The sequence below is a fragment of the Hemiscyllium ocellatum genome, chromosome 26 (assembly GCF_020745735.1).
Source record: "Hemiscyllium ocellatum isolate sHemOce1 chromosome 26, sHemOce1.pat.X.cur, whole genome shotgun sequence".
In the NCBI taxonomy this organism is placed as follows: domain Eukaryota; kingdom Metazoa; phylum Chordata; class Chondrichthyes; order Orectolobiformes; family Hemiscylliidae; genus Hemiscyllium; species Hemiscyllium ocellatum.
In genome coordinates this window covers 7904157-8048335 of record NC_083426.1, presented here as the reverse complement: position 1 = coordinate 8048335, position 144179 = coordinate 7904157, and positions in this window count along the sequence as shown.

The window sequence follows — 144179 nt, the reverse complement described above, 5'->3', positions numbered from 1 at the left end:
ATTCCTGGCACTGAGCAAATTTTGCAATATAAATAATTTGACACTGAATGTGTAGTCTGACATTCAATGCCATGTGCTCCGTGCCACAAGAATTTTAAACAAAACTCTTGTCTGATGATTTTCTTTTTTTCCTGTGCTATCTATACCAAGTTCTGATGTCAGTTGTGGTCCATTCTTGCCTGAATCAGAAGGGTTATGGATTCATGCCCCACTCCAGATTTGGAATAAATTTTGGACTGTCTTGACAATGCAACATTGAGGCAGTGTTGGTAGGTACTGTTATTTAAATGAGACAATAAACCTTCAGGTGGATGTACTCAGATCCTGTGGAACATTAATTGAGGAAGGGCAAGGAGGTATTTCTTCATGTAAAACTACATATGCTGGAAATGTAAAATGAGTGCTGGAGAAACTCAGCAGGTCTGCAGCATCCGTGGAGTAACAGAATTAAAGTTTCAAGTCCATTATGACTCTTCAGTGTATCCCTCAACCAACATTTAAAACTGGATTACTAAAGCAAAATATGGATGCTGAAACTGAATAAAAACAGAAATTCTGATGAAAGATTATCAACTTGAAATATTCCTTCTGGACACTACTTGTCCTGCTGAGTGTTTCCAGTATTTTGTGTTTTATCACCTAAAACAGATTTGTCAGTATCTCAATGCTGTTTGTGAAATCCTGCCACATGTACTACATTACAATAGCAATCAAAGATAGTAGATAGTAAAGCACCTCAAATTTCTGGAATTTGTGGAAAATGTTATATGCAAGTTTGCTCTTTCTTGCTGTCAAACATTGTGCCTTTGCTGAAAGAGATAACTTAGTCAATCAAACCATCTTCAGCCCTGTGTCAAAAGAAAGAGGAAAAATGAACTTACATTCGGATGAGAACTTTCACAGCCCCGAAAACATTGTATCTTCAAGTCACAAGTTGTGTATGGAAATAAATTCTGTCTTAATATTTGGGTGAGTGCATTGCCAACAGTACTTGTATAACTGAACTATCGTCCAAGACAAAGTAGTTGCTGAATTTGCATCCCAGCCACTATCTTAAATAATCAATCTCTCTTCCAACAATGCAATGTGGCTCTTGTGTGTCCCATCCCCAAGTATTGCAACTGATCAGCAAGGATCTTTTTCTAGCACCATATTTGCCCTGAAGGATGCAATAACAGTTTATTTTGTTTCTCTGCATAATTGAAGGCCCTTACCCTTGAAACTATTCTAGTAAATCTCTTCTGTGACCTGTGCCAGTCCTTAACATTATTCGATAAGATTGATTGTCAAAACTAGACATAACGCTCCAGCTGAGGCTTAAGTTGTGGTCATGTGGTCCAGCAAGTCTTTTGAGTACCACTAGGAGTCGCTATCTGCAGGCATTAAAAAGCACCGTTGTGTCCACAGAAGGTACAACTTAACTGAAGTTGGAGAATGTTTCTTCTCTCGAAGTTAATAGCTGAGTAATAAAATTGTTTAGAGATTCTTACTTTGAAGTCATGCATTCCTGTCATTCTGTTTGTGAATTAATTAGAAAAGAAAACCTCCTGTTTTTCGTTAACGGGCAGAATTGTGTGACCTTAAACATTAAAACTATTTCAAGACTAACCCTTAATCATTTGTCAGGAACAGTTCCTAAACGGAAAGTCACATTGCATGTGTGACATTGGCAACCCTGATCAGAAAATTCTCAAAGGAATGTAGAATGGAGCCCAGCCCTCAAACCTGGTTTTTGAGCAATAAAACAGCAACAGGAGGAAGCTACCCAACCCCTCAGTCCATCCCATGCTCTTTCATATCCTGACCTGACAGAAATATGTCAATCTTGGACTCTAATTGCCTCCAACATCCACAGTTTTTAGGTAGAGTTCATTCCAGATTTCCAATACCCTTTGTGTGAGGCATTGTCTTAAACAGCAAAGCCTGAATTTTTAAAATTGCATTCTTAATACCAAAGGAATCTATCAACACTCGAATCGGATCACTGCTCAAAAGCCAACGCTAAGTAATTACAAGTTCAATTTCTGCAGCTGTCCCCATAACAGCAAATTTGGGTCACACAGGTTCATTCAGTAAGTTGTCGTACACTGGCCTCTGCTGCCACCATGACTCTGAAATCCAGCATCTTTGGAGATATTGTCATGAATTCCAGCTTTTGGCATTGTGAGTTGATGCATTCTCACAGGAAAGGTAGAGGATTTGGTGACCTGTCCACACAAAGACTACAACAGGCACAGGGGCTGCAAGTCACAATGCCTCTGGGCCTGTGACACAACAGAGAGGTGGAGCAGAATTTGTGGAGTGGGCAAGTCTTGCTTGTGTTTTCTGCCAAGTGAGGCAAGGCTTCTTCCATGATCCTGGACAATCATGGAAGGATGGGTTGAAAACTGTTGAATGCGCTAACATCTCTGCTCGTATCAGAATGCTTCAGTATACAGGCGAACTGAGGCCCTTGTCTGAGTCCTTGTCAGCAGAATTATTTTGGCACCTCACTTTTGGGAACTGGTGCAGGAGCTATCCATTCTATCAACGTAAGAATGGAATAAATAAGAGAAGATCTCACAGCTCATTGGCCTCCTCCAAGCATTCAGTTGGATCATGGCTAATCTTTAGCCTGAACTCTGCTTTGAATGTATTCAACAACTGAGCATTCACAACCAGATGTGACAGGGGGCTGTAGATTCACAACTCTTGGAATGAAGAAAGTCCTTTTCATCTGCCCAGAGACACTGTCACCCCTTAATCCATGTCATGGGAGCTTACTGGGTCAAAATGGCTGCTGCATTTCCTGCATTACAATGATGATTATATTTTAAAAGTACTGCATGGAATGTAAAAGTTCTTTGGCATGTTCTGAGTTGTGAAAGGAGCTATATAAATGCAAGTTCTCTTCCATGTGGCAGAATAAAATAATTTAGAACAAAATGTTGAGAATTCGTGACAGAATCAATGGTTAAGCGCTGACCAGTTCCTTTGTGTTGGATGTGAGTTTAAAGTGGGCTATAGACAGTTAATGAAGTTGGTGCTATTTTGGAAAACTGGTGGTTTGCAAAGGTGTTTGAAATGATGATTTACTGAAGCAGCTCAACATGATAAACCAGCAAAGGGATTGTATACAAACATGTATAAATTACTTAAAGCTGATACAGAGGTACACAGTGTAATAAAACCAATCTAATGGAATTACAACAAAGGCTCACTTATATATCACCTCTAACATCCTAAGATTACCTAACACCATCAATACCAAACCACATAAGTTAAAAATCACAACACCAGTTTATAGTCCAACAGGTTTATGTGGAAGCACTGGCTCTTGGACTGCTGCTCCTTCAGCAGGTGGTTGTGGCATATAAGATTTTCAGACACAGAATTTATAGCACATGTTTGCAGTGTGATGTAACTGAAAATATATATTGAATCAAAACCACATAAGGGGATATTGCTGCAGGTACAACAGCTTGGTTAAAGAGGTAAGTTAAAAAAAGGAGTGACTTAAAATAGCACAGAGAAGTAAGGGAAGAGAGGGGTGGTGGTGAGGCATATTCTATGCTTGAAGGTCTAGGCAGCTGAAGACATGACTACCAACAGTAGAGCAATGAAAATTGGGGAAGCGCAAGAGGCCAAAATTGGAGCAAAGTACAGAACTCTTAGAGTATTGTGGGGTTTGAAGTAGCTATGAGAGAGCAAGGGCTGAAGCTATCTTTGGATTTGAACACAAAAATCAAAACACTAAAGATGCACAAATCACTAACCTAGTATGCAGGTAAACTGGGATCAGAAAAGGACAATGACATGTTGACCCTCAACAAAATGGGATTCGAATTTAAAACAATTGCAGAGTTGTTCTTTGGTTGTGCAGAGTCTTGGTCTGGCATCATCTGTGGCATTGCCTCCAGTTTTAGTAAGATATGTTGGTTCATCTTGGAAGGTGTACAACAGATTCACCAGAATTGTCCTAGGACAGCCAGGGTTAAATGATGCACACATTTTTCATAAACTTTGTTTGTACTCATTGAGTTTAGAAGATTGAATAAGCGTGATCTTTTCAAGGTGTTTAAATTGAGAATGGAATTTAATAAATTGGATACAGGAAGATTGTTTCCTCTGGAGGGAATATCCAGACCAAGACAGTGCAATCTTAAAACCGAAGCTAGGTCAGCCAGGCATGAAAACAGGAAGCACTCTTTCAAATAGGGACATCACCAATTGAAGGATTACTCCTGCCCCAGCCCACCCCCCACCAAACCCCACACCATCCTGACTTGGAGATAAATTGCTGTTCCTTCAGAGTTGCTGGATCAAAATCTTGGAACTCTATTCCTACCAGTAATGTAGGTGTCCCTACACCCTAAGGGCTGCAACAGTTCAGGAAGGAGCTTATGACCACATTCTCCAGTGCAGTTAGGGATGGATAATAAATACTGATTTAACTAACAATGTTCACGTCCCATGAATGAACAAAAAAAAATGGAGAATAATGGAAAATTGAAACTTCCCCAAAGTGCATGGACCCTGGGAATCAATTCAAATTTTCAAGTCTGCAATCAATGGAATTCTGTTAAGGGTGTTAACATATGGAATAAAAACAAGCAAATTAAGTTGAAGTCGAGATAAATTTAAAGGGCTGAACAGGCTTAAGGGACAACTGACCTCTTAGAGTTCCTATGTAATAGGCTCAAGATCTCTTGTTCCTCATGTTCTTATTACTTTTAGGAAAGAAGACTGTGGAGGCGCAGTCATCGAGTGATTTCAAGACAGCATTAAATAGATTCCTAATCAGTAAAGGGGATCCAGGAATACAGGGAGATGGCAGGGGAATGGGGTTGAGAAACATATTGGCCATGATCAAATGGTAGAGCATATTTAATGGGCTGAATGGCCATATATCTTGTGGTCTCAAAACTCTGGTTACTGACAGAAGTACTGAAGTCATTCAACTACTTTGACCTTCTTCTTCCACAAGCATTTCCTGAGGTTTTGGCCTGGAATCAGTATGTACCTTGCAAGACTTGCTTATCCACAGAATTAAGGCTGATTCTCCTACTATCAATGTTGAAGAAATACTGTAGTATTTGAATTGTCATCCTTTGGGTGAGCTATCAAATAAGTATCTGATGACAAAAAAACAAAGAACTGTGGACGCTGGAGATCAGAAGCAAAAATGGAAAATGCTGGAGAAATTCATCAAGTCTGGCAGCATCTATAGAGAGAGAAACGGTTAGTGTTTCTGGTCCAGTGACCCTTCTTCAAAGGTATTTGGATTGCCATTTTCCTCCTCCCTCAGCTGATGAATCAGTGCATCTTCATGTTGAACAGCACGTGGAGGAAGCACTGAAGGTGGAAAGGCATAAAATGTTCTCTGTGTGGGGGAATTCCAAAGTCCTTGACCAAGAGTAGTTCAGCAGCAGCCCCACTGATTGAGCTGGTCGGGTCCTAAAGGGCATAACTGCTAGACTGGGTCTGAGGCAAGTGAAACCAACCATTTGGAAAAACATAATTGATCTCATCCTAATCAATCAATTAGTGGCAGGTACATCTATACACAATATATTGGTAATAGGGACCGCCACACATTCTATGGGGAGAGGAAGTCCTGTCTTCACATTGAGAACTGTTGTGGGGCACTATCATCGTGCTCAATAGGACAGAATTCAAACAGATCTAGCAACTCAAGACTGGGCATCCATGAGGCGCTGTGGGCCATCAACAGTAGCAGAATTGTACTCCAGCACAATCTGTAACCTCATGGCCCAGCACATTTCCCCATTCAACCATTACCATCAAGCGAGGGGATCAACCCTGGTTCAATGGAGAGTGCATGAGGGCATGCCAAGAGCTGCACCAGGCATTCCAAAAAATGAGATCTGGATCTGGTGAAACAGGACTACCTGCATACCAAACAACATAAGCAGCAAGTGTGAGAGCTAAGCAATCCCACAAGCAATGGATCAGATGTAAGCTCTGCAATTCTGCCACATCCAGTCATAAGTGGACAATTAAACAACTCACTGGAGAAAGAGGCTTCAAAAATATCCCCATTCTCAATGATGCAAGAGCCCAACACATCAGTGCAAGAGATAAGGCTGAAGCTTTTGAAGCTATCTACAACCAGAGTGCTGAGTGGATGATCCATCTCGGCTTCCTCCAGTGGTCCTCAGCATCATAGATACCAGTCTTCAGCCAATTCGATTCATTCCACATGATATTAAGAAATAGTACCACACAAATACCAGGCAATGACCATTTCTAATAAGAGACAATAATCTAAATACTGCTATTCAATGCCACTATCAACGTCTTGGAGATTCTCATTGACCAAGAACTGAACTGGACTCATCGTATAAATACAGTTAGAAGAGCAGGTCAGTGATGAGGAATACTGTACCGTGTAGCTCCCTAACACCCCAAACCCTGTCTGCCATTTACAAGGCACAGGTCAGGAGTGATTAGATTAGATTCCCTACATTGTGGAAACAGGCCATTTAGAGCCGTAGAGTCATTGAGATGTACAGCACAGAAACAGACCATTCTGTCCAATTCGTGCATGCCGACCAGATATCCTAACCCAATCTAGTCCCACCTGCCAGCAGCCAGCCCATATCCCTCCAAACCCTTCCTATTCATATACCCATCCAAATGCCTCTTAACAGTTGCAATTGTACCAGCCTCCACCACTTCCTCTGGCAGCTCATTCCAGCGCATTCTGTGTGAAAAAGTTGTCCCTTAGGTCTCTTTTATATCTTTACCCTAAACCTATGCCCTCTAGTTCTGTACTCCCCCACCCCAGGGAAAAGACTTTGTCTATTTATCCTATCCATGCCTCTCATGATTTTTATAAACCTCTATAAGGTCCCCTTAGCCTCCGAGACTCCAAGGAAAACAGCCCTAGTCTATTCAACCTCTCCCCATAGCTCAAATCCTCCAACCCTGGCAACATCCTTTTAAATCTTATTCTGAACCCTTTTAAGTTTCACAACATATTTCCGATAGGAAGGAGACCAGAATTGCATGCATTATTTCAACAATGGCCTAACCAATGTCCTGTACAGCTGCAACATGACCTCACAACTCTTGTACTCAATACTCTGACCAATAAAGGAAAGCATACCAAATGCCTTCTTCACTATCCTATATACCCGCGACTACACTTTCAAGGAGCTATGAACCTGCACTCCAAGGTCTCTTTGTTCAGCAACACTCCTTAGGACCTTACCATTAAGTGTATAAGTCCTGCTAAGATTTGCTTTCCCAAAATGCAGCACCTCACATTTATCTGAATTAAACTCCATCTGCCACTTCTCAGCCCATTGGCCAATCTGAGGTAACCTTCTTCACTGTCCACTACACCTTCAATTTTGGTGTCATCAGAAAACTTACTAGCTATACCTCTTATGCTCACATCCAAATCATTTATACAAATGACTAAAAGTAGTAATAACTTATCCAGACCCATTTCCCTACACTTACCCTGACTAATGCGCCTAATACTGTGCGCAATTCAGCATGGCCAATTCACCTGACCTGCACATCTCTGGACAATGGAAGGAAACCGGAGAACGTGGAGGAAAACCACGCAGACAGTCACGCGAGGCAGGAATCGATTCAGGGTCACTGGTGCTGTGAGGCAGCAGTGTTAACCACTGAGCCATCATGATGGAATACTCCCCTCTTGCCTGGATGTGTGCAGCCCCAACAACACTCAAGAAGCTTGACACCATCCAGGATAAAGCAGCCCACTTGAGTGGCACCCCATCCACAAACATCCAATCCTTCCACCATTGATGCTTGGTAGCAGCAGTATCCACTACCTACAAGATGCACTGGAGAAATTGACCGATGATCCTCAGAGAGCACCTTCCAAACCTGTGACCACTTCCATCTAGAAGGACAAGGGTAACAGATATATGACCACCACCCCGTAGGTTTCTCTCTAAGCCGCTTGTCATTCTGCATCAGAAATGTATCTCTGTTCCTTCACCATTGCTGGGTCAAAATCCTGGAAATCCCTCCCTCCCTCCCAACCTTCAGGACATTGTGCTACAGCACATGGACTGTAGCGGTTCAAGAAAACAAATCACCACCTCCTTCGGAAGGGCATCAAGAAGCAGGCAATACATTCTGGCTAGCTGGCAAAAGCCACTTCCCCTGAGTGAATAACAAAAATTCTGAGAAATTGCCCCTTGATGTTAAATATTTAAGTTCTGTAACTGATTCTCCTCAGTTTCTGTCATATAAACCATGGAGTCATCTTTCATGAATATTTATAAAACTGAAAGCTTTCACTTTCTCAGCTTCTAATAACCTGCAGGTTCCTAACCAAGCTCTCCTAGTTTGGAAACTGTACAAACTCAGCTAGTTCAGTGAGGAAACTGCTTCTTCCCTGACATGTTCTAAACAAAACTGCTTTCCTTCGGTGATAAACACTAATTGGCTCTGACTCCAATTGGGTTTCCTCCGAAGTACTGCAAAACCTTACAATTTCTGGGGGGGGTTATGTTCTAACATCAATTCTTGGTTATAGTGAATTGAAAATAACCTAATAGTTTTCAAAATGTGTCCATCTGTTTTAAACCACCACAGCATAAACATCTTATTCCATGAACCCTTTAGGGATTTGCAGTCTCACTGCTCACTGATACAGCTGAAATAAATCACTGTTCTGGAAGAACAGCCTGAACTAGATATTTTTTAAAAGAATATTCCGCATATGTAGCCAATGCCCATATGCCACTATTTTGAAATCCAAGATCTAAGAATGGCAATGTATGTGTCACACACCTTTCATTGCCCACAATAGCTGCCTGAGTACTCCATCACCTGCAAATATCTCTCCAAACCAAAAGTATTTTGACTTGAAATTGTACCTCTGTTACTTCCCTATCACAGTCAAAATCCTGAAAGTCATGTCCTAACAGCATTGTGGCTGTATCAATATCAAATATACTGCAGCATTGCAAGAAAGTGGCTCATCAACACTGAGAAGGCAAAAATGGATGGTCAACCAATTCTGCCCTGGGCCAGTGACAACTACATCCTGTAAATTAGTAAGACAAAAATATAAATTAATGAATTGGTTATGACGTGCCTTTGGATGTTCTGAGGTTATGAACAGCTTGGGGGTGTGGGGGGGAGGTGGGTGTTGCGATTATATCACTGGCTAATATCTGAGCACCTGGTTTGTGAAAATTGATTTCAATAAATTCTCTGCCATTAGAAGTTGCACAATAGCAACCGTATAAACACAATCAATTTTCATAAAAACCCATCTGGTTCACTAGCAACCATGAGGGAATTAGTCCTACCTACATGTGACTCCAGACCCACAGCATTCTGGTTGATCCTCCTGGGCCCTCTGGGTAATCTGGGATGGGTAATGAATGCTAGCCTGGCCAGGGGCACCCATATCCTATAAACAAATGTTTAAAACTGCAAATTGATCCTTGGACTTAGACTGCTAAACGGTTCCTCCATGTACAAAAGCAGTAAGCATCAATATCACCAACCTAATACCTATGATTGTTGAGGTTTGAATCTGCCGCTTCCGGTTGTCAGTTCCAGCTGTCTCTTGCAGTGGTCGGTATATTGGGTCCAGATCGATGTGCTTATTGATTGAATCTGTGGATGAGTGCCATGCCTCTAGGAATTCCCTGGCTGTTCTCTCTTTGGCTTATCCTATAATAGTAGTGTTGTCCCAGTCAAATTCATGTTGCTTGTCATACTCAAACTACTGGACATGTGCCTCACAACACACTTCACATTCAACAACCAAATATATGGACAAATCAATGGCGCACCCATGGGCTCACCCATCTCTGGACTCACAGCAGAAGCGGTAATATAAAGATTAGAGCAAACAATCTCACCGCAAATTCAACCCAAACTCTGGGTCAGATATGTAGATGACACCTTTGTAATCATTAAAAACACAGAAATAGAGAACACACACCGGATCATCAACGCCATACTCACAGGAATCCGATTCACTAGAGAGGAAGAAAAGGACAACCAACTCCCATTCCTCGATGTGATGGTACAGAGAACACCGAACGGAGAATTCACCACAAAGGTATACAGGAAAGCCACTCACACAGACCAAGTCCTAAACTACAAAAGCAACCACCCCAACACACGCAAAAGAAGCTGCATCAGGACACTATTCAAAAGAGCCACAACACACTGCAGTACACCAGAACTGCAAAAAGAGGAAGAAGAGCACCTATACAATGTATTCGCCAAAACTGGATACCCGCGCAATTTGATCAACAGATGCCTAAGAGAAAGACAACGGAACAAGGACATGCCACAACCCAAAGGACTGGCCACACTAACATACATCAAGTGCATTTCTGAACTGACAGCCAGACTACTGCGATCACTAGGACTCATAACAGCACACAAACCAACAGCCACTCTCAGACAACAACTCATCAGAATGAAGGACCCAATACCCAGCATGAGCAAAACCAATGTAGTGTACAAAATCCCATGCAAGGACTGCACAAAACACTACATAGGACAAACAGGAAGACAGCTAACGGTCCGCATCCATGAATACCAACTAGCCACGAAATGACACGACCAGCTATCCGTAGTAGCCACACATGCAGATGACAAGCAACATGAGTTCGACTGGGACAACACTACTATTATAGGACAAGCCAAACAGAGAACAGCCAGGGAATTCCTAGAGGCATGGCACTCATCCACAGATTCAATCAATAAGCACATCGACCTGGACCCAATATACCGGCCACTGCAGCGGACAGCTGGAACTGACAACCAGAAGCGGCAGATTCAAACCACTACAAATGCCGGAGGACAGATCACAGAAGCACTTCACAGGAGGCTCCCAAGCACTGAGGATGTCACCTAGACAGGGGACGAAACGTCTGCAACACAAATTCCCAGCTCGGCGAACAGAACCACAACAAGAAGTGAGAAATGTAAGCAATGGGTTCCAGTCTTGTGATGCCCTTCAGAGTTCAATAACTATGTGTGGACAAATGCCACTTGGGCAATGTAAGCAAGAGCTGTCGTGGACAGCTGTATCCCCATACCAGTGACTCTGGGAGAGAAAAGGAGCAATTTGGAAATTAATAGCTGAATGGCAAGAGTGTTGGGTTTCTATTGGGTATCGAGAGATATAGAAATAACGGGTCGCTGAAGAACAGCTCAATGGAATGGTGAGGTTGACACAAGAGACTGAATGGCCTCCACTTCCCCATGTTCTGAACAGGGAATTTGGATGAAATGCTCCTTTTTGGAAAACAGACCACAACTAAAAGATTTTACCAGTTGGGCATAAATGCTTCCAGCAGTTGTAAAATTGGTGGACAGGAATTTTAAACATTCGAACTAACAGTGAACTACAAAGGCCAATGTGGAACTCTCTACCTGCTTTGAGGCAGTGATGCACTTTCGGAGAAAATATTTCTGAAGGACAAAAACATGGACATTTTTCAAAATTTGGCCTCGTCACTGAATTTTTCTCCTACAATTTATGATCAGCAGGAAACCAGAACACTCAGCAGGACAGACTGTCCCAGATAATGTGAGAGCTGAACAGCAATAATTCAGTGCAGTGATCTGTGATCTAAATATGGCCATGCTTAAAATATACATGCTCAGGGCTGCCTGCAGGAATGAGAGTGTGCACAATGGATTTTGACAAGTTTTATCTGCCCGATCTCTCACAAATGAGATGGTGTGGAAGGATTATGTTTTTAAAAATACATTCTTGTTCAGGCAAAATGAGCAACTTGCATTTGGTTAGTGTCTTTTACACAGTATAAACACTTCAAAGGCACTTCGTAGGCCTATTATCAAGCAGAACCTCACCCTGAGTGATATAAAGGGAAACCTGTTGTTGAAGGTTTTCTTCCTGCTCCCATCAGGACAATTCACAAGAAATGCCAAAGTCAAGTACATTTACATTATACAAGAGGAGAGTACTGATTGTTTGGTCAAGGTGTTGCCGTGGAGAATTTATGAGATGATGATAAATGGGCAGTTATAACTGTTAGCATTGACATCAGGCAGGTCTTACTCCAACATAACCTTGAGGAATAAACCAGGGGACAAACTGAATAATAATTCAGAGGCACCTTGTCACATGAAGGGGTAGCAGATTTCCTTCCATAAACAACATTTGTGAACCAAATAGACATCTCCACAGCAATCATAGGAACATAGAAAATAGGTGCAGGAGAAAGCCATTCCGCCCTTCAAGCCTGCACCACCATCCAATATGATCATGGCTGATCATACAATCTCAGTATCCCATTTCCGCCCTCTCCCCAAATCCCTTAATCCCTTTAGCCGCAAGGGTGATGTCCAGCTCCTTCTTGAATATATCTAATGAACTCGCCCCAACAGCTTCCTGTGGGAGAGAAATCACTAATGGATTAATGTTCACCATTGCAAAGACTAGTTTTAAATTCATAAAATTGCATTTAGATTCAACCAGCTCCCCTTTGGTTTTAACCAAGGGACGTGATATTGTATTGGTATTATTTCTAGACTATTAATCTGGAGACAAAAATAGAAACTGCTGAAAAAGCTCAGTAGGTCTGACAGCATCCATTGAGAGAAAACAGAGTTAACGTTACAGGTCGAGTGACCCTTCCTCAGAACCGATTGTCAGGACTCGACCTGAAAAGTTAACTCTGCACAGATGCTGCCTGACCTGCTGAGCTTTTTCAGTAGTTTCTATTTTAGTTTCTGATTTATAGCATCTGCAGTTCTTTTATTTTTATTAATTTGGAGACTCTGGTAATGTTCTGGTGGTCTAGGTTCGAATTCGGCCATGGCAGATAGTGAAATTTGAATTCAATAAGTATCTGGAATTGAGAGTCTAATGATGAAACCAGATGGAGGAAGGCAGAGATCTTGGAGGGCTGTAGCGACAAGGAAAAGTGAGACAATGGAGAGATGTGAACACCAGAATGTGAATTTAAAAACTGTGCCACTGCTGGACTGAGAGCCAGTGAAGGTAATTAAGCCTATCCTGATGATTGAGTGGGAAGAATAAAGGGAGATTTTGAACCAAGACCTTGATGCTAGTTCAGGTATTGAAGAACATTCCATTCCTGGATACCATTCTAAACAAGCAGTTAGTACAATACAACAAGTGCTGGCTTTACCAGCTATGCTTATGTCCCTCGAAAGAAAAGAATAATCAAAAAACATTCTGCCTTCTCAAACAGTGAAGTTTGTCTGCTGCCATTTGTTAATGATTTGTAACAAAAATTCATTACAAAGCATTAACGCAACATGGAGGGGTCAATATGACGCAATCACAAATGAATACAGGATTATAATTTGAAACTTTTCCAATGGGATGCTTATGTATGAAGCATATAACTGATGGGAAGCTTCTGTTGGAATCAATTCCAGTAATAGATTGGACAACACAATGAATCAGAGCTGACCACCCAGGGTCACAGCAGTCAGTGTGGGGGTAGGAGGAGGAAACAGAAATGTCTCCATGTTGTCATTCAGTATATTTGGATAAAGTTCAATTAAAATATTTAACAACTGATCTCTTTAAGCGTATATGGACTTCACTAGAAATCTATCTCTTTCCATTGCATATCAATCTGCCTTGTCTTCAAAATGGAATTAGTTGTATTTATATAGTTTCACAACCTTAGGATGTGCCAAAAGGCCTTGCATTCAGGTATTTTTGAAGTACAGTTACTGTTTTAATGTGGGAAATGCAGCAGCCATTCTTTGCACAGCAATATCCCAGAGGCAGTAAAACTTTATTGAGGAGCTTGTAGGGTTTGGTGATGTTGGTTGAAAAGTAATTACTGAGTGAGTGCTGTTCCAGCAGAGATGCTGTCTTTTAAAGGCACAATTAGGGGCAGCACGTTGGCTCAGTGGTTAGCACTGCTGCCTCACAGCACCCCAGGTCCCAGGTTCGATTCCAGCCTCAGGCGACTGTCTGTATGGAGTTTGCACATTCTCCCCGTGTCTGCATGGGTTTCCTCCGGGTGCTCCAGTTTCCTCCCACAGTCCAAAGATGTGCAGGTTAGGTGAATTGGCCATAGTGTTAGGTGCATTAGTCAGAGGGAAATGGGTCTGTGTGGGTTACTCTTCGGAGGGTTGGTGTGGACTTGTTGGGCTGAAGGGCCTGTTTCCACACTGTAGGCAATCTAATCTAATCTAATCTAATTCCTCCCTTTAGGTAGATATGTAAGAAACCACAGAACTATTCAACAAGAGTGAAGGACTTTTCCTGGTGAGCTGGTCTACAATACCCCTCAACTAGCAACCAAAATGGATGAGTTTGACCTGGCCTATGCCATGATATCACTATCAGACAGGGCAAGGTGGAGTGACCCAAGTATTAGACATTACAAAACTCAGTTGGCACGGTATTACCCTCTGGTATTAACCAACAGAGTTTCCTGACATCTTTTCGGAGTTTGCTGTGAGCACATTGGCTCTGGGATTGATGGTTGCTCCAATATTTGCCCAGCTGCAAACTAAGATTGATGGATTCCTCCTCAAAGAGTGCATGGTTGGGGTGTTCCATGCATGCTTGAGATTCTGAACCAGTCTGTGGCTTTCCTGAATTGTAGTCCTGTTGGAATAATTATCTGAGGAGTCACAAATGGTGCTGAACATTGTGCAATCATCAGTGAACTTCTGACCATATGATGGAGGGAAGGCCACTGATGAAGCAACTGTAGATGGTTGGGCCTAGGACACTATTCTGATGAACACCCACAGAGATGTTGAAAGCTGAGATGGCTGACCTCCAATAACCACAACCACATTTCTTTGCTCCAGTCACAATTCCAACCAATGGAGAGTTTTCTCACTGATTCCCACTGACTCCAATAAAACAAAATAATGCAAATGCTGGAATACTGAGAAAACAGAAAATGCTGGAAAAATGTAACAGGTCAGATAGCATCTGAGGAGAGAGAAATAAAATGAAAGTTTCAAGCCCAAAGACTCTTCTTCAGAACTGAAAGGGGCTCAAAAATGATGTTTTATTTTGCTATTGATAAAGGTGGAGGAGGAATGACTGCAACAGATTGTGAGGCTACCCAGAGCAAAAGACAAAGAAAGTGCTCATGATGATAAAGAAAAGATTGACATATCAAATGAGTGTGAACAGTATGTTGGAACAGGAGAAAATAGGTCAACTCTGTTGAGAGCACTTTACAACCTGCAGGACTTAACATTGAGTTCAACAACTTCAGAGCATGAACACTAACCTTCATTTTAATTACCAGCTCTTGCTGAATCCTTCAAGTTGGATTATAGCCATAACACCAGCATTAGTAGTGAAGCAGTTTGTTTTAAGATTCTTGGCCCTGCAGTTAGCTGATAAGCTTTTGACCTGTTTCTTTCTCAATGAGGACTTCACAGGTTTGTTTGGTTTCCAGCACTCAGAGAAAAAAGTGAGGTCTGCAGATGCTGGAGATCAGAACTGAAAATGTGTTGCTGGAAAAGCGCAGCAGGTCAGGCAGCATCCAAGGAACAGGAGAATCGACGTTTCAGGCATGAGCCCTTCTTCAGGAATGGTTCCTGAAGAAGGGCTCATACTCGAAACGTCGATTCTCCTGCACCTTGGATGCTGCGTTTTTCCAGCAACACATTTTCAGTTCCAGCGCTCAGAACAAACAAAAGTCCTTTTTGTTAACCTGCAATGCAGGGGAGTATATTGGATATGCTCTTCACAGCACAATAGTCCATTCTAGCACATCAGCCATTACCACATATAGATCAGGGGTTGCAGTTGGTTTTTAGGGTTTTTTCATTTACTCCTAGAAGGGTATAACACAAACATATTTGCAGTTTGGGACACAGTACACAGGATTTGGGGGATCTGCTGGGGTGTGGGGGTAGTGTTTTCTGTACCCCATTATATCTTCTGTTTAAGTCTCTCCATTTGAAATTGTGTTGACATTCTGTGAGTCCACACAGACTTTTCCAGACAGCCACTGGAATTTACATTCATGGTCATCCTTTGGTTCTCTACATCCTTTTTTTCAAAAGCATATGTTGTAGTTAAAAATTCAGTATGTATGTATGTAAGGAATTCATTGTTATGATCCGTTGTCATGACAATTGTAATGAACATAGAAGCAGATTGTTAAAAGCTTTCTGCAGATTTTTAAAAAGGAAAAGATTTGCAAAGAATTATGTGGATCCATCACAGATAGAGGCAGCAGGTTTATGATCGCAAGTAGGGAAATGGCAGAGAAGAATTTCTCTCATGAAAGAAGACACAAGAAATCTTCCTGAAATAATTGATGGTGCGGAACTGGAGAAAATTAGTGTTAGCAAGAAAGTTGGATAGGAAAATCAAATGGGATTGAAAATTGACAAATCTCCAAGACTTGATGATTTTCACCTTAAAGTGTTAAACGAGGTGCCTATGGAGAAAATGGAAGCATTGGAGATCATCTTTCAAAATTTAATGATTTCTACCTGGCATCTGTAGAGTGGAAACTTGCAAATGTAACCCCATCATTTTTAGAAAGATTTAGAAATCAGAGAACTGCACATCTGTTTGCCTGATATAGTGGGGAAAATACCAAAATCCAGTATAAAGTATGAGGTCACTGGATATTTAAAAAATAATTGTGTGATTGGACAGAGCTAGCGTGGATTTATTGAGGATAAATCGTGTTTAACAAATCTTGTAGAGTTCTTTGAAGTTTTAGGTGCAAGGTCAATCGAGTGAACCTGTGGATGTAGTGTATTTGGGTTTCAGAAGGAATTTGCTAATGTCCCATACAGGAGGTGTATCCACAAAACCAATGGGATCATGGGTAATATACTAGAGTAGTTTGGGGATTGGTTATCAGAAAACAGAGCGTAACAATATGTAGATTATTCTGAGGTTGGCTGGCTTTGACAAGTAGGACACCACAGGGATCAATACTTGGGCACCCATCTCTTGTGGCACAGTGGTAGTGTCTTACCCCTATAATAGGAGGCCCAGATTAAGGTCCCATCTGCTCCAGAGGTAAGCAGTAACACCTCCTAACAGGCTGGTTAGGAATGATTGGGATGGAAGTGGAGGGAAGGCATGAGGGTTATGTAGCCCAGTGATAATGTCCCTACCTCCAAGCCAGAAGGCTTAGGTTTGAGTCCCACCTATTTCAGAAGTGTGTCATAGCATCTCTGAACAGGTTGATCAGAAAACATTCTGGATGTGGAGGCCAGTTGGAATCATTCCAAGTTTACAGATGCTACAAAAATTTGTGGAAATGTGAGTTTGAGGAGGATGCAAAGTGCCTTCAAAAGGATTTGGACAGCTGGAGTGATCAAGAACATGGCACTTGGAATATAATGTGAAAAAGAGGGACAAAGATGCAGAATCTTTCTTAAGTGGTGAGCAAATGGATAATGTTGATATCCAAAGGGGCTGAGGTGTCCTTGTTCATAAGTTGCTAAAAGCTAACAGGCAGGTGAGCAAATAAGGTTGGCATGTTTCCCGGGCTGTCATGTTAGGAGTCGGACCGTGGATTGGGGCTCCAATGGGTCAAGCTTGGGTTGGAGTGTGGGATGCGGCCTGTATCCTGAACCAAGACAAAACACCTGCCTCTTTGACTTTTGTCCCTTCTCTTGATCAGGATAAATTGAAGAGGCGAGGTCTATATTCTTTGGAGTTTATAAGAGTGAAAGGTGATCCCACAGAAACTTACAAAACTACTTAAAGGGATGGATAGAGTAGATGGAGGGAGATAGTATGCCTGATAGTGGGGTCCAGCCCTGGACACAGAATAAAAGGCAAGGACGGAGATGAGGAAGAACTTCTTCAGTGGATGATGAAGTTTTGTCATTCTCTAACCCAGAGAACTCTGGAAACTCTGTCTTTGAGTATTCAAGACAGGGACTGATAGATTTCTCGTTAATAATGACATCAAATAATATGAAGATACTGCGAGGTAAATGATCAGACATAGTCTAGAATGGCAGAGCAGATTCGAGGGGCCGAATGGCCTACTCTTGCTCCTGTGTTCCCATATTTACAGGCTCCTACACAATATGAAGAACAGAACTATGTGTAGTGTGGTCAAACTAAAGTTCTCATACAATTTTCACAAAATATTCCACATTTTGTTATATTCCTCTGGATATGAATCCCAACCCTTTGGCATTTTTATAACTTATTGACAAGTGTGACTATTTTTAATGAATTGTGTATTAATTGTTCCGAAATTCCCATGTTCCATCACTTCAGCTGGATTCTCATTTTCTGAAGAATATACTTCCTCATTCCTCCAACCAAAATCTTTACTGCAGGACATTATTAAGCCAGTGGTCTAAATCAACTATTTCAGTGCAAATGATGCCATGAATGTTTGCCCTGATGATATTTCACAGCAAGGGTCAGATAATTCCCTGCGGTTTCCTGCCAGTCTGGTATAGGTGACACAGTCTGTATGAGAAAGACACACTCTTCAGACATTCACTGGGCTGCACTCAGACTTGAGTGGGAGGGACATTCCCAGAAACTGTTTATCAGTTTCGGTCCAAACAGTCTCTATTCTTGTCACTTCCTCTTGTTCAAATTGCATTCTCTCTCCGTGAGGTTAACAAAGGGTGTCAGAAAAGTCTTCCTTAAAGGGTAAAATAAGTTTGTGTGTCTGAGAGAGAGAGATAGAGAGGGAGAATGATAGAGGAAGGGAATACTTTTAAATTTAACTCATGGGCGTCACTGGTAGGTGGTGGTTAGGAAGGTGGTGGTGAGCTGCTATAATGATATAATTAAATATCAAGCAGATTCAAGCTTCTAGCACAATCTTCCTCCAGTAGATCACAAAGTCACAAGCTTTTTCTTCTCCGTTTGAAGAAAAACATTTAATTGATTTGCTGCTACAGATAATTAAAGTATGTGAGGAATCTACTCTCTGCCCAGCTTTGCTGAGGGTTTCTGCCCCCTGCTGGGGAACTGTTCCTCAGGCACCTTCCCCACTTTGTCCCTGTCCCTTCACGTTTAATGGAGGACAGTCACATTGATGGGTTTTGTCAAGATAGGGGGACATCATATCAGCCACACGACCAAATAAGGCTTGCTCTATGCAATTATCCAGCATGTGCTGGTAATGCGATTGTCTCATTTCTGCTCGTGTTATAAATCAATGGCATGAATCATCAGTTCATCAGCAGATTAGCAAAGCATTAGATTGTGGCATTGTGTGGAATTGGTTCATGAACTTCTTTCCTTTGGGATTGAGATTTGAGCACATGACGTGCTGTCAGCGCCCATGTTTCCTGAACAGAACTCCTTTTGTAAATGCCTGGCTTTGACAGAAACTACTTCTGTTTTCAACTGCGCATGCAACCCTTCTTTCCTGATCTCTGCATCCCTTGAAATCCTGCGGAATTGTATTTGCATAATTGCACGATTATAGACAAGACATGTGTCTATAAAAGATATGAGGTGCGAATGTAGGGAGGTCTACACTCCACTCCTTTCACAGCTCATTACTCCCATTACTCACTCCACAGACACCAACACTTAATCCAGGCTAACACCTTCACTGCAGTACTGAAGGAATGCTGTATTGTGAGAGATGCTGCCTTTCAAATGAAGAACTAAACCAAAATCCACTCTACCTTTTCAAAGGATGCCAAAGATTTTACAAGCTGCCTATTTTAAAGATCTGGGGACTTTTCCTCGACACCTAGCAAATAGTTATGCCTCACTCAACATCTAAAGGCATATGACCTGTCATTAAAACCTTGGTTTTTCTGGGAATTTTGTTGTCTACAAACTTGGTCACTTCATTTTCAACAATGCAACTATGCAACAGCACTTAAGAAGTTTCATTTTGACTGTACAGAGTTTTTGGAGTCCCTATATAAATACAAGTCTTTGTTTCCTATTGCAATGGGAGAGGCAAATGGCTAAACCAGTTGAGAAAAATACTTTTTCCCCTAAGCTGAATTCTGACCAATGATTTTATTTATACTGCTGAATATTTAACTGAACTGTGATGGGGGTATCAGATTTCTTTGTCTACTTTCAAGGTTCCTGTTGACAGTAGAGGTCTGGTCTATAAAAGAACATTTGTGGTAGATGTGGTTGACATGTTTCTCTGCTGGATCACTAGTTGTGTGTACTTCCCGTGTGGTCCTGTTTTGGTAGAGACTGGGGTAAATGCAGGTTTGTGCATTGACCTTGGACTGGCTAACCTTGCATTAGGACATCATGTTGCATGTAACTGAAATATCCTCCAAATAGTCAAGGAATCAGTGATTTCTTTAAGTATTCAACTCAGTGGACAAATGCTACTACAGTATATAGCATCCAGAAAGGTTGCCAAAGCATTGGAGGGAAATCAGTCAGAGGTCCATTGTCATCCTTTTGGGAATTATATATGCTAAGGTATGGGGAGTGGCTAACATTTGGAGTGTGAGTGTCAAGCAAAGGAGGTCCTGTGATATAATGTGCTATGTCCCTACCTCTGAGTCTGGATGTCTGGGTTCAAAATCCATTCCAGGAGTTAGAGTTATGGAAGATGTGTTTGCAATGTTGACAGTCAGGCTGAGCATCAACTTGTAATCCCTTCCAATACATGCCAAAGGCCGATGGTGAGAACAGGGAAGACTCCTGTTCGTCTATGAGATGGAAAGGATGTTAGATCCTCTATAATTACAGTCCGTAGCTCCACAGTAGCTTGGACTCCCAAAGTGAACTGGAACACACCACTGCCAGCAAGTGTCCTACTCACCAGCTGGTGGAGCAGGTGTTGAGTCCCTCTGTTTGAGAAAGAGTTGGATAGGTTCCTGGCTGGGTCAGAGATGGCATCAGATTGTGAGAGGGTTGGATAGGTTCCTGATTGGGACAGAGATGGCATCAGATCTTTCTGGATGACACTCAGGCCATGTGTCACTCAGAACAGTTTCAATCACCAGAGGGTCTTCAGAAAGGAGTTACTGATGGATTTGCTCTCCTTATTGGCCTTGGGCTTTCGTATTTTTTTCTCCTTTCTCGGGGGATTTCAAAGCCAGGATTGGGGGAAGGCGGAAATAGGGAATGGGTCTTATTGTGATATTCTCTCTATGGTGTAGGACAGACCAGTTAGTTTTCTCTTGCACTTCACTTTGGTGTCTATCTAATCACAAAGAGTCTGCAGAGGGATACAGACAGGTTAGCAAGTGGGCAAACTTTGGCAGATGGAACATAAAGTGGGAAAGCATGAAGTTAACCACTTTATCAGGAAGAATAATGAAGCTGGGTATTATTTAAATGGAGAAAGTCTGCAGAAAGCTACAGAAAAGTGGCATTTGGGAGTCCTCGTGCATGAATTGCAAAAGGATAGTATCTAAGATCGGTTGTTAATAGGGAAGGTGAATGTTAGCCTTTGTTTCAAAGGAAATGGAGGATAAAAATATGGAACTTTTGCTAAAGCTATGCAAGGCACTAGTCAGAATACAGCTAGAACACTGTCAACAGTTTTGGGCCCTTTTTCCAAGGAAAGATGGTTTGGAGGCAGTCCAGAGACAGTTCACTCGGGCTGAAACCAGGTGCTGGGATACTGCCTTGAGGAGAAGGTACGTGGACTGGGCTTGTATTCTTGGAATTTGGAAGAATGAGAGACCGTGTTATGTGAAACATAGAAGATTCTTCGACAAGTTGACAAAGTAGGTGTAGAGAGGTTGTATCTCCTTGTGTGAGGGTCTAGGACCAGAAGGCATAACCTCAGAATTAGGGGTTGTACCTGTAAGACAGAAATAAGGACAAATTTCTTCTCTCAGAGTGTAAGGAATATGTGGAATTCATTACCACAAAGGGCTGTCGACACTGGGTGATTACAATCTATCTCTCTCAGCCTTGAATATACTTAATCAGTTAGGGAATCAAGGGTTAGGGGAAAAGGGCAAGAAGTGGAGTTGGGGATTATCATATCAACCATGATCTCAATGAATGACAGCATAGACTTGATGGGCTGAATGGTCTACTTCTGCTGTTACATGTAATACATTATGTTGGTCTTATATAAGCAAGGAAATATGAAAGGGAGTAGGCCATATGGCCCCCTCAAGTTTGCTGCACCACTCAGTAAGATCCTGGCTGAACTCTTTCCTTAATTCATGTATAAAAGATCATTAGGTACATTTATCCTGACTTTTTCCATGCAATGGAACAACTTTGCACATCGCTTGTACATCATCTAACAAAGCAAATTGCAAAAGAAACAAATCCTTGGTCAATTCAGGAAAAATATCTAGAGAAATTCACAAGAACCTTGCATTAATATGGAACCTTCCACAACCTTGGGCTGTTCTAAAATTGTTTACTACTCATCAAGTAGAGGAAAAATGGGGCCTTGGTTAATTCCATCATCAAAAAAATGACAACTCCAACAGTGCAGCATTCCCTCAGTATCACACAAGGATTTTTGTGCTTAAATCCTGGACTGGGACATGAGTTTTGAGATTCAGACACAAAAGTTCTACCCAATGAACCACAACTGACCCAACCACCAAAAAACTTATTTAGATTTATTTAACATATTGTCACTTGTACCTTGGTACAATGAAGAGTGGATAATGTCCCATGGGAGTCCTCGTGCATGAATTGCAAAAGGATAGTATCTAAGATCTGTTGTTAATAGGGAAGGGGAATGTTGGCCTTTGTTTCAAAGGAAATGGAGGATAAAAATATGGAACTTTTGCTAAAGCTATGCAAGGCACTAGTCATAATACAGCTAGAACACTGTCATCTTGGATTACAGAATTAATTACTGAATAAATTACATAAATGGTAAAATACTGAATAAATTAATATTAAATTTATATTACTAAAACTGAAACAGCTTCAAACGTTCACCTTTCCCTCCTCACAACCTTCACTCTCTCTGCTCCTTCAGCCATTGCCATCTAACATTGTCCGCACGTTCCTGGCAATGTACTTCTTTTCTATTGCCACTGGTGATGTCACTTCTGTGTCCGCTGTCTCTGAGCTGGAGATGGTCACACTGCATGGGTCCCACACTTCCTCCGGCACTGAACTGACAGGTTCCTGATTCCAAGTTGACCGATGGAATCCTGACTCCAACTTGACTGAGGGGATCCTCACTCCAAGTTGACCAATTGTATCCTGACTCCAAGTTGACCAATTGTATCCTGACTCCAAGTTGACTGAAGAGGTCCTCGCTTCAAGTTGGCTGATGGGATCCTGACTCCAAATTGACCAATGGAGTTCTGGCTCATCTTCCTATGCCACCAGCTGATATGGAGCGGGGATGGAACAGAGATAGAGAATGGAGATACACAAAGCCATGTCCTCTTTCAGGAGACATCAGAGCTTTCTACTCTTAGCAACTGGGAACACTCTAGTCCTTCTGTTTGTGTAATGCATTTGGGTGACACCTTTCCCAGCTAATTCTGTGGCAGAGTTCACCTGCTTCTATTCAATGGATGAATACCTCAGCTGAATCACCAGCAAGAGGAATTTCAGACAGATGTGTTTATCTCTGTGCTGCTCACATTCCACTATATTTTCCCAAGACCCTGACGTCTTTATTCTAATGGTACAAAGCAATCTGTGAGGGGAATTCAGTGTGTTCCAGGATTGCAATTGCAAGCCTACACAATAGACCAGGTGCAGAAGTAAACTCTCTCTAATCTCCTTCAACAGCACACTCTGTCTTCAGAGCATCCCTTCACTACACCAGGCTCCCATTTCCATTCAGCACACCCTGCAATTTGGGCTGAATTATGGCCATAGACAAACCTACCAGGAAATATCTTTGTAATGCCCAGACTCTATGTGGGTCCTTACCACCTGGGTGCACAGGAAGATTCCATTTCAACAGTCTGACCTCATCTGAACAGAGAGTAGCAGAGTGGAAAGAACAGTATTCCTTACTGATAACATCAGTCTGCTCCCTCCTGATGGATAATTACAAACATTTCTGTTGTAAAGTGGATAATGTCAAAATAGCTCATTTCCTGTTGCAGCTAATGATAGCTTTTCATTAGCAAATGCTCTGTCATTATAATATCATTGCCTTGGGCCTCTAGGAAAATACTACGATGTCTTTGCAAAGAATGTGAATATTAGCTGCCGAGCTTCAATGCAGAAAAAATCCAATATTACCCAACAGTATTAATATTTGGTGGAATATGGATGATAATGAGAGATTCTTTCTCCTGGTCAGTGAAGCTGTAATGGGAGGACCTCTAGTCAAGTTGATCAGGTAAAGAGGTACATGATAGCTGCAAAAACATGTACAGAGGCTAATTAGGAATAGCCAACACCCTTCTGCACTGTCAAAGAAATATAGATCCTTTGACCATTCAACGGGCCATTCAGCCTATAGTGTCTGTACCAGCCTAGAAAGTTGTAGAAGTGCTGGTGTTGGACTGGGGTGGGCAAAGGCAGAAGACACATGACACCAGGTTATAGTGCAACAGGTTTATTTGAAATCACAAGCTTTTAGTGCGTCACTCCTTTATCAGGTGAAATGTCTCACCGGACAGAGGGCAGCGCTCTGAAGGCTTGTGATTTCAAATAAACCTGTTGGACTATAACCTGGTGTCATGTGTCTCCTGACCTTGCATTTTTCATCATATGGGCCAAACGGAGGTATATGGGACTAGTTTAGTTTGGGAAACTTGGCCAGTGTGGATCTGTTCCTGTGCTTTATGACTCTATAACTCTTTAATTCACTGGTAGTTGAGATTGCCATGTGTAAATTGGCTGCTGTAATCCCAATATTCTATTAATCACTACTTCCCAAGAGATTGTAATTTTGCTGTAAAGTCACAAAGGAGGCTACAGAAATTCTGACTGATTCTTGTCATGGAGCAGATCGACTATTATCAGGGGCGATTTACACAGCAAAGCAACAGTGAATTAGTGAACCTGCTTGAGTGACAGTGAGAGACCACAGCAGTGACACTTCCAACAAATCCCAGTGAGGGTAACATGTGCATTTGTTACTTCATGATTACTCCACCTCCACTTTTGTCCAATCAAGATAGGCCTTTACTTCCACAGACTCTCGATGCCTTCAGACAGTTTATTCCATTAAGAATGCCACATCAATGCAAGTTGTTGTTATTCTTCTGCCTTGCTGCTCACGAGATGGTTGAGTCATTTAGACATTAGTTACCCAAAGTGTCAGATTCTGTTTTGATTCTTTGCTCAGTGAGTTGCTGGTGTGCCCCAGGGACAGCCTTTGTTTTGTGTGGTAGAATCACCGAGGCAATAAATAATCACACCTGTGATGAGAATTTCATAAAACCTCAGCTGTATAGAAAAAACGTAAGGTGGAGTGGGGAAAAAAATGACTTGCATTTATGTAGACATCAGGGTGTCTGAAAGTATTCGATAATGTGTACAGCACTTTCCCTAAGAAATGGGAGTAGGGTGCATAGCCCATCAAGTCTGCTGCACTATCCAAGATGACCTTGGCCAGTTTGGGACTTCATTTCCACTTTCCCTGTGCAGTTCCTGTTGACGTGTAGCACTGAGGTTCTCACATGGTTTTTACTTTTCAAATGGATTTGTAAACACCAACCTTCTCATCTGAATTGTAACTAATAATTATGAGACACTATAATGTGAAAGTGCTGCACATTAAGAGTGTTTTAAAAATGCTTGGTAGAAGACAGGCAGTGACTTGCAGATACTTGCTTGCAGTTTGCTTTCAGAGACAGTGAATCTACCTGCTGCTCGCTGCATTCCACTGGATTGAGCCAGCTCTGGCTAGTCCAACATTAAATGCCCATAATTCATTGCACAGAGGGCAGTTAGGAGTCAACCACATTGCAGTTGGCGCCGAGACCAGACAGGGTAAGGACATCAGATGTACTTCCAGAGTGGACACTCGTGAACCCGAAGGGTCTTTACCACTGTGTTTCTCGGTCACTGTTAAGCCCTTGACGTAACTCAACAAACCTCCAGCTGCTGAGGTGCTCACCCCTAAGGCCACCTCCGAGAGGGTAGCAGTTGAAAACACTCTCTAAATCCCAGTTTGAGAGACACTCTTGGAGGAGTTGCACACAGCAAGGACCCACAATCAGCAGCTCAACCCTGGCCAGATGTTCCATGTTATTTCAATGCCGCTTGAGGGGTTAAGGTTGGCCAGAACACCTGGGAGAACTCCCTGTTCCCTTCTTTGATGGCCCCAAGCAACCTTTTGAGGAGGTGATGGGGTCTTCGACTGGCATGTGGTGTGTAAGGTGTCCCCTCTCAGAGCGCAGCACTCCCTCAGTGTTAGTGCTGAGCACAGCTAATAAAGGAACAAGGATCTTGGTGCAGGGGACCAAGATTGACTATTTCCAAACAGGAAATTGATAATTTCAAGAAACCAAAATATTACAGAATTGTTACATTGTGGAAGGGGACTGTTCTAATAAGGACTTGTACATCAACAAATGACCGTCCAGGAAAATGCGAGTTTCCAAAGGCTAGAGCTCCATTTGTGAAAACCTGTGGCCAGTGTTAATTAGCCCACTCGACAGAGTGACCTTACTGCACTTAGGATCACTTTCATCACAAGTATTAAATTTATTCTTTTTTAAATATATTCATTCATGGGATGTGGATTAAATGGCCCTCCCTGATAACCCAGAGACAGTTAAGAGTTAACCACATTGCTATGGGTCTGGAGTCACATGTAGGCCAGACCAGTTAAAGATGGCAGTTTCCTTCCCTGAAGGACATTAGTGAACCAGATGGATTTTTCCAACAATTGACAATGGTTTCATGGTCATCATTAGACTCTTAACTCCAGATTCTTATTGAATCTAAATTCTACCAAACGAAGTGATGGAGGCTGGTACAATTGCAATATTTAAAAGACATCGGGATGGGTAAATAAATAGGAAAGGTTGAGAGGGATATGGGCCAAGTGCTGGCAAATGGGACTAGATTAGGTTGGGATATCTGGTCGGCACGGACGAGTTGGACCGAAGGGTCTGTTTCCGTGCTGTACACCTCCATGACTCTATGACTCTGTGACTCATGACAGGATTCAAACCCAGATCCCCAGAACCTGTCCATCTGGTATAATAGTCTAGCAATAATACCATCCATTCTTCATTTGTGCCATAAGTGTGATAGATGGACTGTCCAGTGCCCAAAACCTTGACTTGATGTAAGATTTGAATGTAGCTGCTTTCCTGTCCTGAAACATTGCTTAGTGTTACACCCACCAGCAGAAATAGCAAAGGAAACTCCACATGTCAGCGGTGTCCTGAGAAATCTGTATTTATAATTATTCCAACCCTATAATTCTGATGTGCCTATATTGAGAATCTGGACCCTTAATCAGACGGCAGTAACGGGGTCAATATGTAGGAGTCAGGTTTGAGGGAAATGGTGACATTTTGAGTCACTGGTGGTCTTTTCTAATCTGAATGTGTGTCTCATCCACACACCAAGATGGTCCGTCATTGTGAAGATACAATTAGCCAATCCTGGCTGCTTTTGAGTGTCTTTGAAAAGACTTGATCAACCTTTTTGTTTGTGTATTTTGATGGTTATAGTCTCACCTTCAACCTTGCCTCCCCTTTCCCCTCGCTTCACTGTGTTCTTCTCATGTGTATTCATTACAAGAGCTTGCCCCCAGGCAGTCAGTGTGCACTTCCGACAAGACTTGATGAGTGTGGGAATGTGGGCAATTGCCTTTCTCACTCACCTTTACAACAGGTCGGAGTTAGTCAGCTCAAAATGCACCTACATTGCTGGAGTGCAGCCGTCTGGAGGAATGTATTGCTCCCATCACTGTCAGCATTCCTCAGTACCCCGCTCACCTAAACCACGACCATCCACATCCTGGCCCTGATACATTTGCTCTCTTCTAGTAAAATCAAAATCTATGCAGATTCTCGAGATCTGACATTAAAAGCTATACTTGGAAAAACTCAATAAGTCTGACAGTGTCTGGGGAGAGAGAAACAGAGTTAGCATTTTGATTTATACGTGACACTTCCAAACTCAAATTTACTCTCCCCTCACCCCGTTTATGAGGTGCTTTCTTTTGGATTTTTAAAAACTCGTGAGATGTGGGTGTCTTTGCCTGGGTATTGCTTATCCCTTGAGAAGGTGGGGGTGAGCTGCCTTCTTGAACCGCTGCAGTCTATGTGCTATAGTTCGACCCACAATGCACTTAGGGAGAGAATTTCAGGATTTTGACCCAGCGACTATGAACGAACGATGATATATTTCCAAATCAGGATGATGAGTGGCTTGTTGGGGAACTTGCAAGTGGTGGTGATACCATGTGTCTGGTTGCGAATTGGAAGGTGCTATCTAAAGCTCTTTGGCAAGTTTCTGCAGCTCACCTTATGGATAGTAGTTGAGGGAGTGGATGCTTGTGGACATGGTGCCATTCAAGTGGGCTGCTTTGTCCTGGATGGTATCCTACTTCTTGAACGTTGTTGGATGAGAGAAGTTCCCATTTCCCTTGGGGGGATATGAAAACACCCCCAGCCACTATTTTGGAGACAATCAGAGGCATTCTTCTTGAAGTTCTGACTAAAGTTTATTCCTCCAACAAAATCTAAAACAAATGATCTGCTCAAAATCAAGTTAAAAATCACACAACACCAGGTTATAGTCCAACAGGTTTTATTGGAAGCACACTAGCTAGCGTGCTTCCAATTAAACTTGTTGGATTATAACCTGGTGTGGTGTGATTTTTAACTGTGTACACCCCAGTCCAACACCGGCATCTCCAAATCATGCTCAAAATCAAGATATTGCTTGTGGAGCTTTCTTGCTGCAGGATTCCTAGCTTCTGACCTGCTCTTATAACCACAGTGTTTATATAGCTACACAAGTTTCTTGTCAATGGGAACTCCTGGGATGTTGACAGCAGTGGATTCAGTTATGGTAGCACCATTGAATGTCAAGAATTGTTAATTAGATTGTCTCTTATGGGAGATGGTCATTGCCTACCGTTTGTGTGAGACAAATGTGGTACAAACATCCCCTCTTCTGACTTAATGATGGAGTGCAGGTCATTGATACAGCTGATGGTTGGGTCTTCGACACTACCCTGAGGAACTCCTGCAGAGATATCCTGGAGTTGAGATGACTGACCCCTAACAAGCACAACCATTTTCCTATGTGCCATGTTTGACTCCAACTAGCGGAGAGTTTTTTCCTATGATTCTAATTAACTCTAGGTTTGCTTAGTTGAATGTGACTTTGCTATCAGGTCTCATCTCCCTTCTGAAGTTCTGCTATTTTGTCCATATTTGAACATAAGGCTATAATGAGATCAGACGTTGAGGGGCCCTGGTGTAATCCAAGCTTGGCATCACTGAGCAGGTTATTACTGAGCAGGTGCTGCTTGATAGCACTGTTGGTGACATCTTCCATCATTTTCCTGATAATAGAGAGGAGACTGATGGGGTGGTGATTCGTTGGTTTAGAATTGTCCTGCTTTTAATACCTTGGCAATTTTCCACATTGCTGAGTAGATGCCAGTGTTGTTACTGTACTGGAACAACCTGGTAAGTGTCATGAAAGGTTCTGGAACACACGTCTTCAGTAATATCGCCAGAATGTTGTTAGGGCCCATAGCGTTTGAATTATCAACTGCATCCAGCTGTATCTTGATATCACATGGAGTGAATTGAATTGGATTGGCTAAACAATCACCTAATGAAGGAGCAGCGCTCCAAAAGCTATTGTGCTTCCAATTAAACCTGTTGGACGATAACCTAGTGTTGTGTGATTTTTAACTTTGTATACCCCAGTCCAACACCGAACACTGGAAGAGTTTGAGATAAATGACAGCCTGGAAGACTCAATATTGAGTTCTCCAATTTCAAATAACCTCCGTTCCCATCCCCCTGACTCCCTTCCCAGCCCCTCCCCCTCCCCCTCCCCCTCCCTTCCACTCCTCCCAGCCACCTAACGGATTCACTCCTCCTATTGACCAACTAGGCCGTACCCTCTATTTCTCTTCGCCTATCCCCACTTCACTACCCTGACCCCCCCACCCCCTTTATCTGCAGTTCCCCTTAACCCAACCCCTAGCTCTGAAGAAGGTTTACACCCGAAACGTTGACTTCTCCACGTCCTGATGCTGCCTGGCTTGCTGTGGTCTTCCAGCCTCCTGATTGTCTACCACTCAGCAGTTCTGGCTGATGATTGTTGCAAATGCTTCAGCCTTAAATGTTACATTGAAATGCTGCGCAGGTTGATAGGACGAGGTCAAGTATGTTTCTCCCTCTTGGTTCCCTCATCTTCTGTCACTGACCCAGTTTAGCTGTCGCGTCCTTTATTACCCAACCAGCTCGATGAGTACTGGTGCTGCTGATCCACTGATGATGTTGGACATTGAAATCCCATAACCAGAGTACATTCTGTGCCCTTGACAACCTCAGTGCTTCCTCTAAGTGTTATTCAACATGGAGGCGCTCTGCTTCATCAGCTGAGGGAGGTATTGGGGAAAAGTGGGGAGTGATACATGGTAGTACGCAGGAGGCTTCTTCACCCATATTTAATGTGGTACCATAAGAATTCATGCGGTGCAACTTCAATGTTGAGGACACCCAGGACAACTCTTTCCTGACTGTATACAACTATGCTGCCGCCTCTGCTAGTTTATACTGTTTGTGGTATAGCATAGAGCCATAAATGGTGATAGTAGCAACTGGAACATTGAGTAGTCTGTGAGATAGCTCTCCCAATTTTGGTACGTGTCCCCAGGTGTTAGTAAAGAGGATTTTGCAGGATTGGCAGAGATTGAGATTGTCATTTCCAGTGACAAGTTCAATACCAGGTGTTCTGACTAGCTTCATTTCATTATTAATATAGAGTGTGTCTTTCTGGGCTATTTCATTGGGCAGTTGAAAATGCGTTGCTGGTTAAAGCACAGCAGGTCAGGCAGCATCCAAGGAATAGGAAATTCGACGTCTCGGGCATAAGCCCTTCATCAGGAACAGGTCGGTGGGGGCGGAAGTGACGTCACGGTCGGCAGCGGCCGTTGGTGCCGTGGGCGCTGTAGCGGCCACATGTGTAATGGCGTCCGACAGGCCGATAGAAGATTCTGGAACAGCCGAGGAGCCACGAGTGTGGGGGTAAGTACATGAAAGTTTTTGGTACTTACTGTCTTTAATTTCTGATATGGCTAGGAAGAACTGTTTGTTTAGTGTGTGGATTCTTCTGTAGATGAAGAACAGCAGGGGTCCTTTGCAGATCTGTGAGAGTGTTGTCCTGAGCTGGGGTAGGGCAGATTGCAGGGAGTGTAGGTAGCGACGCATGTCTGCAAGGGTGGAGCGGAGGATCCGGAGGGAGGTCTGTTGCTGGAGGCTTCGGATTTGTTGTAGGTACAGGTTGTCCTGGTTGGGTCCAAATTTTGTTGGTTGGAATGTAGTTCGGAGTCCGTGTGGGATCAGTCGGTTCCGTAGGCAGGTGCTGAGGAAAGAGATGTGGCTGTGGTAACGAGTCTGTTTGAGAACGTGGCTGAAGAGCTTCTGTGCAGAGGAGATGACCTGGGGGGTGCAGTGAGAGAGAGACTTGTAGAGGGAGGAAGAGAGCTTCTTCAAGGAAGGCATCCTTGCAAGAGGATTCGCAGAAGGTTAAAATCTTCGGGTAAAAAATGAGGTCTGCAGATGCTGGAGATCACAGTTGAAAATGCGTTGCTGGTTAAAGCACAGCAGGTCAGGCAGCATCCAAGGAATAGGAAATTCGACGTTTCGGGCTTAAGCCCTTCATCAGGAATATTTCATTGGGCAGTTAAGTGTGAAATCTGCTTTGGACCTGGATTCACACAGCCAGTCTGGGTAAGGATTGCAATTTCCTTTCGTAAAGGACATTAGTGACCTGAATAGATTTTTATGACAATCGATAATTATTTCATTGTCACCATTAGGTTTTTCATTCCATTAGCTGCTATGGGGGGATCTGAATCCAGATCGCCAGAATTTTATCCAGGTCACTGGATTACTATTCCAGTGGTAATCACCTCCACCAAGGGCACCATGGTGTCATGTGCCAATATTCATCCTTGAACCAACACCACCAAAACTGATTAACCGATCAAAACCGAAAGAACTGTGGATGCTGGAAATCAGAAGCAAAAGCAGAAATTGCGGGAAAAGCTCAACAGGTCTGGCAGCATCTGCAGAGAGAAATCAGAGTTAACATTTCACTGACTACTCTTCACAGATGCTGCCAGACCTGCTGAGCTTTTCCAGCAATTTCTGTGTTGTTTCTCATTTACTGATCGATGATTTGGTTAAATGAAGGCAGGATATGAAGGAACCAGTTACTCAGCAGATCAATGACCTTTCCTCAGAACCGAGAGAAATTACAGATTTTAACTGATTATAGAGATGAGAATGGGGAGGAGGATAAGAATAAAAGAAGCATCCTATGACAGGGTGGAAAATGTTCAAAATTATGAATTGTTTTGAACAAGGTAAATAAGTAGAAACTGTTTCCATTGGAAGGAAAGTTGGTAGAGAACTGAGATTTAGATTAGATTGGATTCCCTACAGTATGGAAATAGGCCATTCGGCCCAACAAGTCCACACCAACCCTCCGAAGAGTAACCCACCCAGACCCATTCTTCTATCTTATATTTACCCCTGACTAACACTATGGGCAATTTAGCATGGCCAATTCACTTGACCTGCACATCTTTGGATTGTGGGAGGAAACTGGAGCACCCAGAGGAAACCCACACAGACACGGGGAGAATGTGCAAACTCCACACAGACAGTTGCCCGAGGTTGGAATCAAACCCGGGTTCCCTGGCGCTGTGAGGCAGCAGTGCTAACCACTGAGCCACTGTGCCAAGAGATTAGGAACAGAACCTGGGAATATAAGAATTGTTTTGGTTTACACAGTGGGTTAGAATTTGGAATGAACAGCCTAACAAGGTAGATTTGATTGCAACTTTCAAAAGGAAACTGGTTAAATACGTGAAAAGGGAGGATTTATCGGGGTCTGTGAGAAATGAAGGGGGATTGGAATTAATTGGACCAGCGCAAACATGTTGGTCTAACTGGCCTCCTCTCAGTGTCATATAATTCTGCTGATTAACTGACAAAGGGGACGATGATATGAAGCATAAGGGAGATGGTAATGTAAAAAGTGGAGAAGCCAAAGATGGGCCTAGAGGAGATGTGAATGGCAGAGACAGAATCATCACTGTCCAGGTATCTGGGAGCTGTGTGTATGGTCTGAGGTTGTTAAACTCTGTTCAGCCCAGTATGCTAAAAAGTGTCTAATCAAAGGATGTAGTGCCATTCCTTAAGGTCACATTAAGCTACCCATAATTGGAATTTTCTTCTTTATTTTTCTTCACTCCAAAGAAAAGTATTTAATCGAGTAAAGTTGAGGTGTTTTGACAATCTGATAAGACCTTCTATTAATAAAAGCATTTCATCAATCAAACAGATTCCTCCTGCACCACATTGACAGTCTGGGATTTTGGACCCATATAACTGTCAATCAGATAAAATACGGGTTGCACAAGCTTAGCATTATCTGCAGAATCTTTCCAAAACAGGCTTCAGAGAATGACATAAGGACTCGACAGAGAATGGTAAACACCGCACATGAGTTGCTGCACGGAATTCAAGTACCTGCTTGCACTCTTATTCCACAAGGAGAAAGTGAGTCAGAACATTAGTGGCCAGATATCATGGGAAGCCTTCGAGATTCACAAATGGAAGGGTAAAACAGCACCAGCTGCTCGATTCCAATCTGACACACTCGGATAAACATGGCTACACCTCATTCTGGATACAACGCTTGGGATGAGCATTCCTTTTGCTCCCAAAGCCGTGAAATTGCACTTGAAATGAGGTCAGGTACCAACAGGAATAGTCAAAACATCTCACAGTTATGCCTATGACTGACATACCACTGAATGGATTGAACATATTACTCAAAGGAGGCATGCAAAATCAGTAATGAAAACAAAGGAGGAAAGAAGGCAACTCTACAGCCTTTCATCATCTCAGCATAGGTCAGACAGCTTTACAGCCAAGGCCGTATATTGGTGTCATAATACAGGAAACATGGCAACATATTGGCACGCAGCAAGTTCCCACCGATACTAGAGAGTTATGGCCAGATTATCTGCTTTTCTTTGAGGGATGCATATTGGAAAAGTGCAGCAGGTCAGGCAGCATCCAAAGAACAGGAGATTCGACATTTCGGGCATAAGCCCTTCTTCAGGAATCTGAAGAAGGGCTTATGCCCAAAACGTCGGATTCCTGAAGAAGGGCTTATGCCCGAAATGTCGAATCTCCTGTTCCTTGGATGCTGCCTGACCTGCTGCGCTTTTCCAGCAACACATTTTCAGCTCTGATCTCCAGCATCTGCAGACCTCACTTTCTCCTCGGGATACATATTGACCCAACCCTTCCAAGCCAGCCCTGGGAAAGTGGAAGCTGGTTGTTTAGTTGCAGGAGGCAAGAAACTGCTAGGTCTGTAGCCATATCTGATAGTTTTTCCATGCTAATTTGATCAGATTATTTGATTAGATTTCCTACAGTGTGGAAATAGGCCCTTTGGCCCAACCAGTCCACACCAACAACCCGCCGAAGACTAACCCACCCAGACTCATTTTCCTCTGACTAATACACCTAACACTATGCGCAATTTAGCATGGCCAATTCACCTGGACTGCACATCTTTGGACTGTGGGAGGAAACTGGAGCATGCGGAGGAAACCCACGCAGACACGGGGCGAATGTGCAAACTCCACACAGTCAGTCGCCTGAGGCCAGAATCGAATCTGGATGGCGCTGTGAGGCAGCAGTGCTAACCATTGAGCCACTGTGCAGCCCCCAGTGGGTTTCTTTGCTCTAGGAGCACATATTCCTGCAGAGTCAGTGCTAAGAGGCGGTTTTGTGGCAGAAAACGGGACTCTTGGATGGTGTGTTGCCTCCCAAGTGCTCGGGTCTGGGATGTCACTGTTCGGCTGTAGAGATTCTAAAAGGGGAGGATGAATAGCCAGTTGTCTTGGTGCATATAGGCACCAATGATATAAGTAAGAAACGAGATGAGATTGTGAACGAAGAATTCAGGGAGCTAGGAGAGAAGTTAAAGGGGAGGACCTCAAAGGTAGTGATCTCGGGATTACTACCAGTGCCACGTGCTAGCCAGTGTAGAAATGAAAAAATAGGCAGGGTGAACACGTGGCTTGAGAGATGGTGTAGGAGGGAGGGGTTCAGATTTGTCGGACATTGGGATCGGTTCTGGGGAAGGTGGGACTATTACAAAAGGGACGGTCTATATCTGAGCTGCAAATGTGTTGCTGGTCAAAGCACAGCAGGTTAGGCAGCATCTCAGGAATAGAGAATTCGACGTTTCGAGCATAAGCCCTTCATCAGGAATAAGAGAGAGAGAGCCAAGCAGGCTGAGATAAAAGGTAGGGAGGAGGGACTAGGGGGAGGGGCGATGGAGGTGGGATAGGTGGAAGGAGGTCAAGGTGAGGGTGATAGGCCGGAGTGGGGTGGGGGGAAGATGACTTCTTCCCCTCCCCCCACCTTGTCTTTCCTCATTTCCCCTCCCCCCACCTTGTCTTTCCTCATTTCCCCTCCCCCCACCTTGTCTCAGTCGGTTCCCTCAACTCAGCACCGCCCTCCTAACCTGCAATCCTCTTCCTGACCTCTCCGCCCCCACCCCACTCCGGCCTATCACCCTCACCTTGACCTCCTTCCACCTATCCCACCTCCATCGCCCCTCCCCCTAGTCCCTCCTCCCTACCTTTTATCTCAGCCTGCTTGGCTCTCTCTCTCTTATTCCTGATGAAGGGCTTATGCTCGAAACGTCGAATTCTCTATTCCTGAGATGCTGCCTAACCTGCTGTGCTTTGACCAGCAACACATTTGCAGCTGTGATCTCCAGCATCTGCAGACCTCATTTTTTACTACGGTCTATATCTGAACCAGACCAGAACCAATGTCCTTGGGGGAGTTTTTGCTACTGCTGTTGGGGAGGTTTTAAACTAATGTGGCAGGAGGCTGGGAACCAGAAGAGAAAACAAGTAGGCAGCGAGGTGGAGACTGGAGGCTGTAAGAATTATGAAGACAGCATTAATAAGGGGAAGAATAGGCAGAGAGCAGGTGAGCGCAAAAGAACTGGTGGCCTGAAATACATCTACGTTATTGCAAGGAGTATAGTGTGAAAGGCAGGTGAACTTAGGACTTGGATTGGTGCCTGGGATTATGGCATTATTGCCATCACAGAGACTTGGTTGAAGGAATGGCATGATGATTGGCAACTGAATGTTCCAGGATATAGACCCTTCAGACAGGACAGGGAGGGAAGTAAAAGAGGGGGTGGAGTTGCATTGCTGGTCAGGGACGATATCTCGGCTGTGCTAAAGGAGGACACTGTGGCGGTCTTGGGTAGTGAGGCATTATGGGTGGAGCTGAGAAATAAGAAGAATGCAGTTACATTGTTGAGGCTGGATTGCAGGCCTCCCAACAGTGAGAGTGAGGTAGTAGAATAAATAGGTAAACAGATTATGAATAGATGTAGAGGGAATAGGGTAGTGGTGATGGGAGATTTTAATTTTCCCAACATTGACAGGGATACACTTAGCATTAGAGGTCTGGATGGAGTAGAATTTGTATGAAGCGTCCAGGAGAGTTTTCTAGAGCAGTATGTCATAGTCCGATGAAGGAAGGGGCCATATTGAACCTGGTACTGGGGAACGAGCCGGGACAAGTGGGAGAAGTTGTGGTAGGGGATTTCTTTGGGAACAGTGACCACAATTCTGTAAGTTTTAGAATACTCGTAGATAAAGAAGAGAATGGTCCTAAGGGAAGAGTGCTAAACTGGGACAAGGCCAATTATATTAAAATTAGGCAGGAACTGGGAAATATGGATTGGGCACAGCTATTTGAAGGGAAGTCCACATTTGAGATGTGGGAGGCTTTCAAAGACAGGTTGACAGCAGTGCAGGTTAGGTATGTCCCGTTGAAGGCAAAGGATAGGAAGGGCAAGATATGTGAACCGTGGATGGCAGGAGAAATTGTACAATTAGCCAAGAGAAAATGGGAAGTGTACATAAGGTCTAGGCAGCTGAGAATAGAAAGGGCCCTGGAGGAATATTGCAAGAGTAGGACAGGTCTTAAACGAGGAATCAAGCGGGCTAAAAAGGGTCATGAAATAGCTTTAGCGAGCAGAATTAAGGAAAATCCCAAAGCATTTTATTCTTATATAAGAAGCAAGTGGGTAACTAGATAAAGGATTGGTCCACTGAAAGATAATGAAGGAAGGCTGTGTGCTAAACCTGAGAGAATGGGTGAGACTCTGAATGATTACTTTGCATCAGTGTTCATTGAGGAGAGGAACACGATGAATCTTGAGATTAGAGATAGAAGTTTGATTAGTCTGGATCATGTTGGCATAAGTAGGGAAAATGTGTTGGGTATGCTAGAGGTTATTAAGGTGGACAAATCCCAAGGACCAGATGGGATCTATCCCAGGTTGCTGAGGGAGGCGAGAGAGGAAATAGCTGGGGCCCTGACAGATATCTTTGTGGCATCCTTAAATACAGGTGAATTGCCCGAGAACTGGAAGGTTGCTAATGTTGTCCCCCTGTACAAGAAGGGTATTTGGGATATTCCGGGTACCTACAGGACCAGTGAGCCTGACGTCGGTGGTGGGGAAGTTGCTGGAGAAGGTACTGAGAGATAGGATCTATTTATATTTAGAAAAGAATAGGCTTATCGATGATGGGCAAAATGGTTTTGTGCTGGGGAGATTGTGCCTTACCAACCTGATAGAGTTCTTCGAGCAAGTGACCAAGTTGATAGATGAAGGAAGGGCTGTTGATGTCATATACATGGACTTTAGTAAGGCATTTGATAAGGTACCCCATGGTAAACTAATGGAGAAAGTGAAGTCACATGGTGTGCAGGGTGTTCTAGCTAGGTGGATAAAGAACTGGTTGAGCAACAGGAGACAGAGAGTAGTAGTTGAAGGGAGTTTCTCGAAATGGAGAAAGGTGACCAGTGGTGTTCCACAGGGGTCAGTGTTGGGGCCACTGTTGTTTGTAATATACATAAGTGATCTGGAAGAGGGAACTGTTGGTATGATCAGCAAGTTTGCAGATGACACAAAGATTGGTGGAGTAGCAGAAAGCATAAGGGACTGTCAGAGAATACATGAGGATATAGATAGACTGGAGAGTTGGGCGGAAAAGTGGCAGATGGCTTTCAATCCAGACAAATGTGAGGTGATGCATTTAGGCAAGACTAATTCTAAAGCGAATTATACAATGAATGGAAGAGCCTTGGGAAAAGTTGATGGGCAGAGAGATGTGGGAGTGCAGGTTCATTATACCCTGAAGGTTGCTGCACAGGTGGATAGAGTGGTCAAGAAGGCATATAGTATGCTTGCATTCATCGGACGGGGTATTGAGTATAAGAGCTGGCAAGTCATGTTAAAATTGTACAAGGCATTGGTTCGGCTGCATTTAGAATACTGTGTACAGTTCTGGACGCCACATTACCAAAAGGATGTGGACACTTTGGAGAGGGTGCAGAGAAGGTTTACGAGGATGTTGCCTGGTATGGAAGGTGCTAGCTATGAAGAAAGGTTGAGTAGGTTAGGATTATTTTCACTAGAAAAAAGGAGATTGAGGGGGGACCTGATTGAGGTTTACAAAATCATGAAGGGCATAGACGGTGGATTGAGGCCAGCTTTTTCCCAGGGTGAAGGATTCAACAATGAGAGGTCACGCTTTCAAGGTGAGAGGTGGAAAGTTTAAGGGGGATACACGTGGCAAGTACTTCACACAGAGGGTGGTGGGTGTTTGGAACGTGTTGCCAGCAGAGGTGGTAGAGGCAGGCACAGTAGATTCATTTAAGATGCATCTGGACAGTTGCATGAGTAGGTGGGGAGCAGAGGGATACAGATGCTTAGGACTTGGGCAACAGGTTTAGACAGTAGATTTGGATCGGTTCAGGCTTGGGGGGGGTGAGGGGGGAAGGTGAGGAGGGGAGTCTGGGGTGGGTCAGAGAAGCTACGGCACTGTAGGGCAAATGCTGATAAGACCCCTACATGGAGTTCTAATCCATGGACCAGATGATTGTATAACCACATTCAGTCCCACATATTGGCTTCATCAAATCCTCCAACTCAGGTACGTTATAGCTCATTCAAATCTCAAAGGCAACCAACATTTCTAGCTGTTCAACAAGGTTTAGTGAAGTCAACGCACCATTAAAAAAAGAAATAAATTGATGACTAAAGTTATTACAAGCTGTTCCTTTAAATAAACCACATTCTCAATGATGCTGTTAACCCGTCAGCTCCTCAAAGTTCATACCGACCTGTCCCTGTGCCCTGTTACGAGTGAGTGGCTGAACTGGAGAATGATTTTTAATCTCACTAGAAGCAGATTCTTGGCTACCAGCCTGGCAGGTGTTGCCAAACTCTGTTCTCCTTTTCGCAGTCAGGTCACAGGTATACCTTTCTCTCCCAGTTCCTCTCCCTCTGAGGGAACAGCAAAGGCATCAGTTAAGAAAATTAATCTGACATGGGTTTAGGCATCAATGTGTTTTAATGTGTCTGAATCATGTCTGCTCTGAAACATGTCCCTTCTGCAATTTTGATGCTGTTTCTTTTCCAAATTAACTGAATCAGAGAATGATATGGGACAGAATGAGGCCATTCAGCCCATTATCTCTGCATTTGCTCTTTGGTCCCTAATGCTCCAAAATTTCTCATTTCATCAGTGGCCATTCATGTCTGTTATGGCAGAGTGATACACTGATGGTCATGAGTACCACTGATGTTTCCCCCCTTTGCTACTGACTCCATCAACATCTGTCAGCCTGTGAGAGGCAAACACACAGTAACTTGGAAGCAGAATATTTTGAGTCCAGTGAACTCTGAAGTTCTGTGATCATGTCCTAGGATATCCTCAGCTTGAGTTGAGCATATGCCTCACCTAACCAGAGGACACAGATTCGAGGAGGATAGGTTCAGACCCTCCTGTATCTCCTGTTCATTCTGAGGGGACCTGCAGCTATGTCCCCCCCCCATGTGCAGGCTGCTCAGCATTGGCTGGAAGTTGCTTCTGTTCCCGGGCTTGCTCGTACAGCTGTGCCTCTTGCGTTTCCCTGTTGCATGGGAGCAGGGGTGATGATAACCCCTGCTGTGGCTGGGTCCAATCGTCATTATTGCAATGAGCCTGGATGGGAAACATTGGAAACTGAACAGGTCCTTAGTAATGTGAGAGGTCAGTGTTCACATCACTCACAAATGACAGCTTTAAACACTGCTCCAAACAGTGGGACATGGAACATTCCAACAAGGAGTGACATTGTAATTTCATATAACTGTATGGGTTCAATTCCTGCTCTGCCTGGTGTTACCATGAAGGACTCACCCTCTCAATCTTTCCCCTCTCCTGAGGTATGGTGCTCCTCAGCTTAAACAACCACCAGTGGTCACTCTCTAATGTAATTGTTGCATGAAGACTGAACCCATCTGCTCACAGCCACACAATACCCACAAAACAAATAATTGCATAAAAGGGGGCCTGGCGTTATATTTACAGTTCAAGGTGAGAGGGAGTCCCCTTATCGAGTGATGGAGCAGACTCAATGGGCTGAATGGCCTAGCTGCCCCAATATCTGATGGTCTTATGGAATCAGTGCTGTACCCCGTTCAGCTGATGAAATCTTCTGCTATCTTTGTACTTTGTAACTCCTTTTAACATCACCTGGGATTATTTCTGCTTCACAGCGATTACTGTCTTCAATCTGCCCCACCATGGACATGGTGAGTTTCCCTGTTTATCAACAATAACAGTCCACACAGCTGGACACTGTGCATTTCACAAGCACAAAGCTGTGATTGCAAACAACTTCCAGTTGCACTGGGCAGGTGAATGACTGAATGCCCTTTGAGGAGCCTTCTGTTGTTCACAAGCTGAACCTGTATAAAGCCACTGTCTCCCCCCATTTTCCGTGCATTGGTTACATTTAGGAATCAGGAGATTGTGGAAGTGATGCGGGTCATACTGGGCACCGTGAGTCCTAGGCTTACATTCCTGATGAAGGACTCTTGCCCAAACCGTTGACTCTCCTGCTCCTCAGGTGCTGCCTGACCTGCTGTGCTTTTCCACCACCACACTCTCGACTCTGATCTCCAGCATCTGCAGTGATCACTTTCTCCACGGTGGTTACTAACCTCACACACATCTAGCTTTCATTCCTACCCTCTCTGAGCCCGTCCCTACAGCTTAGACTCACACTCTAGTTATTGACCTCCATACAAAAAGAAGTAGGGTCTTCCTATGCACTCTGTTGAGACACCTCAAAATATCATACAAATCAATGAAATCCCTCCCTCAGTCTCATAGAGTCATCAAGTCATAGAGATGTACAGCACGGAAACAGACCCTTCAGTCCAACCCATCCATGCTGACCTCCTCTGTTCCAAGGAAAACAACTCCAGTCTATCCAATCCATCCTCATATCCAAAATACAACATTCCTGGCCACATCCTCATGATGTTGTGGTTCTGCTCGCCGAGCTGGAAGTTTTTGCTGCAAACGTTTCGTTCCCTGGCTAGGGAACATCATCAATGCTGTTGGAGCCTCGTGTGAAGCGCTGCTTTGATGTTTCTTCCGGTATTTATATTGGTTTGTTCTTGCCGCTTCCGGGTGTCAGTTTCAGCTGTAGTGGTTTGTATATGGTGTCCAGGTCAATGTGTCTGTTGATGGAGTTTGGGGATGAATGCCATGCTTCTAGGAATTCTCTGGCTGTTCTCTGTCTGGCTTGTCCTATGATAGTGGTGTTTTCCCAGTCAAATTCGTGTTGCTGGTTGTCTGAGTGTATGGCTACTAGAGATAGCTGGTCGTGTCGTTTTGTGGCTAGCTGATGTTCATGGATGCGGATTGTTAGCTGTCTTCCTGTTTGTCCTGTATAGTGTTTTGTGCAGTCCTTGCATGGTATTTTGTAAACTATATTAGTTTGGCTCATGCTGGGTATTGGGTCCTTTGTTCTAGTGAGTTGTTGTCTGAGCGTGGATGTTGGCTTGTGTGCTGTTATGAGTCCTAAGGGTCGCAGTAGTCTGGCTGTCAGTTCTGAGACGCTCCTGACGTATGGTAGAGTGGCTAGACCTTCAATCAGATTTTAAACATCCTCATGAATCTGTCCTATACTCTTTCTAGCACCATAAGACATTGGAGCCTATGTACGCCATTCAATGGGATCCCAACTGATCTGATCGTCCGCAACTCCACTTTCCTACCTTTTCCCAATAACCCTTGGTTCCCTTACTGATTAAAACTCTGTCAATACTGGCCTTAGATATAGCTAATCGAATTTTGTAGCTCAGGTTGAGGTCCTGTTTGTCCAATGTCCAAAATGCTACATTGGACAAACAGGCAGAAAACTAGCCACCAGGATACATGAACATCAACTAGCCACAAAAAAAATGACCCACTCTCACTAGTATCCTTACATACAAATGAGGAAGGACACCACTTTTTTTTTAACACCAGTATCAATCCTAGACTTAACAAGCCATTTTTAAGAAAAAAAAACAGCCTGGAGACCCAAATACAATACATACTGTAACAACACAAATTACTGGAGAAACTCAGCATGTCTTGCAGCCTTTGAGGAGAGAAAGTGGAATTACATTTCAGGTCCATTCTGATCATTGTAGATAGGAAGTGGTGTTATAAATGCTGAAGACAAGAGTTGAGGGCAGAAGGAAGTGATATCCCAGAGGGAGAGTAGTCAGACAAACGGATGGATAATGGTGAAGCAGGGAGAAAGGAGAGCTGCTAATGGAGACAATGAGCAGGTGGAAATGGGTTGGCTGTGCTGAAGGCAACCCCATGTGATGACAGGGCCAGGGATGTGGGGGTGGGTAAAGGACATGGAAGATGGTGTTTATATTCTAAAATTACTGAACTCAACGTTGAAGACTCAAGTGGAAAGTAGGATTGTGTACTCCGAGTTTGCACTGAGCTTCACTGGAGCATTGCAGCAAGCCCAAGACAGAGATATTGGTCGTGTGTTGAAGTGACAAGCAACTGGAAGCTCAGAGTAATTTTAATGGAGAGAACGTAGGTGTTCCACAAAGCAGTTACTCAGTCTGTGCTTTGTATGTCCAGTGAAGAGGATACCACATTGTGAGCAGTGAATACAGTGACTAGATTGAGTGAAGTGCAAGATTCACCTGGAAGATGTGTTTTGGCCTTTGGCTACTGAGGGTGGGAGGAAGTAAATGATCACATGTCACACCTTCTGTGTTTGCAGGGGAAGGTGCCATGGGGGTTTTGGGAGAATGGACCAGAGTGTTCCAGAGGCAACAGTTCCTGTTGAAGACTGACAAGGGTGGGAATGGGAATATGTGTCTTGTGGTGGCATCCCACTGGAGGGAGTGGAAATGGAGAGTAATGTTCCTTATATTCAGAGGCTGGTGGGGTGGAAAGTGAGGACCAGGACACTACTTTCACTTTAGTGAGAGGGAGGAGAAAGGGTGAGGGCAGTTTCCAGGAAATGGATCAGAGAGGGGCTAAGGGTGGGGAATCTTCAGTTGAGGAAGGAGGTGGACATTTCACAGGCCCACTTATCAAAGATGGCATCAAAGCGGATGTGACTGAGATGGAGAAACTGGGAAAATGGGATGGAGTCTTTACAGGAAGTAGGGTGTGAGGAAGTGTAGTCAAGTTAACTGTGGGAGTCTCTGTGGGTTTGTAGTGGATATTGGTGGCCAGCTTGTCCCCAGAAATAGAAATGGAGATATCGAGGAAGGGAAGTGAGGAGTCAGAGATGGATCTGGTGAAGGTGAAAGTAGAGTGCAATTAGAAGGGAAATTTTGGGAAATTTTCCAATTCTGGATGAGAGAATGAAGCAACATTGATGATGTCATCAATATACCAACAAACATGTTGTGGGTGGGGTCAGGAATAGGACTGGAACAAGGAATGTTCGATGTACCCACAAAGAAACAGGCATAACTGGGGCCCATATGGGTACCCCTTTGACTTTGATGGAGAAGTTGTTCAGGATGAGGACAAGCTTGGCCAGGCAGAGGAGAGTGGGGATAGATGGGGACGGTTCAGGCCTTTTCTCCAGGAAGAAGCAGAGAACCCAGAGACCATCCTGGTGGGGAATGGACTTGTAACAGGATTGCACTTCCATGGTGAAGAGGAGGTGGCTGATGGTCGCAGCCAATACAAACTGGGGTCCTTACTTTTACTATAAATACTCATTAATTCTGCACACTAATCACAGTCAGAGGGTCATATCTGCCTTCTTTCCCCTCGTGTCTCACTGTGATTCATGACGTCACTTTGCTCCTGTTTCTGAGCCTCTCAACCCACACCTTCTAACCCACACCTTCTAACCCACACCTTCTAACCCACACCTTCTAACCTCTCTCGCTCACCGCCTGCTGTGGAGACTTTCCTTCTGGCAATAAATCTTACTTAAAGGTCTTCTCTCTCCCCCCGCCTCAAATTTGAACCAAATTTCCAAACACATTTCCTCGGTCTTTGTCTCACTCAGCGGAAATCTCCCTCACACTGACTCTGCTCTTTACTGACCGTGCAGTTTCAAACTCCTTTGTTTCCATAGAACTTTGCTGAGTCACTGTTTAAGATTAGATTACTTACAGTGTGGAAACAGGCCCTTCGGCCCAACAAGTCCACACCGACGCGCAACCCACCCATACCCCTTACCAAACACTACGGGCAATTTAGCATGGCCAATTCACCTGACCCGCACATCTTTGGACTGTGGGAGGAAACCAGAGCACCTGGAGGAAACCCACGCAGACACGGGGAGAACGTGCAAACTCCACACAGGCTGTCGCCTGAGTCAGGAATTGAACCCGGGTCTCAGGCACTGTGAGGCAGCAGTGCTAACCACTGTGCCACCGTGCCGCCCTGCACGTCCTGCTGCAATACCTCACTCAGGCAAAAGATTTCAGGGATTTCACAGATGATCACCATTGTCACGCTAGCTATTTTAATTTACAGCTATTAGTTCTCGGTCTTTTACTTTAAAATTAATTTTGAAATAATTGATTAGTTTAATTCCCACTTGGAACCTCGATACAGAGGAACCTTGAATATCCGAAGGACATAGGCAGGGAGTATTTCGTTCGTTAATCTAATTACAGATAATCAATTGCCAGAAAACATAGTTTAGCCAAGCTTTGGGACACGGCGATTTTGTCGGATAATTCGGATAATCAAATGCCAGATAATCGAGGTTCCTCCGTACTCACTTAGCCTCTGTCTCCCTTAGGCAATCTTCCTCAGTGGCTTACTAACTTGTTGATGGGTGAGGAGGTTATGGGTTAAAACCCTAGTCAGACACTTAAGCACAAATCTTACACATTTCTTGAGCTGTGCAACTGTCTGGGACATCTCAGAGTTGTGTAAAGTGGGACAACAAAGTCTTTCAGCTAAACTTTTCTTTGTTAATGCCAAGCACAAGTTAGCCAAATGATTCATAATGAACACTAGGCCATTGAATTGCTAATTACCTTACATGAACCTATTTCTCTTTCCATCAGCAAGTGCAACTCCAATTTATAAAGATGCAATGCAGGAAATACTCAACAGGTCAGGCAGCATGAGAGAGTTAATGTTTCAGGTCAAGGTAACCTTTCATCAGAACAGGTCGTCTCAATCTGAAATGTTAACTCTTTTCTCTTCGCAAATATTGCCTGATGTGTTCAGTATTTCCAATATTTTCTGTTTTATTTTGGATTTCTAGATCTGAAATATATTGATTTCTAACTCTTTCTTCATCCTGGTTTGACCAACAATTAGATTTACCAAGCCCCTGAGATGCACAGTGTTTCAAAAAGGGATGGATTTCTTTGGCTCAATCTACGCACTCAACCATCCACAAATGTACAGCTACACACACACACATACACACACACACACACACACATACACACACATACACAAACACACATACACACACACATACACACACACATACACGTAGACACACATACACACACGTACACACACACACACATATACACACACACATACACACACACACACACACATACACACACATATACACATACACACACACGTACACACACACATACATATACACACACATACACACACCAACACACACGCATACACACGCATACACACACACATTTACATACACACACACATACACCAACACACACATACACACACACATATACACATACACACACACATACACACACACACATACACACATACACACACATACACACACACACACACAATGCATCCACACCAACATATGCACATGAGATGTGTAGACAGCAAAGCACACACACACGCACACACACACAAAGATAAATACAGAAACATAAGATATTTTGAGAAGATTGGTAGCTCAGGTTGATGATAAGTCTGTAAGTTAGCTCGTGAGCTGGAAGGTTTGTTTTCAGACGTTTCATCATCATTTCAGGTAACATCATCAGTGAGAGTCTCTGTGAAGCGTTGGTGGTATGTCCCGACTCTCTATTTATAGGTCTTGGTTTCTTGCGGTAAGTGAGGTTATTTCCGGTTCTTTTTTACAAGGGAGATAGATAAGGTCTAAATTGATGTGTTTATTAGGATACTATAACTCTAAGAATTCTTGTGTCTGTCTTTGTTTCGTCTGTCCTAGGATCTGTGTGCTGTCCCAGTCAAAGTGGTGGCCTTCTTTGTATGTATAGAAACTAGTGATAGTGCATCGTGTCTTTTGGTGGCCACTTGGTGTTCATGTATCATGGTGGCAAGTTTCCTGCTAGTTTGTCCGACATATTGTTTTTTACAGTTCTTGCATGGTCTCTTATAAATGACATTAGTTTTGCTGGTGGTATCTAATGGATTCTTTAGGTTCATTCATTGTTGTTTAAGCGTGTTGGTAGGCTTATGGGCTACCATGATGCCAAGGGGTCTGAGTAGTCTGGAAGTCATTTCTGATATGTATTTGATGTAAGGTAACATGGTTATAGTTGTATACATGAAATATATGCACATTGTCACACACAAGCTATGTACACACCGATGCATGTACACAAAAATATGTTCATCAAAGATATCTGCACACTGACACACAAACACATACACACACACATATTTTGCACATACAAGATATGTCTTCAATATAAGGTAATGTGGCTATAGTTACATAATATATATACACACACAAGATATGTAAACACCAATGCACACACACAAAGATCTGTTCAAAAAGATATCTGCACGCTGACCCAAACATACACACAGATACACACATATTTTGCACATCCAAGATGCATTCCACCAGATCACATCCATTTTGCATGATTTCTATGTAAGTCAAGATTCTACTGCTTGTACAAATCAATCTGTGTCATTTGGTGGTAAAATTGATGTTGCTCACTGTGTGCAATGTCTGGGTCTCATGAACAATACAAACAGATATCTACATTCTGGACAGATGGACATATTACTACACAGAGAACAGTAATGGATCAGTACCGGAAACAACGTCAAATCTGGGCAGAAACTTGGATCGTTTCCTGAATAACCAAGTTTGAATGTGCAATTGTTCAGTTCTGCTCCACCTTATTCATCTCTGCATATCCCAACCACACACCTCTTCATGCCACTTGTGCTGAGGGTGGGGCCAGAAAATGGACAAAAACAGGATGTTGTCTTGACTTTGGTCAGGTAGTACATCTTATTGCATGTTTGAACAGGGAATGGAATTCATTGTGTATTGTGCACAAGCTGGGTTTGGCTGCACAACTCACTGATTTCATAGTTGAGTTGGTTCGACTGATCCATGTCTTGAACTTACACACACCCACCTCAAACAGGAGTATAGTGTTTACAGACAAAAAAACAACCCTAGATGGAGATGTGTTTATTTACTCAGCCCCTACCAATGGATAAGACCCTTTACCAACAGATAGAGACTCACTTAGCCTCTTACCCACACAAATCACATGTACGTGCACATGCATGCATGCGCACACAAATATACACTCTTTCTCAATAGGCCCTCCCAAACAGTACAGGATCCTGACACACCCTGAGCAAATTGGACCTCGAGCGTGCACTGACAAGCTTTCATGGATAAACTCAATGGTTTGATGAAATGTATTTACTCACGGTCAATTATTTTAAAAATTTTCCAAAGGGATCATCTCCAGCCTACAAAGGATTATTTTCTCTAAGGTTCAACTTAAGGAATTAGTTTTCCTGTTATCTCTGGTAGAACCTAAGGAATTCCATCCACTGACAGTTCAGAGTCAACCACATTGGAATGGAGACTGGAATTACCTATCGGCCAGACTAGGCAAGGACAGCAGGTTTCTTTCCAAAAGACCAGTTGGATTTTGCAGGAATCCAATGGCTTCACGGTCAGGCCAGGTATCACCTGGTGAAACTGCATTCCAGGGCAACACAGTATTTCCAGTGTTTTGATTTTGTATTGGTTTCATGCTTCACTTGTACAGTTTTGCATTTCATGACTTTTGGAACTGACTTCAGATTTCCAATCGACATGGTGGGTTTCAATTTATCTCCAAAAGGTATTGAACTGAAAGGAAGAATTCAGAAATATGAGCTCAGAATAGAAAGTGTTACAGGTCAGTCAGCAGTGGTACAGGACAAAAGTCCACTAACAGCTATCAGAACTGTGCTGATTGAGAACGTAAGGACTTCCATCCACTGACAGGGTGGCACGGTGGCTCAGTGGTTAGCATTGCTGCCTCACAGCGCTAGGGACTCAGGTTCGACTCCAGCCTCGGGTGATTGGCTGTGTGGAGTTTGCACATTCTCCCTGTGTCTGCGTGGGTTTCCTCCGGGTGCACCGGTTTCCTCCCATAATCCATAGGTATGCAGGTCTGGTGGATTGGCCATGCCAAATAGCCCATAGTGTTAAGTGCATTCATCAGAAGGAAATGGGTCTGGGTGGGTTACTCATCACAGGGTTGGTATGAACTTGGGCCAAATGGCCTGTTTCCACACTGTAGGGAATCTAATCTAATCAAAGCATTAACCTGCCATTTCCCATCACAGATTAAATATTGTGTTTCCCTGTGCTAGCAGGGATTTAATCAGAAAGACATTTGCTGGTTAAGTTGGTACCACTGATCAGAGTGGAGATGATTCTGTCATTCCCAGAGCAAATGCTGGCTTTGATTGAAAACATGGCATTTGCATGATTCCACTCAATTTTGTTTTGGAAGAAATCTCCCTAATCTTTCCAAGTGACTTTGCTGTGGTTCTGGTTCTGTGTTGCTTGTCCTCGTTCAGAGAGACTCTGATTATTGCTCAGAGATAGCCCAGTTGGTGACAGGTGAAAGTGCATGCTTATCATGGTTTGTCTTTCACGCACATATCAGACAAAGTGGTTTGACAGTGAGTTGGAGTTGTCACAAAAAATACAACTGCAAGGAAATTCTGAATAAACCCTGGTTCGGTCTTGACTGGAGGATTGTATCTAATTCTGGGCGCTGCACTTTAGGAAGGATATGAAGGCATTAGAAAGAATGCAAAAAAAATTCATGAGAATGGTTCCATGGGTGAAGAGTCTTCAGTTTTGTTGGCAGATTGAAGAATTTCAGTTTATTCTCCTTGGAGACTGAAAGATTGAGAAGGTATTTGTTAGAAGAAAGGTGTCCAGACATGATAGATGGGGCGAAACCGTTCCCATTCTCAAGGGAAATCAGAGATAGGCAATAAAATGCTGGCCAGCCCATATCCAACGTTGCACCTTTAAGATGCACCTCTGCATGTACATCAACACGATTGATGACAAATTAATGTCCAGTTTCAGAAGCTGCACTCAACATCCCTCACTCGATCACTACACACAAAGGCAACAGTGGTGTACCATTTACAAGATGTACTGTAGTCATTCACCAAAGCTGCTCCAACAGCATTTTCCAAACCTGCAACCTCTCCCACTGCCTCCTTCTACCTCCCTAAGTCTCGGAAGATGGGGGCATAGTGGTAATGTCCCTGGATGAGTAATCAATACACTGACGCTAATGGCCTGAGAACATGGATTCAAATCCCCCTCATGAACTTTAAGTCCTTCATGAATTTAAATTCAATGACCAGATCTGAAATCAAATGCTAGTCTCAGTGATGGTGACCACAAAACAATCATTGGTATAAAAATCTCCTGGATTCGCTGTTACCCATTCGAGAAGGGAACTTACTGGCTTCAGCCAACCTAGCCTACATTTAACTTCAGACACCCAGCAATGCAGTCGACACTGTAAAAACTGACTAAGCCACTCAGTTCAAGGACAATTAGGTACTGGAAACAAATTACAGCTTTTCCAGTAGTGCCCACACTATATGAGAGAACAAATACAAAAAATGTGCCATTTGTTGACTCATATAAATTAGTCACTGTCATATCTTGAAGTGTTCCTGACCCACAGAGACAAAGCTCATACCAACAGTGCCAAATGACAAATAAGGGTTGTCTATAATTCCATAACACAAATCAAGGGATTGTTGTAGATATTATGTTTCAATACAATTGCAACAGTGAAAGCCAAGTACAGTATTTGATCAATTTACTATTGTGTCGCTGGTGGTTTGCAACATGTTGATTTCACTCAAACCTGGCCTGAATCTATCCCCACTCTTATTCAATCATCACCTGTTTCAATATCTTTTGTCTGTAATCTCTGTGGTGTGAAAGGAACATGCAGCTTGTGGAAACAGTGACTGCCTCCTGTGACCGTCCTCACTGCTAATTTATTCCTGGTGATTGGCAAGTGGTTTCTGGGATGACAAAAGAGGTGGGCTTTCTATAGGACTCCTTGTGTTCCTCCGTTCATAAACTCTCCCATTGACCATAATTTCCAACATTGTGGAAGCCAAGTCACTGAATATATTCAAAAAGAAATGTGATGTGGGACAAAATGTGAAATTGTGGTTCAATCCTGAAGTCTGTCACCCTCTAAGTGAAATGTAACCCAGGCTACTATAACAAAAGGAAGAAGGGAAAAGCATAGAATTTGACTATCACTTCTCAATCCTTTCATACAACAAGCATGGTGCTGGAGGGTCATGGAATCACAGGATTGTTACTGTGCAGAATAAGGCCATTCAGTCCATTGTGCCTACACCAGCTCTGTGTCGTCTAGCTCTATAATTGAGAGTCAAGGAAAGCCGCTAGGGCTGCAATCAGTCCCAGAATTGATGCCACCATGGATCCCTGGATCTGAGCAAGTAAGGAGAATTGAAGGGGAGGATTTGCCAACCTTCTGGGTGGGATCACAGGTTTTAGATTCCATGCCAAAAGGAAGGAATTGGAATGGGGGAAAGAGAGTCCCACATCACACAGAGGGGTCTTCATTTCTTAAAAGGGGAGAAAGGAATAGACTGAATGATTTACAGGTCTGTCAGCGTAATGTCAAGGATTGGAAAATTATTGGAAACAGGGACAATATTGAGGGACAATTTAAACAAAATGCAAGAATCAATCAAAGTCAGTGAACATAGCTTTGACATCATCGGCTCAGGAGCAGAATGTAAAAATCAATGGATATTGCATGATTTTGTGGTGGAAGACTGTTTCGAGTTCTCTTTAGGGAGGTCAGTAAGTAGTTCCTGTGTCTCTCATGTATGTATCAATGACCTAGACTTAAATGAGATTGGCAAAATTTAGAAATTTTTGTAGAATGGAAAAAAATGTTCTGTGAGATGGATGATCAGGAGGAATCTTGCAGTCGGTGGGAAAGGGTTCATAGATCATTAAGGTAAGGGGAAAAATGGAAAGTGAAATTCAGCCTAGAGAAGTGCAAGGTGATTCGTGTGGGGAAGGCAAAATTGGTGAGAGAATAGTTAATAATTGGTAGAATACTGGAAAATGTTGAGGAATAGTTGGACTCCATGCCCACAGCTCCCTGAAAGTGGCTGGATAGGTAGTTTAGATGATAAATGGGATTATTTTTCCTTTATTGGCACAGGCATAGAGTTTAAGAACAGGGAGATTATGAACTATTTGAATCATGACTAAGGCCACAGCTGAAATGCTATATGTAGTTCGGATCAGTACAGTAGAGGAAGGATATGATTCCATTTGAGAGGATACAAAGGAAACCGACAAGGACATAGTCACGGCTAGAGAGTTTTAGACATGACAAGAGATTAAATAGGCTGGAAGATAGGGAAGGATCTGTTAGAATAGAGGAAACACATGACAGATTTAATTGAAGAGCACTACATCATAAGGGATTACATAGAATGGGTAAGAGAGGTTGACAAAGAAGTGTTGTGTTTTTAAAATAATTGATAGAAGTCACTTTTTCAGCCAGAGGATGGTGTGTATTTTTAATTCAGTGCCTGAAAGTGTGATTGAAGCAGAAACGCTTTTATGTGCACTCAAGGTGCAGACATTAGTGCTATCTGCATCTTATCGTTGGCAAATCCCTCACCACTGTCCCCAGCTATATGACATAATGTGACTAAACTATCAGGGGAGACTTGGATAGTAATAGCCAGTCATCCTTCTTACTGCTATCAATCAAAGCTACTGGTACCATGTGGGGAAGGATGGCCACTCAAAACCTGAGGCAGAAGGAAGTCTTTACCCTGAGAGATGGTTTATTACATAGGACGCATGAGCTAGTTGGGTCTGTTGGTTAGCTTAGATGGCTGGTCCAGGATGCCTAACAGCATGGGTTCAATTCCCACACAAACTGAGGTTACTGTGGAGGTGAAACTTTACCCCCCTCCCTCTCCCCCCAATCACCCCCCCCACCTGAGGTATGTTGACCTGCAGGTTAAACCCATCACTGGTCGTCTCCTTCTGATGAGACTGTAGTCTTTGGAAGGACTATGAGGATTTTACCTTTATCAGCTAGTTACATTACATCAAAGTTACATCTCATGATTCTCTCTTGTATGACATTAGATTCATTTAAGAGTATGTACGTATTACTGCTGCAGATGTACACACTAAGAGCAGTGAACACTCTGGTTAGCTCTCCCCAGGATGGGTGGATCTTATCTTGTGCTGCCAGTTAACCCTTCCAAGGTGATCGCACAACACAAGGGTCTTGTGCCAAAATTAGCATCAACTTCATGGGCTGATTGGAATCATTCTCTTTTTCTAAGATTTTCCATGTTTTAGAGACACCCGTACCCAATGGAAACCAATGGAAGGATGTGATTGCATTTAAGAGTTTACAAAGGAAACCTGCAAGGACATAGTCATGGCTAGAGAGATTTAGACATGACAAGAGATTGAATAGGCTGGGGATGGGGGAAGGATCTGATTGAAAGAGCATGGTTTTCTGGCCTTGAGAGGGTATGTGTGTAGTGACAAGTCACACCAGTCCCTTGGCTCTTTTATAACTGGGTAACCCTCCAGACTGTCTTTGCTCTGTCCTATTCCAGAAATTCTGGCTTTGAGGAAACAAAGTCACCTTCCCATTCCTTCCATTGCACTTTGTTGGCTGTTTATTTAAATAATTGATCCTCACTGACAGCTGCCCCATTTTGTTTTTTGCATTTTCATTGCATTTTTTATGGTAACCATTATAGGTCACATTAAAAATGGAAAAGCTTATCCAATTGCAACTGTTGAAACCGGCTGTGTCCAGTGTGTGCATGTGAATGATGGTGAAATGAGTTGAAGCTTTAAATTTTGAGATAAGCACCTGATAATCAGCTTTACTGGATGTTGATAGAGGAATAAGAATTGGTCAAAGTTCCTGGGAGATCTTCCCTGTTCATCATACAAATAATATTTTGGAATTCTTTATGTTCATTTGAGAGGCTGTCGCTGACTGTGGTTATGATTTTCCTTCCTCTTCATAGTGAGGCAGAGATCAGCTCCTGTTTATGTGGGAACGCAGGAACGACAAGATGATTTATTTCCCCTGTAACCTGCTCTGCCTCTCAGTGAGAGTGTGGCTGATCTGTTACATGAGGCATGAATGAAACATTTCAGAGGCTATTGGCTGGTTATCTGGATAGAAATGGTGTGCAAGGATATGGGGAAAAAGGCAAAAGATTGGCTCTAGGCGAGAGAAATGGTACTCACACAATGGGCCGTATGGCCACTTTCTGTACTGTACCAATTCTGTGAACTCCACAAATCCGCCTCTCCCTCCATGGATGGCCACCTTGAGGTATTGGAGTGGTTGGCGTACCCTTGATAATGCCCAGAGTGATGGCATTGGGTGAACCTCACATTAAGGCAAAGATAGGGGTGCAGGGGGTGCCTCATGTGTGAATATCATGTGTCTCACCATTATGGCCCAACAAACCATCTAAATCTGACCTCCAACCCATCAGGATGGGATGGACAGTGACAGTGCCCTCAATGTCCTTCACATGAAGCAAAGTCATGCACAGGCTCCTCCCTAGGTCCATTTGCCACATCTGGTGGGTGATGGCATATTAGCAGTGGGGATCGAGCCTCTGGTCAAGACTCTGCCCATTGGTGCCAGCAGATGCCTGAAGTGCATTGGTCACCTGATGGGGCAGAGGTATGCTTTTGCAGTCAGCACCGTGAGTGAGCCGTCCTCACCAGGATACTTCCACCCACATTCTCCACTACTGCTCCATTTCTCCTCACTGGGAAATCACATCCTGCAGGATCACAATCATCATGGTCAAAAAGAAGGAACTCTCAACTTTGCAACTCATAGCCATACAGCAAGGAAACAGCTTCAGTTTAACCAGTCCATGCCACCCATGTTTCCAAACTAAACTGGTCCCACCTGCCTGCGGTTGGTCCTTATCCTTCCAAACCTTACCTATTCATTAATGCCTTTTAGATGTTGTAACTGTCCCTGCACCCCCACTTCCTCTGATAGTTCATTCCACACACAAACTACCCTCTGTGTAAAAACATTGCTCCTCATGTCCTTTTTAAATCTTTTTCCTCTCACTTTAAAAATATGCCCCTGAGTTTTGAATTCTCCCATACTAGGGAAACAACACTTTTCATTTGCCTTCATGACTTTATAAACCTCTATAAGGTCACTCCTCAACCTGCTCTGCTCCAGTGATAAAAGTCTCAGCCTTTTTGATATCTCAAACTCTCCATTCCCAACAACATCCTGGTAAATCTTTTCTGATCCCTCTCCAATGTAATAATATTCTTCCTATAGCAGGGAGACCAGAACTGCACACAGTACTCCAGGATAGGCCTCACCAATATCCTATATAAACTCAATGTGATGTTCCAACTCCTACCCTCAAAGATCTGAGCAATGAAGGCAAGTGTGCTAAACACCTTCTCAACCATTCTATATACATGGCAAGCAACTTTTAAAAAATTGTGCACCCGAATCCCTAGGTCTCTCTGTTCTACACCAATCAGAAAGAAGAGCCATCATTGTATCAGTGAGCTCCCAATTAACATCACCACACTCAGTGAAATGCTTTTTCCTGGGGAGGGGACAGCTGAAGGTACAAGGAGGGGAGACATGTTCTATTGGAAAAGAAAGATGACTCCATGGAGTCAGCAGTGTTGGCCAAAGTAGGATGTTGGATGCACTATTCGAATTCATCAATTATAAAATGGGAAAGGATCGTGACACTACCTCCAGTTCAGCTGTGATCAATATGATTCTAAACTCTGAAGATGTTCAATAAAGGTTCTATCCTGACTTTGATGGAGTGCTCACTGTCATCCTAAAAACAACGTCATCTTTCTGGAAGTCTTTAATCCCAAGGTTGGCCATGATCCTGATGTGTGGAATGGAAAATTGGGGAAAATGTGATGGGAAAAGCCAATGCAAATGGTGCCCTCCCACTGAGTACAGCTTCATGTTAACAAACAGCCTCTCCTGCTGGAAGGATCAATATAAACCCCATGAAGGTACTGGAATCTCCTGGATTGTGTCATTGTCTGTGCTAACAACACAAGCTTAAGTTTTATTCATTCAGGACATGTGGATGTTGCTGGCTGGGCCAGCATTTATTGCTCATCCACAATTGGGCTTGATAAGTTGGTGGTGAGCTGCCTTCCTGAACTGTGTACTGATTGTAATGAGGCCAGCCAGGTGGACCTCATAGAATATGAGTTCCCTGATTGGGGCTGTTAACCTGGTCCAATCAGGGAGCCCTGGCTGACAGATAAGAACAGGATATCAGACATTCTGTTCACACTGGGAGCTGGCTCAGAGAGTTGGAGCATCAGGGATGCATAGACTGATTGGACCAAGCTCTGTTTCAGTGCTATATGACCCTGTGACTCTCCACATGTACTGCTGCACACTGGTGTACTCTCAACTGGTGTTTGAGGTGAGCTACTGACATAAATTGAGGATTGGCTGTCTGACAGAAGGCAGAGGGTTGGGATAAAAGGTTCTTTTTTGGAATTGCAGCTGGTTGCAAGTGGTGTCCCACAGGGTTCAGTGTTGGGGCCTCAGCTGTTCACTTTATATATTAATGATCTGGATGAAGGGACTGGGGACGTTCTGGTGAAGTTCGCCGATGATACAAAGTTAGGTGGACAGGCAGATAGCACTGAGGAGGTGGGGGTCTGCAGAAAGATTGAGACAGTTTAGGAGAGTGGTCCAGGAAATGTCTGATGAAATTCAATGTGAGCAAATGCGAGGTCTTGCACTTTGGAAAAAAGAAGACAGGCATGGACTATTTTATAAAGAGTGAGAAAATTCATAAAGCCAAAGTACAAAGGGATCTGGGAGAACTAGTACAGGATTCTCTAAAGGTTGAGTCCGTGATTAAGCAAGTGAATGTAATGTTGTCATTTATCTCAAGAGGGTTGGAACAGCAGTGATGTGTTTCTGAGACTTCATAAAGCTCTAGTTAGGCCCCATTTAGAATACTATGTCCAATGTTTGGCCCCACACCTCAGGAAGGACATACTGGCACTGGAGCATGTCCAGTGGAGATTCACATGGATGACCCCTGGAATGGTGAGCCTAACATACAATGAACGGCTAAGGATCCTGGGATTATATTCGTTAGAGGTTAGAAAATTGAGGGGAGATCTAATAGAAACTTATAAGATAATACATGGCTTAGAAAGGGTGGATACTGGGAAGTTGTTTCTGTTAGGCGGGGTGTCTAGGACCCGTGGGCACAGCCTTAGAATTAGAGGGAGTCAATTTAGAATGGAAATGAGGAGACATTTCTTCAGCCAAAGAGGGTGGGCCTATGGAATTCATTGCACGGATCAGTGGAGGCCGGGACATTAAATGTCTTCAAGGCAGAGATTGACAAATTCTTGATCTCACAAGGAATTAAGAGCAATAGGGAGAGTGCAGGTAAGTAGAGTTGAAATTCTCATCAGCCATAATTAAATGGCAGAGTGGACTCAATGGGCCGAATGGCCTTACTTCCACTCCTATGTCTTATGGTCTTATGTAAATAAAGGGTGTCTTGGTGATGGGATACCGACCTTTGTGAAGTTATTTCAAACTGCTGCAGTCCTTGAGATGTCAGTACACCCACTATGCTGTTAATATGACTTTGACCCAGTGACACTGAAAAAACAGTCATATATTTCCAAGTCAGGATGGTGAGTGATTTGGAGGGGAACTTACAGGCGATGGTGTTCGCGTGTATCTACTGCCCTTGTCCTTCTAGTTGGAAGTGGTCATGAGTTTGTTAGGTACTATCAGAGCAGCCTTGTGAAACCTCTTGTAAATGGCTCACTGTGCTGCTGTGCATGTTGGGGATAGAGGGTGTGAGTGTTGAAGGTGTTAGATGGGGTGGCAATCAAGCTGACTGCTGGATGGTGTGTCCTGAGTGGTGATGTATCTGTAATCCTCAATCTGTGCAGGGAAGTGATGCCTGTTGGTAAATTGCTGATGAGCATTTGCCTAACACTAAGGCATCACAAAACTCAAAAATCCCAAAAGAAGATCATTGTCTAAACCCTAAATCAGTCTGATTTCAAGAGAATAACTACAAAAGGGAAAATCTTCACACGTCCAATTCAATATGAGAACAATGGGAGCAAGTAATGTCATCTTTACATGGCACCCATGTTCACACCGTTGGGTTCGAGCATCATGGTCACTGGGTCCAGTTCAATATCAATGATGGGAAAACTATGAGAAATGTAGGACTACCCAAACAAACATGAGAAGCTTTCTCTGCCTGGCAGATCAACTCAGGATCACCAGTCATGAAGGTTCAAGGCTGACACCAAAGATAGATCTGGAAGATGATGGACAAGGAGGTGGGAAGAGGGAGCCAACAAGCTGTTGGCTGTTTCCTGTCACATGAGCCTTTTTTAACACTATCAAGACCATCTATAGACTAAGGACAAGTGGACAACATCTTCACTCACAGGACAGTATCTCACTTCTTCATTAATGTGATCACACTCCGCAACACAGGAGAAAACATTTGTAATGGCTCCTGAATTGGGAATGAACAGTGAAGGCTGATATCCTCCAGTCTATCCTCCAATCCCTGCGGTTGAGTCCATGGGTAGGCCACCACTGATGGGAGAGCTGGAACACGCAATCAGGTAGATGACGAGTAACAGAGTCTGGAGTCCTGATGGTATTCGTGCTGAGGTCCTCAGATCTGTCAGTCTTTTGCTCCCATCAAAGCTCCATGCACATTAGGGAAGTAAAAGAGCTCTTTCCCCACTCTCCCCTTACCTTCGAATCTCTTCCCCACATCAATTTCAGAAATGCCATTTAAGTAACTATCAATAAGATGAAGATTAAACTTTGGTGTGAAAACCATTGAGGCAGTTCTCTGTTGTCAACTGTAATGATGGAGGGTCTGCAGGTGATACTTTGAAAACAGCAAAATCCCACACCAATCACATGTGATATTTTCTGGGTTCTCCCTCCGATCACCACTGTCAGTCTAGGGTTAATTTCCCTCACTTAAATAGGGAAGAAGCTACTGATTCCTTTAGCAGTTTAAATACTTTTGTTTTTTTTGGAGTCCTGACGCACATTTGCCTGAATCACCAACTTCCTGTTGCTAAGGAAATCCTCCCAGAGACACAATGTTCTTTTAGACTATCCAGAGGAACCTCCAACATTGGTTCAGTTGCCAGACAAATCAAAGAAAAATGTTGAGAACAACACCAGGAACCTTCATTGTATTCATCAACCTGGCAATGCCATCTGACTCAGTAAATCACAAGACTCTGTGGATTAAGGCCCAGAAATTTGGATGCCCAAGAAACTTCATTGTAATCCTACAATCTCTTTGTGATGATGTGACTGGAACAGTCTTGAGTGTGGGAGATTTGAAACTGATGCTTTTCAAATTTGGACCATTATCAAATGAGTCAGTGTGATAGCCCCTATACTGTCTACAATCTTCGTGACTTCATCAAAGATCAATTACCCTCTTAGGTGAGGATTTTTTGAATACTGGATGAGAATATTTTGAATCTCAGACACTTCAGAGGCAAACTAAAACTGCCCACTGTAGATAAACATCATTGACAGTATATAGAATCATAGAGTTGTAGAAGTGTACAGCATGGAGCCTTTCAAGTTTCACATCAACCTTCCTAGATGACTTTGTTGAGCACTTCTGATACCTTGGCAGCCAATTATATCAACAGACCACCATTGAGGAAGTGATCCAACATCAGGTCAGTTGAGCCAGATCAGCCATCTATAAGGTATGACAGCAAGTGCTTCCTAACTAAGACCTCCACAATATGGCAAAATTCCCAATTAACAGTGCAGTTGTCTTCACCACATTCCTGCAGTGAAACCTGGATTATGTACCAGCAACATATAACCAGCCACAGAGTTAGTGTTTGACTTGAGTCCAGCTCCACAGCAATTTGAGTAAAAATCCTACAAAATAATTCTGATAGACTAGACGTTGTGTCCAAAGGTTTTAAATCACCTATCCCATCTGGTCCCGTTTTTCCAACTCTCAGTGTTTTAGGAAAGGCAAGGGAACTGTTTCAATGACACTCTGAAACCTCTCCTTGAATTGACATTATTGACTTGGAAGAGCTCACTACTAATCATACAAAATGGTGACAATTTATCCATCAAACCAATCCATCAAATATGAGTCCCAACGATAAGGTTGAAGATCAGCAAGGAGGAAAGGAAAAGAAGCAGACCTTACTCCTCGACCCTAATACCTTGTCAGATGTCCTGCCTCATGCTCAACAACTTCCAGGCCAAGAAGCCTTCTCAAGGGGCTATTGGGAAGGAGCAATAAATGCCAGCTCAACCAACAATGCCCCATATCCCATGAGCGAACAAAAAAAAAGAAAATTCCAGACTTCCAATGTTCAGAGAGGCAGTATAGAGATGATGAGCCAAATAGCCTCTTTCTGCATCGGAACAATTCTGTGAAACTCCTACTATCCTTTACGTGAAGAAATGTTTCTCAGTTTTACTCCTGAAAGGACTGCATTGAATTTCAATATCCTTCCAAGCTGAAGCTTGCTCAAGCCAGTAGCAATAGTTTTTCCTGATTTTCCTAATCCTTTAACAATTTGAAAATTTTAACCCGCCTAATTTCCAGAAATGCAAACCTCGTTTGTGTAATTGTTCCTCAGAGTTTAATTCTGAGTCAAGGTGTTGTTCTGAAGAACCATCCCCATACCCTAAACATGGTATCTGCTTTCCCCATGTGTGCTTCCATACAGGTTCTATGTCAAAAGATGGATTCCATCGTTATCAATTCTAGAAAAGTGCATGAAATAACGTCAAGCTGACCCTTAGGACCAAGCTGATGGTTTATATGGCCTGTAATCTCAGCACATGTGGTGCAGCTGTGACGCATGAAAGGCTTTCAGCCATCAAGGGAAGAAGCAGTTTTAATCTTTGATCTCTGTGACGCAACTTGGGTATGTGTGGGTGCAGGACATAACCCTGAATGCAATTGTCTTCTTAAAGGCAAAGCTCCCAAGGCTGTCTTCAGACACATCATCAAGAAGATCAATGCCACATACCCAATGTCTTTCTGTGAGGTAGCTAGAACCAGATGACCAGTAGGATGCCCAGAGCTCTGCTTCAGGGAGCATGCCCCACCTTGACTATCACCACCAGGAGGCACTAGTCAGTAAAAGATGGAAATGACAACACTGTCACAGCCCTCAATAACCCTTCTTAGCTTCATGTGCACTCATTGTGTCAGAATCTACCTCTCAAGAATTCACCTCTTTGGTCATCAACAATGGAGGGCCGTATGAAGACACCTTGTCTGAAATGGAATTGGTTACTAAATTTGCACCAATGTTTTGTAGATGGTCTGGACACTGCACCCTTCCAAGGCCAATATCGCCTCCTGGGATGTGGCTTTCAGAACATCTCACATTGCCTGCGTATGGAATAACTAGTGCTCTGTATAGGCAAAGTATGACAACGCCTGATATGCATTTTGCCTCCATCATATGATGAGGCAATGCTTATTGTATTCCTTGTAACCTTAGAATCTAGATGTGGGTGTTGTGTATTTGGATAATCCACAGAATATGACCACTCATTACTTTATACAAGCATTCAGTTCACAGACACACAAGTGTCTGGGTTAGTATTGGGTTATTCATTTACAAAAGGTAACGTGCATCCATTTTCAGGTCACGCTTCAAGTGGCCTCAGTTAAGGTGGAGTCTGAGACCTTTATATCCTCAGGCAGCGTGTTATGATACAGTGACTGTGTCATAATCATCTTTCTTAAAGATTTACTGATCTACTGACAACGATACAATGCGACCACACCTTTGCAATTTACTCTTCTAGATATAAAGATGCTTTTATGATTATTTTCTGGATCTGTTCATGACATTTACATGAGCTTCATAGCTGCGTCCCAAGTCTATTTGAAACTCCACCATTTCTAGCTTCTCACCATTTAGAAAGAATCGTCATGTACATTTGCCATGGTTTTTTTCCATCGATTTAATTTATCAGGATCTTTTTGTAATTTTATGTTTCCTTATATCTTCAATCCCGTACATTTTATGCCATCAACAATCAGCACATCTGAGCGCAGAACCTTTTAATCTTGCTGGGAGCATGCACAAACCCTGGTGTATTTATCTAATCATACCACTGGGGGAGCTGTTTCCCCACCTTTGAAATATGGTTAGGCACCAAAACAGGTTTCCAGGTGAAAGCCTGAGAGACAGCAAGACAAGAGAAAGAAAGGAGAGAGGAAATGGTAGTGAGAACGAATATGGGGCAGAGATGAGGGAGAGAGAGAGAGAAGGTAGGGGAAAGAGAGAGGCAGGAGACAGAGGCAAGGAAGACAAGAGAGCAGAGAGAAAGGAAACAGAATAGATAGAAAGAAACAAGGAGAGAACAACACAAAAGGGAGACAGATAGAGAAATAGAAGAGAAAAAAGGGAGAGAGTACTGAGTTTTTCATTGTGATTCCTACCTCTGATGGAAATAACATCCAAAATGTAGATTAAACTATTCAGGAAATCATATTACACAAAATCCTTTGAAATTAGGTTTTTTTGCGAGTTTCTATGAGGAACTGTTTTAAGTCTTTAACTACCCTCTCAGACAGTGGGACCATCTATTGACAGCAGTGTCAGTATGATTGACCTCCACTGTATCATTGTAGTGGGAAAACAGAAGAAAAAATCCTAATGAGCCTGCTGTGGGAGGGCAGGAAGGGGGAGTGGGGAGATAGAGGGCAGGTTTACAGATCCATTCAACTGTGGCACAGCTCTGCTGATGGGGCCCCACATATAACCTCTGTTTATGGGGATGCGTGCAGTCCTTTCACATTCATGTGGGCTGTTTGCCTATAATCAAATGAAGAGGATGCCTTAAATTCCACAAAGCTTCCAGGGTGATGTGGTGTTTTCAACGCAGGCTGTTGACAACATTGTAGTAATTGCATTGTGTACCAGACTGCCCAATGGTTGGTATCAGGTTTCTGGTCTTTATTTATAGATGTTTGTCTCAGGTGAGGCTAATGCTGTAGCTATTGCGATGCCCCTTTGTTTATTTTGGGAGTAGCTGATTCAGCTGATGTAAACAGTGTTACTGGTGTCCATGGAAATATCAACTGCCTGAGAGTACCCAGCTCTCCTACACTACCATGTGTCGGAGTTGCCTTTAATCCTTGTGAATGAAAGGAGAACAATGCCTTAGTCTCTTGTTCCTCGTCACTGCCAAAACCTGCTACGCGACCATCTCTCCCTTCAGTTCAGTATAGCGCCAGTTCAGAGACTCAGTGGTTAGCACTGCTGCCTTACAGCGCTGGGGATCTGGGTTTGATCCCACCCTCAGGTGACTATGTGAAGTTTGCACATTCTCCCTGTGTCTGTGTCAGTTTCCACTGGGCGCTCTGGTTTCTCTTGCAGTCCAAAGATGTGCAGGTTGGGTGAATTGGACATGCGGAATTGCCCAGAGTGTTCAGGGGTTTGCAGGTTAGGTGGGTTAGCCATGGGAAATGCAGGGTAATATGGATAGGTTAGGGTGGTGGGTCTGAGTGGAATGACCTTCAGAGGTTGGTGTGTACTCAATGGGCTGAGTGGCCTGTTTCCATACTGTAGGGATTTTATGGTCCATTATCTGTCCTTTGGATACTTAATTCTCTGTGTTAAAAGTGCAATAAAGTCATCATAATCCTATTGGGCATAGGGCTGCTCTGTCATTTCAGAGAGAGACAGTTTGACCAGAGCATCACTGCACTTCAGGTACAGGGAAGAGGTTGAGAAGGAAAGATCTTCATGGTAACCTCAGTCGGTGTGGGAATTAAACCTATGCTCTTGGGTGTCACAAACAGGCCACCAGCTAACTGACCTCTACTGGACCTACGCCCTCGGATTAATGAGTTCAACACGCGCCGAGATATTGAGCAACTCTTCCGCCGCCTTCGCCTCCGTGCCTACTTTCACAACCAAGACTCCCGCCCACCCTCTGACGACCCCTTCTCCCGCCTCCAACACACCCCATCCACCTGGACACCCCGTGCTGGCCTCCTACCCGCCCTCGACCTCTTTATAGCCAACTGCCGCTGTGACATTAACCGACTCAACCTGTCCACCCCTCTTACCCACTCCAACCTCTCACCCTCAGAACGTGCAGCCCTCCACTCCCTCCGCTCCAATCCCAACCTCACCATCAAACCCGCAGACAAGGGAGGTGTGGTGGTTGTATGGCGCACTGACCTGTATACCGCTGAAGCCAAACGCCAGCTCGCGGACGCCTCCTCTTATCGCCCCCTTGACCACGACCCCACCTCCCACCACCAAACCATCATCTCCCAGACCATCCAGGACCTCATCACCTCTGGGGATCTCCCATCCACCGCCTCCAACCTCATAGTCCCACAACCCCGCACCGCCCGTTTCTACCTCCTGCCCAAAATCCACAAACCTGCCTGCCCCGGCCGACCCATTGTCTCAGCCTGCTCCTGCCCCACCGAACTCATCTCCCAATACCTCGACACGGTCCTGTCCCCTTTAGTCCAAGAACTCCCCACCTACGTTCGGGACACCACCCACGCCCTCCACCTCCTCCAGGATTTTCGCTTCCCCGGTCCCCAACGCCTTATTTTCACTATGGACATCCAGTCCCTGTACACCTCCATCCCCCATCATGAAGGACTCAAAGCCCTCCGCTTCTTCCTTTCCCGCCGCACCAACCAGTACCCTTCCACTGACACCCTCCTTCGACTGACTGAACTGGTCCTCACCCTGAATAACTTCTCTTTTCAATCCTCCCACTTCCTCCAAACTAAAGGAGTTGCCATGGGCACCCGCATGGGCCCCAGCTATGCCTGCCTCTTCGTAGGATATGTGGAACAGTCCATCTTCCGCAACTACACTGGCACCACCCCCCACCTTTTCCTCCGCTACATCGATGACTGTATCGGCGCTGCCTCGTGCTCCCACGAGGAGGTTGAACAGTTCATCAACTTTACTAACACCTTCCATCCCGACCTGAAATTCACCTGGACCATCTCAGACTCCTCCCTCCCCTTCCTAGACCTCTCCATTTCTATCTCGGGCGACCGACTCAACACAGACATCTATTATAAACCGACTGACTCCCACAGCTACCTGGACTACACCTCCTCCCACCCTGCCCCCTGTAAAAATGCCATCCCATATTCCCAATTCCTTCGTCTCCGCCGCATCTGCTCCCAGGAGGACCAATTCCAACACCGCACAGCCCAGATGGCCTCCTTCTTCAAGGACCGCAGATTCCCCCCAGACGTGATCGACGATGCCCTCCACCGCATCTCCTCCACTTCCCGCTCCTCCGCCCTTGAGCCCCGCTCCTCCAACCGCCACCAAGACAGAACCCCACTGGTTCTCACCTACCACCGCACCAACCTCCGCATACAACGTATCATCCGCCGCCATTTCCGCCACCTCCAAACGGACCCCACCACCAAGGATATATTTCCCTCCCCTCCCCTATCAGCGTTCCGCAAGGACCACTCCCTTCGTGACTCCCTCGTCAGATCCACACCCCCCACCAACCCAACCTCCACCCCCGGCACCTTCCCCTGCAACCGCAGGAAATGTAAAACTTGCGCCCACACCTCCACACTCACTTCCCTCCAAGGCCCCAAGGGATCCTTCCATATCCGCCACAAGTTCACCTGTACCTCCACACACATCATCTATTGCATCCGCTGCACCCGATGTGGCCTCCTCTATATTGGGGAGACAGGCCGCTTACTTGCGGAACGCTTCAGAGAACACCTCAGGGACGCCCGGACCAACCAACCCAATCACCCCGTGGCTCAACACTTTAACTCCCCCTCCCACTCCACCGAGGACATGCAGGTCCTTGGACTCCTCCACCGGCAGAACACAACAACACGACGGCTGGAGGAGGAGCGCCTCATCTTCCGCCTGGGAACCCTCCAACCACAAGGTATGAATTCAGATTTCTCCAGTTTCCTCATTTCCCCTCCCCCCACCTTGTCTCAGTCGGTTCCCTCAACTCAGCACCGCCCTCCTAACCTGCAATCCTCTTCCTGACCTCTCCGCCCCCACCCCACTCCGGCCTATCACCCTCACCTTGACCTCCTTCCACCTATCCCACCTCCATCGCCCCTCCCCCTAGTCCCTCCTCCCTACCCTTTATCTTAGCCTGCTTGGCTCTCTCTCTCTCTTATTCCTGATGAAGGGCTTATGCTCGAAACGTCGAATTCTCTATTCCTAAGATGCTGCCTGGCCTGCTGTGCTTTGACCAGCAACACATTTGCAGCTGTGAACAACCAAGTGCACTGCTTTTCACAGTATGATCCAATCTGCTTTATAACCAGTAAGACCTTTTGGAGTGAGGCTATTGCTGTATGTGAAAGATAAGGCAGTCAATCTGCAGTAAGCTCCTGTGCAGCAACATGTTAACAATTGGCAACACAATGGCTTATTAGCACCGCTGGCACACAGCATCAGGGATATTCTAGCCTTGGGTGACTAGCAATGTGGAGTTTGCATGTTCTGCCTGTGTCTACATGCATTTCCATTGAGTGTTCTGGCTTCTTCTCACAGTCCTAAGACGTGCGGGTTAGGTGCATTGGCCGTGGTAAATATGGGGATAGTGTGGAACACTCTTTAGAGGGTTGGTGCAAACTTGATGGGCCAAACTTTGTGCTACGTGGTGGCTCAGTTGGGCAGTATGGTGGCTCAGTGGTTAACACTGCTGCCTCATAGCACCAGGGACCCAGATTTCAATTCTAGCTTTGGGCGATTGTGTGGAGGTTGCACATTCGCCCCGTGTCTGCGTGGGTTTCCTTCGCGTGCTCCGGTTTCCTCCCACAATCCGAAGATGTGCAGGTTAGGAGGACTGGCTGTGCTAATTTGCCCAATATTGTTCAGTGATGAGTACGTTAGGTGCATTAGTCAGGGGTAAATATAGAGTTATAGGGTAGGGGAATGGGTCTGGGTGGGTTATTCTTCGGAGGCCCGGTGTGGTCTTGTTGGGCCAAATGGTCTGTTTCTGCACTGTATGAATTCTATGACTAAAATAGCCTCTTTCCACACTGCTGGCATTCTGTGAATAACTGATACGCTACTTGTGTGACGCAGTGTCTGGAATCTCTCATTAGCCTGAAAGGGCAGAGAGGATCTCTGTTTAATGTCTCCTCTGGAAAGGCAGCAGCTGTAACAGTGCAGCACTCCCTCAGTACAGCACGACAGCAGCATCTTCAAGGTTAATGCTTACCTCTGGGTGACACTTGACCGAGCAACCTGCTGAGTCTGAGGAGGGAGCGCTACCCATTGAGCCAAGTCTGGCAACAGTTGCTGTTGTTGGGTCAGATTCAAAACTAGGGCTTAGAAATCAAAACACAAAGTTCAAATTACTCGAAACCTTCCTTCTTGAAAGCCATCTCCTTTTAACAAACATAATTGCATCTCCCTCGCGATTTACTGAGCTGATTGTTTTTCAAATAGGACACTTGTAAACAATCTTTCTGCCACTTCCTCATTGGCAACATGCTTTCCAAATTAAAAAATCAATTTTTGTGTCTGAATCACTCACCGCCTTATTCTGAACATCCTTAATGGGGTCTTGGCTCGTGATAGCTATACTGCTTGAAGACCTTATAATGAATGGTTGTGCCCTCAAGCAGTTTTGTGCCAGAGCTCTGCAACTTCCTTCCTCCAACCCACTGGCAGATCTTAAAAATGTATTTGTTCATAAGGTTTGGGCATCGCTGATTAGACAGCATTTGTTGTCCAGTCGAAAATGATTGCAAACTGTGTGGTTTATTCAGGCCATATCAGAGGGCAGCTACCCCATTGTTGTGAGTCTAGAGTCACATGTAGGTCAGACCAGGTAAGGATAGCAGGTCTCTCTCCCTGAAGGACATTAGTGAGCCAGATGAGTTTTATTACAATTGGAGATAGCATAAAGTGCTTTGAGAGGTTAGTCATGATTCACATCAACTCCAGCCTCCCAGCCTGCCTCAGTTCACTGCAATATACCTGTCAGTGAGTTTTGAGAAGATTTGTAGCTTTGGTTGAGGTTCTGGATGTAGATTTGCTCGCGGAGCTGGGAGGTTCATTTCCAGATGTTTTGTCACCCTACTAGGTAACATCTTCAGTGGGCCTCAGGCGAAGCATTGTACATGATTCCTACTTTCTGTTTATCTTTGGGTTGGTGATGTGATTTCCTGTGGTGATGTCATTTCCCTCTCTCACGAGTATCCTCACATACAGATGAGGAAGGACACCACTTTGACTGGGACAACACATCCATCTTAGGACAAGCCAAACAGAGAGACACATGAGAATTCCTAGAAGCATGATATTCCAACCGGAACTCTATCAACAAACGCATTGAGTTAGACCCCATCTACCACCCCCTGAGAATAAGAACAAAAAAATGACATCACCACTGGAAAAAAAACATCACCAACCCAAAGAAACCCAAATATATAAATAGAAAGCAGGAATCATGTACAGTGCTTCGCCTGAGGCCCACTGAGGATGTTACCTAGTAGGGTGAAAAAACGTCTGGAACTGAACCTCCCAGCTCCGCGAGCAAACCTACATCCGTACCTGTCAGTGCAATAAGTCCATAGCAGGCACCATTTCCCTGCCCCTGCACTCATCCCTGGAATATCGGGATAATAAGTATACCTATGTCAGGCTTCTACGTATTGACTACAACTCCACCCTTACTACTACAACCCCAACTAAACTAATCTCCAATCTCTGAGATCTAGGTCTTGGCTCTGTCCCCTTCAACTGGATCCCCAGCTTCCAGACCCAGAGCCACAGTTAGTGAAGACAGAAAACAGCATCTCCTCCATGATAATCCTCCACACCAGCACACCAGCAAGGCTGCGTACTCAACCCCCTACCATACACTCACAACTGTGTGGCAAAGTTTCCTCTAAATGCCATCTACAAGTCTACTGATGACAGCAGCGGTGTAGACTGGATAGCAAACAATGACGAGTCAGAATACAGGAAGGAGATAGAATGCTTGGTGTCATGGTGCATAGATAACAATCTCTCCCTCAATGTCAAAAACTGAGTTCAGGAAGGAAGGGGGAGGACATACTCCTATCTACGTAAATGGAGCTGAGGTGGACAGGGTTGAGAGCGTCAAGTTCCTCCGAGTGATGATAACCGACAATCTGTCCTGGACCTCACATGTAGATGTAATGGTCAAGAAGGTGTAACAATGTCTCCTCTTCCTCAGGAGGCTAAGGAAAGTTGGTATGTCCATAAGGATCCTCATCAACCTTTATGGATGCACCACAGAAAGCATTCTATCTGGGTGGGCATCGTGGCTTGGCATGGCAACTGCGCTGCCCAGGACCATAAGGAACTACAGAAAGTTATGAACACAGCCAAAACCATCATTCACACCATCTCCCAACCATGGACTCCATGTATACTTCTCGGTGCCATGGAAAGGCTGCCAACACCATCAAAGACCCTTCCCACCCCATTACACTCTCTTCCAACCTCTTCCATCAGGCAGATTTAGAAGCTTAAACACATGCACCAACAGGTTTAAGAGCAGCTTTTTCCCCGCTGTTATTAGACTGCTGAATGGATCTCTCTAATTTCAAATCAAATGTTGATCTTGCTTTTTGTAGACCTTCTTTGCAGACGTAAACTTGCATTCCTCGCTTTGTCTAAGCACCCCATGTTCTTGTATGTTATGCACGCAGAACAAAACTTTTCACTGTACATAGGTACATGTGACAGCAATAAATCAAATCAAATCAAAGCAGTCATGGCCACGTTTGCCTGAGATGAGCTTTCAGTTCCCACTACAATTATAGGATTTCAGCCTGTGTCCCCAGATCATTAGCCTGGAGCCTCTGGATTACTACTATCAGAGGCATTCCAGCCATGCCATTAGTCCTGAATGTTGAATATAAATATCAGCAAGATTTATTTGGACTGAATGATCAGGTTCTATATCATACATTCTATGAAACTGATCCAGCAGTTCCCTCTTTCTCTTCGATCAATATTGTCAAATATTCCCAGCTTTGAATTAGTTTACTGTTTTTTAGATTAGGTTAGATTCCCTACAGTATGGAAACAAGCCCTTCGGCCCAACAAGTCCACACTAGCCCTCCGAAGAGTAACCCACCCTGACCCATTCCCCCACCCTGATATTTACCCTTGACTAATGCACCTAACACTGATGGCAATTTAGAATGGCCAATCCACCTAACCTGCACATCTTTGGACTATGGGAGGAAACCGGAGCACCCAGAGGAACCCACGCAGACCTGGGGAGAATGTGCAAACTCCATACAGACGATCATCCGAGGTGGGAATCATACCCGGGTCCCTGGTGCTGTGAGGCAGCAGGTGTAACCACTGAGCCACCTTGCCACCCTTTTTTTTCCCTCATGTTTCAGAAAGTGTCTTGGACGATTTTTATTAACATCAAGGGTGTCATATAAATGAAAGGCGTTGTTCTTGGCTGAGTGAGTGTCAGAATAAGGCTTGAAATGTGACATCTTGTGTGACGTTACCTGCTGTGGTTGGACATGTTCTTGAAGGTGTCACCATGTGACCTCCTATTCCCAACTTTATCCCTGATTTTACAGCATAAAAGTCTGCAGAGAGAAAGCAAACATCAAAATGTCTTTCTTAATGCTTCTATAATTTTGTTCCTGTATTTTTACCCACAGCAGCTTCCTGAAATTTAGTCATTAACTGCCACAGCCTGCAGTTCCAATCTGGTCATTCTATCTGTGATAGAAGAGCTGGCACTACTCACTGTTTAGACTCAGACATGAAGAATGGCCGCTGGGGTAAGCTCCCAAGGAGGCTTCCGGCCCAGAGGTAAATTGGTGCCTTTATTGGATGAGGCCAGAAAGAAAACAAGAAAAGAATAAGACAGTTCAACATCTCCCAAACAATATGGCTGACAGGAGATGTCACACAAAGCATGCGATGACCAAATGCAGCCAAAGTATCACTTTTAGATTACTTCATATCTCAATACAAAAGGCAAAGCACTCGCTGGACTGCAACAATAGCAATGGTTTGCATTCATCTAATACCTTTTGAGTAGTAAAATTCCCCAAACATGCTTTACAGAATGTTATTGTTGGAGAAGGTAATGGCTCTGAAAGGGGCTTTGTTTGGACTATACAGAGCTTCACTCAGTCTGATGGTGACGCACAGCCTCTGGTGGAGAATCAGTTGGCCTTTGGATGGATACACATGTCATTTTGCCATCTCTTCTTGGTAATGGTTAAGTAACATGATAAATGCCTAAGAGTTCATAAAATCACGGAATCCCTACAGTGTGGAACCAGGTCCTTCGGCCCAACAAGTCCGTACTGACCCTCTGAAGAGTAACCCACCCAAACCCATTCCCCTATCCTATTATTCTATATTTACCCCTGACTAATGTACCAAACCTACAAATCCCTGAACACTATGGTGCAATTTAGCATGGCCAATCCACCTAACCTGCACAAGTTTGGATAGTGAGAGGAAACCAGAGCACCCAGAGGAAACCCACGTAGACACTTGGAGAACACACAAATTCCATACAGAGAGTCACCCAGGGCTGGAATCAACCCAGGGTTTCTGGTGCTGTGAGACAGCAGTGTCAACCACTAAGCCACAGTGTAACTTGTATGTAATTAATTAATAAAATACATTCTGTCATCTAAGACACACGCCTCTTCTGTTTAGACTTATTTGCGCTCCATCTCCAGCACAGTGGTTAGCACTGCTGCCTCACAGCGCCAGAGACCCACCTCAGGCGACTGACTGTGTGGAGTTTGCACGTTCTCCCCGAGTCTGCATGGGTTTCCTTCGGGTACTCCGGTTTCCTGCCACAGTCCAAAGATGTGCAGGTTAGGTGAATTGGCCATGCTAAATTGCCCGTAGTGTTAGGTGAAGGGGTAAATGTAGGGGAACGGGTCTGGGTGGGTTGCGCTTCAGCAGGTCAGTGTGGACTTGTTGGGCCGAAGGGCCTGTTTCCACGTTGTAACTAATCTAATCTAAAAAGCCCCTTAGGTTGACATGGGAAGGAGGATCGATGGCAACATTGTACCCAATCAGAAGCCACCTGTGTGGTTGGTACCCACCACTAGGGTTCTTAGCAAGATTGAAACAAATGTCACACCAGAGCTACATTATTTAATGTTGGGTCAAGTGATCAAACACATGATCAAAGAGGAAACAAAATAGAGCATTTTAAAGGAGGAAAGAGTGTTAGACAGACAGTGTGATGGCTAGAGGGAATTAATGAGCTTAAAGCTCACGTAGCTTAAAATATGACTGCGTGGTTCAAGTTAGGAATAAGCAAGAGGTGAGAATTTGAGGAGTGCAGAAATCCCTAAGGGTTTTAAGGGTGGAGACCGCCACAGAGAGAGAGAGAGAGACAGAGAGAGAGGGAGGGCAGCAAAACTTGGAGAAATTTGAGCACAAGAATAGGAATTTTAAAATTGAGGCACTGCTGGACTGGGAACCAATTTAGATCAGCAAGGAATGAGTTAATGGCACTTGGTTCAAATAAGATATGGACAGGAGTTTTGAGGTTGTTTTGCTAATCACAGATGTACAGTACAAGCCAAGATGATCTGAAAGAGACTTTACACCAAACATCTGCACTCTAAATGCATTCTATTATACTCAGGGCAGAACAGGTTGCTCAATACAGTAGATCAGCTGGATGTTGTTTTTTTCCATACTTGCATTCTGTCCTTGGAAGAATAGAAGTATTGACAGGCTGAGTCTTCTGACAGGCTATAACATGAATAATACCACACTTTCCATACCGTAACCATCTGCATACCAACCAATGTGGGCAGAATGGGAATTGCTCTAATAAAGAAAGACAGTTTTATAGAATCCCGCAAACCAAACAAAGAGAGACATTAAAATGCTAAAATTAAAACCTGGCTTTATACAGTGTTTCTCTTCACCACTGGAAGTCACAGATTGTTTCCTGCCAATAAAAGTGGTTTTGAAGTATAGGTGCTGTTGTAATGGAGGAACTGCAGCAGTCACTTTTGTACACAGCAAGATCCCACAAAATGAAACCAATAACTGGGAATCTATTTGTAGTGGTATGCATTGAGGGATAAATAATGATCACCATACTGGGGACAAATCACTCGCTCCTCTTTCTAAATAACACTGAAGGACTTTTTAAAAAATATTCCTTGTGCAAGCAGATTGGCACCCCACCTGAAGAAAGCAACTCCAACCATGTCATGACCCCACAGTATGGCATGGGAGTGCCAACTTCACTTTTTAATGCTCAAGTTTTTGAGTGGAACTTAGAATCCAGAGCCAAATGACTCACAGAATATCTCTGACCAGGGCATTAGAAAATGCAGTGATAATATCCTTATGTTTAAGCCAAGAGGTCTGAGTTCAAGTTCCACCTACATCAGAGATTTTTTAAAAATTCTCACGTGGGATGTGGGCATTGCTGGCTAGACCAGACCTTAGTGCCCTAATTGCTCTTGAGAAGGTAATTAGGAGATGCCTTATCGAACTACAATAGCCCATGTGCTGTGAGTCAACCCACAATGCTGTTAGGAGGGCAATTCCAGGAGTTTGGCCGGGCCACGCTGACGGAACTGCGCTACATTTCCAAGTTGGGATGGTAAGAGGCTTGGAGGGGAATCTCACTGAACAGGTTGGTTCGAAAACATGGAAAAGACATGTAAAGTCAGGCAGCCTGCGCTTTTGTGACAGTGGTAGTGTCCTTGTGTCTGAGCTGGAAGGTTGAGGTTCAAACCCTCCCTGACCTGGACGTGTGCTATAACCAAACAGGTTGAATAATTGGATGTTACCTCACGTGTGACTTTAGGCAATGTCTCAGTTTGCAAAACTGATTGTAAATGCTGCAGATAGTGTCAGTCTTGGGGAGACGGAGTGAGTGAATAGCTTGGCTGTGCACTCGACTCTGCCCAAAGTTACCTCTCTCCCTTCTCCTCAAAAGTTGAGATTTATGGTGGGCTTTCATTTCCTTTCCAAATGGGCTGGAGGGGGAGACGGTGTGTGTGGGGGTGTTGGGAGGGGTGGATGGCTTGGAGGCCTTAGCGTAGGTAATTGAAATAAGGAAATTATCTTACCACACCCCTCCCCCTCCAACCCAGAGAACTGTACAAAGTTGCAGCACATCTTCTCAAGGTTAATGGGGTGTTAAATTGAGTCAAAAGGTGAAAATATTTTGGATTCTTGCCCATCTCCTGGCAGGAGCTTTGCGTGTGTTTGCTTAATACACCTGCATAACTAGCAAGAACCACACAAAGGCGACTTCTGAGAGACAGCCACATTCCTCAGGCCTTGGGTGGCTCAGCATTCAGTGTTCTGAGGGATCTTTGACATTCCTCAATGCTTCTGAAGTCTCATTGAACAGTTGCCATGGTTAGCCGCAGATCTGACTGGAGGCTGGTGAGAGAGCAGGAGCCTAGCATGCTGGCATAGCAGAGTCTGACCTCATGCAAGCTGTCTGAGCCTCTGTCCCAGTAATTATTCCTCTGGTGCTGAGTTTTTACTTGCAAGAAATCTTGTCTTTCTTTCAAATGTGTTCTCAACACCAACCACCTCCCCCTACCCCCATATTGTTCTGGCCCCATGAGGGAAAAGATTTCACAAAGCACCTTTCATAACCTTAGAACATCCCAGAGCCCTTTACAGCTAATGAAGGGTTGTCACTGCTGTAACAGAGTGGAACAAAGCAGCCAGCATGTGCACAGCATGATCCCACAAGCAACATTTACAGGTCAATAGCAAACAGGAAAAGGCTCTTTTAGTCCATACAGTCTGTCTCACACATTGTAATGAATATATTCTGCAGCCCATCAGAAACTCCTGATCTCCAGGCAGAAGAATTTTAAAAAAGATTAAAAACCCAGGCTAACCTAGAGGCCAAAATCCCTCTGTGATCCCCAAACAGGCAATTGAAACTAGCTCAGAAAATCAGACTCCAATGCATCTCGTCCACATCCCGCACCTCCGCCCTCAGACCCCACCCCTCAACCGTAACAAGGACAGAACACCCCTGGTGCTCACCTTCCACCCCACCAACCTTCACATAAACCAAATCATCCACCGACATTTCCGCCACCTCCAAAAAGACCCCACCACCAGGGATATATTTCCCTCCCTACCCCTTTCCACCTTCCGCAAAGACCGTTCCCTCCGTGACTACCTGGTCAGGTCCATGCCCCCCTACAACCCACCCTCCCATCCTGGCACCTTCCCCTGCCACCGCAGGAACTGTAAAACCTGTGCCCACACCTCCTCCCTCACCTCTATCCAAGACCCTAAAGGAGCCTTCCACATCCATCAAAGTTTTACCTACACATCCACTAATATCATTTATTGTATCCATTGCTCCCAATGCGGTCTCCTCTACATTGGGGAGACTGGGGGCCTCCTAGCAGAGTGCTTTAGGGAACATCTCCGGGACACCTGCACCAATCAACCACACAGCCCCGTGGCCCAACATTTCAACTCCCCCTCCCACTCTGCCGAGGATATGGAGGTCCTGGGCCTCCTTCACTGCCGCTCCCTCACCACCAGACGCCTGGAGGAAGAACGCCTCATCTTCCGCCTCAGAACATTTCAACCCCAGGGCATCAATGTGAACTTCAACAGTTTCCTCATTTCCCCTTCCCCCACCTCACCCTAGTTCCAAACTTTCAGCTCAGCACTGTCCCCATGACTTGTCCGGACTTGTTCTTCCTGCCTATCTTCTTTTCCACCTATCCACTCCACCCTCTCCTCCCTGACCTATCACCTTCATCCCCTCCCCCATCACCTATTGTACTCTATGCTACTTTCTCCCCACCCCCACCCTCCTCTCGCTTATCTCTCCACGCTTCAGGCTCACTGCCTTTATTCCTGAAGAAGGGCTTTTGCCCGAAATGTCAATTTCGCTGCACCTTGGATGCTGCCTGAACTGCTGTGCTCTTCCAGCACCACTGATCCAAAATCCCTTGATTAACGTCAGACAGTACCTAGGTTTTAGCAGGTGGTGATCTGTGCTCCATCCAGAAGGGTTAATGATGTTATCAGGGGTAATATGGTGGCTCAGTGGTTAGCCCTGGTGCCTCACAGTGCTAGGGACCTGAGTCCTATTCTAGCCTCAGCCAACTGTCAAAGTAGAGCTTGCACCTTCTCCCCGTGTCTGCATGGGTTTCCTCCAAGTGCTCCAGTTTCCTCCCACAATCCAAAGATATGCAGGTTAGGTGGATTAGCGAGGGGAAATGCGGTGTTACAGGGATAGGGTAAGGGTTGGGTCTGGGTGGGATGCTCTTTGAGGGTCGGTGTAAAATCAATGGGCCAAATGGCCTGCTTCCACTCTGTAGAAATTCTAGGATTCTATTTAAGAGGTAATTATTCTCCAAGACTCACCAAGACAATCCTGTACTTCTTCAACTGGACAGGGATTAGATAGAACACCTAACCTGAAAGGCCGCACCTCTGACAGAATGGCATTTATTAACTAAGATCTCAACCTCAAACATATACACGTCACTGAAATAAATCTCGGTCTCAACATGTTTGGGTTCAGATTTTAAATCAGTTGAGACAGAAGGTGGGCTGTGCAATCATTATGAGCTGTTATTAAATTAGATTCCCTACAGTGTGAAAATGGGTCCTTTGGCCCAACAAGTCCACACCAACCTTCTGAAGAGTAACCCACCCAGACCTATTCCCATACATTTACCCCTGAACACTATGGACAATTTTAGCACAGCCAATTCACCTAACCTGTACATCTTTGGATCGTGAGAGGGAACCAGAGCAACCAGAGGAAACCCACGCTGACACAGGGAGAATGTGCAAACTCCACACAGACTGTCACCTGAGATGGGAATCGAACCTGGGTCCCTGGCGCTGTTAGGCAGCAGTGCTAACCACTGAGCCACCAGTTATATTTTCATCCAACATGAACCTCACAAATTCCCAACACTCCTTAATATTCCATTCAGTCCAATCCCAGTCCCTGCACATGCCTCATACACTTTAATATGCCACCCAGTCCAATCCCACTCTCTACTCATTTCCCATACCCTGTAATATCCCACCCAGTCCAATCCCACTCTCTACTCATTTCCCATACCCTGTAATATCCCACCCAGTCCAATCCCACTCTCTACTCATTTCCCATACCCTGTAATATCATACACAGTCTAATCCCACTCTCTACTCATTTCCCATAGCCTTCCATATGCCACTCAATCCCATTGCACTGTCCTGCTCTTATCTCATAATTGTTTAAAATTGCAGTGCAATCTCAAACTCCTATCCCCTCCCCACAACCGCTATCATTCCTCTTCATAAAAACCACCAGATATATCCAAACACTTAGTTGATAGAGTATTTTAAAATGTAGTTACTATTGCAATTTAGGAAATGCACAGCCACAGCATGAAAATGACCAGATCATCCATTCTGACTCTATGACTCTTGTGGTGAAGATTGAGAGAGAAATATTGGCTGGGACACTAGGAATAAGTTCCTTGCTCTTCTTTAAAATGGTGCCTACCATGGGATCTTTAAAAATCCACCCAGACAGGAAGATGGGGCTTGATTGAATGTCTCATCAGAAAGTGGCCCCTTTGACTTTGCAGCATTCCCTTGATACTGTATTGGAGTGTCTGTGTTCAATCATGGCAGTGGGTTTCGAACCTGAAACTTTGTAATTTAAAAATGAGCAACCGAGGCAAACAAGAAGAGTCATCGAGTCATAGAGCTGTACAGCACAGAAACAGACCCTTTGGTCCAACTCATCCATACTGACCAGATATCCTAAGCTAATCTAGTTCCATTTGCCAGCACTTGGCCCATATCCCTTTAAACTCTTCCTATTCATATACCCATCCAGATGTCTCTTAAATGTTGTAATTATACCAGCCTCCACCACTTCCTCCGGCAGCTCATTCCATACATGCACCACCCTCTGCATGAAAAACCACCCCTCCTTAGGTGGTTCCTTTTATGAGAATTTGTGCACTTTAATTAAACATTGACTAAAAAGTCCATATCCTAATCACACACCATGTTGTAATTTTACTGCATTAATGTTTGATCCTTACCATCTTATTGAGCAGTGGCAATAATCTATTAATGTTTACCTTCCCATAACTTTTTGAATGAAGTTCTCAGCGGGATTGGAAATATCACACTGACTTTCATAGTTTTCCCTTCATTCAATCAACAGATGCATCCTAAGAAAAAAGTGGAAAGAAAATCAGAAAGCTGGAATAAAACCGCCCACTTTGTTGCCACGACAACTGTCTTGCTCCTTCCCTGAACCCCAAGAGTAATGTGTTGCAGCTGTACAAATCCCTGGTTAGATCACATCTGGAGCACTGCGTATGATTCTAGGCACTGTACCTTAAAAATATATTAATCTTGGAAGGAGAGCAGTGCTGAATTGCCAGCATTCAGGGCTTCAAGGTTTAGATTAAGTGTAAAGTGTATAGAAACTGAATTAGTACTCCTGGGAAAACAGGAGGTTTTAGGGGTTTTAGGGACTTTGGAAAGAACTGCCAGGGTGATTCAGGAAATGTTTGCTCTGATGATGGAGTCAATTTTAAAATCAGAGGCAGGTTATTCAAGAGAGACATCAGGAAATCCTTCTTCAGCAAGGGGAATATAAATGGGAAGGATCAAAGAATAAAGGGTAAACCATTCAGGACTGAGATGAGGAGGAATTTCATCACTCAGAGAGTTGTGAACCTATGGACTTGTTTCCCACAAAAAAAAACTGTTGGGTCCAGTTCATTCGATATATTCAAGAGGGAGCTTGATGTGGCCCTTGACTGAAGGGATCAAGGGGTAGGGAGAGAAAGTGGGAATGGAATACAGAGATTGCATGATCAGCCATGATCATATTGTATGGTGGTGCAGGCTCCAAGGGCTACTCCTGCAGCTATTTCCACATTTCTATGTGAATCTCTGTCCTGCATGCATCAGTAGAGTCTGTTACACCACTACTTATCCATTATTGAAAAAACAGTCTGTCTTTCAAAACTGTTTGTTGCATTTCGTGGTTCAATACAAACTCCAATCTGCTCTTTCTCCTCTGTTCACTGACAAAAAAACATAATCATTCCTGAAAAAAAAACACCAGATTAACCTCTGATTAACCCAGTTACTACCAATGTCTACCAGGGCAGTGCAACAATAGGAGAAAGTGAGGACTGCAGATGCTGGAGATCAGAGCTGAAAATGTGTTGCTGGAAAAGCGCAGCAGGTCAGGCAGCATTCAAGGAGCAGGAGAGTCGATGTTTCGGGCATGAGCCCTGAAGAAGGGCTCATGCCCGAAACGTAGATTCTCCTGCTCCTTGGATGCTGTGTGACCTGCTGCGCTTTCCCAGTGCAACAATAACCAAGTTAAAGAAAGGAAGAAACAAGGGAGGGACAACATCAAAGTGGAGTTGATAAGGGAGATAATACACACCAGCCCTTATGATCCCCATTTATCTCTGAAAACCTGGAAGCAATAAAGCAGCCCTCTTTTTGTAGAATAACCACCACAGTAAATAATTAAACAGCTAATTAGTTAACAATTAATGAGTAAAAAATGAGGTCTGCAGATGCTGGAGATCACAGCTGCAAATGTGTTACTGGTCAAAGCACAGCAGGTTAGGCAGCATCTCAGGAATAGAGAATTCGACGTTTCGAGCATAAGCCCTTCATCAGGAATAAGAGAGAGAGAGCCAAGCAGGCTGAGATAAAAGGTAGGGAGGAGGGACTAGGGGGAGGGGCGATGGAGGTGGGATAGGTGGAAGGAGGTCAAGGTGAGGGTGATAGGCCGGAGTGGGGTGGGGGCGGAGAGGTCAGGAAGAGGATTGCAGGTTAGGAGGGCGGTGCTGAGTTGAGGGAACCGACTGAGACAAGGTGGGGGGAGGGGAAATGAGGAAGCTGGAGAAATCTGAATTCATACCTTGTGGTTGGAGGGTTCCCAGGCGGAAGATGAGGCGCTCCTCCTCCAGCCGTCGTGTAGTTGTGTTCTGCCGGTGGAGGAGTCCAAGGACCTGCATGTCCTCGGTGGAGTGGGAGGGAGAGTTAAAGTGTTGAGCCACGGGGTGATTGGGTTGGTTGGTTCGGGCGGCCCAGAGGTGTTCTCTGAAGCGTTCCGCAAGTAAGCGGCCTGTCTCACCAATATAGAGGAGGCCACATCGGGTGCAGCGGATGCAATAGATGATGTGTGTGGAGGTACAGGTGAACTTGTGGCGGATATGGAAGGATCCCTTGGGGCCTTGGAGGGAAGTGAGTGTGGAGGTGTGGGCGCAAGTTTTACATTTCCTGCGGTTGCAGGGGAAGGTGCCGGGGGTGGAGGTTGGGTTGGTGGGGGGTGTGGATCTGACAAGGGAGTCACGAAGGGAGTGGTCCTTGCGGAACGCTGATAGGGGAGGGGAGGGAAATATATCCTTGGTGGTGGGGTCCGTTTGGAGGTGGCGGAAATGGCGGCGGATGATACGTTGTATGCGCAGGTTGGTGGGGTGGTAGGTGAGAACCAGTGGGGTTCTGTCTTGGTGGCGGTTGGAGGAGCGGGGCTCAAGGGCGGAGGAGCGGGAAGTGGAGGAGATGCGGTGGAGGGCATCGTCGATCACGTCTGGGGGGAATCTGCGGTCCTTGAAGAAGGAGGCCATCTGGGTTGTGCGGTGTTGGAATTGGTCCTCCTGGGAGCAGATGCGGCGGAGACGAAGGAATTGGGAATATGAGCACTACTCTCCAAGGACAGTGTAATAATAACAAAGTTAAAAAAGTGTAGGAACAAGGGAGGAACAATATCAAAATAGAGTTGCGAGGGGAGGTAATGCACTCCAGCCCTGATGGTGTCCCCCTATCTCTGAAAGCCTCAAAATTTTACAATAAGGCCTTTTTATTGAAAAGACAGAACCCCCAAAGTAATAATCTCAGCCTTTACAGAATCACGACATTGTGGAAACATGCAATTCAGCCCATCGAGCTCACACGGCCTCTTTGAAGAACAGCCCACCCAGATCCTATTCCTATGACCCTGCATTTCCCATGGCTAAACCGCATAGCCTTCACATTCCTGGACCGAATGGACCGATTTAGCCTGACCAATCCACCCTAACCAGGACAGTGTGAGGAAAGCCATGCAGACACAGAGAGAATGTGCAAACATCTTCAGACTGTGTGCAACGGACTGTTGCCTGAGGGTGGAATCAAACCTGGGTCCCTTGTGCTGCGAGGCAGCAATGCTAACCCCTGAGCCATTGCACTGTCCTTACCTGAGCCATGGACAACTAGGCTCAGGGTAAATAGAGCCAGGGAATGACATGCATTGCTTAAAAAAGTGGTGCAACAGGATTGGGTTTTAGTTCAGGGGATAGAAGGAATAGGTTTCATTTAAACCATGCCAGAACATGTAGCCTCCTGAATCGAAAAACTAGGAGTATAGAGAGGGCTTTAGAATAAAGTGGGTTTTTTTTATTCATCCACATGATGTGAGCATTGCTGGACAGGCCAACATTTATTGCCCATCCCTAATTGCCTAGAGGGCAGTGGCAACTTTGCTGTGGGTCTGGAGTCACATGTGGGACAGACCAAGTAAGGATAGCAGTTTTCTTCTCTAAAGGACATTAGTGAATTAGATCGTTTTTTTTCCCTGATAATCGACAACAGTTTCATGGTCGTCATTAGAATCTTAATTCCAAATTTTTATTGAATTCAAATTCAACCATTTGCCATGGCAAGATTCAAACCTGGGTCCCCAGAATATTTCCTGGGTCTCTGGATTGATAGTTTTTATTTATATCAAGTAGCCCTTATACATAAGTGAACATATTTTCCCCACCCATGTTTTCCAATTGATTAAGTTAACTGGAACAGCTTGGCTAGTGGAGTGGCAAGTTCTAGAGCACAAGTCTGTCCACACTATTGCTGGAATGTTGTCAGTGCCCATAACCTTTGCAGTATCCAGTGTCTCTGAATGTTTTTTGATATTACGTGGAGTAAATCAAGTTGGCTGAAGATTGGTATCTGTTGGGGGCATTTGGAGGAAACTGAGATGGATATCCACTCATCATTTCTGATTGAAGTTTGCTGCAAATGCTTCAGCCTTATCTTTCACACTATTATGTTGGGTTCTCCCATCATTGAGGATGGGGGAAATTTGTGGAGCTTCCTTCTCCAGTGAGTTGTTTAATTGTCCATTATTGTTCATGACTGGAGTGCTTAGATCTGGTTGGTTTTGAGACCTTTTAGCTCTGTCTATCACTTTCTGCTAATGTTGTTTGGCACATAAGTAGGCCTGTTTGGTAGGTTGCCCTGTCGTTTTCAGGTATGCTGCTCCTGGCATACTCTCCTGCACTCTCCATTGAACCAGGGTTGACTCCCTGGCTTGATGGTAATGATTGAGTGGGGAAAATGCCAGGCCATGAGGTTACAGATTGTGCTGGAGTAAAATCTGCTGTTGCTGATGGACCACATTGCCTCATGGATGCCCAGCCTTCAGCTTCTACATTTGTTCGAAGTCTGTCCCATTTAGCACAGTGAGAGAGGGTATTCTCCATGTAAAGGCAGAACTTCGTCTCCACAACAACTGTATAGTGATCACTCTTACTGATGTTCTCATGGGCAGATGCATCTGCAGCTGGCAGATTGGTGAGGATGAGGTCAAGTATATTTTTCCCTCACTACCTGTTGCAGACCAGGTAGGGACCAGTCTCGCACTTATGTCCTTTAGGACCCGACTAGCTTGATCAGTAAAGCTGCTACTGAGCCACTGTTGGTGATTGACGCTGAAATCCCCCACCCAGAGTACATTCTGTGCCCTTGCCATCCTCAGCGCTTCCTCCAAGTGTTGTTCAAATTGGAAGGGTACTGTTTCATCAGCTGAGGAAATACTGCATGTAATAGTCAGCAGGACATTTCCTTGCTCATGTTTAACCAGAAGCTATGCCACTTAGTGGAATCTGGAGTCGACATTAAGGGCTCCCTGGGTAACTCCCTCCCGACTGTATCACACTGCTTGGTCTGTCCTGCTGGTGAGACAGGACACATCCATGGATGGTGATAGTGGTGTCTGGGACATGGTCTGTAAGGTATGATTCCATGACTATGGCATGTCAGGCTGTTGGACAGTTCTCCAATTTTGGCACTAGCTCCCAGATGACAGTAAGGAGGTCTTTGCAGGGTCAATGCAAGGTTGTCCACCTAGTTTCATTTCTTTGTTAAAAAGTGTGGTGCTAGAAAAGCACAGCCAGTCAGGCAGCATTCGAGGAGCAGGAGAGCCGATGTTTCGACTTGCTCGAACCTTTGATTCTCCAGCTCCTCAGATGCTGCCTGATCTGCTGTGCTTTTCCAGCACCACACTTTATGACTCTGATCTCCAGCATCTGCAGTCCTCACTTTCTCCTGGCATCATTTCTTTGTTGAGACTTTGTAGCTACTGGTACAACTGAATAACTTGCTAACCCACTTCAGAGGACAGTTGAGAATCAGCCACATTGCTTGGGGGTCTGGAGTCACTGTTTTTTCTGCTAGATTAATTTACACACAAAACCTGCTAAAATAACCAGGCTTTTTAATAGATGTTCCAGTGAGTATCAGCTGCTCTTTATTATGTCTTGAGCATGTCCTGGTTCAATCATGGAGAGGCTCAATCGGACCACTATCGATCGGTGGGCGGCACGGTGGCACAGTGGTTAGCACTGCTGCCTCACAGCGCCTGAGACCCGGGTTCAATTCCTGACTCAGGCGACAGACTGTGTGGAGTTTGCACGTTCTCCCCGTGTCTGCGTGGGTTTCCTCCGGGTGCTCCGGTTTCCTCCCACAGTCCAAAGATGTGCGGGTCAGGTGAATTGGCCATGCTAAATTGCCCGTAGTGTTAGGTAAGGGGTTAATGTAGGGGTATGGGTGGGTTGCGCTTTGGTGGGTCGGTGTGGACTTGTTGGGCCGTAGGGCCTGTTTCCACACTGTAAGTAATCTAATCTAAACTATCTGCCCTTCTTCCACAATGTACTTGGGGAGGGAGTATGTGATATCGACCAATACTCTCAATGTCTTTAGAGACAGGTGAGTACAGTGAGGGAGGCTGTGCTGTATTTCACCATCCTAGTCCATTCTGATTTAGCTCCTTCCCGCACTGTCTATCCCTCCCTCACCTTTGACAGTTTGCAATCCCTGTGATGGGCTTTGCATGTAAATATCCAGTTGGCTGCATGAGTGATTTACTGGTGACGTTTCATAGGTAAAAGCAAAAAACCCTGTTTTATTCTTAAAGCAACCATTATTTACACAAGCTTTCAATAATTTTGCATCTAGAATTCATCGATTCTTACTCGACAAGAATATGTTTGGATATGGAGCCGAGGCATGTAGGTGCAGGTAAGGCATGTCCGAATCAAAAGGCAGAATCAGGTTAGAGAGAGCGTTCCTCTCTGTTCCAATGTAATTCCTGTAGAGAGAAGGAAACTTGCTGATATTTATCCTACATTGAATCTGGTTCCCTTCCCTAAAGCTCTTTCATGAACCAGATAAGTTATTTTTGAGACAATTTGATTGTTTCGTAGTCAACATTATTGATAATAGCGTTTTAATTCCAAAGTGTTTTTCATTTAAGTAGCTGAATTTAAATTTCCTTAGTTGCTATGCAGCATTTGAATCCAGACCCTTCAATAATTTGTCCAAATTTCTGAATTACTGTCCAATGATATAACCAGCACTACAACCTCAGTTGGGACTGGAGTAACAATTAGAATTAGAATTAGAACTGGCTTTATTTTCACATGTACTTAAATGAGTATACTGAAAAGTGTACAAGTCACCGATTACAGTGTTATCTTAGGTACAAAGGTCCCTCGGGCCAGCTTCTTCAGTTATGGTTCTTAGAAAAACAGAGAAGTAAAAAGTCCAGCATTGCAGATTTTAGGAATAAATGATAAAATGGGGAATAAAAAGGTTCAGAACAACAGTCTTCCTACCTAGACCATGCTGGTACCTGGCCTCCCATCCACACTGGGCCAGAGTGTGAGAGCCTTCTGCTCAGGGTTCACAAGGCTGGGAGATCACTCTGGAATCACATCGAGACCAGAAATCTCGAAGTTGGTCCCATTTCATGTGCCTCAGCTCAACATTTCAGTGCATCTTTAAATAACCTTTTTATCTCAGGTTCTGCTACAATGCATGTTTCTTCAATGCAAATTGGCTATAACATGATCGAAGAATTTAGAATAGGGGCGGCATCGTGGCACAGTGGTTAGCACTGCTGCCTCACAGCACCAGGGAACTGGGTTCAATTCCCGCCTCGGGCAACTGTCTGCTTGGAGTTTGCACATTCTCCCAGTGTCTGCGTGGGTTTCCTCCTGGTGCTCCAGTTTCCTCCCACGTCTAAAAATGTGCAGGTTACGTGAATTGACCATGCTAAATTGCCCGTAGTGTTAGGTGAAGGGGTAAATGTAGGGGAATGGGTCTGGGTGGGTTGCTCTTTGGAGGGTCGGTGTGGGCATGTTGGGCCGAAGGGCCTGTTTCCACACTGTAAGTTATCTAATCTAATTTGGAGAACTTTCCTTCCTCGTGTTGGTGAAAATGCAATTCCGGTCCCATTGGTTTAAATGGTGATGCTCTTCCACAATTTTCTTACAACGCAGGATTGCACAGGAATGGAATTATTGTGTTATACCAAAACAGACTGTAATGGCATTAGCGAGAAACTTGGTGTTAAATTCATAATTAGTTCATAAAACTATTTTCAAATCAGCCTATTCAGAGATTTTATTACACAAATTTGATTCAGTTTTCCATGACTGACTAGGAGCTCCCTGTATAAGGAAGAAAGCGATCTGGCTCTGTTTGCTATTTGTAATGCTCTACAATGGATTCCTAGCTTGCAAAAACCAGGCAGGGAACAGTCAAGGTATCTGTCTAAGAGAAGTGAGAGGTGCCTGGCTGAAGAATGTGTGATTGTTGTGGAGCAGTACAGGCATGTTGAGACAATTACTCCACTGTATCAGGAGATGAACACTGCCGAGCACTAAACACTCCTGGGAATAACAGGCAATTTCATTCTGATTATTGTGCAATAAAATGAAGCAAAGTAGAAAATGGGTCTTTTGTGTTCTTTTTAACTCTCATGGGCACCAGAGCGAAATATCTGGCGGCTATTGATAAGCACATTTTTCTTATCTTTATGAGATCCCATTAATGATTTGACAGCCTGTAGTGCCTCAGATTTAATGCCTGCTTCCAAATTTTGTTTTCTTTAGAGAACAATGAGACTTCTTTTTTAAAAAATATTTTTAGGGAACCCTGAGGTAAGAGGTCAGAGTGCAGGAGCGCAGGGTGAAGGTAAATCAGAAAGTCCTGAGGAAATTAAATGGAAGTGGAGTTTTGAAAGCCATTAGACTGTAGGACCAGTCGAAAAGACTTGGACATTCTGCTAGAAACTCTGCTGTAAAGTCTTCCTTCCCTCTGAATGAATTAGCTCTTATTCTAGAGGTCTCAGGTGCACAGTATACCACACATTCCAATGCATAAATGTTTTTATTTATTCATTAAAGGGATGTGGACATTTTCTGTGAAGTGCAGCATATGTTCCTCATCCCTAATTGCCTTTGGGTAAAGGTCAGTGAGGAGCCTCCTCCCAGCAGTCCACATGGCACAGAAGTGTTTTGATACAATTAAATGGATTTCTAGGCCATTGATGAGGGCAGTTGGAAGTCATTGCTGTGACGCTGGACTTACATGAAGAAACATGAAGAAATAGAAACAGGATTAGGCCATTCGGTCCTTTGAGCCTGCTCCTCCATTCAATATGATCGTGGCTGACTATCCAAGTCAGTCCCCTGTTCCTGCTTTCTCCCCATATCCTTTGATCCCTTTAGCATTGAGAACTGTTTCTATTGTTTTTCCTCAATGTTTTGACCTCAACTGCTTTATGTGGCAGAAGATTTCACAGGTTCACCACTCTCTGAGTGAAGAAATTTCTCCTTACCTCAGTACTAAATGGCCTACCCGTATACTTAGAATGTTGACTCCTGGTTTAGGACTCCCCTGTCATTGGGAATGTCCTTCCTGCATTTACCCTGTCTAGTCCTGCTAGAATTTTATAGGTTTCTATGAGATCCTCTCCCATTCTTCTATTCCAGTGAATATGGTCCGAAACGATCCAATTTCTCTTCATACATCAGTCCTGTCTTCTAAGCCAGACCAAGTAAAGATTTCCTCCCATATAGGGTATTAGTGAACCTAAAGAGTTTTTAACCACAAGGTAATACTTGCATGGTTTCTATTCCAGATTATCAATTCATTAACTTCCCCATCATGATGGGATCTAAACAGTCATCTCTGGAGCATTCGTCAAGGCCTTGAGGATAATCAGCCCAGTGACAGGACTCACTACATGACCAATCCCAGACAAAGGATTCCAATTTTTCAGATATGTTTATGGATGCGAGTTTCTCACGACACCAATTTCACTCACCATCCTCCCACACACTCTTTCACAATAAATTCACAATTCTCTTCCTATTTGATTTCTCGGATAGGACAAGTCTTCCGGCATGGACTAGCCGCCCACTCCTTACATCACGCACTATCCCCGCCCCCCCAACCACACCCAACAACACTCCCAACTTTCTCCTGGGCAGAGCATGTAGCCTGCCGATCCTCAGAGTTGGAATGTCCTGTAGGGTCAAGCGCTCAAATTCCTTGCCAATCTCAGTAACACATGCTGGATAATTTGATTGGAGGAAGGTTCCATTCCAGGTTCAGCCCAGGTTTGATTCCACCCTCAGCAACTGTTTGTGAAGTTTGCATGTCTGCATTATCCCCATGTCTGCATGAGTTTCCTGTAGATACTCCGGTTTCCTCCCACGGTTCAAAGATGTGTGGGTTAGGTGGATTGGCTCTGCTAAACTGCCCATAGTGTCACAGGGATGTGCAGGCTAGATGGATTGGCATGGGAAATGCAGGGTTACAGGAATGTGGGTCTGGGTAGGATGCTCTTTAGAGGGTTGGTGTGGACTTGATGGGGCCGAATGGCTTCCGCACACTAGGGAGTCTAAGACTCAATATTATTAGAGAGGGAGTTCCAGGATGGCGAAAGAATAGCGATATATTCCCAAGACAGCCTGCTGAGTGGCTTGAAGGGGGACCTGCGGGGGGGCGGTGTTCCTATATATCTGCTGCTCCTGTCCTTCTAAACGGAAGTGGTCATGGGTTCGGAAGATGCTGTGTTGGGAAGATGTAGAAGTCACGCCACTATAATTCTTCCTTAAATATGGAAAGGAAATGTTTAAACTGTACAGCTACCACCCCAACACATCAGAAACAGGTTGTGTTTGTTCAACAGCGGAATGTTTTCCGTTTGCGATCTGACTCATACTGACGTTATTAAAATGAATTTCGGGAAACAAGAAACAGACAGCAGCCTGATAGCCATCAGGAGAACAAAATAAATAGCACATCAGCACGTGAAGAGTCAGGCTGCACCTAAACTTCTGCATGTAATTTTACACCTGTTTTGAACCAGTATGGATTTTCATGTGTAGCCCTTGGGGAGGGCTGTGCTGAAGCCAGTATAAGCAAAATGGTTTTAGACACAGGGGTGGATAGAGTAACCACAAAAAAGCAAGGAAATTCTAGGGTCCCGTCTAATCACAGACAGAATACACTTGGGTGGAGGTTTCTTCCATCTTTTGCACATGTTTGCCTGGAGCTCTGATTCCATGTGTCTGTGGTTCAGGGAACCTCGCCCTGCACTGCCCACTCTGAGATACAGGAAAGTAACCTTTTCAGTGCAGTCGAGGAGAACACATTTAGAAAATTAAAGTCATGATCATGTCACAGCAGCTAACGTTTGGCTGAGTCACAAGACGCGCATGAGATAACACAAAATTGACCTCTGAGACCAAGCTGCAGGTTTGTAAAGTAGGAAGTAATGTTTTTATTTGTCCTTTCTACCATATACATCTGATACAGTAAAAATAAGACAGCGTTCTCCCAGGACTGAGCGTGCTACATGGATAGCACAAACTACACACTCGTGCATGGCATTAAGTGCATACAAAGTGTAAAACATGCAAGTCATAGTTTAGATTAGATTAGATTAGATTACTTACAGTGTGGAAACAGGCCCTTCGGCCCAACAAGTCCACACCGACCCGCTGAAGCGCAACCCACCCATACCCCTACATTTACCCCTTACCTAACACTACGGGCAATTTAGCATGGCCAATTCACCTGACCCGCACATCTTTGGACTGTGGGAGGAAACCGGAGCACCGGAGGAAACCCACGCAGACACGGGGAGAACGTGCAAACTCCACACAGTCTGTCGCCTGAGTCGGGTCTCAGGCGCTGTGAGGCAGCAGTGCTAACCACTAGTTTAATGGAAGAATGGTAAATAAAAGACATTTTTCTAGCAAAAATTCAAAGTCGTGCAAAGAATTTCAAACGGGAAAGAGTGCAATCGTACTGTGTTAAGGAGCCTGATGGCTTGGGGGAAAGAAACTGTTGCATAGTCTCAGCACCTTGTCTGACTGTGAAAGATGGGTGACTCCCAGCCATTGCGGAAAGAAGCTCAATCATTTCCATCTTCATCATGTGCGTTGCTGTTTTTTTATGTTAATCCATGGAACGCAGGCAACACCAGCTGGATAATTTACTGGCCATCCCACACTGCCCTTAAAAAGTTGCTGATGAGCTGCCTTCCTGAACTGCTCCACCTCCAATGTAGGTAAACCCTAAATGGGTGGCTCAGTGGTTAGCACTGCTACCTCACAGCACCAGGGACCTGGGTTCGATTTCCAGCCTAGGGCCACTGTCTGTGTGGAGTTTGCACCATTCTCCCTGTGTCTGCATGGGCTTCCTCTGGGTGCTCCATTTTCATTCCACAGTCCAAAGATGTGCAGGTTAGGTGGATTGGCTCCGTGATAAATTGCACCAGGGATGTGTAGGCTAGGTGGGTTACCCATGGGCAATGCAGGGTGAGAGGAATATGACTTTGAAGGGTCCGTGTGGATTCAATGGGCTGAATGGCCTGCTTCCACACTGTCGGGATTCGATGATTCAATGCCCTTGGGGAGGGAGTTTGACCCAGTGACACTGAAGGAACAATGATATATTTCCAAGTCAGGATGGTGAGTGGCTTGGAGGGGAACTTGCAGGGGGTCGTGTTCCCATGTATCTGCTGCCCTTGTCCTTCGAGATGGAAGTGGTCATGGATGTAGAAGGTGCTGTGTTAGGGGCTTTGGTGAATTTCTGCTGTGCACACAGTCACTACTGAGTGTTGGTGGTGGAGGGAGTGAATGTTTGTGGATGAGACGCATTACAACTACATCCAGGCAGGACAAAATCCTGACTGCAGTGGTCTTTCTGAAGCAGAGGTCCTAGTGTGTTGGCAATTAACTTAAACAGCTGGCTCTGGGTGGATAATGATCACATATCCGTGGCGATGAAATGGCTGGCGTCAGATAACCAATGACAGCTTGAAAATCCACTCCAAGGAAAGTGTGACCTGAAGGCGCTAAACGTATCACACTTAGCTGGGTGTCACTGGCTGATGAACGATGGCAATGCCTCCTGTGGGCTGGAGGACCCCACTGCAGTGAATGGAGACTGAAGTTCCCTCAAAAACCACACAGTCACTCAGAGGGAATACTCCCCCCCACCTCCCCCACACATACATACACACACACACACACACACACACACACACACACACACACACAGATCTGCACAGCAACAGGAAAACTTTGAGGGAATGCCAGGGCTCTTGAAACATGGTGACATGGTGTCCCCACTAACAGCGACGACCCACACCAACACCGGGTAACATCATGTTTGGCAACTGTAAGCCAGTCTCCCATGGATTTGTATAACTAGCAAAAGTGCGTCATGTAAAGTCCCAAGTCTTCACTCCCCCAATCAGAATGAGTTATTTTCTGCCAACTGAAATGATGGCCTAGTGGTATTATTGCTGGATTGCATAACCTAGAGATCCAGATAATGTCTTAGGGATCCAGATTTGAATCCTGTTAAAGTTGACAGTGGAATTTGAATTCAACAAATATCAGGAATTAAGAGTTTAATGATGACTGCGAATCTATTGCTGATTGTTGGAAAAACTCATTTGGTTCACTAATGTCTTTGAGGGAAGGAAACTGCTATCCTTAACTGATCTGGCCTACATGTGACTTCAGACCCACAGCAATGTGATTGACTTTTAACGGCCCTCTGGGAAATTAAGACCTAGCCAGCAACGCCCACATGCTATGAATGAATAAAGGAAGGAAAAAAGTCAAGTCTCTGATTAATGGATGGATAGAAAACATAAAATGCTGGAGAAACTCAGCAGGTTGGGCAGCATCTGTAGAGAGGGAAACAGAGTTAATGATTTGAGTCCAGTGACACTTCTTCAGAACTGGAGATTCCACCACCTGCTGAGGACTCTTAGCACCCCTCACCTTCACTTATGTCTCTAACCATGTGCTGTGTTCTCGCCTCCCTCATGTGAAGGATGAACTTTAACCCTCTCTTCGTGGCACAGTATGAGAGAAGTTGAGGGCTCTGCATGTACTCCCAGGGAAGCTAGAGACAACCAGTCATTACCCACAAAGACAGTGGCATCCATGCCCCTCCGAGTTTTAATGTTTTTTATTCCTGAGTTGCTCGTGGCCATATGAGGAGGTTAAACTTTAATTCCCGGTGACTTTGGACAATCAGAGGGATCCGTTGTTGCCCAGTGTGAGGCACCTGGAAAAAAAACTTTGCCTATCATTCTGTGAATTCCTGTAACTGGACCCTTTACAGCTTGTTATTACAGATATCATTCCAGACATAACAAGGTGCCTGCTATCAGACTAAAATACCGAATCTCTAATAAATATAATCCAGTTTGAGAAATGTAGATTCTTTCATTTTTCTGATCAAAGGAGAAAGACATTGGCTGCGTGTGTCTCAAACTGATAAAAACCAATTCAGACAGAGGGGCGGGACCCTGGTGAAATACCACATGTCTGTTTCTGTAACAAGAACGGATTAAGTTGATCAAAGGTACTCAGCTTCCACTCAAAGTCTCACATTTTTGTAATGTGTTTGACCCTGGGAAGGTATTGGAAGATAGGCAGGAGAGGCTGGAAAGGAATGCACGGGTTTTTCCCCTTTCAGGATCTGGAATGAAAGCAACTCCTTCTTGTCCTGTTAACCACAATACAACCATAGACCATTTGGCCCATCGAGTGGTCTCCTCCATTTAATGAGATTGTGGTTGATCTGATAATTCTCAACTCCACTTTTCCCCATGACCCTTGATTCCCTCACTGATTAAAAAAATATTATCCCAGTCTTGAATATATTTAATGACTTAGCCTTGAGAGTCCACTGTGGTATTGCATTCCACAGGTTCACTACCATCAGAGGAAAAAACGTCCTCCTCCAATCTGTCTGCAGAGCACATTGTACAACACTTTTCACAGTGTCTTGGTACATGTGACAGCAATAAATCAAGGTAGATAGGCAGGAGGCTGGAAGAACACAGCAAGCCAGGCAGCAGCAGGAGGCAGAGAAGTCTACTTTTCAGGTGTAACCCATCTGCAGGACAGTGTGAGAGCTCTAATTCTGAGATGCCCTCTGGCCTTGGACTCTCCCACAAAGGGAACTCTCAGCATTTACCCTGTCAAACCCCTAATAATCTTCTATGTTTTACTGAGAAACTCATTCTTCTAAACTCCAGTGAGTCCAAGCCCAAAATACTCAACCTCATATTTTTCCCATCACATTTCAAAGACACTGCTTCCTAATTACTGTTGTTATGGGTACTACGATTATTAACTGTCTTTGTCACTTGTTACAAATGCTTTCATTCCTGAGGCAGAAGATTGTGGATTCATCTTTGGACTGTGGGAGGAAACCAGAGCACGCAAAAAGAAACTCACACAGACTCCGGGAGAACAAACAACTCCATAGAGACTGTTATCCAAGGCTGGAATTGAACACAAGTCTCCAGTGAGCTAAGAGTGCTGACTATTGAGCCGCCATGCCACCTGCTCATTTTGCCACACTCACCCGGGTTGATGCAGATTAACTCAACATAAATCCACCCAGAGATATTTCTGGTCTCTGTTGAGTTAGCAGATTGTTAAGTGTTAAGTGAGGTGGACACAAGGACTGCACTGGAGACCCTTTAGGCACCTCCATCCTAGATTCATAGAGAGCCATAGAGTCACACACACAGTATGGAAAGAGTCCCTTCGGCCCAAATTGTCCATGCCGACCAGGCTTCCAAAGTTGAACTCGTTCCATTTGCCTGCATTTCATCCACATCCCTCTAGAACTTTTCTATCCATGTGCCTGTCCAAATGTCTTTCAAATGTTTTAATTGTACCCATCCCGACCACTTACTCTAGTAATTCATTCCATATATGCACCACCTTCTGTGGGAAAAACATTGCCCCTCAGGTCCCTTTTAAATTTTTACCTTAAAACCTATGCCCTCTAGTTTTGGAGTCTCATACCTTGGGGAAAAGACCTTGGATATTCGCCTCATTCTTGCCTCTCATGATTTATAAACCTCTTTCAGGCCACGCCTCAACCTCCTACACTCTAGGGAAAAAAATCCCAACCTATACAGCCTCTCCCTATAACTCAAACCTTCCATTTCTCAGTAACATCCTTGTAAATCCTTTTTGCAGTCTTTCCAGTTTAATCACATCTTCCTATAGCAGGGCGACTGGAATTGTTCACAGTCCTCCAAATGTAGCCTTGCAAGATGTCCAAACATCTATACTTCATACTCCGACTGGTGAAGGAAAGTGTGCCAATCACTTTCTCCACTACTCTACCTGCCTGTGATGCCACTTTCAAGGTACCATATACCTGAACCCCCTAGGTCTCTGTTTGACAACACACCCCAGGACCTTCCTATTAACTGTGTAAGTCCTACCCTGGTTTGTCTTACCAAAATGCAACACCTTACATTTATCTGAATTAATCTCCATCTGCCATTCCTCCATTGGCCAGAATGATCAAGATCCTGTTGTAATCTTAAATAACCTTCTTCACTGTCCACTATACCACCAAAATGATGAAAAACAGTGGACCAGCACCAAACCTTGTGAGCATTGCTGGTCACAGGCCTCTAGTCTGAACAACAACCCTCTACCACCGTCCTGAGTCTCCTACCATCAAGACAATTTTGTATCCAATAGGCTAGCTCTCCTGGATCCATTAATTAATCGACCATGATGAACCTTGTCTAAAGCCTTGCTAAAGTCCATGTACTCAACTTCTATTGTTCTGCCTTCATGTATCTTCTTGATCACCTTTTCAAGAAACTCAGTTTAGTGAGACATGATTACCCATACACAATGCCATGCTGACTATCCTTAATCATTCTTTATTTTTCCAAATGCATGTAAATCCTGTCTCTCAGAATCCCCTTCAACAACCTACCCACACTGATGTTAGACTCACCAGTCTGTAGTTCCTTGGCTTTTCCTTGATGCCTTTCTTAAATAAGGGTACAATATTAGCCATTCTCCAGTCTTCCAGCACCTCACCTGTGGCTGTTGATGATTCAAATACCTCTGCTGGGGGCCTCGTAATTTATTCCCTAGCTTCCCACAATGTCCTGGGATATTCTTGATCAGGTCCACCTTTAACCACCTTTATGCATTTTAAGATCTCCAGCGCCTCCTCTACTGTAATGTGAACTCTTTTCAAGACATCATTATTTATTTCCCTGAGTTCCCTCCCATCCATGTTTCTCTCTATGGATAATTCTGATGAGAAATCTTCATTTAGGATCTCACCCATCTTCTATGGTTTCATGCATAGATGGCCTAGTTGATTTTTAAGGGACCCAATTCTCTCCCGAGTTACTCTTTTGACCTTAATATATTCGTAGAATCTCTTTGGATTTACCTTTACCCTGTCTGCCAAAGCTATCTCATGTTCCGTTTTTGCTCTACTGATTTCCCTCTTAAGTGTACTCCTACACTCCCTATATACCTCAAAGGATTCACTTGGTTCGCTGTCTATACCTGACATACGCCTCCTTCTTTTTCTTGGCCTCAATATCTCTTGTCATCCATGTCCATACTGCTGTCGACCTTGGCCTTCACACTAACAGGAACTTGCTAGCCTTGAACTCTCATTATCTCACTTTTGAAAGCCTCTCACTTGCCAGCTGTCCCTTTACCTGCAAACGGCCTCCCCCAGTCAACTTTTGAAAGTTTCCATCTAATACCATCAAAATTGGCCTTGCCTCAGTTTAAGACTTTAACTTGTGGACCATGCCTATTCTTTTCCATAACTATTTTAAAACTAATGGGATTATGGTCACTGATCCTAAAGTGTTCCCCCACTAACATTTCAGTCACTTGCCCTGCCTTATGTCCCAAGAGAAGGTTGAGGTTTGCACCTTCTCTGGTTGGGTTTTGATTGAGAAAGTTTTATTGAACGCACTTGACAAATCCCTCCTCATCCAAGCCCTTTACACTATGGTAGTCCCAGTATATATTTGGAAAGTTAAAATCCGTTACCATCACAACCTATTATTCTGAGAGCTATCTGCAATCTCTCTACATATTTGCTCCTCAATTTCCTGCTGACTACTGGGACACTTCTGGCACAATCCCATCAAAATGATCACTTTCTTCTTATTCCTCCATTCTGCACATATAGCTTCATTAGACAATCCCTCAGGAATATCATCTATAAGTACTTTTGGTACTGTTTTCCCTAATTAAAAATGCCATCCTCTCTTGCCCTCCCTTCTCTCCTTCCTATAGCACCTGTCCCCTGCAACATTGAGCTGCTAGTCCTGTCCCTCACTCAGCCATGTTTCTGTATGATATCCCAGTCCCATGTTCCCATCCATTCCCTGAGTTCACCTGCCTTACCAGACAGGCCTCTTCCATTGAAATAAATGCAGTTTAATTCATCAGCCTTCTCTCGTTCCCTGCCGTGCTCTTACCTGCTTTGTCCATTAAGCTTGCTCTCTTTAATTTCTGTACCTGCCTCAACCTTCTGTTGTCACTGTTCAGGGATCCACCTGCCCACCAGAATAGTTGAACCCTCCTGAGTAGCTCTAGCAACTCTCCTCACCAGAATATTTGTCCTCTTCCAGTTCAGGTGCAACCCATCCCTATCTGCCCCAGAAGATATCCCAATGATCCAAAAATCTGAATCCCTGCCCCCTGCACCAGGTGCTCAGCCACACATTCATCTGTCCTATCGTCCTATCCATGGAAGAAGCTGATCTTCATGACAGTTTTGTTTTTTTAACTTTAAACAGTTCTGGGATCTCAAAACTTGCCACTACAGTCCTAGGTGGACTGTGGGGTTTTGATAAATGGTATGACTGATCTTAAAGACTTTATTAACTCAGCTCCTGTCTGATTATTTCATTTTTTTCAGGAGATCTAAGAAGGCTTCCGTTAACCTCATCAGCATATCCTTCTCTTCCTTTCTTCCTCATGTGGTTATTGAGCTTCTTCTCTGACAGTTCACCTCAGATACTCTCTGTGATGTCAAGTTCCATATTCTCACCAATCTCTGAATAAAGGCATTTCTTTTGAGTTCCCTGTTCGATTCATTAGTGACTATTTTATTCAGACTCTAGTTCTGGCCTTGACATTGTGGCTTGTTGTATAGTTCTGTGTAGGTGGACTCTGCCAATTAATTCTTCCTTTTCAAGGATTCTTATAACAAAAGCACGCTTGTAATGTAGCCCAGAAATCAGTCGGTCCCATACAATTTTCTATCCATTGTACGTTAAAGGCCATGCTTTCAGGCATCTAACCCTAACCTCTGGAATTCTTCCACTAAACCTCTTTGTCCCTCTACCTCTGCTTGTCCTGTAAGATGGTGTTTAACACTAACCTCATTGAACTAGCCAGTCGTAATGTTTGCATTTTGGTTGGATTAATTTTCTTTGATTATGCCCCTATAAAGGCACCTTGTGTTGCTCTGCTGTGGTATAGCTGTTGCACAAATGTGGTTAACATCCTTGTGTTAAATAAAGTGTATTTAAAATCAATTCGAGGAGATTGGTGGATGTGAAAAAAAAGGCTGAGAAGGAAATTAAGTCGCGGTTTTTGAGTGACTAGCTGTTTTGTTCTGATCTTGAGAAGGGAGATGAATGCCGGGGAATAATTTATTGTTCTCTTTCCTCCACCTTTGTCACTCCCAGATTAGATATTAAACAAGACTCAACATAATGAAATGCTCCCTAGCCTCAGTTCCCAGAACTGAGTTGAGGTCATGCTGGGTGAGATTAGAGCTGAAAATGTGCTGCAGGTCAGGCAGCTTCCAAGGAGCAGGAGAATCGACATTTCGGGCATGTGCCCTTCTTCAGGAATGAGGAAGGTGTGCCAACCAGGCTAAGATGAAAGGTAGGGAGGAGGGACTTGGGGGAGGGGTGTTGGAAATGTGATAGGTGGAAGGAGGTTAAGGTGAGGGTGATAAGGTGAGGGTGATAGGCTGGAGTGGGGGTGGAGGCAGAGAGGTCAGGAAGAAGAATGCAGGTTAGGAAGGTGGTGCTGAGTTCGAAGGTTGGGACTGAGACAAAGTGGGGGGAGGGGAAATGAGGAAACTGGAGAAATCTGAGTTCAGGACAGGACAGAACCCCACTGGTCCTCACCTACCACCCCACAAACCTCCATATATACTGTATCATCCTTCGTCATTTCCGCCACCTCCAAACGTACCCCACCACCAGGGATATATTTCCCTCCCCTCCCCTATCAGCGTTCTGAAAAGACCACTCCCTCCATGAATCTCTCATCTGGTCCACACCCCCCAACAACCCAACCTCCACTCCCAGCACCTTCCCCTGCAACCAAGAAATGCAAAACTTGCGCCCACACCTCCCCCTTTACCTCCCTCCAAGGCCCCAAGGGATCCTTCCATATCCGCCACAAATTCACCTGCACCTCCACACACATCATTTACTACATCTGCTGCACCCGATGTGGCCTCCTCTATATTGGGGAGACAGGCCGCCTACTTGCGGAACGTTTCAGAGAACACCTCTGGGACGCCCGGACCAACCAACCCAACCACCCCGTGGCTCAACACTTCAACTCCCCCTCCCACTCCACCAAGGACATGCAGGTCCTTGGACTCCTGCATCGCCAGACCATAGCAACACAATGGCTGGAGGAAGTGCTCCTCATCTTCCGCCTGGGAACCCTCCAACCACAAGGGATGAACTCCAGTTTCCTCATTTCCCCTCCCCCCACCTTGTCTCAGTCCCAACCCTCGAACTCAACACCACCTTCCTAACCTGCAATCTTCTTCCTGACCTCTCCGCCCCCACCCCCACTCTGGCCCACGTGGTTAAAGATGCCCTCTAATGCATCTCGTCTACATTTCGCACCTCCGCCCTCAGACCCCACCCCTCCAACCGTAACAAGGACAGAACGCCCTTGGTGCTCACCTTCCACCCCACCAACCTTCGCATCAACCAAATCACCCGCCGACATTTCCACCACTTCCAAAAAGACCCCACCACCAGGGATATATTTCCCTCCCCAACCCATTCCGCCTTCCGCAAAGACCGTTCCCTCCGTGACTACCTGGTCAGGTCTATGCCCCCCTACAACCCACCCTCCCATCCTGGCACTTTCCCCTGCCACCGCAGGAACTGTAAAACCTGTGCCCACACCTCCTCCCTCACCTCTATCCAAGGCCCTAAAGGAGCCTTCCACATCCATCAAAGTTTTACCTGCACATCCACTAATATCATTTATTGTATCCGTTGCTCCTGATGCGGTCTCCTCTACATTGGGGAGACTGGACGCCTCCTAGCATAGCGCTTTAGGGAACATCTCCGAGACACCCGCACCAATCAGCCCCGCCACCCTGTGGCCCAACATTTCAACTCTCCCTCCCACTCTGCCGAGGACATGGAGGTCCTGGGCCTCCATCACTGCCGCTCTCTCACCACCAGACGCCTGGAGGAAGAACACCTCATCTTCCGCCTTGGAATACTTCAACCCCAGGGCATCAATGTGGACTTCAACAGTTTCCTCTTTTCCCCTTCCCCCACCTAACTCCAGTCCCAAACTTTCAGCTCAGCACTGTCCCGTGACTTGTCCTGACTTGTCCTACCTGCCTATCTTCTTTTCCACCTATCCACTCCACCCTCTCCCCGCTCCCAACCTATCACCTTCATCCCCTTCTCCCACTCACCTATTTTACTCTATGCTACTTTCTCCCCACCCCCACCCTCCTCTAGCTTATCTCTCCACGCTTCAGGCTCACTGCCTTTATTCCTGATGAAGGGCTTTTGCCCAAAACGTCGATTTTACTGTTCCTCAGATGCTGCCTGAACTGCTGGAGAAATTCAGTAGATCTGACTGAGTCTGTGTGTGTTTCCTCTGGGTGTTCCCCCCACAATCCAAGGACATGCAGGTTAGGTGAATTGGTAATGCTAAATTGCCCATAGTCTTCGGGGATGTGTAGTTTAGGTGCATTAGTCAGGGGTAAATGTAAAGTAATAAGCTAGGGGAATGGGTCTGGGAGGTTTACTCTTTAGTGTGGACAAGTTGGGTCAAATGGGCTGTTTCCACACTGTAGGGATTCTATTCTTTTCTATTCTGACATTGCCCATGGAAAGACAAACAGAGAGATTAATTCTTGGCGTGGTGTGGGCAATGCTGAGAAAGTTGGGAAAATGCACTGAGAATGAAAACACCAGAATGATTAGACTAGCTTATATTTCCTGCAGTATGGAAACAGGCCCTTCGGCCCAACAAGCCCACACCAACCCTCCAAAGAGTAACTCACCCTGATCCATTCCCCTACCCTATATTTATCCCTAACTAATGCACCTAACTCTATGGGCAATTTAGCATGACCAATTCACCTGACCTGCACATTGTTGGATTGTGGGAGGAAACCTACACAGACACGGGGAGAATGTGCAAATTCCACACAGACAGCCGCCCAAGGCTGGAATCGAACCCAGGTCTCTTATACTGTGAGGCAACGGTGCTAACCATTGAGCCACTGTGCTGCCCCCAAAGAATCTTGATGCCAAGAAAATATTTTATGATTTACCTCTAAAAATTTGAGGAACAACTTCAGAATCTCACTGTTGAGTGGTGACTACCTTACTTACATCTTTAGCATCTCAAGATCAACTTAGCCCATCTTATTTTTGCAGCATGTTTAATTCTCCTTTGTTTCCATGAGAAACTAGATGCTACAAATTCCTACAAAAAAATCAGAGCCAATGGCTGCAGCTGAGTGATGGCTTGTCCTGGCCATTATCCAAATGGGACTTTATCACAATGTCCATGGTCACCATCCTCATCAACTCTTCATCCATGGAGGTCTGTGCTCCTACTAAATTGCTTTACATGCAGGGACACACATGGCTCATGCATCTACACACGCCTGGAGGGATTTCCCTATGGGGAAAAGCTGAGTAAGTTGGCCCTGTACTCGTTGGAATTTAGATGAATGAGAGGCGTCCTTATTGAAACATTCAAGAATTACAGATGACCGGACATGCTGGATGTGGAAAGGTTGCTTCACCTTGTTGGCGAGTCCAGGACCAGAGGGCATCATCTTAAAATAAGGAGTAAGAACAGTAATGAGGAAGAATTTCTTTATCACAGAGGACTGTTGAGGCTGGGTCATTATGTCTATTGAAGGCTGAGACTTCAGCTCTCCTGAAGAATCATCTAGACTCGAAACATCAGCTCGTTGTGTCTACATGGATGCTGTCTGACCTACTGCGGTCTCCAGCATTTTTTTGTTTACAGTACAGATTCTGGCATCTGCAGTAATTGCTCCATGACAGATTTTTAATCAGTCAGAGAATCAAGAGTTATGGGATAAAGGCAGGAAAGTGGAGTCGAGGATTATCTAATTAGCCATGATCTTATCGAATGGCAGAGCTGACTCGATGGGCCAATTGAAATACCTTATGGTCTTCCACCAGATGCATCTTTTGTCTCTCAACTTGCTTCTCAATTACTTTGGGATAGTGAGGACTGCAGATGCTGGATGGTCAGAGTTGGAGAAAGCAGAACAGGGCAAGCAGCATCTGAGGAGCAGAAGAGTCAAGGTTTCATCAGGGTTAGGTCCTGACCTGAAATGTCGACTCTCCTGCTTGTCAGACATTGCATGTCCTGCTTGCTTTATCCAGCTCCACACTTCATTGACACTCAACTATTTTGTACTTACCTGGAGACTGCCACGCTCTGTGGCTTGTGTTGTTTTTTAGTGCTGGGGGAAGGGCAATCTGTTTACCAAGGGTTGTACATGTCCCAGTACAGTGTATGCTGTATCAATGTCACACCCTCAGCATGTGCCAGCGGCCTACTCACAGCTTCAAGCAAATGTCTAAATGTGAAACTGAAAGAAGAAACCTTGTGAATTACTGCAATACATCTTAGTAGAATGTGCACACCGCTGCCTATGTGTATGTGCTGGTGGGAGAATGAGTGGATGTAGAAGGTCGTGGATAGAGTGCCAATCAAACAAGCTGCTTTAGAACAGATGGCATCCGGTGTATGAGGTTTTGTAGGAGCTGCACTCTTCCTGACAGGTGGGGAGTATTCCATCCCAATATACAGGCTGACTGGCTTGCTCTTGCTCATAGGATTTCAATGCAATTTTTAACTCCCAGATAATCCTGAAACGTATGCAACTCTATAGTTGAGTGTATACAGGGGTTTTTTTGTTTAATGGCATAGAGTCAGACAGGATTAGAGAAACAGGCCATCTTCCCAGCAGATCTGTACTAGTGTTTATTTTCCACATGTGCCTCCTCTCATCTCTGCATGCTTCTAACCCTGTTACAACAACATCCACCTGCCCACCCCCAAACATTTCGAGGATTAACAGTCAAATAGAGAGCCTCCAGGGATGGTTATCAACACTTTCCACTCTTTGTTAGAGAAAGCTACATCCCAGGAGGGCTCCAGAAGTGTACCCACTCACAGAGCAGTCACATAGAGAAGCCAATCCAGATTTTGCTGCTCTTTTCCTGGGACACCTGTGTCTATGAACCATCTCCTGATGTCGGTAAATCAGGCATCCTTATTCCAGTGGGAACGAAGCAGTTGCTTCTGGTTCAACAAGGATTTCATTGGAATAAATAGCAGGAGAATGTCAGTGCAGAGCTAAAAAAAAGGTGGTGAAAGACAAATTCAATCATGGTTTTCGAAAGAAATTGGATAAACACCAGAAAAGCAATGTATGTGCGGGGAGATGGAATTGGCTAATTTGCTGCTGTTCTGGGCCCTGGCAGGAACTAAATGGGCTACACAATGTTCCTCTGTGCTGCAACCATTTTACAATTCTGTTCCTCAAAATGTTGGGGCCGGTGGGTTGGGCCAATTGTCCTGATTCTGTGCTGTAGTGTTCAATGAGGTTTGATACAAGCTGCAGCAAAACAAGCACAGCAGTTAAATTTAGCCTAAAACAAGTGACCTTGTTTGTTATGGTAAAGCAGAAATTGCTGGAGAAACTCAACAGGTGTGGCAGCATTTGTGGAGGGAAAGCAGATTTGACATATTGAGTCCAGTGATGCTTCATCAGAACACTGACATTCCTGTGCAATTTATTCCAATCAAATCGCAGTGCCTTTGTTGAACCAGATGGAACTGGAAGACTATCACCAGGATAAGGAAGCCTAATTTACCAACATCAGTATTGGGAGACTTGGTTCTTTGGTGGGCTTTATATTCAGAGGGAGCAGCAGACAGGAATCCAAAAGGGTATTTCTTCCTTTCACAATCTTTAACAAGGACCACCCAATGAGAAACGAACAATTCATTGACAGGAGGAGGAGGAGATTCGTAGTAGGCGTTAGGTTACAATCTGCTCTTGACAATGGGGTGATTGTCAGTAAGAGGCAAAAGAATCTTACACGAAAGCTCAGTGCTCAGCCTTAACAATTAAATATTAATGGTTAGCAGTGCTCTTTCAGGAACTGACGGTGCACTAGCTGGGCAAACTGATTGCAAGAGGCAACGGCATATTGATTGAATATAAAATGAGCACCTGCTCCATTCTGTTCCACTCTAGTGCGTTTACAGTTAGCTGGGGTCAGTCAGTCATTAACTATCCCTAATTCCACGTCCATTCTGTTATCAAACAGTTTCGCAGCACAGCCAGCTGTAGTCTGAGCTAAATGCCCACCTGCTAATCTTCCATTGAATTGATAACACACATAGAGGCCATTGAGCCCAGCTGTCAATGTTGGTATTTATGCTCTGAATGAATCTTCTCCCATCCTGACTCATCTTTGCAAGCCCCTAACCTTAGGTTTTCTTGTGGCCAAATGGTTAGCATCCCTGCCTCCATGTTGGAACCCGTGGGTTCAAATCCCTTGCACTTGTTGACTACAGACAGAGCATTCTTGATGCCCTTCAATATGTTGGTAATCATCCGACCGATGCTTTCCCGTGAACCTCAATGTTTAGACAATCATAGAGTCATACAACACGGGAACAGACCCTTTAATCCAACCAATCCATGCCAAACAGAATCCCAACTAAACTAATCCCACTTGCCTGTTCTTGGCCCATATCCCTCCAAACATTTCCTATGTACTTTAAATATTGTAACTGTGCTCACATCCATCACTTCCTCAGGAAGTTCATTCCACACACAAATCACCTTCTGTGTAAACGTTTTGGCCCTCATGTATTTTTAAAATCTGTCTCCTTTCATCTAAAAAATTTGCCCCCTTGTCTTGAAAGCCCTCATCCTAGGGAAAAGACAACTACCATTAACCCTATCCATACCCCTCATGATTTTACAAATGAAGCAAGCATAGTGTTCTATTCCTTCTTCCCTCATATGTTTATTTGCGCAGTGTGTCTACTCTTGCAATTGTGAGGTCTGCAATCTAACCACTTACTTCTGAGTTTCCTCATGAATTTGTTCATCACTATCATGAGTTTTACTTTGAACTCAAGTAGGAACCATTTCACATACATTTGAATTATCAAAACCTTTTCAGAATTTTAAATATTTCTATCATTCAACATCTGATTCATTCTGGAAGGAATTTTCATTTTAATTCATTCACATGATGTGGGCATTGTTGGCTGGGTCAGCATTTACCGCCCACCCCAAATGGCAGTACAAAATCAATTACATTGCTGTGGGGTTGGAGTCACATGTAGATCAGACTGGTAAGCATTGCAGATTTCCTTCCCATCGGACATAAGTGAACCAAATGTGTTTTTCCTGATAATCATAAACAGTTTCATGGTCATCATTAGACTTTTAATTCCAGATTTTTACTGAATTCCATTTCCACTATCTGCCGTGACGGGATTTGAACCTGGGGCCCCAGAACATTACCTGGGTCTCTGGATTAATAGGCTAACAATAATATCACTAGGCCATTACCTCTCTATTCCACCTTTTAGTGAGGTGTATTGCTTCCAGCATCCATGAATCTGAAAAGTGAGTGTTGACAAGTTCCTTGGACATGTGGGGAGTCTCATAGATAGCACTCTCACCTCTAATTCAGAAGACTATGGTGGCAAGGCCTACTCCAGGGACCCGAGTGAGCACATAATCAAGACTGACACATTAGAACAGTACTACAGCAGTACTGCACTGTCAGAAGTTATGTCTTTCATATTAGGTGTTGAGTTTTAAACCCAAATGCTGTCTTGGGAGATCACTGAAAATCCTCTGAGTTCTCTCTGGTGTCCTAGCCAATATTTATTCCTCAGGAGAAAGTGAGGACTATAGATGCTGGAGATCAGAGCTGAAAAATGTGTTGCTGGAAAAGCGCAGCAGGTCAGGCAGCATCCAAGGAGCAGGAGAATCGACGTTTCGGGCATAAGAAGGGCTTATGCCCAAAACGTCGATTCTCCTGCTCCTTGGATGCTGCCTGACCTGCTGCGCTTTTCCAGCAACACATTTTTCAGCAATATTTATTCCTCAGCCAATGTCACTAAATCAAATGATATGTTTATTATGGGATGGTACAGTGGCTCAGTGGTTAGCACTGCTGCCTCACAGTGCCAGGGACCCAGGTTCGATTTCCACCTCGGGCCACTGTCTGTGTAAAGTTTGCAGGTTCTCCTCTGGGTGGTCTGGTTTCCTCCCACAATCCAAAGATGTGCAGGTCAGGCAAACTGGCCATGCTAAATTGCCCATAGTGCGAGGTGCATTAGTCAGGGATATATATATAGGGTAGGGGAATGAGTCTGGGTGGGTTACTCTTCAGAAGGTCGGTATGTATTTGTTGGACCGAAGGGCCTGTTTCCATACTGTGGAAAATCTAATCGAATCATTACTGTTTGTGAGAGCTTACCGTGAGCAATTGGATTCCCTATATTACAACGGTGACTACAATTGGCTGTAAAATGTTTGGAAACGATTGGGAGCTTGTAAAGAAAAATTATAAATGCAATATTGGAGTAAATTACTGCCAATGCTGCAACCTGTATCCATAGCAGCATCCATGGAGAGAGAGAGCAAGCTAATGTTTTGAGTTTAGATGATTCAGAGGTGAAGAGTTATCCACACTCGAAATGTTAGCTTATTCTCCATGGATGCTGCCTGACTCGCTGTGATATCCAGTATTTTTTGTTTTCGGTTATTATAAGCACAACTAGGTTTTACCTTATATATGGCATCACGGTCAAGTTTAATCCTGCCTTGGACTGATATTCTGATACAAGTGAGGCCACAGTGGGGATTTGATCTGAATTCATTAATCCTTTGTTGATCAGTCCTTGATGACTCAATTGCCATCAGGCAAGCAACTTGAGGTTCTGTGAGGCACTGTGGTGAGGTTGTTTTCTAAGACAGAACTGTCTTCATTTTTCATGTGCTCCTTCAAGGTCTCTGCCTCATTGAGAGTAACAAACCTTTGCATTCACACACAATTCTAGACAGAACACTGACCTCTGTAACGCAGTTCTCTAATACAGGTTATTCCAGCCTCTCAGACTCTTGATAACTGCTGATGCCATGGTTACTCATCTGAAACATTTTTCTTTTCTTTATCCTTTCACAGGACATGGCTGTTTGTGCCTGTTCCTAACTGCCCCTTGCATTGAGTGGTTTGTTAGACTATTTTTGAGGATACTTAAAAGCCAACCATGTTTCTATGAGCCTGGATTCACTTGTAGGTGTAAGGCTATCAGATTTTCCTCTATAAGAGGCATTAATGAACCAGGTGGGCATTTACAACAGTCAGTGATTAAGCTTCATGGCCAGCATCACTGAAACTATTCCAGATTTTTAAATCGAACTTTAAATTTCATCACCTGTCATAGTGAGATTGGGATGTGTGCCCACAGAACATTAGCCTGGGGCCCTGAGTTACTGGACTAATGATATTATCAGAATGCCATGTTCTCCTTCATTTTGTCATTAGCAAATTCATTTCCATTATAGGGAGGTCTTGTTGAAACTGCGTAAGGCACTGGTCAGACCACACCTGAAAAACTGTGAACAGTCTGGGTTCCTTATCTAAGGAAAAACATACTGGCATTGGAGGCAGCCCAGCTCAGTGGATCCTGGGTATGGAGGGACTATCTTATGATTGTTTTAATGAATAGGGTGAGCCTGCATTCATTGGAGTTTAGAGGACTGAGAGGTGAACTTGAAACCTACAAGGTTGTTAGAGGATTTGATAGGATTTCCTCTTGTGGGCGAGTCTAGGACCAGAGGACAACATCTCAGAACAAGGGATTACCTATTTAAGACAGAGATGGTGAGGAATTTCTTCTATTTAAGACAGAGATGGTGAGGAATTAGGATAGTGAATCTATGGACGTCTTTACCATAGAGGGCTGTATATACAAGGCTAAAAGACAGACTTGTAATCAGTAAGGGAATCAGGAGTTATGGGGAAAAGGCAGCAAAATGGATTTGAGGGTTACCTGATCAATCTTTATATCATTTATGATGGAACAGACTCGATGGGCTGAAAGGCCTAAATACTTCTTGGTTTTATGGTACTACAAAGGACAGGAATAGAAAAACCCACCTGATTTCCAGCTTTAAAGAAGAGTGATACTGAGCCCATTTGCAACTCAGTTGGCACCTGATACCTCAGCTCAAACGAGAATCAAGTCTGGGATCTCAATGATCTGAGCAGCTTATTTATCACAATGGATGGTTTCCATATGTAACTGGCAATATCAAGAAATCTCTTAGTCACGAAGAGTGCCCCAAGGAATTTTGCGGCACTTTGTTTACCTTTTTACTTAAAGTGTCTAATTTCTGTTTAAGATGTGTCATGTCACATACCAGCTAACATTACCACGATATCCTTTCCAACCTTGAGGCAATGACACTTCAATTTCAATAACCAAATGCACGCAAAGACTTTAATTCCCATCGAAAATCGGGAGGATAAATGCTGAACTTCTGACCACAGCCCTTAAGACCCTGCTCCAGTGTATCATCAGACCCATCACATCAGACTGATCGTATAAATATGGTCAGATCCATTCACTGAAAAGGGAGAAACAGAGCTTTTGTTTAAAACTGAGGAGATAACTTGACAGGCCATGATCCACAGTGCAGGATCTTATCAAATGCAAAAGAATAGGAGAGAAATTAAAATTTATGAAAATGAATCTAGTTGGATTATGTCAAAACTTGGCTTCTAAAGCCTAAGAGAGAGAAAGGTGGTCTATTTCACTTTATTGAGGTCCTTTAGGGAACAATTAATTAGGGTGGGTTGTAGATGGTTCCGGTGTGCACAGAGGAAGATTATTGAAGGAAGCAGTCTTGCCTTCTAGAAAGAAGGGACGTGAGTGACACCATGATGACTGATTAAAAAGAGACACAATAGTGGTTGTGACAGAGGATGGAAGAATAACATCAATCAACAGGATTGGCTGTGTCTTTCTATCTGTCTAAGATACAAAACAGGATTAGGCCATTCAGCCTCTCAAACTGGAATAACAGTTCATAGAATTCCTACAGTATGAAAGAAGGCCATTTGCCCGTCGAGTCCACAAACCTCCGAAGAGCATCTCACCCAGACCCACACCCTTACCGTATCCTATCCCTGTAACCCTACATTTCCTATGGCCAATTCACCTGACCTGCACAGCTTTGGTTTGTGGGAGGAAACCAGAACACCTGGAGGAAACCCACACAGACACAAGGAGAATGTGCAAACTCCACACAGTCGCCCAAGGCTGGAGTCAAACCCAGATCCCTGGTGCCGTGAGGCAGCAGTGTTAACCACTGAGCCACCGTTTTGCCCAACTGGCTCCTTTGTTAGTCAAGTCTTTATCTAACTCTAGCTTTATATTCAATGATCTTGTCTCCCATGCTCTCTGGAGAAGAGAATTCCACAGACTCACAACACCCTTGAGAAAAAAAAACAAAAGAACTACGGATGCTGTAAATCAGAAACATAAACAGAACTTGCTGGGAAAGCTCCGCAGTGTTCTGCTAGACCTGCTGAGCTTTTCCAGCAATTTCTGTTTTTGACTCTTTTGAGAGAAACCTCAGCTTTGTCTTAATCGTGAGATGCCTTATTTTTAAATGGCGGCACGGTGGCACAGTGGTTAGCACTGCTGCCTCACAGCGCCAGAGACCCGGGTTCAATTCCCGACTCAGGCGACTGACTGTGTGGAGTTTGCACGTTCTCCCCCGTGTCTGCGTGGGTTTCCTCCGGGTGCTCCGGTTTCCTCCCACAGTCCAAAGATGTGCAGGTCAGGTGAATTGGCCATGCTAAATTGCCCGTAGTGTTAGGTGAAAGGGGTAAATGTAGGGGAATGGGTGGGTTGCGCTTTGGCGGGTGGGTGTGGACTTGTTGGGCCGAAGGGCCTGTTTCCACACTGTAAGTAATCTAATCTAAACCATGTCCCGTAATTCTAAATTGGCCAATAAGGGAAAGCATTATTTCAATCTCCAACCTCTCCAGCCCACACAGGATCTTATGAACCTCAATGAGATTACCTCTTAGTCTTTTTAAAGTCAATGGGTGCAGACCCAGCATATACATCCATGGAATTCATTGCCACAGAAGGCTATGGAGGCCAGGTCGTTGAGTATATCTAAGACTGAGATAGATAGATTCTTGAGTATCAAAGAAATCAAGGGTTACAGGGAGAAAGCAGGAGAATGGGGATTGAGAAACATATCAGGCAAAAGTGAGGACTGCAGATGCTGGAGATTAGAGTCAAAAGTGTGGTGCTGAAAAAGCACAACAAGCCAGGCAGCATCCGAAGAGCAGGAGAATCAACGTTTCTGGCAAAAGCCCTTCATCAGGAACGTAGCAGCCATGGTTGAATGGCAGAGCAGGCTTGATGGGCTGAATGGCCTAATTTCAGCTCCTTTGCCTGATGGTCGCATGGTTTTACATAATAACTGAGCTTCCAAAACTGCCTGGGGAAGAGAATTTTAGAAATTCATTCCCCTCAGAGGAAAAAATTTCTTCCATATATCAGGGAGAGTTCTTTGGATTTGTGACCAGGATTCAAAGGATTGAAGCAATACCAATGTAACTGTCATAACTTTCAAAGTTAGGTAAAGAACATGAGGCATTGTCTATATTTATATTGCAAATGCGTTATTGCTGAGGTGTGGCCAATTTAAAATGCACATAACTGAGACTGCCTTTCATTTCCAGTCACAACCCATGGGGCCCTCAACCCAAGGTCAGTACTGATTCATCCATTCCCAACAGCTAGTTTAAATTGGAAGCATTACACACTGTGGCAGAAAGGATCATATTTGAAGGAAGGAGTTTGCAGGACTATTGGGGAACAGAACAGGCACAATGAACTGAATGGCTTCCATCCATGCTGGATCGGTGTATAGTTCCATGGTAAGCACCCATTGTGAAAATGGTACACGAAAAGGTTTTTTCACAAGAAATTGGTAAGGGTGTAGAATGCACTGTCAGAAAGTGCAACAGAGATAGGTTCAGCACAGCCATTCAAATGGGGTGAGGCAGTCACTTGAAGAGAAAGAATATACAAGGTTATGGGGAGAAGGCCTGCAGTAAGTGAAATACTGGTGAAGAGCTGATGAAGGTACAATGGACCAAACTGCCTCCTTGTGAGCTGTAATAACTCTGTTATTCTGCATTGGGAGGAGCAAGTTCATTTTGCAAATTTACTCCAAGTAGAGCCGGTCCTAACAAGACTCCCATGGGGTCTTTGATATAATTATGCCCATTAGATTCATGTTGGAATGTTTGTTTGAGTCACACACTTTCCAGTTTCATGTCATTCAATTTCCTGAGCATAGTATATAGATTTGATTTCCTCAAATGGATTTGTGACTCCAACTCATCACACATGGCCACCATGTGTGTTTAGACTGCACGGGTGTACCTTTGGTACCCTGTCAACCTCTGGATCTAAAAGGTGGTTAAAATCTCCTCCAATAATCTTATGACAAATCCCAAGATTTATTAATTTAGCCACTGCATTGATTAGAAATTTAAGAGGATGTGCCGGGGACAATATATATTCAGAACATCGTATTCTTCTCCATGTATTAGGGCTTTCAAAATAATAAATCTTCCATGATCAGGAGGAGACTGGAAGAAAAGAAAAAGAATATGGGTACTGTAGGGGATACTCCCAGGGATGGGAGCCTCAGTGGAGGTGTGATGAATAAGACAGAACAAAGTAGTAAGACATTATATAATTTAAGTAACTTGAATATAATTTAAACTAGTATTTATTCAATAAGTTTGTAGTTTAGTTTTAGTTAAGTAGATAGGTTTGTTTTGGTAAAATAGTGGGTTGTTTAGTAACAATGGTATTATGTTATGGCCTTGTTCTTTGTACTAGGAAAAAGTGAGGACTGCAGATGCTGGAGACCAGAGTTGAAAAGTGTGGTGCAGGAAAAGTGCAACAGGCCAGGCAGCATCCGACAAGCAGGAAAATCGATGTTTCGGGCATAAGCCCTTCTTCAGGAATGAGGCTGGTGTGCCAAGTGGGCTGAGATAAAAGGGTGGGGTGGGGGGGGCAGTTTGGGGGAGGGGCACTGGGAATACAAATAGGTGGAAGGAGGTGACGGTGAGGGTGTTAGGCCGGAGAGGGGGTGGGGGTGGAGAGGTCAGGAAGAAGATTGCAGGTCAAGAGGGCGGTGCTGAATCCAGGGGTTGGGACTGAGATACGGTGGAGGGAGGGGAAATGAGGAAGCTGGAGAAATCTGCATTCATCCCGTGTGGAAGGGGGTTTCCTAGGCAGAAGATGAGGCACCTCTCCGGCCTAACACCCTCACCCTCACCTCCTTCCACCTATCATATTCCCAGCACCCCTCCCCCAAAATCCCCCCACCACCTTTTATCTCAGCCCGCTTGGCACACCAGCCTCATTCCTGAAGAAGGGCTTATGCCCGAAATGTCGATTCTCCTGCTCCTCGGATGCTGCCTGGCCTGCTGCGCTTTACCAGCACCACACTTTTCAACCTTGTTCTTTGTACTGTTTTTTTCTGTTCTGAAGGTGTTTTGTTTTTCTTTATATATAAATGTTCTGTAAAAGATTTAAAATAGCTTTGCAATAAAAGTATTTATTAAAACAAAAGAAACCTTAGGATATGACAGTATCAGAAGCAGAGTATAAGAAAAGGTCATTTGGTTCATTGTACTCTATCAAATCAGGATTAATTAAGAACTAGGACTTAGGTGATGCCAAACATGGATGTTCAAAGTCAGTAGGAGAAAGGAAAGGTTGGAGGAACTTAAATGGTGCCGCATGTTTGTGATCTTGTTGCCTGTGACAGCTGTTCCCATCAGCCTTTGGCTGGTGCAATTGGAAGGCTCAATCTAACTACCAAATCTTAGAATGACCCCATCACTACCTTCCCATCAACCACAGGATTGTAGCGTTTACTTTAGCTACATGTCTGTTATAATGGTACAGTGGTTTGGAAGAGGCTGGGAGCTTGGCAAGGTTTAAGAGAGGCTGCTTGAATCTAAGGTCTTGGTAAGATTACATTTTATTTAACATTTTGTGACCTATGTAAACATTTAGATTTAGTATAAAGTTCTACACTGAAGCATCTTTCTGCAGAATCTCTTCTCTCTCAGGTGATCTTTTACACCACAGCTGACTGTTTATATATTTTCTGTGAATCCTTTGCTCTACATCACCTAGCTGTAAGGTTACAATGACCTGCATCAATAATGGTGTGGTGTGGTGTGGTTATAACAAGCCTTCTCACTCAGTCTTTAATACTTCAGTTTATCCAGCCGGTGTTCTGAAGAAGTTTCATACTGGATTCAAAACATTCACTCTGCCTCTTTCTCCTCAGGTGTTGTCACACCCATTGAGTTTCTTCAGCACTTTCTGTGATTATTTCAGTTTATGAGCTTATCCTCGAAATTTTAGGTGTGCAATTTATCTCAAAGCACTGAATCGCTGTTCAGTCTCCTTTCGGATCGATAACAGTGTAAAAAGACATAGTGAGATCATCTGGATTTGGAGATGGCAATCTCAGCTCAGTATAAAGCTTTGTGGCTTTAGATAAATGTGTTGAGTAAAATACCAAAATTTCGTCTCTGACATATGATTCCTTTTACTTCTATAGTAATGATTTGAAATTTCTTTGCTTCATTTCATGTTCAAGCCTTGTTTGAATCCCTATATTGTAAAACTTAATCTATTTTCCAAAGTCAGCATCAAACTGCTGTAGGTTGATGGAGTTTATCCAGTTGCGCAGGAAAGCCCCAGTAATGTGCCTCAATCCCAGTTAAGAGCTATTCCTTTGTTGCTGCTGAGTCAAGGTCCGGGAATTTCCTCTCTGACGGCACTGTGGTTGTACCTGCATCACACAGAATGGTGGCTCACCAACACCTACATGGAGGCAGTTTGGGATGAATATTGGCCTTGCCAAGGACATTGACCTTCCTGATGAAGGGCTTATGCCCGAAACGTCAAATTTCCTGTTCCTTGGATGCTGCCTGACCTGCTGCGCTTTAACCAGCAACACATTTTCAGCTCTGATCTCCAGCATCTGCAGACCTCTCTTTTTACTTGCCAAGGACACCCACATCCTGTAAATGAGTAAAACCCAAGAGACCTAAGGGGCAACTTCTTCACACAGAGGGTAGTACGTGTATGGAATGAGCTGCCAGAGGAAGTGGTGGAGGCTGGTACAATTACTAAATTGAAAAGGCATATGGGTGGATATATGAATAGAAAAGGTTTAGAGGGATATGGGCACATGCTAGCAAATGGGACTTGATTAATTTAGGATATCTGGTCAGAATGGACAAGTTGGACCAAAGGGTCTGTTTCCATAGTGTGCATCTCCAAGTGTCTATGACTCTATGAAGGAGGAAGGGCAGAGGTGCCAATAGAATATGTGCGTCAGAATGGACCTGCTGAATTGCTGAGTGCTGAGCTGTAAATGACACGTGATACAAAGGAAGGCCAGAGAAGTTGGGGCTATTGTGCTTGAAGAAGAGAAGATTGCGAAGAGATTTGATGGAGGTATTCAAAAGCATGTAGGGTTGAGACATAGTGGATGAGGAGAATGCTTTACAATTGGTGGAAGAACTGTGAACCAGACAGCACAGAGTTAAAGTAACAGTTGAAGAAACAAAAATGTCAAGAGGAAAAACACATGCAGCAAGTAGAATCTGGAATGCACTGTCTGAGAGCACGGTGAATGCAAGTCCAACTGAGGCATGCGAAAGGGAATTGGATTGTCATTTGGAAAGGAAATAGTTGGATGACCATGGAGAGAAAATGGAGGAATGCTACGAGGTGAATTGTCACTTCAAAATAGCCAGCACAGATGTGAGGGATTGAATGGCCTTCTTCTGTCCTGTGATTTTGAATCCAGACACGGTCACTTACTCTGACACGGCAACATTCAAACAAATTAGCATAGACAGGAGACAGGGAATAGGAAATCTGCAGAATGACATACATGCAATCAACATAATGAGACAGGATATTTCAGATCTTGGTAACATAAATGAAACATAGAGAGGCTTTAAAGTTTACATTGTATTGGACGGTTGGTGCATTGGAGAAAATAACATGATCCCATATTTTACCAAAGACTCTTGTATTTTCATAGAATTACACAAGATTCCTTTCTTCCTGATGGTCCATGCCTGTCATTATGTTCCACATGAACTTCCTGCTGACGTATTTTATCCTGACCCACCAGCATAGACTTCCATTCTTTTCTATCTTTTGTGTTTTTCCACCTTCCTCTTTAATGTATTTGTGCCCTTTATCTGAAACACTCCCTATGCAAGCCAATTCCTCATTCCAACCAGTCTCTGGGTAGAGAGGTTCCTCCCTGTTGGATCTAGAGCTGACTAGTTTTCAGTTAGTGCACTTGTCCCTCAGATACCTTGACTAGGATGGCAGGAGCATTAGGTGGGAGTAGCGTTCATACTGTTAACAGGTTCAAGCCTAGAAAAACTCAAGAATTTCTGATAGATGAGTTAAATGGACAGGGCAAGAAGGAATTGGGTTTCTTGGAGGCAGCTGTAACCATGGAGAGCATCTGGGATTTCTGCTTGAGGGGATAGTGAGGTCACCAGTAACTCTTGGTGAAGGAATAAGGGTGAACTCACCAAACCGGGATTTCTGCTGAGCAGTCTGTGTACAGGAGCATTGATGAAGACAGCAGAGATGAGAGTCCCCCCTCCTCAAGTTGAATAGCCTCTTGACAGTGTGAATGCCTGACTATGTGAACAGCTGAAGAAGTCACTTGAGTTACTGGTGTTCACGCAACTAGACATGGAATGATGCCAACTTCCAGGAAATTGGAGCAAGGAGCAAAACAGAAATACGTTTGATTGCACAACCCTTAACTTTATCAAAATGTTAATAAATAGTTGTGCTGGCATTTTGTTTTTCAGCGATTTCGCTGTTGAACTCTGACTGGCATTTTTCTGGAGAAGTCATGAGTGTTCTTTGTCAGACAACATGACTCAGAATTTCACAATGCTTTCATACGTATAATACAAAAGAAACATAATTCACTCGTACATTTCCTTCTCAATTTGGATCTAGAGTTAATTGCTGTGCACACTTCTCATTTAGAGTCTCAATGTAGACCTGGACCAAGATGGCAGCAGAGAACTAAAATTCCTGAGACGTTAACTTTGATTTCTCTCCACAGATGCTGCCAGACCTGCTGAGCTTTTCCAAGATAATTTTGAATTATCTTGTTGTTAATCAGAATTGCATGCGTCCCAGTACAAACATAAAGGAACTTTTGAAAGTTCATTTCTCTGAATAGAGGAGAGAGTGAAAAAGAAATTGTTTTCTAAATTCAGGTTGACTACTATCACTTCTAGTCACCATAGTTCTACCAGACTTTAGAGCTGCTGTCTCACTAGAGAGAGATGACTGGTGGTGGTTTAACCTGAGGGTCACCTTGCCTCAGGTGAGGGGAATAGTTGAGAAGGAGAGTCCTTCATGGTAATTCAGAAAATTAGCAGTGGAAGCTGATCAAGATGTTTCTAAAGAAATCTTCGATGCACTCTCACTGAATTTGGTTGAGCAGGTAAACAGCATGAAAGGATCCTGTGACTGTTGATGTTACGTCCAGCATTTAAAGACTGGGCTTAAGAAAAACTTTGCCTCTGAGTTATGTTAATAATATGATACTCTGAAATCCAGCTAATCCCAGTTGTTATATGCACTTGCTTTTGTTTGAGTTAAGCTTTTATAGCTTTGTTAATACGATATATGCAAGTGTGTAAATGAAAGGGTTATCTTAAAGTCTGTAATAAGCTGTTTGTTAGAAGTTTTTTGATAAGTGTTTCAAGCAAGGCTGGTGGAGTACACTGTTGCCTTAGTTCCACTAATCCACAGGCCACAACATGGAGTAAAAAATAGTTTTTCCAACTACCAAGGTGGTTTAACTATATACCTTATCTATCTCAAGCTTTAAAAATAAAAAGATATACCAACCAGTTAACAGTTAACACATATGTTGGTTCTGCACAGTCACTAATGCAGAAATGTAAGCATTGATTCCTCTTTACATCCTCAAAAGATACACACAAACACACTTAAAGAAGAAAATAAATAGATTTCTCTGCAGAGATGCATTTTTGACACTGAGCTGTTATTGAAGGCTAAAGGATAATCTGCAGAGTTCTGAAGGTTGTCACACTGATGTTCTGGCACGTGTGCTCAAGTCGCTAATCATGCATGAATGTCTCTTTTAAATAAACCATTCCAAGCATTTCAACAAAACTTGAAATAAGCACATTTTTTCAGAAACTTTTGAAAAGAAAAATCAGATTTTAAGCATCCTTATAACATAAGAAACTGAATTTCCAAAGTAAGTGTAAAAACAGCTATAATGGAAGCCTTCTTTCCTTCAAGGAGGAGGGGATGATGCCATCCATTTTCATGTTGCATCCAATTGTAGCTGGGAGGCCAGCAATCTGAATTGTAACATTCACAGTGCACTCAGTCCCAAGAGTTGCTCAGTTGCACCATCATTTCTGTGCAGCAATGGGGAAGGGGTTTATTGCAAGGTTTTCAGTAGGTCACTCAAGACAGTTCGATAGTCACAGAAGAAGCATTCTAAGGTTACAATTGGAAAAGACAGTGAATGTGGGAGATAGACAAGAACAGGAGCAGTCTCCATGATGGGCATTGCTGTCATTAATGGTACTGGTAAAAGCAACTAAACTACATGTGCTTTGTGTGGTTGGGGTTCAGGGAAGCCTAGGGAACTCAAAAGAAGTTGTGTACTACTAATAGATCAGTACAGCTGAGACTAGGTATCAAAAAACCCACAGGCAGCATTTGTTGGATGCAGCTGAGCAAGATTAGATCTTAAGAAAAATCTCAGGTGCAGTTTTAGCCCAGTGAAGCTAACTATCAGTGAAGAGCTCAACTATGCTTGTGAATGAATGTAGAGTACAGCTTCAGAGTCCAGGGGCTGTAGATACAGGTGAGGAGGGTGAATTGAGTCCTCCAGTCTTGAGAAAAGTTTCTTGCTATCCACCCTGTCTATCTACAAGGCATTAAGGTGGATAAGTCCTTAGGTCCGGATGGGACCTATACCTGGTTACTGAGGGAAGCGAGAGAGGAATTAGCTGGAGAATTACAGATATCTTTGCAGCATCCTTGAACATAGGGGAGGTCCCAGAGGACTGGAGAATTGCTAATGTTGTCCCCTTGTTTAAGAAGGGTAGCAGGGATAATCCAGGTAATTACAGACCTGTCAGTGGTTGAACAACAGAACAATGCAATAAAGCCCTCAGTTCATTTTCTTTTATTTATTCAGGGTGTCCCTGGCTGGGCCTAGTATTTATTGCCCATCCTCGTTGCCTTTGAGAAGGTGGTAGTTAGTTGCCTTCTTGTACCACTGCAATCCATTGGGAAACCACAGTGCAGTTAGGGAGAGAGTTCCAATTCCGGTCTGTGCTCACCTAGTTCAATTCTACTTTTTAATTATGCTGCAGCCGCTGAGCTACATCAGGGATATTATCTGCCAAGATTCCCTGTTCCCTGGTAGTGTTATTCACCAGCTTCATGTGCACGGACTTAGGTGAGCTGAGTCCAGGTCCTAAGCTCTGTAAATCCCTCCTTCAACATTTCCATCTGCCTTTCTCTCTCTTCTTTATAAGATGTTCCTTACAAAAAAAAACCTCTTTGACCAGGTTTATGGTCACCTGGGCTAAGATGCCAAATTTTGTCTGACAGTGCTTTCGTGAAAGTCCTTGGGATGTTTATTTCAAAGGCCCAACATTAAGTTATTGTTGCGTTCTATTGTGGAAACACTCAAGTCTTAAGTTATACTGCAAAGGTCATTAAATTTGCAGCTGAAGACCGGCCATTGGGTTAGGATTGGAAGCATGCGAGGTGATCTGATTGAAACATATAAAATTCTTCAGGGTCTTGATGAGGTGGATTTTGAGAAAATGCTTTGTCTGTCTGGGCAAGCTAGCTGGCGTCAGATCTCACCTGTTGAAGGAGTAGTGCTCTGAAAGCTTGTGATTTTAAATAATTCTGTTGGACTATAACCTGGTGTTGTGTGACTTCTGACTTTGGGGAATCTAGAGCACTGCTTCACTGTCACAGATTGAGGGGTCAGCCAGTTAGGACTCAGGTGAGAAAATATTTTTTTGCCCAAAGGTTTTGAATTTTTAGATTTCTATACCCCCATGCGGCTCTGAATGCTCAGTCATTGAATACAGGGATATGGGCCAGGGGCTAGCAGGTGGGACTAGATTGCATTGGGATATCTGGTCGGCATGGACAAGTTGGGCCAAAGGGTCTGTTTCTGTGCTGTACATCTCTTTCACTCTATGATTCTATGTTTGGATACAATGGAATTACAGGGATACTGTGAGGAAGATTAGGCTGAGCTTAAAGATCAAGTGTGGTCAGAGAATCCCTATACTGTTGGCCCATACCACCCCCTCTAAAGAGCATCCCACCCAGACCCAACCCCTTACCCTATCCCAGTAACCTTGTATTTCCCTTAGCAAATCCAGTCAGCCTGCTCATCCCTGGACACTATAGGCAATTTAGCATTGCCAATCTGCCTAACCTTCATATCTTTGGACTTTGGGAAGAAACCAGAGCACCCAAAGGAAATCCACACAGACACGGGGAGAGAGCGTGCAAACTCCATGCAGTAACCCAAGGCTGGAATCGAACGCGGGCCCCTGGTGCTGTGAAGCAGCAGCGTTTCCCACTGAGCCACCACACCACCCTGAATATATTGTGAGCTTGTTAACAAGGACAGGTCAGATATAATGTTCAAAATGGTCTAATTTACCTCACATTTCTTATCTTGTTATCGTGGTAAGAGTTCACACCAGAGACCATGTGTAGCTTCCTACCTGTATCAGTTAACTCCATAAAACTCAGTATCAAATGAAGTTTTTACTTTGGAACGTGTTTGTCTGAACACTGCACCATAAAGCGTTTATGTAATAAGTCTTTTGAGGAAGCCAAGTTTAACAAAAAAATAGAGTGACAGTACTTTAGAGTTATTGGTGGTGTTGTAAATTGTCACAGAATCTGCCACTGTTTTTCTCCTCCAACACTTAGTCTGTGCCAGACATAGTAATGAAAACAAGATCCCAGTCAGTTTATCTCATGTATTCTAAGAACTCTGGAACTGGCTCCATCTATTTTTCTAGAAATATTCATCATTAAAAATTAGAGGAAAAATATTTATTGCACTGGGCAGGAAAAGGATGAGTGCTCTGTGTTTTGATAGATTAAAGAACCACAGCAGTTTAAAACAGACCTCACTGTCTGATACCAAGACACCAGAAAATGTTGAAAATTTCTTCATCCAAATAGATGCGTGCAAGACAGAATTGTGGGCAGCCCGTGGCGGTTGGAATTCCACATGGAAAGTTCATTTTGAAAGAATTAGATGGAAGAGGATGGGAGATAGATTAAGGTTTGATGGAACAATGTACTCGAATTAACAGAGGACTAGGAAGAATTTGGGAATTCTGGTGGATAGATCACAAAATCAATCATTTTGTCGGTAATGATGGAAACAAACAAAATATTGAGAAATATTCTTAGTGCTGTAATTTGTGGAGCCAAGAAAGGAAGCAATTTAAAAAGAAGTGTCTCACATTTGAAATGATGATGAAGAGGAGACACTTTTTTTGTCTCAGAGGTTTGTGGAACTCTCCGCCCCAGAAACCAGTGCAGGTAGCATTGCTTAACTTTTTTAAGGCAGTGGTCATACGGTCTTATAGCACAGAAACAGACCCTTCGGTCCAACTCTTCCATGCTGATAGATACCCTAAATTAATCTAGTCCCATTTGCAGGCATTTGGCCCATATCCTTCTAACCCCTTCCTATCCATATACCCATCCAGTTACAAATGTTATAATTGTACCAGCCTCCATCACTTCCTCTGGCAGCTCATTCTGTACATGCACCACTCTCTGCATGATAATGTTACTCCTCAGGTCCTTTTTAAATCTTACTTTTCTCACCTTAAACCTGTGCCCTCTAGTTTTGGGCTACTCCACCCTAATAAGAAAATTTTGACTGTTCATCCTATTCACCCCCCCATGATTTTGTAAACCTCTATAGAATCACCCCTCAGCTTCCGACATTCCTGGGAAGGAGTCTCAGCCTATATAGCCTCTCCCTACAACTCAAATCTTCCAGCCCTGGCAACATTCTTGTGAATCTTTTCTGCACCCTTTCAAGTTCAACAATATCCTTCCTATAAATGGGTAGCCGGAAGTGTACGCAGTATTCTAAAAATGTCCTGTACAGCCGCAACATAATGTCCCAATTGCTATGCATGATGTTCTGACTAATGAAGGCAAGTGATTCTCAGAAATAGGCAAGAACATTTTTTTATATTCACTCATGGGATGTGGGCATTGCTGGTTGGCTCAACATTTATTGCCCGACCCTAGTTACCCTTGAGAAGGTGATCATGAGCTGCCTTCTTGAACCACTGCTGTAGGCTTACCTACAATGCCCTTAGGGAGGGAGTTCCAGGATTTTGACCCAGAGATACTGAAGAAGTGGTGAAATATTTCCACAATGTGGAGGTGCTGGTGTTGGACTGGGGTGGATAAAGTTAAAAATCACACAACACCAGGTTATAATCCATCAGATTTATTTGGAAACATTAGCATTCGGATTGCTGTCTCTTCATCAGGTAGCTAATGGGGCAGGATCATAGGACACAAAATTATAGCAAAAGACTAGTGTCATACAACTGATGCAATACGTTGAACAAATCTAGATTGCTGTTAAGTCTTTCATCCTTTAGAATGGGTTGCAGGTTTCAATTCATTAGTATATAAATCCTAGAACTTCTTTCAAGTCACATTCCTGAGATAACTTAAAGTTTTATAAAATAAAGATGACATCTCAGCTCACACAGTGGAGAGTCTCTCTGTATGCTAATCTTGAGTCAGATTGATTCTATTTCCAAAATAGGAATTTATCAAATGTCACATGGATTGACTGCCTACAGCTTGTGTGCTTTTTGAACAAAATAGAATGTATTTGCAAATATAATCCTGCAAATGCAAATTAACCCCATAGACTTATATGTGTGTGTGCATGCATGTGAGAGAGTGTGTGTGTGAGAGTGTGTGTGAGCGCGCTTGATACTTTCTGTGCATGAGTGCAATGGCGTATGTCTGATAGAGAGCATATATGTGAGAGAGGATCTGCATGAGTGTGTGAGTATGTAAGAGTATATGTGTATGTGTGTTTTTGTGTGTGTGTGAGTGTATAGTGCAGTGGGGTCACCTGTAGTGTGACATGAACCAAAGGTCCCAGTTGAGGCCATCCTCATGGGTACTGAACTTGGCTAACAGCCTCTGCTTGGCCACTCTGTCAGATGGAGATGTTCCCTCCCAGTTGGGGAACACTTACACACACACACACACACACACACACTAATTTGCATTTGCAGATTTGTATTTGCAGATACATTCTATTTTGTTCAAAAAGCAAAAAAATTGGTAGGCAGTCAATCCATGTAACATTTTATAAATTCCGACTTTGGAAATACAATCAGTCTGATTCAAGACTAACATACAGACAGACTCTGATCTGACACCTTTAATGCATTGTGTGAGCTGAGATATCACTTTTCTTAAAATAAAACTTTAAGTTATCTCAGGAATGTGACTTGAAAGAAAGTTCTGGAATTTATTTATTCATGAATTGAAACCTGCAACCCATTCTAAAAGATGAAATACTTAACAGTAACATAATGCACCAGTTGTATGACACTAGTCTTTTGTATAAATTCTGTGTCCTATGATCCTGCCCCACTAGGTATCTGATGAAGGATCGGCACTCCGAAAGCTCCAAATAAACCTATTGGACTATAATCTGGGGTTAGGGTGTGATATATTTCCAAGTCAGGATGGTGACTGGCTTGGAGGGAAACTTGCAAGGGGTTGTGGTCCCATGTATCTACTGTCCTTGTAGTGCAAGTTGGAAGTAGTCATGGGTTTAGAAGGTGCTTTTCAAGGATCTTCGGTGAATTTCTCCAGTGCATGTTGTAGATAGTACACAAAGCCTCTGCTGAGCATTGGTGATGGAGGAAGTGGATGTTTGAGGATGGGGTGTCAATCAAGTGGACTGCTTTGTTTGGAAGGTGTCAAGTCTTTTGCATGTTGTTTGGAGCTGTACCCATTCAGGGAAGTGGGGAGTATTCACTTGAGTCGTGTAGATAGTGGACAGGCTTTGGGGAGTCAGAAGGTGAGTAATTTGGTGCAGTATTTCAAGCCTGTAATCTGCCTTTGCAGTAGGGTATTTATATGGTGAGTCTAGTTGAGTTTCTGGTCAATGGTAACCCAAAGAATGTTAATGGTGGGAGGCTCAGTGATGGTGATACTGCACCGAATAGATACTTCCAGCCTTTACTAAACAGACGTCAGGGGTGTGATGGAATATTTCCTACTTGCTTGGATGAGTGCAGCTCCAACAATATTCCAGAATCTTGTCATTCAGGACAAAGCAGCCCCATTTAATCGGTATCACATCCACAAACATTCACCCTTTCTGGCACTGATGTTCAATAGCAGCAGTGTGTCATATCTACAAGATGCACTGCAGCAATTCACCAAAGATTCTTAAAAAGTACCATTCAAACCCTCTTGAATCCCTTTCTTGACCACAACCACAATCTCCACCTCCCACCCCCTCCACCTCAGATAGCACAATCCAGAACATGATAAAGGGCTCCTGCCAAAACATCGATTTTCCTGCTCCTTGGAAGCTGCTTGACCTGCTGTGCTTTTCCAGCACCACTCTAATCTCCAGCATCTGCAGTCCTCACTTTCGCCTAGTTGACATTCCAGAACCTGACCACTCACTGCGTGAAAAATCTCCTCACAACGCTCAATTTGTCAATTACCTTAAGTCTGTGCCCTCTGTCCTTTATCCTCTTATTGATGCCTGATCTTCCCTACATTTAGATTTCTGTGCAATGAATCAATGATCAAAGTTCACTTGCTTTTGTTTATTTTTAGGAAGCAATTTTTAAAAAATTAATTCAAGCATTTAGCAAGTAGATCCAGTGTGCAACTGTGATTCAGTTTGATCCAGGGAAACCTGCTTTGTGGGAAGGAGCCAGGAGCACCTGTTAGATCTGTTCATTTTCCAATATTCTGCTCACTTTGTACTGAAGCTGCTGTCACGGATACTGTTGTGTGGTTATACAAGCCCCAGACACCTTCCCATGCACCACCCAAGGCTGGGGGCAGACAGTTTGTGTCACATTAATCCCCATTCAAGGTATTTAGAACGTACTTTGTGGTTTTCATTTAAGTGATATTGTATTACAACTCAGTACAACTTGGTCAATGGCTTGGTTCAAATTTGGATTAGGTTTCCTTTATCTGCTGTGGCATGAAGACTTATGAGTTCTACGAGAAATTGGGATAATATGATTGGAGACAACACCCTTTGAGCTAGTGAGATGCTGAATTAGTCAGCTTTTCTCTAGCTGATGGTTGATCAATATGTCAACGTTGGAGAAATCAAGATTCAGGTTTGATTTTGAGACTCTAGGTAGTGAAAGGTGGGCCAGGACAGGGTTGAGGGGAATGTAGGGAGGGTCAGATAATGGTCTTCACTGTATTGACCAAGGTGCCCATGGACAGACTGCACTTGTTAAGATTAAGGGCAAAGGAGGCAGAGTTTGAGGGTATTTTCATTGAGTTCTCAAATGTTTACATCCTTTAGGATGGCACAGTGGCTCAGTGATTAGCACTAGTGCCGAACAGCACCAAGGACATGGGTTCAAAACCAACCTTGGGTGACTGCCTAGAATTTGTATGTGTTCCCCGTGTCTGCGTGGGTTTCCTCTGGGTGCTCTGGTTTCCTCCCACAGTCCAAAGATGTGCAGGTTAGGTGGATTAGCCTTGCTAAATTGCTCATAGTGTCCAGGGAGACAGAGTAGCTACTGGGATTGCAGGATTACGGGGATTGCAGACAGTGGGTCTGGCTGGGATGCTCTTTGCAGGATTGGTGCAGACTCAATGTGCCTAATTGGCTTCTAGCTGAACTATAGAGTTTCTGAACAAACTCCTCAACAAAGACTAGGGGTCACACATGCTCAGTGTGGCTCAGCCAAATCAGATAGCTAACAGTTAAGCCAGTTTTATGCCAAGCACTGTCCAGTCTACACCCACTTACACTCAGGAGAGTGAAGGTGTATGATTAGGAAAATGAGCAGAATGGGAGACAGTAAAAGTAGCAGTACAGTATAATATATGTAGTCCCCTTCTAATGCATACTTATTCTCCATTTGCTCCTATTTCAGTGGAGACATTTACATGTCCATTTCAAATGGACTGAAAACTCAATAGTGAAGGATTTGTGAAATGCTCGTACATTGATAAATTCTGTTCACCAAAACCATGCTTCATTTTAGGAGTGATCCACATCAATATGAGTTTTTTTTTGGCATGATGTACTATTTACTTCCTCTCCACATCTGCAAGTCAAATCTGGGCATTGAAAGGCCAGCTGGTTAAACTGGAATCTAGTGGCATTGGCCTCCCAGCAACTTGGTTTAGTGAAGTCCTGGACTGATCCAGTTCAGAAGGAGGTCATTCAGTCCATCATGCCTGTGTTCAATCTTTGAAAGAGTTATCTTCTTAGTCCCACTCTCATTCCTAATAACCCTGCAAGTTGCTTAGAATTATAGAGTCATAGAGTCTGACAGCATGGATTCAGGCCCTTTGGCCCAAACTGGTCCATGCCGACCAAAATGTCCAACCAAGCCAACCCTATTTCCCTGCACTTGGCCCATATCCCTCTAAACGTTTCCTATCCATGTATTTGTCCAAATGCCTTTTAAATGTTGTTAATGTACCTCCCTTAACCACTTGCGCTGGCAGCTCATTCCACATGCGTATGACCCTCTGTATAAAAACATTTCCCCTCAGGTTCCTTTTTATTCTTTCCCCTCTAACCTTAAACTGATGCCCTCTAGTCGTCTATTCCCCAACCCTGGGAAAAAAACTGAGTACATTCACCTTAATCGTGCCTCTCATGATCTTATAACCTCTATAAGGGCCCCCTCAGTCTCCTACACTTAAAAGAAACAAGTCCGAGCTTGTCCAAACTCTCCCTATAACTCAGACCACTGAGTCCAGGCAACATTCTTGTAAGTTTCTTCAGCACTCGTTCCAGTTTAATAACATGCTTCCCATAACAAGGTTTCCAAAATTGAACACAATACTCTACAAGTGCTGCCTCACCAATGTCCTGTATAACGACAATATAACTTCCCAACTTCTGTACTCAGTGCCCTGACTGATGAAGGCCAGTATGCCAAAAGCCTTCTCCACTATCCTATCTACCTGTGACTCCACTTTCAGAGAACTGTGAACTTGAACTCCAAGATCCCTCTGTTCCTGCACTCTCCTTAAGGGCCTACCATTCACCATGAAAGTCCTACCTTGATTTGACTTTCAAAAATACAAGACCTCACACTTTTTAGATTAGATTAGATTAGATTCCCTACAGTGTGGAAACGGGCCCTTCGGCCCAACAAGTCCACACCAACCCTCCAAAGAGCAACCCACCCAGGCCCATTCCCCTACATTTACCCCTGACTATGCACCTAACACTATGGGCAATTTAGCATGGCCAATTCACCTGACCTGCATATCTTTGGACTGTGGGAGGAAACTGGAGCAGCCGGAGGAAACCCATGCAGACACGGGGAGAATGTGCAAACTCCACACAGTTGCCCGAGGTGGGAATTGAACCCGGGTCCCTGGCGCCGTGAGGCAGCAGTGCTAACCCACTTATCGATATTAAATTCCATTTCCATTTCTCGGCCCATTCCCCAGCTGATCAAGGTCCTGCTGCAATTTCTGATATGGTTCCTCACTCTCCACGATGCTGCCTATTTTAGTGTCATCAGCAAACGTACTAATCATGCCTTGTACATTCTCGTCCAAATCATTGATGTAAATAACAAACAGGAGTTGTTCCAGCACTGACCCCTGAGGTACTCCATTAGTCACTACTTTTCAAATATGTGTTTCAAATCAAGTTATTGTTAAATCTGCTTCTCCATGAGCTTCAGGAAACACATTTGTAGCAAATCACTGCATTGAAAAATCAGATCCTCAATCTTTGGATGTTGATTGTCTTCCAATTCTTAATAATCTGACTTTATCATCTCTTTAGTCCTCAAATCTTTGAGTATAAGAGTTGGGATGTCAAGTTGAGTTTTCTTTTCATTGGAGCATAGAAGGTTGAGGTTTATAAAATCATGAGGGCTATAGATAAGGTGAATAGCAGGTATCTTTTTCCTAGGGTGGGGGATTTCAAGGCTAGATGGTAAATTTTTAAGGTGAGAGGAGAAAGATTTAGAAAGGACTCTATGGCATGAGGGCCAATATTTTGACACAGAGTCTGATTCTTGTGTAGAATGCCAGAGGAAGTGATGGATACAACTACAATTCCAACATTTAAATGACATTTAGATAATTACATGAATAGGAAAGACTTGGAGGGATATGGGCCAAGCTCAGGCAGAAGGGACTGGTTGGACCACAGGGTCTAAATGCATTCTGGATGACTCTATGACTGTATAACTACCCAATGCGTGTACAGTCTGAATTAAAATAATCTATCATTTGAAATAATTAGGCCTTAACTCTTGCAGGATGAAACTTTGCTGTTTTGTTCAAATGTTCGTCAATGGAAAAGAAACTGGAAGAATAGCAAGAATAACAGCAACATTAGCAAGACAATGTCACAATCTTCATTGCCACTGGGGCTTTCACACACACCACTTTACCTGGAAGGGAGTTACAGTAATGAATGCGTGGGAACCAGCTTATAATGTTGGTGATAAACTCTATTATATATCCACCATCTAACCAATGAAGACGTGATAAGAACACAGGAATCGATGGAATAAGCAGCAGACATCTGGGAGAGGCCCATGTAGAACATAAAGATTGGCATGAACTGATTGGGTCAATGGTCAGCCCATTTGCTGTTAAGTACTTTACAATAAGATCATGTCATTTTGTCTGCCTGATTTGCACCACAACAGTTTACCTACACAAAAAAGCCACTGTTCAAGTTTGCATGGATTCTAATTGTTTTATATTGTAGTTGATATTGACTAACACTGGTGTGCGAATCTTGCCACACACCCTGGTCTTGTGAGTCAGGCACTGTCTAAATCAGGTTTTGTGTCTGATGTTCAAAGGGTTTGGTGTGAGACAGGGAGAGCGAAGCGCACTGTGAGATTTTGCAGCTGTGCATTATCCTTTCAATATTTGTTTAATGACTGCAATACCTGAAGTTCAAGACAATGAGTAATAACCCCCCTGGTTTGACAGCAGTGGCTACCACCTGCGTTTTCCATTGGGACTGAAGCAACAGGCAGAAGTGTGGAGCTGCATGTTCATGCATTATTGAGAGGACAAAGTAAATGTCAGCAAAGACCTCCACACCACAGCATGTTTGGTTAAAGACTCAGTGGAGGTGAGACATCTGGCAGGACATTTTTACTGTTTCCTTACTGAATAGAATTTCACAATACACCAGCAATCGCCTGCTCACTCGATATGTTAGCAACCAACTTGCGTTTTGTCATTGCTGTGGAGTGTGGATACATGTTTAGAAATTCATTCATCCAGTTTGAAGCTTTGAGCGTCTAGATAAAGGTCAAACTGAGGCACTGTACGGAAAAAAAAAGACCTTTCTTTCAAAGTTAATACATCCTGTTTTGTTCAGCTCCCAGTGTTTTGTTGCAGAGAAGCAGTTGTCAGAAGAAGCTTAGAATAACTCTCTAGAAATGCAACCCCACCCAGGACTGAGCTCTCTCTCCCACCACACCCTCGGACAGCAGTGAGCGAGGGCTCCACCATTTACAATCAACAGGATACATCCCAGCAAATCCATTAAGTTACTTCAGTGGCTTCGGCATCTCCTCTGACCTCTACACCAAGGTGGACAAGGATGGCAAATGTGTGGGAACACTGCAATCCACCAAATTCCTCTCCAGGTCACACATCATTGTAACTTGGACACTTGTTGCATTACTTCATTGCAACTGGGAGGTTGTTATCCTGGAATTCTCTCTCTGTCAACATTGTAGCAGCACCATGACCACAAAGGCTATTCTGACTCAAGGAAGAGGCCCACCCTTCACTTGCTTGTGGATGAGCAGTAAATGGGATTCCGTCAATGTTGCTTACATTCCAAGAATGAATTTTAAAAAGAGATTTCATGTGGAGGACTAGAAAAGATAATTGACAGCTTTAAATGCGCTGACATAAGGCCCTAATAGCTGACAACTCAAGATCAGCCTAATTATAAGTCTATGGCATGTGAAAACAAGTAGTTAGGTTTGTAACTTAAGCAAGAGGAACACCCAACATTCTTTCACTCATGTAGGAGTAGATTAAAACCAGAAAGCCTGAAGAAAAAACTAAGTGTGAAAGGGACAAATTTGGCAGTATGATTCTCTGTGTGGGTGGAATAAGAGGGTATCCACAGGATTCCAAAGGTATAAAATCTTATAAAAGCTCTCAATTTTTAGACTAAAATTTCTGGGTACTTAAAAACATTTGTTTTATTCCACAACTGATTGATCTTAATCTGGTAAAAGCAAGACAACAAAAGAACAGTAATCTGGGCACTGCAAATGACAACAGCAAATCCAACCCATATGACCCTAAAAATCCTCACCTGGGTCGTTGTGTCAAAATTGGCTGAGCTGTCTCACAGCCCAATCAAGCAATAGCCTGACTTTGTGAAGCTCACAGAACCATAGACAGACAACATCATCGCTAGCCCTGGATATATGTCCTGTCCCACTAGGAGGACACGCCCAACAGAGATGGGGTACAGTAATACACAGCCAAGAGGGAGTTTCCCGGGGAGTCACCAACATTGACTGTGAACCCCACAAACTCTCATGACATCAAGTCAATCATGGGCAAGGAAACTTCCTGGTGACTACCACATGTCTGCACCCACCTCAATTGATGGTTGAGTGGTCCTCCATGTTAAACATTGACAAGGGTGTTGGGTACCAAGGATACAGCGGATTATTTCAATGAGCTACATCACACTGCAGCACCCAAGAACTACAAAAGGCAGAAGAAAAATATCTATACAACGTTTTCAAGAAAAACAGGTACCCAATCAACACAATCAGCCGATTCCTCAGAAACAAACTCAAACAAGCAGACACAGCGCAACCAAAAACTATAGTCACATTACCTTACATCAAAGACATATCAGAAATGACTTCCAGACTACTAAGACTCCTTGGCATCATTGTAGCCCACAAACTTACCAACAGACTTAAACAGCGATGAATGAACCTAAAGGATCCATTAAATACCCCCAGAAAAGATTGACATAATTTACAAAATACCATGCAAGAACTGAAAAAAAAACTACATCGGACAAACTAGCAGGAAATGTGCCACCGGGATACATGAACACCAACTGGATACAAAAGACATGACCCACTATCACTAGTTTTTATACATAAAGACAAAGAAGGACACCACTTTGACTGAGACAGCACACACACCCTAGGACAGGCGAAAAAAGACACGCATGAGAATTCTTAGAGACATGGCATTCAAACCAGAACTCTATCAAGAAACACATCGATTTACACCCTATTGACCTCCTTTGTAAAAAAGAACCAGAAATGATATCATCCACCTTAAGAAACCAAGACCTATAAATAGAGAGGTGGGATATACCACCAACGCTTCACCAGAGACTCTCACTGATGAATGTTACCTAGTCATGGTGACAAAACGTCTGAAAACAAGCCTTCAAGCTCAGTGAGCTAACTTACATACTTATACATAATATACTCTGCATGGGAGCCTTCAATATCTACCATCAGTAATAACTCAGCAGAACAACTACTCACCAAAGTGGCTGACTCCGAAAGGACATAGCTGCTAACTTGGGTGTTCGGTGAGGTGGTGAGTAAACCAACAAAAAGGAAAGATTTATTTGACCTCATCCTCACCAATCTATCTGAAACAGTTGTAACTATCCATGACCGTACTTGCAGAACTGACCACTGTACCTCCCTTACATTGAGAATACTCTCCATCGTGTAACGTGGCACTACCACCATGTACACTGGATAGACTTTGAACAGGGTAAAAACAATGGCTGCAGATGCTGGAAACCAGATTCTGGATCAGTGGTGCTGGAAGAGCACAGTAGTTCAGGCAGCATCCAATGAGCAGCGAAATCATCCTGATGAAGGGCTTTTGCCCGAAACGTCGATTTTGCTGCTTGTTGGATGCTGCCTGAACTGCTGTGCTCTTCCAGCACCACTGATCCAGACTTTGAACAGATCTAGCAACTCCAAATGTAACATAAATGAGGCACTGTAGGCTATCAGCAGCAGCAGCTTATATCCAACTGCAATCATTAACTTCATGGCCCAATTCATTTTTATCCAGGTCGTACCATTAGCATCAAGCCAGGGAATCAACTCGGATTCAACGGAGAGTACAGGAGGGCATGCTGGGAGCAGCACCAAGCATACCTTAAAAATGAGGTGTCAACCTGATGAAGATAGCAAACAGGGCCACTTGCATGCCAAACAGCTTAAACAGCAAGTGACAGACAGAACTAAGTGATCACACAATCTAGATTAGATTCGCTACAGTGTGGAAGCAGAACCTTTGGCCCAACAAGTCCACACTGACCCTCTGAAGAGTAACCCACCCAGACCTATTCCCCTACCCTATATTTACCCCTGACTATTACACCTACCACTATGGGCAATTTAGCATGGCCAATTCACCTGACCTGCACATCTTTGGATTGTGAGAGGAAACTGGAGCACCCAGACGAAACCCATGCAGACATGGGGCGAACGTGCAAACTCCATACAGACAGTCGCCCGAGGCTGGAATCGAACCTGGGTCCCTGGTGCTGAGAGACAGCAGTGCTAACCACTGAGCCACCATGCCACCAATCAATGGTTCAGACCTAGGCTATTCAGTCCTGTCACATCTCACTGTGAATTGTGGGAACAGTTAACCATCTTACTAGAGGCGGAAACTACTAGTGGGGGTAGTGGGGATCCCAAATAGTGAGGATCCCAGGATGTCAGTGCCGAAACAGTGCATTCACAACGATCTTCAGCCAGAAATACCGAGTAGATGATGCATCTCAGGCTCCTGTGGAGGTCCTCAACATTACATATGCCAGTCTTCTGACAATTCAATTCACTCCATGTGATGTCAAGAAATGGTTGCAGGTACTGGATGCTACAAAGCCTGTGGGACCTGACAACACTCCAGCAATTATACCAAAGACTTATGCTCCAGAACTTGCCACTTCCCAAATCAAGCTGTTCCAGTACAGTTACAAGATTGGCATCTACCTGACAATGTGGAAAATTGTCCAAGTATTTCCTGAACCCAGAGAGCAAGACAAATTCAATTCGACCAATTAGGGTTCCCACTTTTGATCGACAGCAATGTGAGGGAAGCTGTCATCAACAGTGCTACCAAACAGCACTTGCTTGGCAATAACCTGCTCACTGACATTCAGTTTGGGTTCTGTCAGGACCAGTTAGATCTTCAATTGAATCGAAATATGGACAATTGAGCTGGATTCCAGAGGGAGGTGATTTTGACTGCCCTTGACAGCAACGTAATATTTGACCAAGTACAGCACAAAGGATCCCCAGCAAAATTGAGGTCAATAGGAAAACGCTCCACTGGTTGGTATAATGCACAGCAGAAAGAAAGATCATTGCAGTTATTGCAATCATCTCGGTCTCACAACATCATTGTATGTGTTCCTCAGGATATTTACTTTAATTTTATTTTTAATCAACCTGTTGTGAAATTATAGCACACCTTGGAAGCTGGTGGTTCTTGAACCAGGGCCTTCTGGGACAGAAGAAGGGACATGTCCAGTGCATCACAAAAACCCTATACACGGTCCTAGACCCATCCATCTTCAGCTGCTTCATCAATGACATTTCGTCCATCGTAAGATCAAAAGTTGGGATGTTTGCCAATAATTGCACAATGTTCAGCACCATTCATGTCTCCTTCGATCCTGAAGCAGTAGCTGTTCATTTGTAGAAGGATCTAGAACACGTTCAGGTCTGGACAGATAAGTAGCAACATTTGCGCCACAAGACTGCCAGGCAATAGCCATCTCCAACAAGAGATGGCTATTCCCCCTTGTCGTGCAATGGCTGAATCCCACACTATCAACACTCTGACAGTTACCATTGACCAGAACTGCCAAGTACTGTAGTTACAAGAGTCGATCAGAGGGTAGGAACTCACCCCCTGACTCTCCAAAGTCTTAAGACAATATCTCCGGGATGCCTTCAACAATCAACCCCACCGCCCCGTGGCCCAACATTTCAACTCCCCCTCCCGCCCACGCAGGTCCTGGGCCTCCTCCACCATTGCTCCCTCACTACCCAACGCCTGGAGGAAGAACGCCTCATCTTCCGCCTCGGAACACTTCAACCCCAGGGCATCAATGTGGACTTGACCAGTTTTCTAATTTCCACCTGCACCCCCCACCTTACCTCAGTTCCAACCTTCCAGCTCAGCACCATCCTCATGACCTGTCCTACCTGCCAATCTTCCTTCCCACCTATCCACTCCAACCTCCTCTCTGACCTATCACCTTCATCCCCACTTCCATCCACCCATTGTACTCTTGGCTGTTTTCTCCCCAGCTCCAACCCCCTCCCATTTATCTCTCCACCCTGGAGGCTCCCTGCCTTCATTCCTGATGAAGGGCTTTTGCCCAAAACATCAATTTTCCTTCTCCTCGGATGCTGCCTGACCTGCTGTGCTTTTCCAGCACCACTCTAATCTAAAGTCTGTTCACCATTAGCCAGGCACAAGTCAGCAATGTAATGAAATATCCTCCACTTACCTAGATGAGTGCAGTTCTAACAACATTCAAGAAGCTTAACACCATCTAGGACAGAGGAGCCTGCTTGATTGACACCACATTCACCAGTTTCAACATTCATTCCCTGCACCACTGATACACCATTGCAGCAGTGTGCACCATGTATAAGACGTACAAAACAAATCTCCAAGGTACATTTGATGGAAACTTCAATACCCGCAGTCTCTACCATCTAGAATGCCAACAGCAACAGCTACATGGGAACCCCACTACCTGCAAGTTCTCCTCCAAGCCATATATCATTATTACTCGGAAATATATGGCCATTCCTTTCCTGGGTCAAAATCCTAAAACTCTCTTCCTAACAGCATTGTTAGTGCATTCACACTCTCAGGACTGCAACAGTTCAGCACCACATTTCAAAGGCAGTTAAGGGTGAGCAATGAAGACTGATCTAACCAAAGATATAAACATCTTAAGAAAGAATAACAACATTCACAAATTCAACAGATCAATCAATGGATAAGAACAGGAGGAGGCCCTTCGGCCCTTCGAGCCTATTCCGCCATTTATCATAATCATGGCTGATCATCTAACTCAGTAGCTTAATCCTGTTTTCTCCCCATAACCTTTGATCCCATTTGCCCCAAGTGCTGTATCTAGCCACCTCTTGAATACATTCGATGTTTTGTGGCAATGAATTTCACAGGCTCAGCACTCTCTGGGTGAAAAAATGTCTCCTCATCTCCATCTTAAATGATCCATCCTGAATTCTTAGACTGTGATCCCTGGTTCTGGACGCATCCACCATCAGGAACATCCTCCCTGCATCTACCCTGTTTAGTTCTGATAGAATTTTGAGTCTCTCTTAAAATCCCTCTTTACTCGTGTGAACTCTAGCGAAAACCATTCTAACCTAATCAATCTCTCCTCATATGTTAGTCCTGCCATCCCTGGAATCAGCCTGACAAACCTTCGCTGCACTCCCTCAAGAGCAAGAGCATCCTTCCTCAGAAAAGGAGACCAAAACTGTGCACAATATTGTAGGAGTGGCCTCACCAATTTATTCCTGATGAAGGGCTTATGCTCGAAACGTCGAATTCTCTATTCCTGAGATGCTGCCTGGCCTGCTGTGCTTTGACCAGCAACACATTTGCACCTGGATAACTGCAACAACACATCCCTGCTGCAGTACTGGAAACCTCTTTCTTTGAAGGTCAGCCATTTGCCGCCTTTACTGCTTGCTGCACCTGCGTGTTCACCTTCAGTGACTGGTGCACAAGGACACCCAGGTCCCACTGCACACTCCCCTCTCCCAATTTACAGCCATTCAGGTAGTAACCTGCCTTATTGTTTTTGCTTCCAAAGTGAATAACCTCACATTTATTCAAATTATACTGCATCAGCCATTGATTTGCCCACTCACCTAACCTGTTCAGATCATGCTGAAGGATCTCTGCATCCTCATCACAGTTCACCCTCCCACCCAACTTGGTATCATCTACAAGCTATGTAACTGCCTTAGGACATTGAACATATAACTGAACAGCACAGGAACAGGCCCTTCAGCCCATGATGCTGTGCTAAACATGATGCCAATTTAAACTTGAATACTCTTCCTTATGGTATCCGTCAGTGGTTACTCACCAGCGACCAATTCCCTAGATCTTATAAACCTCCCTAGGTTTATAGAGATATTCTGTCTACTGCAGACCCATTTTAAGGTGATGCTGTCCCTCCTGCAACACTCTGTCCTTACAAACACCGACACACTATTAATCTCTGCAGGATCCTCTACATCAGATCTTCCAAGGTTTCTTGGAGACCAGACATTTCACAATGTTGTATTCCCTCCAACCTAGTGTGTTACAGAGAGATTTGATCAATAACTCATCAAAGGAACTGCCAAAGAAATGATGGGCAGATAATTAATTAAGTTTGAAACAGAGTGACTGTTTTACGTCGGTTGCTGTATGAGGTGATGAAGGTAAGACAGCAGGTATCCAATTGAACTGTTGACCTGCCTTCTCGCCATCAGATTCTGATGGGTTTGCTATGATGGTCTGGCACTTATTCCTTTTTAATCTGAATAATTCTTTGATGGTTGAGTTGCATGCTCAGGATTAAAATCAAAACGTGCAGGAGACTGGGTGGGACAGTGATGTAGGCACTTAGCTTTCATCTCTAGGACAAGGGTTCATATTCAGCCTTATTTGTTGGCTGTCAAAATACTTATATCATGCATTTCAAAACCTCAAGATGTCTCAAAGAGCTTTACCACTGATGAAATACTTTTAAAGTGCAGTCACTGTTATTTGAGCATAGCAAACCCAACCAACTGCAATGAGGTGGTCACCAGATAATCCGTTTCTGTTTAACAGGTTGGTGGAAAAATAAATACTGGGCAGGACACCAGGTAGAACACCTTTCTCTTTAAAATTATCTCCTGGGGAAAGATTTTTAGGCTTTGATCCACCATTGAAAGATATCATGTCTGACAATACAGTCTCTCTTCATACTGCACAGGAGGACAATCGGCCTGTGTTAGCTACTACAGTCTACAGAGCTGGGCTCTGAACACACACCCTCTTGGTCCCAAGGCAGACACATTAACCTGCTGAGCTAATGTAGATGTCACAAGTTCCCCAATAATTTGACATTCTGGTTAAGACAGACTTTTATAGCCAATGGCCGGGCAGTTTTAGATGTTCTACTGGTATTGGGGTCGGGGCTTGCTTTTCATTTTATTTCATTTCCTTTTTATTCTTACACTATTCAAAATGGCACTGGATTGTGACAACAGTTGAGGTTTTTCACTCTATTTTACTGTAATATCAGCTGTAAAATGAAAGTGACAATAAATAAATCACACATCAAATTGCACAAAAGTCTAGCCTAATGTTACAGCAAGGTTTTGGAGGTGTGTTCTTTTTGATGAAATATTAAACCAGGGCCCCATCTGCATCTTCAGGAAGATCCCATGCACAATATTCAAAGAAGAATTTCCTTGCGACCTTGCCCTAAAGTTATGCACCAGCACCTAAAACGAGATTGCTGTTAGTGTAAACAAATCTGTGCACATTCCAGGTCTCATTTTACCTGTGTTACAGAGGTAAGTACATTTCAACAACATTTAAATGGCTGTAAACTGCTTTGGGAAGTCCTGAGGCGCTACATAGATGTAGGTCTTCCTTATTTTTTTCTCTGTAATTGGGTTATTGCTGACCTGGAATTCCTTTAGGCTCAAAGTGTTCTTGTTCCCAGAACTAAAATCCACCACCACTGATGATAATGTGAAAAAAAACTAATTAAAAAAGGGAGCTGTACAAGCCTGACTCATCGGATTATAGAATGTGACCTATTTTGATTGAAACCAAAAATAAATACAGCATTAATTAGGTCTTTTGATCAGAATATCTAATTCCTGATAGTTCCAAATGTTGCCAACTTGAAAATGATCCCTCCCCAGGTCAGTACAGTGACCCTGAAAGAACCGGTCAACTGGATTACATGGTCACATGTTTAATATTGGCAACAGAAACGACAGATCATTAATTGAACAAATCTGGATTGGTGTTAAACAATGACATATTAATTTGAACTCAATATCAGACATTCCCTGGAAAACCACTGCAAGCTGGAGACATCTACTGTGCTGATCGATATTACAATGCCGGACGCCAGTCTGCATTAGTAGAGAGAGCAGATGAGTTAACAAAACTCTTCATAAGTTTGCATGCTGAGTTTGGCTTCCCAGTCCACAGACAGTTGCAATCTCAGAAGAGACATAAAAACCTTCGACAGCACCTTCCTAACTAACAACCCCCTGCCATCTTGAGGGGCAAAGGCAGATCCATGGGAACACCACTTCCTGCAACTTCCCCTCCAGGCCACTCACCATCCTGACTTGGAAATAAATCATGGTTCCTTCAGTGTTGCTGAGTTAAAATTCTGAAATTCCCTCCCTAACTGCATTGTGGGCTTACCTACACCTCAAAGAACAAAGAACAAAGAACATTACAACACAGGATCAGGCCCTTTGGCCCTTTGGCCCTTCAAGCCTGAGCTGATCCAGGTCCTCTATCTAAACCTGCCACCTACTTTTTAAGGATCTGTATTCCTCTGCTCCCTGCCCATTCATGTATCTGTCTAGGTACATCTTAAATGATGCTATCGTTACTGCTCCTACCACCTCTACTAGAAATGTGTTGCAGGCACCTAGCACCCTCTGTGTGAAAAACTTTCCACGCATAACTCTCCTAAACTTTTCCCCTCTCACTTTGAACTCATGGCCCCTAGTAGTTGAGTCTCTAACTCTAGGAAAAAGTTTGTTGCAATCCACCCTGTCTTCACCTCTCATGATTTTGTAGGCCTCAATCAGGTCCCCCTCAACCTCCTCCTTTCCAACGAAAATAATCCTAATCTACTCAACCTCTCCTCATAGCTAGCACTCTCCATACCAGGCACCATCCTATTAAACCTCCTCTACACCATCTCCAAAGCTTCCACATCCTTTTGGTAATGTGGCAACCGGAACTGTACGCAGTATTCCAAATGTGGCTGAACCAAAGTCTTATATAAACTGCAACATGACCTGCCAACTCTTGTACTCAATACCCCGTCCGATGAAGGAAAGCATGCCGTATGCTGAACCTCATGGGCTGAAAGAGGCAAGTCACCACCACCTGGTCAAAGTCAATTAGAAATGGGTTTAATGAATAATGTCCTAGCCAGAGATACCCACATCCCCCAAATAGGTAAATAACAATACAGAAACCAGCCATTCTACCCCAAGCTAATGTTTATGTTCCACGTGAGCTGACGCCAACTCTTCAAAATGTATCAATGTATGCTTCTACTCTATTCTCCCTCATCTATTTCTCCAGCGTCATTTCAAATAAGTCTATGCTTTCATCTCTACCATTTCCTATGGTATTAAGGTATGAGTCACTGACTGGGTAGAGATACAATGTTTTTTTCAACTGAGGAACTGCTGGGATTTAAATAGAACTTCTTGGAAAATCTGAATTTTAAGTTCAAAGTTTGGGAGAAGATTTGTAGCTCGGGTGCTCGTTGTGATTCTGTTCGCCGAGCTGTGAGTTTTTGTTGCAAACGTTTCGTCCCCTTTCTAGGTGACATTCTCGGTGCTTGGGAGCCTCCTGTGAAGCGCTTCTGTCATGTTTCCTTTGGCATTTATAGTGGCTTGTCTCTGCCGCTTCCGGTTGTCAGTTGCTGTCCGCTGCAGTGGCCAGTATTTTAAGTGTTTGTTGTTTGACCAGACAACTCATCCAAGTGCTGTTCTTGCATTTTACACCCTCTTTGTACAAAAATCTGCTGTGTAATGTCTTAAATCTTGGTAGGAACTGTTCATCATCATCTAAGTGCTTGCTGGATCGCCAACATTGACTTCCTGTCTGGAAATGAGCTGATTTTGACAATTATCATCCTTGTTTTGAGATCTGTCCACCCTCTCATCTTGATGTTCTGCTTCAGCCCTACAACCTTCCAACATCTCTGCATCCTATGGGCTTTATGGATTAGTCCAGTATCTCCCTATCTCCCTACAGTATTTCTGTGAGAAGCCAAAATAAATGTTATCAGTGGGTGGTAAGGGGTTAACTGAAGGGGTGTCCAGTTGATTGCACCAAGAACAAGAATCAGAGAACTGCCTTGTTATTCCCATGATAATGAAACCAGCCATAACGAAAACAATGGCATGTTGGTAAGGCATTTTATTGTTAATTTCTCCTAATTTTAAATGCTTGGTAAGCACACAACACAGGATTTACCAAATGCTTACTTTCCGGATCTAAGAGTGATACATCTTTACCATTAGGAAGGATTCTGAAGTATAAGGGGATTTAGGTGGGGACAGGGAGGAGAAGATGGTGCAAAGGGTTAATTGCTCCAGCCCTCCACCATGAAGTAACCATTTCCTCCGATAATCTGCTCTTTGGTCATTGTAGGAACAGATCACATGCTGCTTAGTCCCAGAGCAGTAAGTGACTGGAGCAAATCAAACGCAATAAACATTCCTTTTCTACTCCTGAGCAGCTGCAATGGAGACGCAAGAATTAGAGGAATGCATCTCCCAGGCAGCGTGAGCTCAGGAAATCAGGAGATTGAAAGAGAGCAGACAGAATTCCACAGATTTCTGCAGGCCTGTCTGACAAAATTGATGGAGTTTACTTTGCACTAACTCAAACACAAGACTCAAGATTCATATCTTAATTTCCGATAGCAAAGAACTTAGAGTGAAGAATCATATAAATATTTTAATTGCTTGATCTGTGGCTAGGCAAATAATCTATTTGACAAATTGATATAATTACACACCAGAAATGCACATATATGTACACACACACACACATATATATTATTATGATTTCTCTGACAGCTTCAGCTCTGCTCTACAGAATAGAATGGTCAATGTCTGGCATTGCTCAGATTTGTAAGTTGTTAAGACAACATGCTTGGTAACAAATAGAATACTAAGTTTCACTGAAATTGCATAAAATATATATATTTTTCACAAACTGGGCTGCATCTTATGTCTCAGAAGTATTTTCGTGTGTTGATGAACTGTTTTTGAACTGCGTTGATTCCTGTGGGCTAACTCATCAGTCACTTTGCAAGATTCCACAAACAGCACATCGATGAATGGTCAGTTACTAACTGATAGGTCTTAGACTGCATGATAGTTACAGACACGCACACAGAGGGGGTGGGGGAGGGGGGGTGATGAAATGCTGCAACCCGTCTAGTAACACTTGTTCGTTGACAGGAGTTGAGGTTTGTGCATGGCTGGGGGAAGGAGAGGATTAATTTAGCTGACTGTGCATTAGATTAGGGTATTGTGTGTTCTGTCTTTGTCTAGTTCCTTCCACTCTACAGTCTCATCCCTCCCGATCTTGGGAACCTCTTCCTACAACTGTTACAAGCTTTGGAGCTCACTGCTTGCCACCAATCCTGACTACTTGCAAATTCCCATCCAGAACCATGCTCAAGCTTCCCCGGTCCTGAGTTCAGGAATTCTCCCCCAAAGTATCTCTTCCTCGGGCTATTTTCCCTGGGATATCAGAGGCTGAAAGGAAGTTTATAAAATCATGAGGGGAATACATAAAGTGAATAGTCACTGTCTTTTTCCCAGGGTAGGGGAGTCCAAAACTAGATGGCATAGTGTGAGGGGAAAGATTTAACAGGGACTTAAGGAGCAACTTTTTCATACAGAGGATGGTGTGTGTATGGAATGAGCTGCCAGAGGAAGTGATGGAGGCTGGTACAATTACAACATTTAAAAAGCATTTGGATGGGTATATGAATAGGAAGAGTTCAGAAGGATATGGGTCAAATGCTGGCAAGTGGGGCTACATTAATTTAGGATATCTGGTTGGCATGGCAAGTTGGACCAAAGAGTCTTGTTTCTGTGCTGTACATGGAATAAAAAGCTAGTTTAATGTTAAAAATCACACAACACCAGGTTATAGTCCAACAGGTTTAATTGGAAGCACACTAGCTTTCAGAGTGTTGCTCCTTCATCAGGTGGGAGGTGACTACCATCTGATGAAGGAGCGACGCTCCGAAAGCTAGTGTGCTTCCAATTAAACCTGTTGGACTATAACCTGGTGTTGTGTAATTTTTAACTTTGTACACCCCAGTCAATCACACCGGCATCTCCAAATCATAGTCTAATGTTGACTGTGTAACTACTGTTGATTGTTGCAAAAACACAGCTGAGTCACTAATATCCTTGAGGGAAAGAAACCTCCATCCTTACCTGCTCTGGACTAAATGTGATTCCAGACCCACAGCAATATGGTTGATTCTTAGAATCATAGAGATTTTTAGCATAGAAAAAGGCCCATTAGTCCACCGAGTCAAAACAAGCAGTTAACTATTCTGATCCCATTTTCTAGAACTTGGCCATTCCTTGGTATGGCTTGGCATCACAACTGCACACCTAAACACTTATTAAATCAGAAGTCACACAACACCAGGTTATAGTCCAGCAGGTTTATTTGAAATCACAAGCTTTCAGACCACTGCTCCTTTGCCAGGTGCAGTGTGGGCATATTAAATGTTATGAGGATTTCTGCCTTCACCATCCTGATAGAGAGCGAGTTCCAACTTCTTAATACCCTCTGGATGAAAAAGCTAATTTCCTCACATCCCTCTCCACCTCCTGACTCTTGTCTTAAATCTATGTCCCTTGGCCATTGATCCCTCCACTAATGGGAAAACTTCCTTCCTATCTAACCTCATGATTGTATGCATCTCAATCATGTCCCTCCCCAGTCTCTGCTACTTCATGGTAAACAAACCAGTCTGTCCAATCTCTCTTAACTTGGAAATGGGCAACAAATGTTGACCCAGCCAGTGACATCCACATAATATTTTTTATAGAAGGGTGCCTATGGATCAGGACCCAGCTCTTCTGGTGCCCACTGAATCCACAATCAGGCCAAAATGTGATGAAAATGGGAAGGAACTTGATTCATGCATTTGTGAGTGAAACGTCCCAAACCCTGACAACTGTCTGCAACCTCTATCTCTTTCCACTCAAGATGTTATCTCTCAATGAGGTGCAACTCCACAGCTGCTATCCTTGAGGTTAGATTCCAGACACATGTATAGTGCCAGAAGGTTCCCCATCTGTTGGGGAGGTACCCTTGGCTGGCCTTTCATCTCTCTAGCCCAATACATCGAGGTTAAATGTAACATTTCTCCACCCCCTGCTGCTCCCACCCCAGCCACAAGTTCAGGTGTGATCTGATTGCACTGTAATATATTCTTATGACAGACTGCCAGCAAGCTAAGAAAGTTTGTTTTGATTTACAAGTTACTAAACTTCAAGTGAAATTTTGGTCTCAGTTCTGACATCTCTTTTATGGAATCACTTGGTTAAGATACTTTGGACCTTGAATTAGCTATTTGCATAAAATTGGCTGTGTTCTCTTGCCCTTGTTTACATCTTTAATTCCCTTGGGCACACGCCAGACGATACAGTAAACCCATAATAATTCCAAGGACATTGTGAGTCATGATGACATAATATTCTTGTATGCTTTGCATGGCTCTGTGTTCATATGATTTGGCATTCTAGAATAGATATATTGTAAAAAAGGTAGACTTGTATGTTTTTGTCACTTGATATCACATGCCAAATATCACAATCCAGGAATGCTCCAGATATTGCACTCTAACACTTCAGATGTGGCACTATTGATGTCCCGTTTGAGATGTCACTTAACACTGTTCGTTTCTGGCCTGTATCCTGAAACTTACATTGTACTCTGGGCTGTTCTCTCACCAAACAGTTAAATTCTGGTTGATTTGACAGCAAATACAATTCAAGGAGACCCTTAGTGGCAGAACAGTGCACAACTACACAGTCCACAAACCACTGGACTGGGCCTTGGGTAAAAAAGACTTGGGCCTCATTACACCTGTAACCTCCTACATCTATACAACATTCCGAGATATCTTACTCCCTTCATCTCTGACAAGCAGGGGATTCCCGACTTCCTCCACCCCATCATTGGTGGCTGTGCCTTTGGCGATGTGGGCTGTATTCCCAAACTGTTACATTTCCTATTTTAACCCTTTCTGATTCTGCAACTGCTTAAAGACACTCATCAATATCTAGGTCTTTTAGCCAAGCATTTAGTTTCCATCTAATATCTGTCATTTCTTTGTCTTGTTACACTCTTATGAACCACCTCAGGACTTATTTTTGTTGATATTTACTTCACAATTTGTTCCTCTTAAAGCTTGTGTAGACAGGGTTAAAGTCATAGACACCAGGCCTCCAGGTGTGTATCAGATTTCAGACCAGTGCATCAGAACCTGACATTCTGGAGACAACGAAAGATAATCTGACATTCCAATGACCGTTCACACTGCACCTCAACCCTTTACATTTGAACTCTGCAAAGGGTCATTGCCAGGTCAAGCTGACAGACTTTTTCTTGAGTGTCGGTTTTGACTAAAAGCTGACGCTGCAGTCCAGCTTTTTTTATTTCTTCATAAAGAGACCAAAAGAATGAGTCTAGCTTTTATAGGCAGAGCTGCACAGACAGTCCGAAAGAGAAAGGCCCATAGTGGAATGATATTGGCCCAATCCAGACTCGAGCATAACATGCAAAGTGGTCATTCCCCATTAGTTCAGGTAAAATGACTCACTAAGGTCGGATTATGTCTGTTCTGTTGTTTTTTTTTAAAATGACACTCTGACAGACTTTTCTTCAGCTGGATGTCTGTTCTGGTTCTGAGTCAGAGGATTGTCATTTTGAGTCTCATTTAAAGGTTTGGTCACATGACACTAGGTTATAGTCCAATAGGTTTATTTGCAATCACAAGCTTTCAGAGCGCTACACCTTCCTCAGGTAAAATGTCGAAGGAGCAGTGCTCCAAATGCTTGTGATTTCAAATAAACTTGTTGGCCTATAACCTGGTGTCATCGGACTTCTGACTTTGTCCGCCCCAGTCCAACTCCGGCACCTCCACTTCAGAGATATGAGTAGAATGCCTCAATTGACACTGAGGTGCAGTTATGAGGGAGAACTGCAGTGGGTGCCATCTGACTGCCTTCTCTGGTGAATGTGGTTCAGTTTCAAAGGAGAGCTGGGGAGTTCCCATTGGTGTGAACCCAGAGGATGCCGACATGAGGTGAATGGCAAGGTATCAATGGGTGATATTTGGGAATTCTTCACGCAGCTTCCAGAACATTCCTGTCCTGAAAACTGCTGCTCAATGTCCGAAAGGTAATAGGACAGCTTGCTGAGAAAGCGCAGTGCTATAAATTCATCTTGGGAAGTAGATTGAAACAGGCAGCTCTCCTTGACATTTTTTAGTTTTTTCTACCCAGAAGTGCACATAACCAAAATCACCATGAGCTTTTTTTCTGCTTTTTTTTAACTAGTAACCATCTCTGGTAATACACCCCTGTAGCTAATTAAATATTTGTTCTACTTGTTATATACCAAAGAGTGATTGAAATCAGTTGAACTGAGTATCAAGTGAGTTGTGTACAGGAAACTGATATGATACTGTCTGATTTCCTGTCCCAGCATGCTTGGTTTCATTGGGTTTTAGAACAAAGATGTCACAGCCCCTATAACTCACCAACCCCCTCCACCCCCAATTCACCAATGAACACTGACTGCCCCCTCCCACTACCGCCCAACGAATGTCCCATCACCCACTACATTTGACATTGACAAGGAAGATCGGATAGTGAAGAAGGCGTTTGGCATGCTTTCCTTTATTGGTCAGAGTATTGAGTACAGGAGTTGGGAGATCATGTTGAGGCTGGACAGGACATTGGTTCGGCCACTGTTGGAATATTGCGTGCAAATCTGGTCTCCTTCCTATCAGAAGGATGTTGTGAAACTTGAAATGATGTTGCCAGGATTGGAGGATTTGAGTTCCAGGGAGAGGTTGAATAGGCTGGGGCTGTTTTCCCTGGATGTCGGAGGCTGAGGGGTGACCTTATAGAGGTTTATAAAATCATGAGGGTCATGGATAGGGTAAATAGACAAATTCTTTTCCCTGGGGTAGGGGAGTCTAGAACTAGAGGGCATAGGTTTAGGGTGAGAGGGGAAAGATATAAAAGAAAC